Consider the following 144,179-nt stretch of genomic DNA (forward strand, 5'->3'; position numbering starts at 1 on the left):
CAGCCCCAGTTGTTGATTTAATGTTACATTCAATTTAATTCATTATTAGCTTTCCATCAACTCATGCAGTTCCCTCATGAACTTCTGTCTGGAAAACCTTGATCTAGATAACATTGACGGCAAAGGACAAAAGTGTGTTCTTGATATCATGCATGTTAATATTCCACTCATGGTTAAACTCTTAACCTGAGAGGAACCTCAGGTGATTTGCATTGATAATGCTTAAGGCCTAAATGTACAGAAACCCTTAGGGTGTGTTTGGTCTTCGAGTGCGTGATCGTAATTTTGTGCAGCCTTAAAACCTTGAGGTTTCAAAGCTGTGAAAAATTGTGTCAGGTGAACAGGCAAAGTGCTTGTCTGTGAATGTGAGCAACTTATCTGAACACAGAAGCTTATTTCTAGCAAAAAGACTAAGAGGGCACGTGAAAGTTGACATGGTATTTATTCCATAAGGATCAACAGATGGTAGTGAGCTACACTGAACAAAATTATAAACGCAACAATTTTGTTTTTGCCCCCATTTTTCATGAGCTGAACTCAAAGATCAAAGACTTTTTTCTATGTACACAAAAGGCCTATTTCTCTCAAATATTGTTCACAAATCTATCTAAATCTGTGTTAGTGAGCACTTCTCCTTTGCCGAGTTAATCCATCCACCTCACAGGTGTGGTAAATCAAGATGCTGATTAGACAGCATGACTATTGCACAGGTGTGCCTTAGACTGGCCACAATAAAAGGCCACTCTAAAATGTGCAGCTTTATCACTTAGCACAATGCCACAGATGTCGCAAGTTTTGAGGGTGCGTGCAATTGGCATGCTGACTGCAGGAATGTCCTCCAGAGCTGTTGCCCGTGAATTGAATGTTCATTTCTCTACCATAAGCCGTCTCCAAAGGCGTTTCAGAGAATTTGGCAGTACATCCAACCGCCCTCACAACCGCAGACCACGTGTAACCACACCACCCAGGACCTCCACATCCAGCATCTTCACCTCCAAGATCGTCTGAGACCAGCCACCCGGACAGCTGCTGCAACAATCGGTTTGCATAACCAAAGAATTTCTGCACAAACTGTCAAAAACCGTCTCAGGGAAGCTCATTTTAGAGTGGCCTTTTATTGTGGCCAGCCTAAGACACACCTGTGCAATAATCATGCTATCTAATCAGCATCTTGATATGCCACACCTGTGAGGTGGATGGATTATCTCGGCAAAGGAGAAGTGCTCACTAACACAGATTTAGACAGATTTGTGAACAATATTTGAGAGAAATAGGCCTTATGTGTACATAAAAAACGTCTTTGATCTTTGAGTTCAGCTCATGAAAAATGGGGGCAAAAACAAAAGTGTTGCGTTTATAATTTTGTTCAGTGTACAATGATTCATGTCTAGCTGTATAGATAAGTTCTTTTGGCGGAGCTTACCCTTGACGGATGGACAGGGACCAACCTGATGGTGGCAGGGAGGATTGAGGGTGACAGCGAATCAACAGCAAACATAAAAGAGAAAGTTCAGTACTTATATACTCCAAGTGTCAAGCAGTGATTGGCCAGACTTAATAGTTATAAATATAAGTCTTCCTGGTAGAACTTCACTAAAGTTATGACGGACAGCTGCTGGTATAATTATCAGGACAATATATTGAGGTCTTGCATATAAAATGTTACATTTGAACAGAGTATATTTTCAATATGTTATACTCTGATTAAAAGCCTTGATGGGCACAATCAATTACAAAATAAATAAATACATAATTTTTGATTGAATGCACTAAATTACTTTTTTGGGTGGTCGGTGAATCTGTTTTCTTACATTATTGATTTGGTCGTCTAATGCTATTTCATGCATTTTGACTTATTTACACTGTTAAAGAGTTGAATTCTCTTGCTAAACATGGCCAAAGTTTCAAAAAACGAGTCTGATGTATGACGGAGTATTTTTGTGCCAAATACACTTCTTCAGAGTTCGTGCAAGTTTCGGAAAGTTTTTTTCGAGTATGGCCCTGTATTACGTAATAAAGGGAGGAATTCCATATATGGGCACTTCTCCGGGAAGAGAGCACGCGCACACATCAACCAGAGCGAGACCAAGAGCACGCCCATCAACGCGCTTCGTTCAGGTTACGAAAGTTGTTGCCAGCACTGCACAGGACTTGCTTGAGAAAGATTTATCACTTTGTTTTTAGACCACGAAATCAACAATGTCACCAAAGAAGTGTGTTTTTGGTTGTGAGGGAAAGATAACCTTGCTTCCCAAAGAACCCAGCATTAAGTGGAGCTGAGGGATTTGTGCTCACGCATTACATTGCTCCAGGAGCTTGGCTGTTTTCGGAAAGACTCTGTACAGCGTATCTGTCTTTTATAAATCTGATAAAACTAAAGACTTTTTGGAGATATGAAAGACGCTATACTACTCTATAGGTACTTAAGATTAACATGAGATTGGTCGAAACTGTGTGTGTTATGTACCGTTTAAACATTTTGCAATGTTGAATTTATATAGTAAGCCATGACTCTCACTGCCCTTCACACACTGACAACAGAACACAAGTTATTCACAAAAGAGTCTGTCTTTTATTTGTTAATGACATTAATTATGCACATTTGAGAAATGATCGTAAGATCAAATAAATGTAGGACAGTTTCTATGCTACATTTTATAAATGAGGCCCCAGATGTCTAAGTCTCCAACAACTAAAATCAGCCAACATTTTTCGAAAAATAAACAAAGACAATAATTTGGTATTGTTTTCTTTTCTTTAAAAACATCATGAAAACCGGCTCTTTGAACATTGTTTCTTTATAGTGAATTTTATGTTTGTGATTTATAAACTGGCAACCTAAGGTTTTACATGTTTTTTAGATTTGACATTTTTCTTATTATAAAAATGTAAAAAATGAGTATTTTTAGAGTGCAGACCTTTTTGCATTTTTATACTGATACATAGGTCTTAGCACCTAATTAGCTGGGAGAGCGCGGTGAGTGCTTTGACATTTTTCTTATTGGAATTTTAATCTATTGTAAATGTCCTGATACATTTAAAAGTTACATTATAAATTTTAGAGCAATATGAAGGAAACAAGTGTCACAGATCTCATACATTTGGAGGATACGAGGAGCCTTTTGTCTCATTTAAATTCCAATTAGAAGTGCAACTGCAACATGATGAGGTCGATTCAAATAAATTCCATTTATCCTATTTGCATACTGTTCAGCATGGCACTAGAACAGCTGAGTTTATGTAAATTGAATCAGTCCAATTAGTATCCATTTGGGAGAGCTATTTTTGTCCAACATTTTTTTCCTATTCATGTCACCATGGTAACATCATTTACTTAGATGAACTAGTTACTACATACTGTAATGCCCTGTACTTTTGGACTGCAGTAATAAGGTTTGAATCTGTCCTTTGTTTGTCTTACAACTCTTGTCTGCCTAGAATGTGCACTGAGCTTTTCAGAAGACTCTGTTTATAATGCATAATCAAAATGCCTCAAGAGGTCACGTTTGGCTGGTTAGCATGGTCCAGTTAGTCCCTGCTGATGCTTTACCTACCCTGCCATCTGGACTCAAAATATTTCTACTTGACACTCATTCAAAACAGTCTCTGTGTATTCTGAAAACAAACAAACAAAGAACATTTCAAATAAATGCAACATCAATTGCAAATATTTCATTATATTATAGTTAATTTTTGAATACAAAAAATTTAAATTAAAATGAACTTGTATTAAATGTAGTATTTGTGTGTTAGTTTGTATTTAGAATTGAAAACTATAGTAAAAATAGATTTATTTTTTATTTATATTTACCTATATAATCTATTCTATATGTTTTCTTGAACACAGTGTTTGGTGGCAGTGAGTTAAACTGTATTCTAATTTTAAGTCATAAAATTCATTATTAAATCAGGAAACACTTCACTGTATTTGCAAATGACTGCAGATACAGTGATAACGACCACAACCAGATTAAAGAAAAACAAACACAATACAAATTGAAGGTTGATAACAGAATAACTGATCAAACAAATAAATGAAACAAACACAATACTGAGCTTCACAACTGAAAGTTGGGTAGGCTGTCAATGAAGGGACAAAAAGCTCTCAGATTTCATTAAAAAGATCTTCATTTGTGTTCTTTCAAAAGTCTTATGGGTTTGGAATGACATGAGGGTGAGTAACTAACAACAGAATTTTCATTTTTGCGTAAACTAACCCTTTAAGTCAAGCAGAAATAGGGAATTCAGAAAACCGAGGTGTCACAGTTCCTGTGAGTGTGATGTGAAATCAGGAGGAGCTGTCAAACTCATCTCCACGATGTAAATAACTCCATTTAGACTTCAAAACAAGAGAAGGAGCAGAACTCACTTGTGTGGCTCAGGTGCTTTGAAAATCCAATTTGAGCACGGAGCACATGGAAATGTGAAAAGCGGCTTTGATTGAGATAAGGGTACATTGAAATTACACGGCCGTCTACTTTTTCATTCTTCACACCATATCAGGGTTCACCTGCAGAGAAAAACACTCACCAAAAACACTCCAAACACAATGCCACATACTGAGTGTAAGTGAGTGTTTTAAAAGCTATAAAAGCTATTTCTATAAAATACTTAATATCAACATTAGCAAGACTCAGATTTGAGGACTGGAACTAACTGCTGTACAGTAAATATCAATAAGTATTGTTAGTACAGAAATACAGCACAGTGCTTTAAGGAAAAAAGCACCTAATGTGATTTTTGTGCATAAAAGTTGCTTTCATAAGAAAACATCTGCTAAAATCATAAATCCCAAGAAAACAATGTGATCCCTTGGAGCCATAAGACAATAAACAGCAATAAAGCATCTAGTTCAATCTACTAATCATGCCAGTGATTTACTGATCCAAACTATAAATCTGGAGGAAAAAAATATTATTTGTTTTACTTTAACACATTTAATGGTTATGATTCAGATTTCAACTTGTGAGAATTGTAGGTTCTGACAAAAGATTGGTAGATAGATGCATTCATGTGTTGGACGTTCTGGCCGTTCATTTACACAACAACGGCATTTTGGTGGCCTGAAAACGCAAACTTTGAAAACGGGTTTCAAAGTGCAAGTTTTTGAAAACGATACCATTATCATCTCCGTGTAAACAACAACAAAAAAAAAAAACGTGTCAGCAATGCACATGCGTATTACGTGTTTAGTCTATAGACATGCGTGTTTGGCGCGAGTGCTCTGTGAAAGAACGCATATATGCACAGGCATGTAGTCTTTCTTTACAAAGTGACATCGTATATTTATTCTCTTTTTGTTCTCTGTCCTGTACAAGATTGCCATCTATGTTCCTCGTTTGGAAGCCTTGTCTGTTTGTTGTGCATTGCTCCAGTCCTGCTGCCTGCTGCCCTGGACAGTGTTTTTCCTTATTGTGGAAGTTTATGTCTTGTTTGTTTTTTGATTAAATAAAGCCTTTCAAAGCTCTTTGCGCCTGAGTGCTCACAATTCTTTACCCACACCTGAAAATGCCTTATATATATCTTTATCTAGCAAAAATAAACAACCGTTCAAAAGTTCGGGATTAGTTTTTTTTTTTTTTATATTTTCAGATTTTTTCTTTTAATATTTCACAGTATAATTATTTTACTGTATTTTTGATCAAATAAATGCACTTCAGTTCAAGAGACTTCTTTCAAAAACATTTAAAAATCCTACAGACCCCAAACTTTTGAAAAGTAGCACACACTTAACCCGTTTCACACGCATTTATAGCCGTATAGTGAATAAAACCCGGTCTGATTTGACCGTAGCTGCAAAGTATGCAGGGTAAACAGCAGTGCTACAACTTCCCCATTTGTGTTTCACAGAAGAAAGAAAATCATAATGGTTTGGATTGAGAGGAGTAAATGTAAATAAGTAAATGATGACTCAATTGGACCTCTTTAAGTAACACAAGGTCTCTGCAAACAAATTAATGTCATTGAAGCTCACATATCACTGAAAGAAAATGTCTTTCTATTTATGATTGTGCATCTTTCATATTCATGCATCTAAGAAAAGCATCACATCCTCTATAATCACCATCGTAACAGCTGGATATCGAACACTTAATAAAACCCTTACACGGCCAAGCTCAAATGTCACCGTGTTGAGCTGAGCCCATCGATATTTCCATCCTGACCTTTAGCTGTGTTTACCTACCCAGGACATCCTGGGCTGGCTAATCTAATAGCACACAGTGGAGGTGGCAGGAGAGAAGACTGACCGCTGAGAGCATGCTTTAGTTTAGGGCAACAGCACAGATTAATGCTTCAGGGTATCTGCTATTGGGATTCACAGAGGATGTTTAAAAGTCAAATACACACAACTACAGTAACTCCCAGGCAAAGATTGATTTATTTTTAAATATACTGAATGTCAGGAATATTTTTTTTTCATACAGTGGTTTCATATTTCTCTTACCCCATAACACATTTAGTTAGGCTCAAGTATCCCTCCATCAATGCCTACCCTATACTGACATCAAAATAACTAAAATGGACATTATTGCAAAGATTCACTTTAAAATTAAAAACTTCCAAAGCTGCACTGAAAAACAGACTCATCAAGTTGCATCTCACCTTCCCCTTTAATGAGACACTTAAGCTTGTTTGTCTTTCACAAGTTTTGACAGTTCTGGGGACAATCATGGAGAAACTTTCAAGATGAGTAAAGAGCATTGTTGCATAAGTGTACCTCTGTCTGGTTAATTACAACAGAATTATTTCTATGTTTTAAGTTACAAACAGTTTTGACAGGCAGCTCTTCACCATGTGTTTAGCAGCCATCATCTCTCAAGGTGTTCAAATGAAGCACTGAGGTGCCCTGGTCTGTGAAAAACACTTGTTCACAGTATTGTGTAAGTAAGTACAGCTTTAAACTATGGTTCCCATTCAGTCAGTCACGTTCGACGTTTCGTCTGATTGACTTCATGGGGTCTCGCCTGGGAGCCCAATCACCTCCAAGTGGTAACAAAATGAGCCAATGAACATTGGCGAGTGAGATTTGCATGCTGAGTCACACCTACCCATACATACGGGTATACTGTAAATATGACCGGTATTACTCACTTCATTCATTAATTGCTTCGGAGCCGAGTGGTTGTGAACTAAAAAGAGTTTATTTCTCAGGAGATCTCTCCTGCCAGTGTGAGGGTGCATACAATGGTGATTCACATCCTGAAAGGGCTGTGCATGCAGAAGTACATCGTTTCATGCCTTGGCGCTTCGGCCTGTAAGAGCAGATTTCCTAAAAGAGCAATCACGGGTGGCAAGCGTATTATTAAAGAGGCCTCCCCGTCCATGCATTCCGTGATGTGGTCGTTTCCTGTTCTAATTTCACGGTCACGATCGCTGACTCACATGCCTAGCATGCTGAGACTGCATTCATGGGTGTTTCATGTTCTCGCATGGGAACATAATCACGTCAGCATGCGGGTTGTGACTCTCCTTTCTCGTAAAGGCTTGAGTCTCCTTTGTTGTTGCACAGCCGTGGGTCTGCTCAACACTTTGGGAGACCGAGGGGTTACAGCAAGAGCTTTCCGCCGAGAAATCCCCCGTGGACCTCCTGCTCCTCAGCGTGTTGTGTGCTGGTGAGCTGCCGGCTGACAGCGCGTTGCCACGGCAACTCAGTGCATCATTCGTTGCTCCGGATGAGGATCAAATGTAGATAGCTGCATCAGTGAGAGGGCTATCGTCTTCTGGAGAGGAAGACGCTGAGCTTCCCACTTTGGCGATGCTTGCTCATGCTGAATCGGATTCAGGGTTGACACCCATGCTTAACCGTGCCGCAAAGATTGCCTCGCCCCGTCCCTGTGCCTTTCTTCCCGGAAGTGCATGAAGAGCAGTATGTTGGCTAATTATTGCCAAAATCTGTTCAGAGTTCTTCCTCTTTCATTACCCTCGACTGTGGGGCGGTCAGGGGGTTCATGGGGATTCCCCAGGGGGTGTGTGCAATTGCGGCGAATTTATGCATGCAAGGTGCTGTCACCTGGAGGAGTCGTCCATGGCTCCCATCCAGCACCTTTGAGACAATAGCAGCTCTGGCTGTTAAGCCTCACAGTGCTGCTGGACAAACTGTCTCCGCCTTGCATGCAATGGCTGTCCTGCAGGCCAAAGCACTCATATGCACAAGGGTAGTACTGAGCCGGGGTTGATGCAGGACCTGCGCACAGTGACTGACCTTGCCCTTCGGGTGATGGACCCGTGGCCAGATAATGTCCACCTTGGTGGTCCAGGAACACAGGCTAAACCCTGCAGAGATGTGAGATGTCAACAAAGCATACTTTCTCAATACTCCCATCTCACAAGGTGGTGACACTGTCAAGGACTTGCACAGCAGTTCTCTGCAATTCAGGAGTAGACGTCTCTGCCACTGCGGACACTGCAGGTTAGTCTGCTCGCCGCCAAGCACGTCCCCCTGCAAGCACTCGAGCCCTCCGCAGGAAGGTGATGCAACCCGTCCTCAGGCCACCACTAAAACCTAAATGGTTGATGAAGCAGCCTCGAGATTGGTGACCTGGAGTTGCAGGGGACCGCTCTTTCTCAGGAGCTGGTGAATGCACCGCTTCTTCCCCCGGAGGAGGGCCGGGTGGAGAATCTTTACTCTGGCTCTGTTCTGTACCCAAATTCTCAGAAAGAGCGGTTTCCTCATTCTTCGGTCATACAGGGTGTGCATGGGCAATGAGCGACGCTCTGCTTCCTCTTTCCCAGCACCCGTTCTTTCGCCACAGGCAGGGACTGTGCTTTGAGGATGCGCTCCTTCTTTAGCCTCCCTAGCCAATCCCTCACGGGACTCACGGAGCCAGGTAAGTGCACCACACTCACTGCCTCTACTTTGGGACACTGTGCTTCCCGGGTTAGGCCCCAGCACTCCTTGCTGCCACTTGTACGGAGAATGGGAGCCTGGCTAGCGCTTCCCAGCCCGTCCCACTGGCTCATTTGGACAGTCAGATTCGGCTACGTGATTCAGTTTGCCAGGAGTTTCCCTAGGTTCAGCGGTGTCCTGTTCGCCTCAGGGCAAACAAGCATGCCCCTGTCCTGCGAGCAGAGATTGCGGTCCTGCTGACAAAGGATGCAATAGAGCCTGTCCCTCCAGCCGAGATGAAGTCAGGATTTGACATTGTACCCGAGATAATGGTGGGTTACGGCCAATCTTGTATCTGCATGTCTTAAATCGAGCCCTTTACAAGCTCCCATTCAAGATGCTCACGCAGAAACGCATCCTCATGTGCGTTTGTCCCAGGATTGGTTTGCAGTAATTGACCTGAAGGACGCATACTTCCATGCCTCGATTTTACCTCGACACAGACCATTTCATTCCTTTGCATTTGAGGGTCAAGCATACCAGTACAATGTCCTCCCCTTCGGGCTGTCCCTGTCTCCCCGTGTCTTTACCAAAGTCGTGGACGCTGCCCTGGCCCCGCATTCACGAAGTAAATTCACGCTCCTGCACGGCAAGCATGTACTGGTCCGGATGGACAACACATTGACCATTGCGTACATCAACCAGCAGGGTGGTCTCTGCTTCCGTCGCATGTCGCAACTCACCCATCATCTCCTCCTCTGCAGTGGCTCAACTTGCTGCGTGCCATTTATATTCCGGGTGAGCTCAGTTGTGTGGCTGGCACGCTCTCACGACAGCTCACATTCCCAATAAAATGGAGACTCCATCCCCACGTGGTCCAGCTGATCTGGATCCGATTCGGGGATGCACAGGTAGACCTGTTTGCCTCCCAGGAGTCCTCCCATTTCCAGTTGTTCTATTTCCTTACCGACGGGACCCTCACCACGGATGCACTGGCACACAGCTGGCCCTGGTGCCTATGCAAATATGCGTTTCACCCAGTGAGCCTTCTCACGCAGACACTGTGTAAGGTAGGGAGGAGAGGAGCAGGTCTTGCTAGTTGCGCCATACTGGCTCAACTGGACCTGGTTCCTGGAATTGATGCTCCTCGTGACAGCCCCTCCCGGGTGGATTCCACTGAGGAAGGACCTGCTTTCTCAGGGACGGGGCACTATATGGCGGAGGACTTTAGTGACCTACCGCCAGCGGTAGTTGACATTATCACTTCAGTTAGAGCCCCCTCTAAGAGGCACGCTTATGCTTTGAAGTGGAGTCTGTTCACTGAGTGGTGTTTTTCACTGTTTGCTGAGCAGAGACTGTCCCCCCCTCCACCTTGAAGGTGTATGTCACCGCCATCGCAGCACATCACAATACTGTTAATGGCGGGTCATTGGGAAAGCACAACATGGTCATCAGGTTCCTGAGAGATGCCAGGAGGTAAATCCTCCTGGGCTGCACCCCATCCCCTCCTGGGATCTCTCTGTTATCCTTTCGGGTCTACAGAGAGCTCCTTTCGAGCTCCTGGAGTCAGTTGAGCTTAAAATCCTGTCTTTAAAGGGATAGTTCACCCAGAAATGAAAATTATCCCATGATTTACTCACCCTCAAGCCATCCTAGGTGTATATGACTATCTTCTTTCAGATGAAGACAATTGGAGATATATTTAAAAATATCCTTAGTCCTCCAAGGTTTATAATGGTTGTGAATGGCAGCCCAAATTTTAAAGACATTTAATTCAAGCACGCTGACATTTTTAGGAATGAAACACTACAGCCCATGTGTTGCTCAGAGATGCTTATCGTTTGATTCTTTGACCTCATTTGGTATTATTGTCTTTGTTGGTCAGGTACAATAACTGGCAATATTGTGTCTAAAATATGACAATATTAACTCTTTCCCTACCATTGACAAGTTTTTCCTGCCATCCATGTTTTCAGTTGTATGGTAGGGGGCACTATTATGCATCTTCTGAAATAGTACAGAATCTCCAGATCGTGATCATCAAATATTCAACAGCATATAAATCAAAACTAACTAATGTTTCCAAATGAAATGTAAAAACCATGAAGTGGTATAGGACTGTGAAGCTTTGGGACACTATCTATTCCTAATCTATATTTTGAACATTGTCCTGAATCCGACCTAGACAAAGTCTCTGACAAAAACACGATTTTTCAGCTTTTTGTTCAAAATGTTTCTTTTTTATGCAACTTACCCACATTTAAATTTTGATAAAAAAAAAAAAGAATGTATGAACCTAGAATATTTTTGTTGTTGTTTAAAAGCAGAGGGTTTGTTCTATCTTTTGATATACTGTATGTTCAGATATTCACACAACAATATATTCAGTGCAGGCCATGAAAGTTTTGTGAAAATTATCAAAAATGCTATCGCTGGCTGAAAACTTTTTTTTTTTTTAAATGCTGGCGAGGAAAGAGTTAACTTCCTGGTATTGAGATATTGCTTTAAAAATTTGCTAAATATATTGTCTTGGCTTATGGTTAGTAGTTTTATCTGTTTTCTAATTTTCAAATACTTTACTTTCTCTTTCACTTTAAATATTGTAATGCTATTGTAATGCAATTCATCTCAGAGCTGATGAGTTTGGTTCAGAGCTTTCAAAATTATTTTAAATATCAATGAAAAATGAATAGGAATAACCCAGGCTACTGACTGCTAATTGTGATGAATCCCCAGAGATCCATGTGCCCCATTTCAAGAACCGCTGAAGTAATAGTGGAGTTAAAATACTCCTCACCTATAGCTTTAGAGAAGAAGGCCAGAAGGCCATGTGGTAAACTGTAAATCCAGCCAGTTGGATAGATGTATGAACTTTGATCTAAGCCAAATCTCAGAGAGTAAACACAGCAGTGTAACACATCATATTGTGAATGAATGTGACGTGAGGCAGGATGTGAGGTTAATGTAAAGCTGCGGGGTTTTCTGGCATCTCCACCATGGACAGCTCAGGCAGTCTGACATGACACACTCTTGGCCGTTGCCTCGTAATCTTCCCTCGTATAGTCTCGAGGCTGCTTTGAAGAAGCAGCAGCACATAAAAAGATCCTGGCAAAGGGTGTCTTAAGAGCTTTTTCAACAACCTCTAAGGCCTCACGTTAACTCATTTATATTCTATTGATGGGACTTACTTTTTCAGGGCACAATCTGAAATAGTGACAACTGGCAGGGAACGTTAGCGAATGGATTAACAAAGACCTTCAAACAATAACGCCACACAGATGTGTCCACTTACGCTGCTCTTATTGTGTACTATAAAACAGTTTTCAGAAGCAGAACTAATACTAGGGTGTGGGAAGGGCTATTGTGGTACTTTCAAAGTCGAAAATTTATAAAATAGACAAATAAGACTTTAATAAAATAATTAAAGCTGCAGAAAGACATTAATGACCACTGACACACAAGTGTCATAAAAAACTGGAAAATTAACTGGAATTTATTGAAATGAATCATTTATATGCCTGTATGCATGTACACAAGATGCTGTTTTTCTTCACTCTCTGACATTTGGGATGTCTGCTGAGCATTGTCTCCTCTAATTTCCAATTCAGCTCTCCTGCAACCGACCGTCACTCTCTTTCCCCCATGGTTTTCTCCTCATTAAGCAAACACTAGGCTCTGTATAAGCTGCCATCTTGATTTCTCATGGATAAATCTTTTGTTTTCCCGCAGAGCCTCCTCCTCCACTGACATTTCATCAGGTGTCTTTATCTAAAGCAATCTCGCATGTTAACCAAACATTTAAGGTCTGTGGAAGGTGCTGTAAGGTTTGAAAACATAAATGTGTTTTTTACATGATCGTTTAGCATAAGACGAAGTCAGTGATTCATTCAGTTCGAATGATTCTCCTTTTTTTCAGTTTTCTCTGTTTATTCTTTTCCTCTCTTTGTTGACCTTTGCAGTCACTTCCCTTGCATCTCACTTCATCATTACCTCTGAGGCTGAGCTTTCCAGATGTCTCTTCATCCTCAGTTTTAATGATGGACAGAGATAAATGATGACCAAACCATTAAAGGCTGAGTTTTTCTTTCCTGTGGCTATAATGACCTCAACTGGCTTAGTCTCCAGACTCACTCAGTGAGATGATTAAAAAGCAGAGACCTATCAGGCAAAAGACAATGACTTCTTTTTGCTCCAGCCACGGTTCAGTGAGTCCTCTCAGAAACTAGGAATCACTGATGAAGCTTATGGAGGAATGAGCACCAAAAGTTGAATATGTGACAAATAATTCGTTTAGAGTTATTGTGGTACAACAATAATATCCTAAAAAGGGATTCGGTCTAGTGGTTCATTTAGTCGAGTCAAGTTCATTCTTTGCCTCAACATTTTAATTGTAAATTCAAATTCAGAAAAACACATAGGTCACAGGCAAGTACCCAAAATCCAAAAAGCTGAGACCACTGAAAATGTTTTTAATTTATGAATATTTCATGTAGTATTTCTGACAAAATGCTTTACAATTTAATGCATTTTATACACAGAAAGACAAAAGCCAGTTGTACTGCATCAACGAAAGTGTAAAGTCAGCTTCAACTTCATTTCATGCACAAAACCAGTTTTCAAAAGAAGTGCAGACGTTACATTTCCATTCATGAAATGCAATTGACACTAGCCACGGTTTTCATGCACTGGTCAGATTTTGGGCTATTTTTCTTCTATAACATATCTTCTTTCAGACTAGCAGAAAGCAAGCACACAAAATAATAATTTAAGTGTTTACTTTATTACACTATCCCTTTGCATCTGTAGATTTCAAATGCAATACATATCTTTAAAAGCTGTTTTCTCAAAATTATTTTTTTTTTCACAAATCTCCACTTTGTAGCACTTACATGTACCCCACATTTTCAAGTTTTATTCCCATTTTTATATTCTGAAGTTTTTTTTGTTTTATTTTTTCACATAGGGATTTGTTCATATATATATATATATATATATATATATATATATATATATATATATATATAATGATTTATAGTATCCAACAGTTCTCAAGGGCATGAACAATGGTGAATAGGTAAAACAGGTGTTCAGATGTCCTTTTTGTGAGGCAGTGTGTCACTGAATGACTGTTGTCTTAATATTTTTAACCACTAGATATAGCTCTTCCACCAACAGTCAACATTAACAAACATTTTACTGTAGCATATTTATTTAAATAAAATATTTTAAAGCTGGTTAAGCTCAATGTATTAGAAAAACATAACAAAATCTACATTTCTTTAATGTTAATATGGCTCTCTGTTACATTAGTTTCCAACAACCTTTTTTAAGACTGTCTTATATTGTCTGGTAAAACTGCTTTAACATCTCTGAGGTCTAGTAAATCAGTTTATCACTGCAGATTGATCCAGTCACAGAGCAGCACATTAATAAAACACCTAATTAAGTGTGCCACAGCGTAAATGACACTTTATAATAAATTGCCATTGCCGTTGTTTTTAAAGTATGATACAAATGGCTACATCAATGTCACATATTATTATAGAAATGATTATGCTTAATTGTCCATGTCCATATACATATACATGTATGTCAACATACATAAGTGTTCAAAGATTTTTTGTCTGTGATTTTTTATGTTTTTGAAAGAAGTCTCTAAAGCTCATCAAGGCTGCATTTATTTGGTCAAAACACAGTAAAAACAGTAATTTGTGAAATATCATTACAATTTAAAACTGTTTTATATTAATATATTTTAAAATGTAATTTATTCCTGTGATGGCAAAGCTGAATTTTCAGCATCATTACTCCAGTCTTCAGTGCCACATGATCTTTCAGAAATCATTCTAATATGCTGATTTGGTGCTAAAGATGTTGAAAAAAAAGTTGTGCTGCTTAATATTTTTCTGGAAACCATGAGATATATTTTTTTCAGGATTCTTTAATGAACAGAAAATTCCAAAGAATGGCATTCATTTTATGCGATTAATTCTCAAAATAATATCATACACTTCAGTCAAGCGCGATCTGCTGTGACGTCACAATCAAGTTGAATTGTGGGATATATAGCTGCTAGAAGTGTACATCGGAGTAGACTCACTCCCTCGCTCAAAATCGAGGGGACGAGGGTCTGTCCATATAAACTTCGAACTTTGAAGTGGAACGCACTTCAAAATGACGCGGGGATTCCTCTGAGGGGAAGTGTTTAGGGAAGTTTGTGAGTGCGTGTCTAAAAGTGGAGTGGAACGCAGCCTTGAATCCCCGCCGCCATTTTACAGTGCGTTCCACTTCGTGAAGTTTATATGGACAGACCCTCCTCACCTCAAATTTGACCAAGTGAGCGAGTCTACTCTGATGTACACTTCAAGCAGCTCTATATCCCACAATTCAACTTGATTGTGACGTCACAGCAGATTGTGTATGATATAGGCCTATTAATTTTGAGAATTAATCGCGCAAGTGTATAATATATTAATTATGTTGAGATTTAATCGCAAAATACAAAATACTTAGCTACCTTATGTTCACAGTCAATGTTTATACTATTGATTTTTTTTTTTTTTTTTGTGTAATTTTATTTTTCTCCAACAGCTCATATACTGATTTTATATATTTTCTCTAACAACTTATATGCATATAGAATGGTGCATTAAACAAATTCATAAGTAAAAAGGGGTTTAAATAATAAATCATCCATAGTGAATTCCAAGTGATCAAGGGCTTAGTGCGTTCCATTTGAACCTTATGCACGAGTTCCGCCAGTAGTGGGCACTCATGCAACGCAACCAATGACGCACATCCGAGTCCACGAGACGGAGGGAAGTTAGCGAGTGAAGGGCATAAAAATTTGGAGTGGAACTCAGCCTTGGGCCTAATTTGTGTTTTTGTACAAAACACAAAGAGAAAGTGCGCGCGACAATGATTGTGTGTGTGTGTGTGTGAGAGAGAGAGAGAGAGAGAGAGAGAGAGAGAGAGAGAGAGACTGAATGATGGCAATTAAACCCAGGCAGCATTAGTAATAACACATGTCCTCAAGACCTGCCATTGTTGCCTTATTAATTAATGACTCTTGAACACTGTAGGATGTTTATGCTGCAGCAGGTGCCATGATTTGACTGTTACAGAGGGAAAATAAACAGGGCCCTTATGTACCTGAGGGATTTCATGGGCATCAAACATCAGTGATAATATTCACAGGTTGGTGATGGGTTTAGAAAACATGAATATTGCTTGTGGACATTTTCTTAGGCACATGGGTGGGAATATAAAGACTGGCTTGCCTCTGCAATACAGTATAGATTACATCCATGACCCGCAACAGAATTAAGCACATGCTAATCTGTTAAGTGACATAAAACGACTCAACGAGAATAAAGCCGCCTGATTTGTTGATGCCTATCATGAAATGCTTCAATCAGAGCTTGTTACCGAGTTTGTCTGTGCTAACAAGTCAAATGCGAGTTGAAGGCTCTGAGTAATCTGCTTCATTTCACTTAAATCACACAGCGGCCATGTCTTCAATATTAAATCAGTTCTGTGTAGTTCATTCTGCAGACTGATGAGATGGCATGGTTTTATTCCTTCTATCTCAGTTCAATCTTTTTGACTGTAATAGAGAATGTATGTCTCATCGAGAGGGAGAAAGAACGAGCAATGGAAAGCAGGAGGCAAGAGAGTGCACTTTCCATCAGGTCCGTCCCAAGCAGGCAATTTGGGGCCCATTTCAGAGGTCTAATGGGAGATGGGCACTGATGGACAGCTCGTGTGGGTTACTTATTAATCCAGAAGAGGCAATTGGAGAACCTCCATCGACCTGAAGTAAATTAAATAAGGCCTCTCCTTAGAAATGGCATTATTCTCACCGCTCCCGTTCCCATCTCTCTCTCTCTCTCTCTCTCTACCCTCTTTCTCTCTAATCCCCTTCTTCCATTTTGATTAAATGAAATACAAAGAGAGATGTGAGCCCTGGGAACTGATATTAATCACCCCCACATTCCAAAGGAAAACTCATATCCAGAGATTGATAGGACGAAACTGATATATTAATCAGAAGAGGCAGATCTGCTATTTATTTTATGCCCCCAGCCCTGTTTGAAGAAAAACAGTGGCCAAGTGGACTGTGGTGGTTTAATATTCATTGAAGGTCTGTTGAACTTCAGAGAAGATAATTAATGAATGGCTGAGGACCTTGTGTGCTGGCCTAATTTTAGCCTTGTGGAGCGTTTGAATATTTTTAACTTTGTATCTGGTTTAACATGGGTAGAGTTTGAGAGAAGTCAAACATGGAGTGTAGTGATTAAATATCTGAGCTGGCAAAGCAAAAGTTACAGGTCCTCGGAGCTCACTATGCACTGGAGACCAGCAGAAATAAGCCAATCAACAATATACCCTTGAATATGGCTTTTGAGCCCATCTTGTATTAGGAGCTGTAAGCCGCTATGGATAACAGCATCCATTAACTGGCATAAATAACAAAATATATACTGGATCATGAAGCTAATTTATTTCCCTTACTAACAAAGTACTTCAGTAAATGTGTTTTTCATATTGTAAGTGCTTGTTTTAGTTATTTTTTTTACTTTAACGTTCATTATTCATTCATTCTGATGAAGGTTGCATTTAGTACTCTCCATGCTGCCATTTTCAACATGTGAACGTCAGTCTCTCCGTTACATTATTCAGGTTGCTCTCTGCTCAGTTGCTGCTATTAGCACAAATATTAACATTTGTACTACAGCCGCAGGCAAAAACAAGCTAATAAACAATGAGGTCAATTCTCTTTATTTTCAGAGTCTGTGTCCGCTGACCCCAAAACAACAACACGACTGTAAGCTTTTAGCGTTCCTCTGCTGCTATAATTCACCCTTAACAGCCATAATGGCACAGTTACAGTCTCAATAATGGCCTCTAGTTCAGCTTTTCACAGTAGCCCCTCTCGACCTAACTGATATAACCTACTTCTCTAAATTGCTTCTATATGTTACTAACAGTCAGGACCCAATGACACCGCTGCTGATTAGTGAGGGAAAGAGTCTGTGTGAGCGTGACCAGCTCAGGAGAATCTGATCAAGTCACCACGAAAACCCCTCTGAAACCTGTTCTGCCTGACAGTAAGAGGGAAATTATTTTTAATCCAGCATGTATAGGCTTCATATATGGCATACTGATATTTCCGCATATGGGAGAATACAAGCACACCTGGAAATCACTATCCAGAATCACTACACAGAGCCTACCCAATTGCATAAGAAAACGTAATTATTTTATAAGGTGAGGATGAAGGTCCACCACTAAACCTAACCGCCAGTGGGGAGTAAGATGAACGTATGAAAACATACGAATTCAACGTACAAATTCACACACCTCAGTATAAACAAACAAACAAACAAACAAACATGAAATATCACAGACCATATATACAACTCAAGACATACACGTTGTCAAATATCACATACCACACACCTCAATATACATCTACAAATACACACACGCAGTCAAATATCACACACCTCAATACACACATCTTCAAATATCATGCACCATCTTAGTCACTCCTTTGGGTCTTCAGAGGTCCTAACACAACCAAAGCGTGCAGCTAATGGAAAAATCGTTCTTTTAAGCACGTTATTGGTTGTATCATCTGCATCATCGGTGCAGTAATTGCTTCCGCAACAAGAGTGGTTTAAGATGTGCCTCTTTAAGCATCATGTGGGATTGACTGACTGGCAAAGGTTTCCATCACAAACTCCCAGTAGCGCTCAATCAATGAAAAGCACCTACTCAGAAGTACTTGGCTATATATATATATATATGTATGTATATAATTTCATTTTGAGAAACATATACATTCATTGGATTTATAAGCCAGATTTTCATTTGAAAAGGCTCTAAAATTGTGGTAAATTGCAGGTTTTTAAAAACAGAATATCTAGCATCGACTGGGAGTGAAACTGTCTGAACATGCTACAGAAACAAAATTATTAAAATACTTTAAATAATTAAAATAATTTTACTTTACAGCTTTTAGGTGCATCACACTTGATGTTTGGATATGAATACAAAAGAATCTGGCATTAATAACCAAAGTCTGAGAAATGCAATTCACTTATCTGAGATATGGCAATGATGATGGTGGCAATTATAATAATAATAATAATAATATTTATATAAAAATATAATAATATAAATAATAAAGTTATTATTATTGTTGTTGTTGCAATATCTCAAATTAAAAAGTATACCATCCAATAGAATGAAATACTGCCAGATTAAACAAAAATCTGTTAAATTAAACCAAAAAAAAAAAAAAAAAAAAAAGAAGAAAAAAAAAGATGATGTTGAATTTGGGGCTTTGTAAAAAAACCTAATTAAAAAAAGTATATTCGTTATAAAATATCTTGATTTTTTAGCTTAATGTAATGCTTGTTTTGTCTTACTTTAAACCATTTTAAGTCATTTTGATGCCCATTTGGAAGTTTGTTGAGGGCCCCAGCCCCCTGGTTGAGAAGCACTGTATTTAAAGCATTAGAGGACCTTGAGAGCCTTTCTTTGGGCTCACATATGACAGGTTTTGTTAATGGAGGGCACCTAGAATGATGTTATGTCAATCAAGTCCAGCATGACAGATCACCATTATCAATAAAGGAACGGACTAGGTGGATTTAAGATTTAGTGATCTAAGAATTTTACATTTACATTTTTCCAGTAGAAAAGCGAGTTAGAATTGCTTTGTCTGCATCCTGTCGTCGCCAAGCCACATGAAACATTGACACCAATTCCTCTGACACTTCTGTATATACTGTACTTACACATCATCAGAGCAGCTCGTTTAAAGCAGCTCTCTTGGCAGTTTGCATGAGGGAATCTTCTAGATAGAGATTATACATTACTGAGCAGTTTCTCTCAGAGCTGAGAGACACATCTGCAGCAAAGCTGTACTTTTCAGTACTTGGAGCCATGTTTTATTCATGCCTTAAAAGGTTTCAGCATAAAAAGTGTGTAGATATTATATTACAGTGATTTGTTCAAGGTTTCATCCAAACAAACAATGAGTCTTGGACCACAGCACATTTGCCCAATTGATGTTGCTGAGAATTTTTTGGGGTGCAGTTACTGAACAAAATGACTGCCTCATCATATACTTACTGCTGAAGGGAATCAAGGGAGATGTATGTATGAAATATAGAGAATAAAATCAGATTATACTGCATAGATGATTTCGGCCTTGTAATGCACCTATAAGATGTGCTATTGGAAAGAAGTGAAAGAGGCCACAGCTTCAGAACTTGTACTTGCACATTTAACATTTGCTTTGATGAATTAATCAAAATTGCAATTTTTGTCAGTGTACATACACTATATTGCCAAAAGTTTTGGGACGCCTGCCTTTACGTGCACATGAACTTTAACGACATCCCGTTCTTAACAACGGACAAAATCTCGAAGCAGGCCAAAAAAGAGAAGAAGAACCACTACGATGGGACAACTGAAGATGGACTCAAAGGCCAAAGAGATGATTAAATTACTGAGACAGCAGCAGAAAATTAATTTGAAATTGATTATGCTTATAAAACAATCATATGCTTTGAATACTTCGCAACGAGGTTGAAGCTTTGACCACGGAAGCTTCAGCGCTGGTTGTATCTGGAAATGATGTTTAAGTGTTAAAATGTTAAAATGATGTTTAAATAGAAGTGATGTTTTTCCTGCTGAGTTTCTGAGGAATGAGATAAAGAAGTATTTTTAATTATAGCTAGAAGTGTTAAATGGAAACTAATGCGAAGGTCTCAAGCTTTAGCGATTAAAATGTGTTAGAATTTGCAGAATGTGTTGCAGTCTGCAAAAGGTGTTACAAGGCAGGCTGCAGCTAAACTTTGTATCTTATGCTTTGCATGCAACAAGAAACTGTGAAGTGTTAGGGGTTGTACTCCTCTTTACAAATAAGGAAATGTTCTATGATGAAAAGAGTGATGTGATCTCTGGAAACTATATATACTGGAAAAATTGTAACATAAGTTTGCCACATCTCGGGCGAAGGCTTTCTCGTTTTTTATGCTCTGCTTTTTATTCTGTATCTTGTTATTAAAATGAAACCATTGTATTTGGTGATTCGTAAACCTCTCAGAGTGTCTCAGAGTGGATTACTTTTACATAAACTATTATCAATACCTGCAATTAAATTACTTCCATCGAGCCTCAAGAGCATCGGATCCTGACTGAGCTGGTGTGGACTCCACCTTTATCGTGCAGCATTCTCAATCCGAACAATCAGAGGGTAAAGCCAAATCTTTTGATGCTGAAAAAGGATAGTAATGTGTTTGATAAATTAGTGATTGAGGGGGATAATAAGTACAACAAGTTGGCCCACCCTTTGCAGCTATAATAGCCTCAACTCTTCTGGGAAGGCTTTCCACAAAGTTTAGGAGTGTGTTTATGGGAATTCTTCTAGAAGCGCATTTGTGAGGTCAGGCAGTGATGTTGGCGAGAAGGCCTGGCTCGCAGTCTCCACTCTAATTCATCTCAAAGGTGTTCTATCGGGTTGAGTCTTTATGGACCTTGCTTTGTGCACTGGTGCGCAGTCATGTTGGAACAGGAAGGGGCCATCCCCAAACTGTTCCCACAAAGTTGGGAGCATGAAATTGTCCAAAATGTCTTGGTATGCTGAAACATTAAGAGTTCTTTTCACTGGAACCAAGGTGCCAAGCCCAACCCCTGAAAAACAACCCCACACCATAATCCCTCCTCCACCAAACTTTATACTTGGCACAATGCAGTCAGGCAAGTACCGTTCTCCTGGCAACCGTCAAACCCAGACTCGTCCATCGGATTGCCAGACAGAGAAGCGTGATTCATCACTCCAGAGAACACGTCTCCACTGCTCTAGAGTCCAGTGGCGGTGTGCTTTACACCACTGCATCCGACGCTTTGCATTGCACTTGGTGATATAAGGCTTGGATGCAGCTGCTCGGCCATGGAAACCCATTCCATGAAGCTCTCTACGCACTGTTCTTGAGATAATCTGAAGGCCACACAAAGTTTGGAGGTCTGTAGCTATTGACTCTGCAGAAAGTTGGTGACTTCTGCGCACTGTGCGCCTCAGCATGTGCTGACCCCGCTCTGTGATTTTTCGTGGCTGAGTTGCTGTTGTTCCCAATTGCTTCCACTTTGTTATGATACCACTAATAGTTGACCGTAGAATATTTAGTAGTGAGGAAATTTCACGAATGGACTTATTGCACAGGTGGAAACCTATCACGGTACCACTCTTGAATTCACTGAGCTCCTGAGAGCGACCCATTCTTTCACAAATGTTTGTAGAAGCAGTCTGCATGCCTAGGTGTATGATTTTATACACCTGTGGCCATGGAAGTGATTGGAACACCTGAATTGAGTGATTTGGAGGGGTGTCCCAATACTTTTGGCAATATAGTGTATATCACAAACATTAAAACATAAGTTTTTGCTGCTTCTTCTTGGACATTTTGTCACAACTTAATTTTATTACGTGCAATAAAATGTAAAGTGGAAAACTGAAGTTTATCTATTCATCAAAGAACCTTGAAAAAAATGTTATTGGTTTCCACAAAAATACTAAGCAGCACAACTGTAATAATATTTCACTATATTACTTATCACAATATTAGTCTTCTATACTGGTACTATGTATACAATCCAGACTTACTGTACCTATTTACAATCCAGAGATTTGCAGAGCATACTCTAATTGTTTTCACCGTTAACAGCACAGACAACATATTCAGTGCCATTTATGCACTGTGGTCTATGTGTTCATGCTTTTAGCTGTGAGGTTTTGAGTGAGGTCATCCAGCATTTGATTGATTCATCTACCTTGAGGCTTTAATGGACTTCCAATCACGTTTGGGGTGTGGACTCCTGTAACACTCCTGTGCTTCTTTTAATATAGGTTTATTCCGTGAAGCACTATGGAGGTCTCTCTATGCCCTGCAAGAATAAATCTAGTGAAGGTCAGGATGCTCAGGAACAGTTACTGTATTAAAACACTGGAAAAAGTCAAATTAGTCTTATGGTAGTTTGTGTTGTGCAAAGAAGTACAGACAAGTATACACAAGATAAAGATTCAAGACAGTATAAATCCCCTGAGCATTCACAATGAACACATTACAGTAAAACTTGTATACTAGGCAAAGGATGCAGTCAAAGGAAATAAAGTTTGTTTCAAACTGTGCTACAGGGACTTTGATCTTTCTTCAAGATCAGAGTGAGGATCAGAGAAACAGCTGTCTGGAGACAAGGAGCTTTGCTTGATGGATGCCCTGTTCTGTGAAGGTCAGTCAAATGAGGACACTAGAAGACTTTAGGTTATGCTGGCCTACCTCTCATGCATAAAGTGGGCAGACATAAGCTGGGGATTAGAGTGCCTTTAAATTTAGAAAACATTTTTTGCATACTTTAGTTTTTCTCTTAAAAAAAAAAAAAAGATTTATTTTTGGCATTTTTGCCTTTATTGCGATAGAATAGTAGACAGGAAGGGAAGTGGCAGAGAGAGGTGGACGGGATCAGGAAAGGTCCATGAGCCAGATCACAAGGTTATTGGCTCCGACATACTTTTGTTTTTCATAAGCATTTGCTAAAGCAAAACAAAAGTTCCAATAAGCTTCCAAATAAGCTTTACAGATCTTTATTGCAAAGTTTTTAAACAATGTTTTTCATTCTTGTTTCACATGCACCTGTGGAACAGTCCTTAAGACACTTAGGGCCAGATTTGACATACTATCTCTGTATTTAAAAAATGTATTTAGTTATCTCATCACTAAATACATTTTTTAATACAGAGATGGTATGTTAAAAGCATATTTTAGTTTATATTCATGGTGTCTCAAAATAGCACAGTTGAGTACACTTAGATGTTCTTAAGATTATCTTAAGAACTACTAAAGAAGAATTTTTGAATTTAATTACATGATTGTAACTTTGTAATTTATTTTGCTCCCTCTGCTGAAAGTAGAAATGAACATTTTAATTGTTTTAGTTATGATTACATTATTAACTTCTTGAGGCACTGTCACTGGTAAAACATTTCAAAGCATCAAATGAATTGTCTGTTTCTGAGATCTGTACACAAATCAGTTAAAAGAGCTCTTTCAATGGGTGGAACGCTGGGTTTTTCAGCAGGGTGGACAGGATTATTTTTGTGGCTGACCTTATTGCATATGCATTTGGAGTTTCCCTTTCAGATGCAAATTTTATGGGAGGAGAGTATTTAAATGAATCATGCAAGGTGATTTACTAAGGTTTGCTCTAGTCAGTTTACTGGTATTTGTGCCATTATTTAACAACCCCCCCAAAAAAGCATGTCTTAAATCAGACAGTAATTGCTCTTGGTAGATTGCGTTGGTCATTATGGAAATGATCCAGCTGCGTCTGTGTTCTTTAATTTTCTCGTCGCCAGTAGATCACGTGCAGAACTTTCCACTCTCATTGGCGCTTTTTTGGAATTGTGCTCTCACGCTAATTTGTTAAGTAAATCTAGCCCTAACAGTTTACAGGCAGAAGAAAATTAATATTACAGTTACAATAACTTAGGATATTAAAGAGACCTTTCTATTGACTCTGAAAAACACCAGAAGAAAGATGCCCAGGGTTCCTGATCACCTGCGTGAACATGCTATAGATCTGCTGCAGGGAGGCATGAGGCAATGTCCTAAATGTCACGGCAGTGCCAAACCACGTGTAACCAACCATATTTCCCTCCCAGATGTATTTGAGAACTTGCAGGTGCCTTGGTGGAAGAGTGGAGTAACATCTCACAGCAAAAACTGATCAAAACTGTCAAATCTGCTGCAGTCCATGAAGATGAGGTGCACTGTAGTACTTAAAGCAGCTGGTGGAAACACCAGATACTGACTGCTATACTTTTGATATTGAGGGTGTTTGGAGAAAGACTGGAACCATAATGACTCCACACTCGCCAAGTGGCAGACGTTTGAACTCTCAGCCTCATATATTCTTGTCCACTTTTAAAACTGTACAAAAGATAACAGGGACCAGCTTCAAGATCAAAAGCAAATGAAACAGAATGGAAGTTGAGCTGAGCTCTAAATTATTTTATCCTCCAGTTCATTATTGATCTCAAAATCATGATTTAAACATCTTCTTTAGCGAGACTTGCAGTGGCTGTCATACGCAGATGATATACATTGTAACGTCTTTAGGAGCAGCCAATTACACACTGCCATTTGATGCCTTAATCACAAAGATATGGCTTCAAGACATGAAAGGCACTCAAAGGTCCATTGATTTCAAATGATGCATGGATGGTGCTCACGCAAGCATTCTCTGGGGCTAAATTATTGAGCATGTCTTATTATATATCATATTCATCTAAAGTGTGTTACCTAACAGTTCTTAATCTGTTATCTTCTGTATTTACTTTAGAATAATGATTTCCTCTCTGGATCCAAATTTTCTACATGAGTCAGTACATGCCAAAATTTTATAATCCAATTTACTGTTTGCAGCTATGTAAATTTATTGTTCTGTTTAATCTGGAATGGTGTCGGGTCATGTCAGGTATTTCAAAAGTCAACCAAGTTTTCCATAAAAAAAAATCTCTTCATATTATGATACATTGTTGGCTGTTTTTAAGTAACCTAGCAAAATGAAGCCCAGGCTTGATATGAGGCCTTTTTAAACCTGAGAAAATAGTGAGTCTGTGTTTATGAGGGTGATCTGTACACAAGGAAAATGACAAAATATGTTACTCATATCCCTGTTGGCATGAACAGTGTGAACAAGGGAATAAAGATAATGTAGAACAAACTTATTTGAGAAACAAGCTATACCTGCTTTAATTTACTTCAGAATTAATATATATATTATAAGGAGTTGCAGTGTTCATATGCTCAGAAACCAAACTAAATGAATTTCTAATGGCTGGTACTTGGTGTCTCTGGAATCAAAACTTAAAGAGAAGCCAGCAGAGTTGGAAAACAAGAAGGGTAGAGCAGGGAGAGGTGGTCAAATTCAAATTGTCACACCTCTTCCCTCCAAAATCACCCTCCAGTGACCTTTTCAGCATCCCAAACTGTGTGTTTTACTTACAATTCTATATGCTGCTACATTCCCCCCTTATCTCCAGTGTGACAGATGCGGTTGGATTAAGCAGCCTTTATCCTGGGTTAGCGCTCAGCTGATGGAGCCTTGTGAAGAAGCTTCCCTGTGGGGATGGCTGTATTAACTGAGGTTGGTCGTGTGGGTGCTGACACCACTGGGAATAAACTGCTTCATTCCCCACACTCGCCCCATCAGCTTCCGCACTTCGCCCCACTGCTGTAATCCAATCAACACCTTGCAAGACAGATAATACAGCCAGCTTCACCCTGACATAAGTGAATATAGACGGTTCACACCAGGCGTAGAGGCACTGTCACTGTCTGAAAGCAGAAAAAGACCTGGAAGACATGCTACCTGTTGGGTTCTGATGGTGATAAACCTGTGCTTTTGGTACTTTTTTCATATCATCAGATCATAGAATAAAGACATGGTAAAAATATACATGTACAGGTGCTGGTCATATAATTAGAATATCATCAAAAAGTTCATTTTTTTATTATAAATTATTTTTAAAAATGAAACTTTCATATATTCTAGATTCCCTACATGTAAAGTAAAACATTTCAAAAGTTTTTTTTTTTAATTTTGATGATTAGAGCGTATAGCTCATGAAAGTCCAAAATCCAGTATTTCAAAATATTAGAATATTTCCTAAGATCAATCAAAAAATGGATTTGCAAAACAGAAAAGTTCAAGTATTTTAAAGTATGTTCTTTTGTGCACTCAATACTTGATCGGCAGGACATATTACAGCAAATGACTTGCTCCTAGCACAAATTACTGCATCAGTGAAGTGTGGCATGGAAGTGATCAGCCTGTGGCACTGCTGAGGCACTATTGAGCCTTCAGATCATCTGTATATTGTTGGATTGACTGTTTCTCATCTTTCTCTTGAAAATATCCCATAGATTCAGGTCAGGCATATTGGCTGGCCAATAAAGCACAGTAATATCATGGTCAGCAAACCACTTGGAAGTGGTTTTTGCACTGTGGGCAGGTGCTAAAGTCCTGCTGGAAAAGGAAATCAGCATCTCCATAAAGCTTGTCAGCAGATGGAAGCATAAAGTGCTCCAAAATCTCCTGGAAGATGGCTGCATTGACTTTGCACTTGATAAAACACAATGGACCAACACCAGCAGACGTCACGGCCCCCCAAATCATTATTGACTTCAGAAACTTCACACTAGACTTCAAGCAGCTTGGATTCTGTGCCTCTCCAGTCTTCCTTCAGACTCTGGGACCATGATTTCAACATGAAATGCAAAATTTACTTTTATCTGAAAAGAGGACTTTCGACCACTGTTCACTGTCCAGTTCTTTTTCTCCTTAGCCCAGGTAAGATGCTTCTGACGTTGTCTCTGGTTCAGAAGTGGCTTGGTAGTCCTTTTCCTGAAGATGTCTGAGTGTGGTGACTCTTGATGCGCTGACTCCGGCTTCATTCTACTCATTGTGAAGCTCTCCCAAGTGTTTGAATCGGCTTTACTTGACAGTATTCTCAAGCTTGCAGTCATCCCTGTTGCTTGTGCACCTTTGCCTACCCAATTTCTTCCTTCCAGTCAACTTTGCATTTAATATGCTTTGATACATCACTCTGTAAACAGCCACCCCATTCAGTAATGACCTTCTGTGACTTACTCTCTTTGTGGAGGGTGTCAATGATTGTCTCCTGGACCATTGCCAATTCAGCAGTCTTCCCCATTAGTGTGGTTTCAAAGAACAAAAGATAACCGGAATTTATACTGTAGGGATGGTCATTTAATGAAACTCAAATGTAAATATTCTAATATTTTGAGATACTGGATTTTGGACTTTCATTAGCTGTACGCTCTAATCAACAAATTTTTTTAAAAAACCTTTTGAAATGTTTTACTTTACATGTAGGGAATCTAGAATATATGAAAGTTTCATTTTTTAAAATAATTTACAATAAAAAAATGAACTTTTTTTACGATATTCTAATTATATGACCAGCACCTGTATGTCAGGGCTCCAGAAAAAAAAAAAAAAAAAAAATCAATCATTAAACAGTTAATTAGTCAGTAAATAGACTGAATCTAAAACAAACATCAAATTAACAGTTCCCAGTTCATACTGAACCGGACGTAACAGAAAAATGACTCGCGGTTCAGTGAGGGAGTCAGATGAGAACTGTGAGTCAGATGTAATGACTCGAGATGATTCACTGACTGAGTGTATGTGATTTAAACCATGAACTAATTAGTGAGTTTGAGGCTGTTCAATCTCTTTGACTGACTCATGAAAAAGAATCGATTCAAAAGTGCCATTTTATTGCGAATCGAAACATGCAGCTCACCTCACACTGATGATACAGTATGTGACGAAAATGTATATGTACAGACAAAAGCTTTCCTAAGCAGATTAGATTTTAAATTATTGTTGCACATATTTTTTTTCTTTATTTCACAGTGTGGAACCCTGTATGTGAGTGCCAAGGATCAGTAGACAAACACCTGTCCGGATATGTGGAATGGATTCTCTGGGGGCATCAATCCATTCACATTTGACCAAATACACTTTCCCCATTGGCAGTTAAATAAATATACCCATTTAAAGGAGAAACACAGACTGTAATGAGTGTAATTACTCACATGGGAAAAGCCCACCTCAAATAACTGAGCTTTAATGGAAGAACTGCATTTGTAGAAAGGTCACATTCACATTGATTGAGAGACTGGACTCACTTTATCCATCTCATTTGACCCAGCATGCTTTGGATCTTGGAATATGAGCTCTCAAAAAGGGTCAGAAAGTGAAGGGTCAGTGGCTCTCCAGGACCGACGTTGCCTATCCCTGACCTAACACTTCTAAAGCTTGAGAAATGTAGCTTATAATAGTAAATAGTTGAATATTGCTTAAATATTTGAAAATAATGTAAATGTACAATGTGTACAACTATATTCAAAATAAATGCAAAGATGTACTTAATCAGTTTTACATGATTTCATATGCATGTTTTCACAAATATAAATACTTGTCTTACATTGGTATACATTTGTGCCTTAAAATCATTTGTAAATTGTGTAATTTTACAGCATACTGTAGTAAAAATGTTCCTATATCACTATACTAACAAGTAATGCAGCCTTTCTAAAACCTTCCCAATAGTTAAGGGAGCCATTTAATGGTGTAACGTAATAATTATGTAATGTAATAAAGGTTACACAATAAACAACTCAGAAACAACTTTCAAAAAACATTTATAACATAAATCTACGTTGCATTTATAATAAACAAAATAATATATTAAAATGTTAAAATAAAAATGCTATTAATTTAAAATGCTATCAAATCAAAAATTGTTTTTGTGTGTTGATAAAATTGTAAACTAAGTTGTAACATCTGATGAACATCATAATATAGCATCACAATGTCTAATAAAGATGGCACATTGCTTCATTTTAGATGACACTGATAAAACTAAATCATAAAGCAAATACAGCAGGCAGTAACAAAGATATGCTCACTTTACATTTGTGGGGCAGCAGCAGTACAGTCACGTTTTGATTTGACAGGCTTCATTGGATACATTCTGGCTGCTAACCATGACTTCAAGTCATTGACTAACATGTCATCAGGCATTTGTCAAAATTAATACCTTTCCATTGAAAATGACATGGATGTTGAAAAACAACAACAAGAACTATGTAAGAGTTAAGGTTAGTCAACCAGCATGTATGATTTGAAGCTGATCAGGATACACTGTAGTGAAGCATTTGAAGATTAGTCACAGATTTGTGTTGGTGACCTTTGCTGAGGGCAGGGTCTAAGCAGATGTTATGATGCTGGCTTGACACCCACAGATGAACACTTTAATAGGTCCTGGGCTGTTCTGAACAAGGCCAGCTTCAAATGGCACATCCCCTGGGCAGCCAGAGGCTGAATATATTTGTGAACTGTGGTTCTTTTCTGCCTATAAACCAACTACAGAAGGACTGTAATCAATGAGAGTCTGTGTAAAAAAAAAAAAACAAAGAATTATAAAATACAAATTTTACAGATTTATTTTATAGGGGTTCATTGGTTAATGTATTAATATTTACATAAAGCTACACAAAGTTAGCACACTGATGAAGAATTATATTGGCTGCTGAACGCAGCTTATACAATCAGCATTTATAAACAAGTTTTATACGTATGAAGTTTTTTTTTTTTTTTTACTTGTTTACTTTTTATTGCATGTTTTTGCATTCTATGTGCTACTTTTTAAAGTGTCCCTATTTTGTTTCGGAGGTCTCCTACTACATGCATCAAAAGTCAAAAGTCAAAAAAAAAAAAAAACACTTTAATTTTCTCATAATATACATTGCACATCACCTCATTTATCAAAAACTCACAAAAATGACACATTCAAAGATTCAGTATCTCGAAACCCCTCCTTTCCACGAGCCTACTCTGCTCTGATTGGTCAGAAGGCCTAGTCTGTTGTGATTGGTCTACCACTTATAGGACATGTTGGAAATGGAACACCCATTACCATATCTGAATTTCAGCTCTGGAGGTTTACTAAATCCTCAGCGATTGTACACACTTTTAAGACAGTAATGATGACGTTGATTTTACCATATCAATCTGAGAGCCAGTCTGATGATCAAGCATTGGAAGAACTAGTTATTCAACCCGAACCTTCATAGCAAAGATGACTTGAGCAGGACATTTCTCAGTGATAAGTTTTTACTCAGTTTGTCGTACATTATGAGATGTTACAACAGTAATTCCTCTACATCAGCATTAACAAGTTTATGTCCATCAACAAACCAATGTGTGTATTTCTAATTTATTGCAGTGCACATATCAGAACTGTATAATTAATTGTATCAATAATATTAACTATATCAATAACTGCGGAATGCAGACAGACCCTTCTCCAAATTTCACACGCTTTTTCTTGTATTGCTATCAAGGGGCATTTCCATTTATTTTTATACTGAGCTAAATATATGCTCTATCCCCTTTAGAAAAAACTGAAACAAAAAAACATTACAATGTCAAGAAATCAAATTCAATACTACACTGAGTTTAATTTATCGACATAGAACTCATGTTTAATGTGATGGTTTCATTCTTACATCTACTATAATACAATATGTTGTTAGCCCCGAGATTCTTCACGTTAGTGAATAAATACATAGATCCACCACAAGTATTTTTGAGTTCTAATGGTCTGGCAGTAGAACTTTTGTTAAGCGTGCCAGAGGTTCTGGGTTCTAATCCCCTTCATATAGTTTTTTTTTTTTTTTCCTCCATTAAAACCAGAGATCTTCATCAGTGATTGTACATCAAGAGCAAGGACAAATTTGTGTGCATTTTTTTGTGATTTCAACAGAACACATAGAGAGTCTCTGCAACGGTTAGCAATAGATTGAAGGGCTCGTCTCTGTACGAGCCACCGGAACTGATAACAGCAGCAACGAACACTCAGGATGAATTGAAAAACAATACATTCCAGTGCCAGATTGCCTCTTATTTAACACAAACTAAATTAATATTCTGCTAGTTAACTAGAGATGTTTAATTTGTAATAGACACATCTCTACTGTGAGCGCCTGTTCTTTTGATCTGTCTGTGTATTAAAACACAGAAAAACACTCTATCACACTCTACCCTGTGTCCGACAGCTTTCAGATCCAGACCTGTTTTAAAGACTCCACGTCCTTGAAAGGTTATCAAAACCTTGTGTTTATGGTAAGCCATGACAAATAGCCGCAGTTTTCAGAGTCACACCAGTGTGATGCATTCACTGCATCCTGCAATAGCACGGATCTGACAAACAGCAAAGCCTTGCTTTGTGCCTGGATCACTTTGTGAATGCCAGAGTTGTTTATGAGAAGCATTTAGTTGTGCACCTTCCTTAAGCCAGAAACTATGCATTATTGTGAATGGAACTTACACTGGAATACAAGTGCCTTTTCAAGCCCTTCAGAGGCTTTTATGCACTTGCTGACACAGTGAGGCTGAATAATGCATAGAGACAGCTCTCCTGACTTCCTGTTTGTGATGATGTCCCTTTCAGACTGTGGAAACAAAACACAATGGAGGAGAGCACTGCTGTCTTTTACAGTGGAAAACCACACACATATAACATAATATAACATTCTTACATATTTCTGCCGTAGATTCTGTGCTGATGTGTTGGTTGAGGATACTTCAACAGCAATCCAAAGTCATCAAACTCAAACATGCAAAGTGATTCACAAGCTGAGAGCATTTCTGATTGGCTAGTTTTCTGTTTATAGTTTTTTTTTACTGAATTTATCAAATAATTTTGATCAAATAAGTGCAGCCTTTATGAGATTTCTTTCTCCAATCCAAATGCTTATGATTGTATTCAAGCATTTAATCTTAAATAAATAATAAAAGGTCTTCTTAGTCTGCGTAGGTCTCATAAATATGCAGAGCATCAGAGGGACACAAACACCACTGAGAGCAATCACTGTACCAGTCCTTCTCTTAAAATGGCACGCAGTACTTTCCAAAGTTTCCAGACTATGCCTCCTGTATACTTCAGGAAGCCTGGCTTGATTAAAAGCGCCTTCCGGCTTTATCACAATCTTTGTGTTCGCTGCTCAAAGTACCTTTTAATCCTCTTCCTACAAATCAACAAACTGCAGAATGCTGCATAAATTGATTGTTTTGGAGCTTTTCCATGGTGCTGTGGAAATTGTGTGGGGATTTATATGTGGATCTCTTTTAATCTGTCAGTCAGAGACGAGGCCTAATAAACACCTGCTGTAACTGAGCTTCACATGTCCCGAGAAAATCATCATGAAACACATGCTCACTAAATTCACATTTTGACTAGCTCTATTAGACAGTTATCGACTGTGGATGGGAGCCATGTGCATTTTGTGTTATTAAAGCCAAACATAATCATTGTTGTCTCAAAGTGATAGCAAAAAAGACAAATATAACATAATAAAGCATTTCCCTAAAATAATTACAAAATAGATAGCTGACACATAATTGGCATTACTTATTTAGTTTTAGAATATCAAACCGTAAAATTATATATTATATATTATATATATATATATATATATATATATATATATGAAAGAAAAATAGATTTGGGAAAAGTAGTTTTGGAAAATGAATAAATGCAGTCCATCTTTTTCATCAATATCAATATCAAACCGTAAAATTATATATATATATATATATATGAAAGAAAGAAAGAAAGAAAGATTTGGGAAAAGTAGTTTTGGAAAATGAAAAGTAGTTTTGGAAAACGTCCATCTTTTTCATCATCTTACAACTCTGACCTCACTTTAGTTTAAAGATTCCTTTGAAAAAATAAAATCAGCATAAAGCCATTATCAGACATATGCTTGGGATTAAAAGGTAGAGAAGAAATAAAATAAGAAAATAAATAGAAAAGTATAAAATAGGCTCCTGTTGGATGTTTATGCTTTCACCATAAGCTAGTACAACCATCAATCAATCCCTAAAATTCTGAAATCTTGATCAAATATCAATAGGATAATATTTTGCCTAACAAAGCTCTGATAATAGAATCTCAGTGTCATAAGGTCATCTGTGTGATCAGAATCCTTGATATGGGAAATCAGGTGGTTACCGTGATCTGACAAAATATTCTCCAAAAGAAAACGTCATAAGGTTGAAACCCCTGCAAGAAAAGGAACAATAACCATGCTCTGGTTGCCCATGGGGATCAGCATGTTGACAGAGTTTGAAGCCACCACAGCTACCTTCAAAGCTTGATCCCTCCTTTGAAGATTACCCACAATTCAGTTGCTGCTTTATTCAGATGAAGGGGGTTATTATGCTAATGATGCCGCACCGTTGGAGACGTGCTTCAGAAGTGCTTGAATGCAACAGGGGAAAGAGGAATGCTGCGGGATGAACGTCTTCATCTGCGTGGATCTTCATTTCTGCTTTGAGCTTATGAGTTTAAGAGCAAAATAATCCTGCCTCAAGACTAATCTAAAACAAATACCGCACAGATGACAACACTCTGTTTAAGTTGGTTATGTAATTGAACAGAAGCTGAGCGATATCAAAAACACATGCTTCTTAATTTATCCATGGAGGGATCACAAAATGCCAAATGCCACATTCAGACAAACACAGACTCCACCTAGAAGACAATGGTGGGCAGCTGAATGTGAATGCAATTACAAAGATTGCCAAACAGTCAGTTGTCCTGCCTCAGCTCCATTACTGAGGACTGTATTCACTGCCATTATCTGCCGTTTATCTCTTAATTGTGCTTTCCATGTGAATCATCCAGATATTGTAGCTAAAAAACACGCAGAGCATTGATTAACTTTCTTTTTTTCAATGTTTACAAAGAATAAAATGCAAAACTTCAGCTCTCAAAATGAAAAGATGACATATGATAGGAAATTACATCAATTACAGTACAGAATATAATAATGGGCTTCATATTTCACAGTGGATTTGTATCTAATTACTTGAAATGCTTCAAAGGTCTGTTCCAAACAACTACTGCATTCATAACAGTGGTAATGTCTCAAACTTCATCAGTTATGAATGAAATCAATTTAAGCTGTAAAGCAGCTCTACACTGTGCACTGACAATAGTACCATTATTGAGCTCAAATTAGTTCAATGTTGATTCAGTTCAGTTCAATAAAAGCGTCAATGTTGCAAAGTTCAATTATGAAACAAATTAAATTCAGCTGTAAATCAGCTCTACAGAAGGTTATAGTGTCATTATTCGTCTCAATTTAGCTCAGTGTTAATTCAATTCCATTCAATAACTGAGAATTCTTTCAAAATTGATTAACTTGCATCACTTTCAAAGGCAGATCAGCAGAAGACAGTGTCATTATGCAGCTCGATTAAGTTCAAATATTAACTGCTAAAGTTTTTCTTATGGTACGTATTTATTAACCTTGGACATTTGAAACACTTTGCTTGGCAGTATAAATAAAGTTACTGAATAGACTTGTATATTCCTAGCAGTGTAACCCATATGATAAGTATTAAATATGGCAGCTACAACATTTGCGCTACATCAAAATAATTCAGATAGTCTCCTGTCATGTCAGCTGAAGGCTTCAGCTGTTATCATTTTAAAGTTCACACAGGCTGAGAATGTGAACATCTATCAAATCTAACCCACATCGATCCTCCCAGTGTAACTGTTCACCCACAGCTGTCTTACACACTGAAGATGTGGTCAGATTACCAAAAACATACTTCAGTCTAGCAGAATCAGGAAACTCATGTCATTTCTAAGCCTCTGATATTTTATTAATACTTAATACAGTGTGTGAGATGTTTTTTTGATTTGTTTTGTTTCTTCTGAGTGAGACTCTTCACTTTGAGATTGGAATAGAGCTGTTATGTATTTGTAAATAAGCATGTTCTTTGGATTTACTGCCCTTGTTCTTGTTCTTCTTCTGCATGAACAAATGTTTAAGGTGGTGTGATCATGAAGTAGCACTGGTGCAGCAGTTCCTTAGGAGTGAGGATCAACATCATTATCAGATGCATGTATCCTCCATGGACCTTACCTACTTTATCTGAGCCAGTCCCTTTGAGAAGGCTTGTTGTGCCATCAGAGGAGTGGGGGTGGTGGGGTGGGGGGGGACATGAACCTGATTCATGGTGGAACTCAAAGGGAACCTACCCTGAATTTGTCTATGAGCACAGCTGCAGCCTATGCTGATACCTACTGCCATTCATAACGGATCCAAACAGAACACAGTCCCACAGCACATTTGAATACACACATTTGTCACATGTTTTCCTTTATAGTAATGGCTTAAGCTGTCATCACTCATCAGAGGGGGTGGCAGAAAAGGTAGAGAATATGCAATGCATTTAAAAGCTAGCAATTTATTTCCAGTGTTTACTGTATATTCTAATGTTATTGCACAGAGGCAGAATGTCCTTATCAGTGGAAGCTAGCCTGTCAAGCTCCTGTACATAAATTAAAGTAGTTCATAAATTAAAGTAGTTATCTACAGTACAAAGTTTGTGAGGCATTCAACAATAATATTAGTAGTTCATACTAAATACCACAAAAACAAACAAACAAACAAAAAAATTATGTTCTTATAAATATATAATACCATTTATATATAACATTATTATTATTATTATGTAAAAACAACAGTGATAATACTAACTTATTTATCATCATCATCATCATCATCATCATGTAAAACCATTTTGAAAAGAAAAAATCATCAACAGTAGTAGTAGTAGTAATAATAATTATAAGGATAGACAGGCAAAACATATAATGCAAGATTCCAGTGTTTTAGGAGTGTAATCAGATATTAATTCAGTCAAAAATACACCATTTTATGCACAATAAAAAATAATAAATCATGCAATTCATTTGCATTATTCACACCCTCAAAAAAATTTCCTGCTCGTCCCCAAACTCTGCCTGCTTATAACTATTTATTTAGTCAGATGTATTTAAATGAGAACAATGGACCTCCTAGTGTCTCACCAAAGGGAATAGTGGCCACTGAAGGTAAAGTGTTGCTGTTACTCTTACAAGAGCTGAATAAAGAGAATGGAGGAAATCACTGGGGAATATGAGAAAAGTGCTGAGAAAGCAACTCCCTCCGGATTCCTCATGACGGTGGAGAGCTGTCAAAGACCTGAAAATGAAGTAAGCAAGTAATCAAAGAAGAAAAATCAGGACGACTTAACTTAGCCCTCAAGGGTCCCCCAGGCAAGAAGACGATTGACAGAATTAGTTCAATCATTTTGTATGAACACCTGAATCTCATAAACAAGGTACTGCAGCTGCCAAAACAGGAGAGGAGATGTTTGAGAACAATCTGCTGTGGACAGCATGTAACTATTGGCTTTACTGCAGAAGGACTAAAGGTATAAAGGGCCATTCATTGTCTGCATCGATAAAGTGACCAAAAAGACTTCAATGCGAGTTAGGGATTTTTGGCAACAAATGTCAATTTTGGGTCATGTAATGAGCAGTTGCACTACTTCAGTACTTCCTTTTCATTGTCTTTCAGTGTTTGTTTACTCTAATGAATGAATTCATGAACAAATTAACAAATGAACCAATCACTCAATCAAGTTTCCTAATTCAACTGTTTTTCATTCACATTACCACTCAAAAATAGACAAAAAATGTTTGTGCATATTACTGAGAAATAGAGAATATGGATAATTCAGTTCTCAGACATACAGAAATAATATTGTCCATAAATAATTCAACCATCTGACACTGTTGTCAGTCACTGATTTGACTTTCTTTCCATCATAATAATAAACATCCAGCCTGAAATTCAACCATCTCAGCAGGAATCATTTCTAATCCTGAGTGATCAGGTGCAGCCCATATTATTTGTTCTGTGGATAGAATGGTTTCTACTCCCTCATTTTCTACACGTCTAGGATAAAGGATCATTTCTCAGTTTGGCATGGTCCTGAAAACAGATGGGTCCACTATAGTGTGGATCATCTAATGAACATATGAGCTCCAGTAGTAATGGGCTTTCCTCCTGATCATAGTGTGCTAGTGAACAGTCATTATTCAGATTCACTCAGAAAGACTCCAGATTAATATTACAAAGACAGATTTCTGGCACAATTACCTATACAGTAAAAGTACTGTGGTAGTACAGTAATGATGCCAGATCATCATGAGGCTTTGATATATACCATGGTACTGGCATGTAGCATGGTATATACATGAAATTCCAAAAATACTGTGGTGTTACCATGGTACATGTCAAAAAAAAAAAAAAGAATGTTGCAGAAACAAATGTGTAGTTAATCAATCAATCAATCAAATGAAATAAATGAATTAATTCTGAAACATTCATATTAAACAAAGTTCAAATTCTATAACTAACTCCAAACATAACTATTAACTACTAAACTAAGAAGGAAATGATAGTTTGATAAGTATGTTGTTAAAGTCCCAGCCCTAAAGCGAACCCTGAAACTAACCTTGAAACTTTGGTCGATATAAATGTTGTACTAACCAATAAAAATGTTGATTCAAGAACACATGCTACTTGACTTAGGGGGGGAAAAAAACTGAGTTTCTACCAACCTTAATAATTAATACTCTCAATGTGTGTGTGAGAGAGGATTTAATTCAGAAGCACTGCTGAAACTTTCAGACCAAATTACTTTTGCTATTTTTTGTTCACACAAGCCATTAGGTGTAAATAGCACACTTCCTTCAGCAGTGAAAAGGGCCTCTCAGGTGTGGAGATTTGTGGGGTTTTTTTTTTTTTTTTCACATCCAGAAAAGACAGTGCGTGCTAAATGTAGCCCAAGTGTTTCATCCATCATTACATCCTGTACTAATGATTCAGTTTTTTTTCCTGGTCATATTTTTCTTATTTCCTATCCTATAAAAAAATGAACATGAAGCAAGCTACAATATTAAATTTACACAAAATCATACCTCTACAACCACAAAACAGAAAGTGATGCACCTCGCAGAATTCAGTAGCAGAGCTCTAAGCAGTTCAGTGCTTATAATTTCATCAGACTTCTTTCAGGTTTCAGCAGCATAGAAATCCACTTTGAGAAACACATGTCTATTCTCTGAGAACTTTCCTATCATGTTGCATAAGTTCTTCAAGAACTTCTCCCTGAAACATCAGGTTATCCAAGATGTGCCTGCAACACTCTGGCAACCTGCATTATTCAAGTTAATGACATAGAAGGTAAAGTAGCCTTCTAGCCTGAACGAGAATCCCCCCTGTGCTGAATTAGCAGTGGAATAACAGGCTTTTTAACAGTCTGCAATACCTGCTCAGAAGCCCCGTGTGACGGCTAGCTGTCTGAGTTCATTACAGTTTATCACTGGCTAACATTAGTCCATTCACACAACAAATTAGGACCTGTACATCCAGACGTCAGCTCTCTACCTCCAAAATGCCATGAATATTTCATGTCACGCACAAGCTGACAAACTCTAAGATAGAGAAAAAACAAGTTGGTGGAAAAAAAAAAAAAAAAAACATCAGAAACGGGGAAGAAAAGCATGAGAAGAGTGAGAAGAAGAGAATCTAAGAGGGGAAAGACACACTTTAATCCCAAACATCATGCCCATCAATTTTTCATCAACCTTTAGGCAGTGAGCCACGTGGATTGCTGGAATTTTAATTACAGATTGTCCTGAGGCTTCTCTGACCACAAAGTGGCCTGTCCATATGGCAGAGAGGAATGGACAGCGTGGAAGCACTTGTTTTTCATCTCAAATGGAGGATAATACATCAAACAACGGCCCAAGGCCTTTTTCAGCCACAACAACAACAACAACAACTGCAGCAGCGGAATATTGTCAACATCAGAGGAGATTGCCGCTCTTTGGCCTTTGTGGCATGACTTGAAATTACAGAATGTGCTTTAGAGAGGATTCATGTCATGATAAAGTGTTAGGAAGACCTTTTCATACATACACGCACACTATCACAAGAGAATACCCTAAAGAACACACCCAGCTGTCAGCTGCACACACACACAGAGACAGAGGGAAAAAAAAATTGTTTAGAAATCTAATTCAAGGAAGCCATTTTGCCCAGATTAAAAAAAGTTTTGTGTCTTGTGAGTTTTATTTGCTTTTAACTTTCAAAGTACTTTATTGGCATGATAGTTTTTCGTATAACAATGCCAAAGCATCAATAAACAGACTTGCTCCAAGATCGCTTCGATACAATTCCTACACATGTGTAACAAATCCGAATGGAATTGAAAATGCCTTTAAAATTCTGATTCAATTTCTGAATTTGAACTTTTGAACTTGAGTTTAGCAAACAAGATGCATAATTACACAGTTTTTCTCAGTCACTTTGGCACATTTCTCAGATCAGAACTGAAATTCTCAAAACTACTTGTTCAACCACCATATCATCTAGTCACTTGTGCACATTATAAAAGCAGTTTCTCATTCTTTTGAACAAGATGCAAATGCTTTAGTACATTTAGGCAATTGATTATGTACAATTGTCTGCTATTTCCTACATTATCAATTGCTAATGTCATGTTGCTCAAAATATGTTATATGGTTCTCTGTCGAATAATCTTATCCCTCAAAACATCTAGTCATTAGTTCATTGCATAAGTCATTATATGCAAAATGGTTGACCTAGTTATCATAATGTGTCAAGTATATTATCTATACATTTCCATTAGACTTTTGTAAATCTGTCCTGAATTGAGGAATTTTGCAGGTGAATCCTGAATTTCACTAATGTATTTATGGAAGTAAAACAATGCCATATGTTTTTGAAATAAAAAAGCATGTTGAATTGCACTACTTGAAGAAAAATATGCATTGCATTAACCATTCTTGTATTTTAATGCATTGTATTTTTAGGGCTTGCATTTTTATGGTCAACATGGTTGTATATTTAAGCTGTGAATATTTCAATTCAAAACATTTCACACACATTTTCATTGTTAAAAATTTAATAATCCATATTCACCTTTCAGATTTCACTTCCTAAATATTCATTCTGTTTAAAAATACAACCTATAATATTCAGCAGGCAATTTTCGGGCCATTTTATTTCGCATTACAAATTCGCGTCCACAAATTCAGTGGTTCCTTACCAGCAGGTCGTGCAAGCACGTGTTGACAAAGAGCAGAGTAACATTTGGAGCAATTCATTCATTTCATTCATTAAAACAGATTTACAATAACGGAGCAAGCGGTAAGTGATGATTATCAGGGCCAGTATATAAAAGCTGATAAAGACACAAAAGTTGTGCTTACATTTAATTTAATGTCTTCACTGTTACTTTCGCTATGTGTAGCCAACATGTAAGCAGCTTTCTCTACAATGAACGAGATTATAACGTTATTCCCCGATGCTGATGTACAATTCAAACTGTAAATCTGAGGTAGACATATAACTTTCCTTAACTTTATATCGCAGTACTGTGGTTTCCCTCAATACGTCATACTTCAGGATTCCCCTGCCTTCGGGACATATAGAACGCCTAACTTATCTTTATAGACTAAATACAGTGATATAAAAGACCACCAAACTCGCACCTATACTATACTATATAGGCTACAGGCAAGCAGGTTGACACAGAATGTGGACATAATGCGCAAAGTGACGCTAAGCGTTTCCCAGTGAAATACTGGCATAAAGTTGACTTGACAGTGGATGGTCCATATTAGGGACCATCTCTAAAGTTACATACGACATTGGTATACACATTTCTAACTTCAATATCATTTGAAGATAATGACTTACAGTCATAAACTTTAATGTGCTCATGTAGGTGTCAGGCATAATGCACACCTTTTAGATTTTTTATATTTAATAAAATAAACAAAAAAAAAAAGCTTTTTTTTTTTTTTTTTTACTAGGGCATGAGCTTATATTTATTTTAATATCAACAATCTAAAATTATGGTATATGGTAGATTTTTGATATTTAATAAAATAAACTGTCAAATCATGTGTAAATATTACTATTTTTCACTACAGCATGAGTTCATATTTATTATCAACAGTCTAAAAGTTGTGCATCACACCTACATGAACACTTTATAGACTGTAATTCATTCCCTTCAAATACTATACTAGAGCTTTAAATTATGGTATATTTTGTGTATGTGCATACAGTAGGCTAAGTGAAATATATAACGATTTTACATATGACTTGACAGTTTATTTTATTCAATATCAAGAATCTAAAAGGTGTGCATCATACCTGAAATCTACATGAACACTTTACAGTTGGTTTTATGACTGTAAGACATTCTCTTCAAATGTTATTGAAGTTAGAAATCTGGTATGTAACTTTAGAGACGGTCCCTAAATTTGTGAATATCGACCGTCCAATGTCAAGCCAATTTTATGCCAGTATTTCACTGGGAAACGCTTAGCGTCCATATTCTGAGTCAACCTGCTTGCCTGTGGCCTATAGCTTACATCCTCAATAAGGTGCGAGTTTGGTGGTGTTTTATATCACTGTATTTAGTCTATAAAGATAAGTTAAGCATTCTATATGTCCTGACGGCAGGGGAATCCTGGGGTATGACGTATTGAGGGAAACCCCAGTACTGCATCACAGCGCTGCGATATAAAGGAAAGTTATATGTCTATCTCAGATTTAACGTTTGAATTGTACATCAGCATCAGGGAATAACGTTATAATCTAAAGCTAGTCTTGGCTACACATAGTGAAAGTAATAGTGAAGACATTGAATTAAATGTAAACACAACTTTTGTGTCTTTATCATCTTTTCTGCATATATTCTGGCCCTGATAATCATCACACATGTACTTACCGCTTGCTCCATTAATGTAAATCCATTTTAATGAATGAATGACTCTCTCTACCCATCACTCTGCTCTTCGTCAAAACGTGCTTGCGCCACCTGCTGGTAAGGTCGACTAACAGCAGATGGAGATTATGCTCGGTACTCTACTGCTTTTCCTACAGTTCCTGGATGTGAAATGTTGAAATTTGAACCATTGAATTTGTGGTCGCGAATTTGTAACACGAAATAAAATGGCCCGAAAATTGCCTGCTGAATATTATAGGTTGTATTTTTAAACAGAATGAATATTTTGGAAGTGAAATCTGAAAGGTGAATATGGATTATTGAATTTTTAACAATGAAAATATGTGTGAAATGTTTTGAATTGAAATATTCACAGCTTAAATATACAACCATGTTGACCATAAAAATGCAAGCCCTTAAAATACAAGCACGGTTAATGCAATGCATATTTTTTTTCCAAGTAGTGCAATTCAACATGCTTTTTTATTTAAAAAACATAAGGTATTGTTTTACTTCCAAAAACCTTTTCCTCAATCATTCATGCATTTCGTAGACATAAGGTATGTATTTCAGCAATGAGCACTGTACTCTAATATGGCTATAATCTTAATATTACAGTAGCATTTTTACACTTACAGTAGCATATTACACTTGCTTTTTACTTACAGTATAGTAGGCTAAATGAACTTTATACAGATACATACTATATCACACACATACACATGAATACATATATACAGTGTATGTATATATAGTCTTTTTCATTTATCAAAGGACATTTTACAGTAATTTGTTCACCGTCATAAAAACCGTAGCCATAGTTTACATGAAATATCATCACTGTTATATTGACAACATGTCTAAGCATTTTGACTATCTTGTTCGAGAACAATGACTCAAGGACTTGTCATTCTGATGGCACTGATATGTTCATTGACATAAATACTTGCTTTTGAGAGATGAACTGGTTTATGAGCAAGTTACAGGCTTTTGCAGGTAATCCAATATGTTGTGCTGTTCGTAAGAATTGTTTAGAGAAATTAACATACTGTTTTGCAAATTTTAAGGATGATTTGAGAAATGTGCCAAAGCAACTGAGAAAAACTGTAAGAGTTTGTCAAGACCAAATGTCAGCTTGACAAAAAAATTACAGAATGATAGCTAGAATGATAAATATATAGAATGGCATACAGACAGACAAATACACAGGGACAATGATAGATAGGTTGATAAAGCAATATATAGAGTGATAGGTAGAACAGACAGACAGACAGACAGACAGATAGAACAACAGATAGAATGATGGACCGATGGACCCTCAAAAGCAAACATGTTATTTACTATCATTCTTTTGTCCAGTAGTCCTTCACATCTCTCAGCAGCAACACCACTCTCCAGCACTGGCAGTCCGGTGCTTTCTATTAAAACGCATAGGCTCTTTATTTATTTATTTTCCCCCGCTTTTTTAAAACTATCTGGAGGAGATAACAAAAGGTTTTTGCTCGTTACTGTTGCCAAAGAAACTAGTGCAAGGACCCAGTGATGCTGTCACATGAGAGGGGGAGACAAATGCGTAGCTGCCCCTCACAGGCGCCCAAATGAAAATAATTACACTCCCAGTTCCCCTCACCCCGTTCTCATTACACGGCAGGGGTGATTCTCCCAGCTGAGATACTGAGGCAAAAATAACACAGCAGAACAAAACAAAGTTTGGAAGCTGACTTTCTACAACTCGAAGGAAAACAAGAAAAAAAGAGTAGATGTGGAGAATAAAGGAGAACGACACAGACAGACAGAAAGGAGAGAGATAAAGGGACACCGGGAGAGAGAGAGAGAGAGAACACACGCTTTCTGCAAACTAGCCCTTTTTAGTTCTGGGATGTCAGCTTGGTGGAATTTAGAAAACAAGATATGAGAAAGGAAGAGAAATTGAGGGAGGAGGGAGGGAGAAATGAAGAAAAGACAGAGCAGAAGACAAGGTAGAAGAAGTGGCAAAGCGATTTCACGGCTCTATGAGCAGGTACAATACCAGGGCTGTCTTGGATGTTGGCCATTGCTCGTGAACCCCAAAGCACACCCTTTTCTGCCTGGCTGAAGGTCAGGAGAGACAGAGAGCCCAGGCAAACGATCCGGGTGGCGTGACATCGAAAGCACTCAAGTTGTCAAGGTGCATAAACAAAACAACACACCGTTCATTTTCTCACAAGGAAATGACACCTTTCTGGAGAACTGCTACTGTCATCAGATGCTTCTGGAGAGAGCGTCAAAAAACTGATTTCTGAGGTTCATCCTCACTCTCTATAGCACTATCATTCTCACGCATAATATAATTAACATAATATAATATAATTAATATAATATAATACAATATAATATAATATAATAAAGATAATATAATATAATAGTTAGCACTATAATTAGCAATAGCTGAAAATGGGGCTTTTAAATTGTGTTGATAAATAAATGTTTCACTCCGATATTGTATATGATTAGCACAATATGACTACAAATGGAGCTTCTAAATAAATAAATCATGCCTTGCTCTTGAACACCATAAATGATTACAAGAGCTCTGGCCTAAAAGGTTTTATATGTAACTTGTAATTGATTGTTAAGGATTACACTTGTTAACTGGCAAATGGGGGGAAAAGGCCAGAAGAAACAAAGATAGTAATCACATTTGAGTTGCTGGTGAAATGCAAAACTAAAGGTGAAGTGACTGTACCAAATGGACTCACCAAATGCAAAAATAATGATTTTCAGACAGGTTTCACTTCCCCTATCTGCCATTGGTCAATGAAATGAAATATACAATAAATACAATAAAATGCAATAAAATAATAAAATGCAATAAAATGCAATAAATAAATAAATAAATAAATAAATAAATAAAATAAAAATGAAACAAGTTGTCCCACCCCAAACTCATGTCTCTGGCTAAACTGCAGTTGCTGTGTTTGGCTGCTCAAACTATAATGAAGATGTATACGATGAAATGTGGGTGTGATTCAGGTATACCCTATATGGGGGGAAAATGCCCACAAAGATGGCAATATCAAATCTCTTGTTGGGACATTTTCTGGTACCCATGTGGAAAACAGCTTATAAATCATACTAAGTGATTTTTAAAATTGAAATTGAAAATGCAAATGTAGTTTTCTGTGATGGGTAGGTTTATGGTTAGGGGATATATAAAAAAATCATGTTTATGGAAAGTCCCTATAAAACATGAAAACCCAACGTGTGTGTGTGTTTGTGTGTGCGCGCGCTTGTTTTCATGACTTATGAGGACAAATTTGTATAATGACATGGGTATTACACTGGTATTACGACGTAAACATGTTTTATGAGGACATTTCATGAGTCCTCATATTTAAAATAGCTTTAAGAACATACTAAACAATGTTTTATTAAAAATGTAAAAATGTAAAATGTTTTTTGTGATGGATAGGTTTAGGAGTAGGGGTAGTGTAGGGGGATAGAAAATACGGTTTGTACAGTATAAAAACCATTACGCCTATGGAATGTCCCCACAATTAATAAAAACAAACAAACGTGTGTGTGTGTGTGTCTGTGTATACATAAATGGAATGATGAATGTACTGCATGTTAGCTTGCTTACTGTGCCAAAGAGCATGATCTATTTTAATCCATGTCATACTAATATTTTTTTAGTCACATGCAGGTCAAGAGCTGTAGTTCCAACCACACAAGTTTGCGATGCTGTTTGTGAATGTTTGTTGAAGCACATGGTTGGCCAAAGTTGGCTGACAATGCTTTCGGGAAACGCACCCCTGAGCAATGTTTCGACAGATCTACAGAGTCAGTCAGTATTTACACTTTCTGGGGAATCAACCTTACTTCCAGTATAGCTGTCTCTGCATATTAAACCAGAATAAGAGTAAGTATTTTAACAAGTATTTTAGCAGGTATTTTTGCTTTCATGTACAGCAGTTTCATGGAGCAGAAACTGGTTTATGTAATTAAAAGCTGGATCGTTTGCAAGGCCTAGTTGAAAACCATTTAAACTGCATGACTGTGGGAAAGGATTTACTTTTTTTTACTTGCCATATCTAAAAAGCATAAAGCAATTCAGCACAAAGAAAAGAAACCGTATGAACACTGGTCACGGATTAGGAGGTTCAGACAAGAAGCTTTATTCAGCGAATGATCATCCACTGTAAAACCTTTCGGCGTACATGACTCTATGCCATAGCTTGTCCTCAGACTGGCCAGCATTATTAGTCAAGGGTAGGCTAAATGGCAACATTTTTAATGCATTATTAATAAATCATGTAGTAGTGAATATCAGTACTGCTTATATACAACACATAAGAGGTTAATACAGACAAATTGTCCTGTTAGTATATATATATATATATATATATATATATATATATATATATATATATATATATATATATACACACACACATATATACACATATTTCTCTTTCAATGAAAATAGTTCTAAATGAAGTCAAAGCTTCAAGCACACAAAGTACAGTATGTGAAACTAAGAATGTGAAAGAAGCAGAGGGAACGCAATTTTCCTTCCTTTTCCCACTCCTAAAACTGTGAAGAAAACACTACACCGCATTGGTCTAGAACACAGTGAACAGTAAAATATACTGTATCACATATAGAATTATTTAATATACAGTACCGTTCAAATGTTTGGGGTCGGAAAGATTTTTTAAATATTTTTCAAAGAAGTCTCTTATGCTCACCGAGGCTACATTTATTTGTTCCAAAATACAGTAAGAACAGTCATCTTGTGAAATATCACAATTTAAAATAACTGTTTTCTATTTTAATATATTTTAATATTTAATTTATTCCTGTGATGGCAAAGTTAAAAGGAACCCCTGGTATTAAGACTTGTATGGCTTAATATAACGTAAATGATGTCTCTTATTGAAATATGTAGTAGAAAACCCATGAAAGATTTATGTTATTTAAAAAATCCATGTCATATTTGGATAAGGGGGGGGCATTTTGTTTTGGTGCACCCTGTTGCTATTTTTACCCCAACACAACTCGGAATATAATATACGATGCCATATTGTGCAGCTTTTGGTTGTAATTTTCAGTCGATGGGACACAAGAAAAGTGATGTAAGTCTTCACAGCAGTAAGAGGAGAAAAGAATGGGAAGTTGTGAAGAATGTGGACTAATAAAACTTCCTAAAGACCCGCGTCTTTGTTCTCTTCACTTTAGACCTGATGACTTTGAGGCTTTTAGTAGACCACAGCTACTGAAAGAGCTTACAGTTGCCGATGGATATATAAGATTTAAACCATATGCCGTGCCTGTCATGGAGACTGACGAGGGCAGCCCATAACACATCTCGATTGAGACAGACTGCCTCAAAGCTTGTGTGCTGTGATGCACAAGATTTCTGTGAAAGTAAAACAGTAGCATCTTCTCAGCATGTTTAACTGTGTGTAATGCATTCAGGTGACATATTAGACGATCTTTACATGTCAATCATTCAACAGTAGTTCGAATAGCCACAGAGACATTGCACAGCTTTGATGTTTTCATTCTCACTAATTTTGTGTTCTGGCTCAAATCAAAAAGGCTGATCATGTTTTAAAAGGAACCCCACGGGTATTAAGACTTGTATGCGTTACTAGATTACCGTTGCACCAAAACATACAGATGAAAAGTATCAAAGGCATCAGGGCTAAATTGGAGAAAACAAAGACACGTTCCCTTTAACATTTTCAGCATCATTACGCCAGTCTTCAGTGTTACATGATCCTTCAGAAATCATTCTAATATGCTGATTGATTTGGTGCTCAAGAAACATTACTTATTATTATCAAAGACAAAAACAGTTGTGCTGCTTAATAATTTTGTGGTGACCGTGATACTTTTTTTTTTCTTTTTTTCAGGATTCTTTGATGAGGTCTTGTTTCTTATTTCAGAAAATAAATTATTACATTTAATGCTATAATGGTTACTTAGACATCCTATATAATGAATGCACAGACATGACCTCAGGAGGTCACAGCCTTCCAAATTTAACACAGATTTTGTCTATATAGCAGGTGAAAAACAGCATGTGAAACGAGTAGTAAATCCGAACTCAAAGTACTCATAAAACAGAAGGAAAAAAGTACCCGGATGACTGACACTTTACTATCCCATAAGGCCATGAGAGAAGAGTTGAGAATGACAATGACAACATAGAGAATGTAACATGTACAGATTACATTCATATTACACACACACGTTATAGAACATACTTTCTTAGTGGTTGCAAAGTAATTACTTATTAAAAAAATAAGTACCAACTCAGAAATTATGCAGCTTTGGACACAGTATGGCACTAGGATGATGTCATAAAAGTGATGTCACAGGAAAAAAAAATCACTGCTCACAGAGGATATGTTTCATCAATGTCAGTCTTTATTTTAAGTACAACCTGAATGAAGACTCAATTGGGAGTAACACTTCCACGCTCCTGCCACATTATCAGCCTAACATTATTATCTTTTATAATTAAAACTGTCGGAGCAACTACACCATTTAAGAGAAAATGAATTTAAATTCTGTAAGCAATCTTACAGGGGTAATATCTGTGTGCTCAAGGGTTAAACGGGGAAAAAATTGGATGTGATAACTGTGCCAGCATTACTGTGAAAAGACATGGTGAAGTGCCACTGGCAGGAACAAAATGAATGGACACCCTGCACTTTATTTAGTTCCTCTGTTCACAACATCAAGCGTTGTCAGCTCTGATTTCCTCCCCATGATACCAGAAGCTAGAAAACAGCCAGTGAATCACCAGCAAGGACAGAATGTACAACCGTCAGCATTAATGCCTGCTGGACCTGCTCTTAGCATGATGTTCAAACAAAATCTGTTTGGATTGGGCTGTGGTGTCAGGGTAGGCAATCTAGACATATGTTACTGAGCTGTGATTTGTCTGCAACAAATTACTTTAAGACACAGTTTTGAAAGACACAATCTGCAGCCTGTGCAGCAGCATACAGCTTCAAACAGTAACACTGACATATACTGCTATATTTACAAGAATCTCAAGGGGGGGAAATACACTACAGCACCTCTACTTTAAGCAGCATCAAGCACCAGCCCTGACATCCTATTATTCTGAAATCGTAGCGTTCGCTTTCAGGATTTGTCCTAATTAGTCGCACTGCAAGCAACATCAGAGTTTGATTCTTTTCGTTGTAACTTTGTGTAACAATTTACCTCTCAGCGCTCCTTTCCGTTCCACTGCACAAGAGAAAGACTTTAATAACAGGCTGTGGTTTGTAAATCGACACATATAACATTCATACTTGTGCTATTTAGACTCCTGTGTAATTTGGGAGAACTGTGTAAGTTTCTGTTCTCATAATTACCAATATAACTGGGTAGCAGAAACTGCATCTTTATCAAGATCAGTATTACAGCTCTTTTGTTCTAAATGAACATAAAGGAAGGAATGATGAGCTAAACTTATTATTGTTTGATCAGTTTGATTCCAATTAGCACTGAAAGTGGCTTCATTGTATCCTGGGCAATTTTTGCATTGTTTGCATTGTTTGATTGTATTTACTTAAATGGGTGAATGCCATCCGCTTGGTAATCCTCCACTTCAGGTTATTGCTCAAAGCTTGATTCCATGGGAGAAAAAGAAACGGTTCATTGTATGCCATCCTCAGCCTCACTCTTTCTCACACTGTGTACTAACCCAGAGCAAGGCAACAAAGCAAAAAGCAATAAAAGATATCTCTCCGATGTAATAGGCAGCTCAGACTGACAACCATTTGCAGTAACAAAGCAACTTCACCACCTCCAGCTGCAAACACAAAAAGTGACAAGCAACAGGAATGTTTTTCTGGCTTCTATGCAGATTGCAGAATCATTGGCAGGTAGCTCTGCCCACTATGAAAACATCAAATACTGTTTGTAGTTATAATGAAAAAATAATGAAAAATTTGCAATTGGATTTACACTGAAACATGCCACATGAATGTATTTACAGCATCCACACATACACTATATTGCCAAAAGTATTGGGACACCCCTCCAAATCATTGAATTCAGGTGTTCCAATCACTTCCATGGTCACAGGTGTATAAAATCAAGCACCTAGACAGACTGCTTCTACAAACATTTGTGAAAGAATAGGTTGCTCTCAGGAGCTCAATGAATTCAAGCGTGGTACTGTGATAGGTTTCCACCTGTGCAATAAGTCCATTCGTGAAATTTCCTCACTACTAAATATTCCACGGTCAACTATTAGTGGTATCATAATAAAGTGGAAGCAATTGGGAACAACAGCAACTCAGCCACGAAGTGCGCAGAAGTCGCCAACTTTCTGCAGAGTCAATAGCTACAGACCTCCAAACTTCTTGTGGCCTTCAAATTAGCTCAAGAACAGTGCGTAGAGAGTTTCATGGAATGGGTTTCCATGGCCGAGCAGCTGCATCCAAGCCTTACATCACCAAGTGCAATGCAAAGCGTCAGATGCAGTTGTGTAAAGCACGCCGCCACTGGACTCTAGAGCAGTGGAGACGTGTTCTCTGGAGTGACGAATCATGCTTCTGGCAATCCGATAAACAAGTCTGAGTTTGGCAGTTGCCAGGAGAACGGTACTTGTCTGACTGCATTGTGCCAAGTGTAAAGTTTGGTGGAGGAGGGATTATGGTGTGGGGTTGTTTTTCAGGGGTTGGGCTTGGCCCCTTAGTTCCAGTGAAAGGAACTCTTAATGCTTCAGCATACCAAGACATTTTGGACAATTTCATGCTCCCAACTTTGTGGGAACAGTTTGGGGATGGCCCCTTCCTGTTCCAATATGACTGCGCACCAGTGCACAAAGCAAGGTCCATAAAGACATGGATGAGCAAGTTTGGTGTGGAGGAACTTGACTGGCCTGCACAGAGTCCTGACTTCAACCCGACAGAACACCTTCGGGATGAATTAGAGTGGAGACTGCGAGCCAGGCCTTCTCGTCCAACATCAGTGCCTGACCTCACAAATGCGCTTCTAGAAGAATGGTCAAAAATTTCCATAAACACACTCCTAAACTTTGTGGAAAGCCTTCCCAGAAGCACTGAAGCTGTTATAGCTGCAAAGGGTGGGCCAACTCCATCTTAAACCCTACGGGTTAAGAATGGGATGTCATTAAAGTTCATGTGCACGTAAAGGCAGGCGTCCCAAAACTTTGGCAATATAGTATATATATACATATATATATATATATATATATATATATATACACACACACACACACATTAAAGTTCATGTGCACATAAAGGCAGGCGTCCCAAAACTTTGGGAATATATATATATATATATATATATACACACACACACACACACACACTCACCAGCCACTTTATTAGGTACACCTGTTCAACTGCTCGTTAACGCAAATTTCTAATCAACCAATTAAATGGCAGCAACTCATTGTATTTCAATGCATTTAGGCATGTAGACTTGGTAAAGATGATCTGCTGAAGTTCAAACTGAGCATCAGAATGGCATGAAAATTAAGTATTTCAGATTTTTCAATCATCTCTAGGGTTTACAGAGAATGGTCAGGAAATGACAGGAAATGAGAAAACATCCAGTGAGTGGTAGTTCTGTGGGCGAAAATACCTCGCTGATGCTGGATGCCAGAGGAGAATCATATGGCCAGACTGGTTTGAGCTGATAGAAAGGCAACAGTAACTCAAATAACCACTTGTTATAACCGAGGTCTGCAGAAGAGCATCTCTGAACACACAACACGTCAAACCTTGAAGCAGATGGGCTACAGCACCAGAAGACCACACCGGGTGCCACTCCTATTAGCTAAGAAACTGAGGCCACAATAAGCTTGGGCTCACCAAATTTGGACAATATAAGATTGGAAAAATGTTGCCTGGCTCAATTTCTGCTGTGACATACAGATGAGATTTGGAGATTTGCACCATGGATGTGCAGCTGTCAAATCTCGATATGGACCAAAGTTTCTATCACATTGCTGAATTTATGAAATTAAGAATTAAAGGGGACCTATTATGCAAAATTCACATTTTAAGGGTTTAAAAAGTGTGTCCACAGTGTGTGTAAACGACCAGCCAATCTTACTTAAGAGAAGGTGGAAGCCCCACCCATGACTGGCGACGGAGTCTGCCCTATTAGCTTAGCTCCTCCCCTTAGTGAGCTGTACAGTTTGCCATGTTTATCTCCTCGCCAGAGCATTTAACAGCAGCATTCAAGTAAGAAATGTATTCTTATTAAAGCTACTAAAGTTATTTAATCAAGAGCAGTGAGTGATTTTCTGTTTTTCTTTTGTTGTTTGGTTAAAAAAATTAAAGTGCCCCTATTATGCTTTTTCGAATATTACCGTTCATGCAATGTGTAATGTAGCTGCCTGTGAATGTAAACAAACTGCAATGTTGTGAAGCCGAAAGTGCACAATAAATAAAGTTATTGTCTCTCAAAAGAAAGAATAGACTCTGAACCGCCTAAACGAGTTGTCAGAAATTTGAATCCCACTTCCGTGATGGCTACACATCACTGGATAACACATTTGCCATATGCCCGCCTATGTTTTACGTTGTCTGCCTGCGAACAACCTGACAGCAACTTGGAGCAAGATTTGTAATGTAATTACAATGTAATGTAAGTAATGTTACATCAGTCATTTACGATAGTGCTCGGCTAACGCATGTACTGTTGATGTTACTGTTAATAATACATTTCCCATATGTGTATCATAATAAATTTGAATATATACACATTGGTTTGTTGATGGACATACACTTGTTAGTGCTGATGGTGAGGAATTACAGTTGCAACATCTCATATTGTATGTCAAAATGAGTAGCATATCACAGAGAAACGTCCTGCTCAAGTCAGTCTTGCGATGAAGGTTCGGGATGAATAACTAGTTCTTCCGATGTTTCATCGGACTCGCGCTCGGAATGATATGACGCCATCGTTACCGTCTTTACAGTGTGTAAAATCGCTAAGCTCTGGAAGCCTCCAGACCGAAGCTGAAGTTCTGTTATTGTAATAGGCATTTTGCTTCTGACATGCGCTATAAGCGGCAGACCAATCACAACAGACTGTGTCATCTGGCCAATAAGAGCAGAGTAGGCTCTCAGAAAGGAGGGATTTAGAGAGACCGATTCATCAGACGAGTCTTTTGAGAATCATAGAAAAATGTGCTGATGTGCAATCTAAATTATGAGAAAATGAAAGTGTTTTTTGACCTTTGATGCATGCATGTAAACCTCTTGTAGGAGACCTCCAAAACAAAATTAGGAACTTTTAAAATAGCATAATAGGGGCCTTCTGTATATTATGCTGCTTTCACTTTAATACACAGATCTAATATACATGTGATTTCTTTCCCTGCTGTTTACGTACAGACATAACCAACTGTGTTTGTGAACTTTGTGTTTTTTTTTTTGTTTTTTTTTTACATAACCTTGTGTGTATTTGACAGTTTAAGTGCAATAAAATGTGTAAGAAAAATCAGTTTAATACTCGCAGGACGCGCCGACTGACAGTTACCTTTCTATGCGCATGCTTCGGATGTGTACGTTCAGAAAACCATATATATCAGAAGTTTAAACTGTTAAATACATACAAATAATTAACTTTCATGATGACAAACAACTGCAATGTCACATGAGCTGGGCCGCAATAGAGATGATAATCAAAACCAAACAGATGTTTTGTTAGTTTTTAGCAGAGTACCCAAAGCACAGGCTTGTAAGGCTCTGCCCTCTTCTGGAAAAGCGGGGTAGGGAGCAGCGGCTCATTTGCATTTAAAGACACATGCACGAAAACAGCATGTTTTTCCTTACACTCAAAAATTTACAATGTGGTATAATAAATGATCTGTGGGGTATTTTGAGCTGAAATTTCACAGACACATTCTGGGGACACCTGATACTAATATTAAATCATAATAGGTCCCCCCTTTAAGGCAGTTCTGAAGGCAAAAGGATTCAAGTGTGGTTACATTTAATGTGGCTCTGCAAAATTTTGTGGTCGAAATTTAGTCATTTCAATAGGAATCCATACATCTTTGATCCACATCTTTGTTTGTTGCCTGAGTCTTGGTGGCTGTAATTTTAGTTGGTGAAGAGAGGGCCCTCAAGGTTTAGAGGTCTCCTTTACTGAATCAAGGTAATTGTTTCAATTAAAACTGTAATTACTGGATAGGCTCAACAGTCAGAGTTGAAGAGAAGACATGCACAGGGAACTAACCATAAGAGTAAATTAGAGAAACCACTTCTGCCTTAGTCAAGTGGTGTCTCATCCGTATCTCATTCACTCACTTCTATGTGAGCTGTAGCTGCACAGAACATGAAACAATGTCTGTCTGAATGGAGTACTGCAGTGATGTTTAAAGCAATATTATGAGTATAAAAAACATAAACCCAACAATAGAACAGTCATTTTCTCCTCATTTAACATTTCAGATCATTTCTAGAGTTTCTTTGGACTGGAGGTTCCTTCAGGTGGAATATCTCAAACCCAGAATGTTTCACAAACCTCTTAGCATCTGTTCTCCTCATTTTTCCCTGTCTTATGACTGTCATACATAAAAGAGATGAATTGGGCTTCTCTTTCCCCACTTCTCATGCCGGCAGTTCTGACAGTGAGAGCACGACAGCAATTAGCTTTTCAGCTTCCTTAGCAAAAACTCCTTGAAATCCTGTTGCATCAGGCTGAGGAACACTGGCTGAGAGAATCTCTAATTAAAGAGTGGACCGGGTGCAGATGAGCTCCTCTGCTCCCTGCCACCCTCAGTGCCAGACGCAGCCAAAATCAATGGGGCCAAGGAACCATCAAGAACAGGCCTGCAATGATCAAAAGAGACAGAGGAAGGAAGAGAGAGAGAGATGAAAGAGAGGAGAAAGGCCAAAGCATTTTTGGATGTCGGTGAGAAATTATCTAACTGCAAAACGTGATGGAGTTCAGTCATGCATGGCTTTTCTTCTTTCAATTTCAGATTTCTGAGTTGTGTCCAAAAACCTACTGCACAGCAGTATTGCAATGCATCATATGTGTACTTCTGATGTGATGGCTGCTTCTAAAAGGTAGGCAACTGTTGATTGATAATGCTTAGACTAAAGTTTGGGGTCTGTAAGATTTTTTTTAATGTTTTTGACAAAAGTTCTCTTATGATCACCAAGGCTGAATTTATTTAATCAAAAAACTAATGACAGTAATATTGTAAAATATTATCACTATTTAAAATAACTTATTCCACTGTTTTAAAATGTAATTTATTCCTGTGATGCAAAGCTAAATTTTCAGCAACCATTACTCCAGTCTTCAGTGTCACATGATCCTTCAGAAATCATTCTAATATGCTGATTTGCTGTTCAAGAAACATTTATTATTATCAGTGCTGAAAACAGTTGTGTTGATCACAATTTCTACAAACATATTAAGGATTTTTTGATGAACAAAGTTCATAACATAATATATTTGAAATAGAAAACTTTTGTAATACTTTGTGTCTTTACTGTCAATTTTGATCAATTTAATGCATCCTTTCTGAACAAAAGTATTAACTCCCTTTAAAAAAGTATCTCATCTTACCCGATTTTTTTTTTTTTTTTTAGGATCTCTTTGACTGTATTAAAATCAGTTGTAAATAAGTGTTTTCAATTTTCTCTTCATAATTAGTAGAATCATCTCAGGCATAAAAAACCAAACAAAAAAAAACACCACCATCTGTCACTGGAGCTGTACATATATGGAGGACCCTCGTTTGCCGACTGGTAGACTGCCAACACCAGCTTACCCAGAGGAGACTTCAGCAGGGCCTTGAGGATTTAGTTGGGACTTCGTTTGAGCTCTAGCCAAATCCAATCTCATCATTTCCTGGTTCTTTCTATAGCAAAGCTCCATATGAGCAGTGCTTGCAGCCGAGGGAGAAACTGTACTAATTCAAACACTGAGGTTATGCTGCAGTGTGTGGCTATTAACCTCGCTAAGTGGATGCAGGGCAGTTTTTATTACAGACCATCCTCAGAAAACACCTTCTGTTGTGCAGAGAGGAACCTGTGGGGGACATTTCTACATGGCCTTCTCAGAGGAAATAGATACAGAGCAACAGTTTGAAAAAATGCCATGCCATTCATTTATACAACAACAACAACAACAACAACAACAAAAAAGGCACACATAGAAAGTCAGTTTGAAGCTAACAGTAAGATCCCCTTCTCTCTTTTTTTTTTTTTCTTTTTTTTGTGACAAGAAGCTTAATTTCTTTACCAAAATGAATGAAAGCCATAATTATTATTGCAGGCAAGTTAAAGAAATGGACGGATGGACGGACGGACAGAAAATTTATTTTGTAACCATGGAAACCCTAGGGAAAAGTCAGTGCTGTCCTTGGTCAGGCATGACTCACAAACTTTCAGGACTGTTTATTAGAGGATTGAACAGAAAATGAAAGCTGTTAGATTTAATCTAGATTGCCTTTCTGATAACAAATTCGCCATGAAAAAAAAAAAAGATAAATAAATGCTCAAAATCAGATAGAAGGTCTTTATATGTGTAATTATGTTCATAAAAATGTATAAACATAATTTTTGATCAATTTAATGCACCCTTGCTGAATGATGTATTAATTTATTTTCGTACTAACCCCAAACTTTTGAATGGCAGTGTACATTAAGGACAATGACATATATTGTATCGTTACTGTATCTCAGTATAAAACTGAAGCACATTATCAATATCAAGTATAGCTTATTTTTGAGATTTTAAACCACCAACCCTAAACCTAAAAATAAACCTATTCCAAATCTTTAGCTGAAGAAAGACATTTTTGGAAAGGTACAATTTTAAATTAGTGGCTTTTTGGAGGAGCATTGTTTAACAGACTTTGTTAAAGGAATATTCTGGGTTCGATACAACTTAAGCTCATTCGACAGCACTTGTGGCATCCTGACATTGATTACCATAAAAATAAATTTCCACTTGTCTCTCCTTTTCTTTAAAAAAGAAAAATCTGGGTTACAGTGAGGCATTTCTTGTATAATGGAAGCGAATGGGATTAATTTGTAAAATGGAAGCAACAAACTGACCAAATAATGTAAGGCAAGTAATTGGTCCATTGAATTCATCTGGATTGACTTCTGATAACAAATACGTAATGAGAAAATGATAAATAAATGCACAAAATCGGATAGAAGGTCTTTATACAGTATGTGTAATTATGAAAACCATAAATAAGTACTATATTACAGACATTCAACCATGCTTTTCACCAGAAATGCAGCCTCAAACATATCCGTGTAGCTCGTACAGAGAGGATCTGCAAAGCTTCAAAATGAATCACATGTAGCCTCAAGATTGTTCTGTGTGTGGACCATCACCAGACCCTTGGAGCCACTGACACATCTCTGATTAAGCAAGACAGCATTACTAGTTCTTCTCTGGCATCTACTAGGATCTTTTTAATTAGAACTAACATGACATTTTACCACAGAACTGGTCAATACTCCCTAAACCACGTGCAAATCCAATAAGGCTGGTAAAACATATCTTTGAGATAATAATCACTTAATTACCTGGGCTGTAAACAAGTCTGTCTCGTTTAAAAAGTCACACCTTCTGCTCAGTGGGAATTTTGGTTATCTTACAGCAATTAATAACCTCTCTTGGGGATTGCTTTCAGCTCTTTTGATAAATCCTCTTTGGATGGAAGGTAAGAACTGAATAAATTGCTGGAGTGTCTGTACTATCAGGTTTTGGCAACTGTGAGGATGTACAAATTCAAACTTCTGTTTGTATGGTGGAAACATCCTTGTGCCCTGTGTTTTTATATATATATATATATATATATAAACAATTTAAAACATATTTTGGTGAAATGGCCCCTTAGCAGAATTTAATAAAGACCACAAATTTATCATGAAACTTTCAGAAGAAAAAAAGTTCTCTCGCTTCAGCTTGCTGTTAAAATTTCTCAGTTTAAATGGCCAAAAACAAATTGTCGACAAGAAGGTAAATGCTTCTGACATGCGCTGGCACAAATTGAATTTTTTTTCTGTGTTCCTTCCATTTAATAATTCCCTCTCTTGGCTTGGGGAAACTCCATTTCTGACCTCAGACAAGAACTGTGATAAAGCAATTAAGTGAATTCTGTGTGGGTGGCTCGGGTTGACAGGCCCAGTCTGGGAAATGGCAGACCCACCAAACTGCCAGAAGAGAAGCCTGCTGTCAGCCTGCCTCAGACTGACACTCTCCTTCAGACGGGCAGGAATCCATTTGTCTGATGGCAATGAGTCAGTCATTGAGACAGGCAGGTATGTACTTAATGGAAAGCATAGATTACATTTTAATACGATTTTCTACCTTTGGAATAAATGACCAATATGTGTCGTTGCCATTTCTCCTATTGAGCAGCTGAAGGACTGTCAAAATTTCTTAAAATGCAGTTTTTGCTTTATATTTCTTCAAATTACTAATATCATTCCATCCTAAATGTAACATAGCCTATATATCCAATGGGTTTTAGAGGTAATTTTAGATTCAAGACATCTGATGAAAATAAGAAAATGAAAAATGTTAAAAACTGATATTGAATAAATAAAAAATCGACAATTTTCTCAAACCAGATGAGTACGAGTGTCTCTATAGTGAGATATACGAGTAGTTTAATACAGCAGTCATGCTTGTGACTGTAATCCTGTTCTGTTAAGTTTCCAACCAAAGGAAAACATATAAGCTAAATAGTAAACCCAGAGCCTTTTATAATGACCAATATTGCATGCAATCAAATTACATGCTTTTATCTTAGGCTCCTTTCATAAATCTCTGTGAAGTTAAGCATTAATATTTCTGAAACACTGTATTACGAAATCCAATATTATTAGTTATAATTCAGAAAGGTTTAATAACTTTCAGTGCCTTAAGATGGCATGAAATTCCCACTAACTCGTAGATGCACTGATGAACATTTCTTCAAGTTTGGTCCTGCACTTAATTTCTACTTAATATGTGCTAGTGTGAAAAACAGACATAGCTCCAATCTTAAAATAATGTGAAACCTTAGCTACAACAACCTTAAAGGGATAGTTTTGGAACAACGAGAGAGTGAGTAAATGATGATATATTATAGGGAAACGCAGACTATATTTTCTTGATTGTACGATCACCGCAATGCTATAATATAAGACTACAAATTCATTGTGGACAATCTGTTTTAATTTCCACAACATTATTTCTAATTTCCAACTTGATGCAGCCTTGCAGTTCCCAGAGACCTATGGGAGAACAAAGACATTTTTCTGCCCCACCACTCAACCCAAACAGCCCATCAGAGGAGGGAGGGACGATAAATAAATAAACAAACAGCAGAATTTCAGATTGAGCACAGAATTGAGTGACTCGTCTTTCTTCCTCAATGCATCACTACAGCACATCCCAGCAGCAGCTTCCTCGGGACACACCAGCGTAGGATCTTTTTAAGCTGATAGAGCTGCTGGCTCAGCAGTCAGACCTGAATCCAAGCAAAGCGCTTTCTAAAAGGCCCTCAGAGTCTGCGATCGTCCACACATCCTCAGGGACCACCATGCTAATGCAGCTGCAGAGTGGGTGATGCAGCTGTGAGCGAGAGTGCTTTCTGATGAACAACACCCGAAGGTGTTTATCTTCAGCTTGCTCCATCTGCCAGAAAGCGCCTAGAATTCATTCAGCTCCCTGATCAGGACATCTTGGAGTCTCATGTGGTGCTATTCTGAACAAGTACAAAGGTGATAATGAGTCATTTATGGCCTCTGGTGGTTTGTGCTTCTGAAGATGTTCATTTCATGCGCAAATTAATGATGCATGTGTATTCAAAACATGTTATGAGCAACTTATTTCTACTTGTTATTGTGACCTCTGCCACGAATGGAACGAAGCATTGGGAATTGCACACTGGATCGTGTTTGCGGTAAAGATTTACAACAGACTTGATAACAAGATTGCCTATTCACCTCAACGCTTAACTAATTGACAATGGAAATGGACACTACTTTTAGAGATGATAAAAAGTCGGTGTTTCATGCTGAATCTTTCATATCCACACACGTCTATACACATAAAACAGAGATCAACAATCATTTTAGACAGCTTAGAACAAATATGCATACACTATCGCAACAATGACAAATCATGTGTGACATATTTGGAGGGAAGGTTGAAGGAAAACAAAGATTGATGTCCGTATCAGGGCTAGAATTATTACTGTGACTGACAGTTATCTAATTATCAGATGCTGGTGGTGGTGGGGTGCGGACTGTTCTCTGAGCATAGGAATCATAACAGCCTGGCAAGTCATTAAAAGATCTGAGTGAGAAAAATACAAAATGAATATTAATCATAGCAGCCTTAAAAAATGCACATTCAGATTCATTCACAGTTGCATCTTACAATGTCATTTTTCAGAATGGAATTTAGCAGCAATAGTTTGTTGTGTGTTTTGGCTAATGGATTGCAGTTTATGAGCATATTTATGCATAATATCAATTTGTGAAATGTTGTGTTATTGGCTTTGATGAAAAAAAAAAAAAAACAAACAAACAAAAACATCTGTCCCTTGTTTCCTTGTAGACATTTGTGAGTAATTTAAAATGTTGGCATACAGGCTATTAACAATTTCAGGCACTGAGAGAAAAATTCATTGTGAAAAAAAAAAAAAAAAGATATGCACAGGTGATGTTTCCGATTGTGTCTAATACATACATTCAGTGTCAAATAATGCATTCAGAGATGGAGGCCAGTTTTAAATCCTCATTAAAAACATTTCTTTTCTTTGGTGTATGAATCAATGTAGTTGATACTGTGTTTGTGTTTTATTATGTTGTTTTATATATATACACAACCTTCTGCCGCCAATATATATATATATATATATATATAAAATGTCATTTTGTACAGCACTTTAGTCAGCACTAGAGCACTAGCTGGTTTTAAAGGTGACCTATTATGCCCCTTTTTACAAGATGTAATATAAGTCTCAAGTGTCCCCAAAATGTGTCTGTGAAATTTCAGCTCAAAATACCACATGGATTTTTCATTATACTATGTTTTGCCTATTTTTGGGTGGGAGAGAAATGCACTGATTTGGTGTTATGTACCTTTAAATGCAAATGAGCTTGTGCTCCCTGCCCCTAAGCTCTCGATTCCAATACATTGAGGCATAAATAATACAGGAGAAGCTCACACAGCAAACATAGCTAAAAATGGATCATTACAAACTGTTTGTGATGCAGCATTTCAGATCACATAGGTATGGCATGTATTTTGTGGATGTTTGCTAACATCCGATTCTGAATGAGTTTGATAGCATGCTGCACAGTTAACATGGCTAAAGTTACACACTGTTGGAGAGACTCGATAAGAATGAAGATACGTTTATGAATTATACAGACTGCAAGCGTTTTCGGGTTACAAATGAAATTAACGTTATGGCTCTGGTCTCCGTGAATACAGTAGGAAACAGTGGTAACTTTACATTACAGTACATTAGCAACGCGCTAACGAAACATTCAGAAAGACAATTTGCGAATATCACGAAATATATATGAAATTGGATCATGAACAGTTTGTATCGATCCATCTTTGAGAATCAATTTCTGTGCAAATCCTGTGTTTTACTGACCCTAGTGTGCAAAGCAGTATGGTGTAAAATGACTTGCACATACTGGTATATGAATTTTTCTGGACACATTCCCTTCATAAATAAAATTACACAACTGCATCCTTAGTGGCTCAAATGCCAGGAGTTTCTGGAGACTCATATGTTTACTATTATAGTCGTTAACAGATCAGTGATAATGTTTACATTGCTGAGACATATTACGAGCTCAGGAACGGTCGTTCTTGAGTGCTGCTGTCCTGCAGAGTTTTGCTCCGACCTAGTCTCAGCCTCAGACATCACGCCCACGGACCGTTGGCTGAATGTCTGATGCATATGGCACACTTAACTGGAAACACTTCAGGATTTTCGAATTTGTCAGCTGGTTTAAATCTACAGAATGTCTGGGAGACGTGTGTGTCGCGTTCTTTAATGGTTCGCCTGGAAACAAATGCCGGCCATGAAACCAAACCCCCTCATGGAAGAAGAACGCCGCCGTGTTTACAACTGTGACAATGAGCGCTTACCAGGATCACCTAAATGCTGGATTATCAAAAGTATGTGAAGTTCGCAGCTCCATTGTTGCAGTAAACTTGCACAACATTCTTGAATAAATCATTTCATAGATGCACGCCAGTCTGTTATTGTAGGGACATCAACTTTACATTTTCACGCCCCTAAACATGACGCAGAACAAAACGAACTGTGATTAGTTGCGTTAAATGTCCTCTTGGGCGGTCCTTGGCCAATGAAAGCTGCTATAGAGTCCAGACCTTCTGCCGTCAGTCTGAAGGCCTGGCTATGCGAGACTAGCTCCGACCCAACTCACCTTCCTTCACGTAGCTTTAGTAATCCTGAAGACATTCAAGTGTTTGATCAGGGTTGTAACTAAACTGTGCAGGACAACTGCACTCCAGGACCTGTGTTACTGGTACACCGTTGTCACTTCCGAAAACAAAATGGCGGTGCCATGGGTGGAAACATACAGATTCAGGGGGCGGTAATATTATAATAAGATCCACTTCCTACGTCACAAGGGGAGCAAAATCTGAACGGCTCGTTTTTTTTTTTTTTTTTTCACATTCTTGCAGAGAAATGACTACCACAACAAAGTTGCTGGGTTGTCCTTTTTCACGTTTTCTGGTTTGGTAGATGCACCGGGGACCCGATTATAGCACTTAAACATCAGATTTTCATGATATATCCCCTTTAAATGTGCTTTAGAAATAAATGTTGCCTTGCCTATAGATTGTGTTCAATATTAATATATGCAAGCTGAAAAGCAAAAAATATGGAATTATGCCTTCTTTATGTAAAAACAATCACTAAATTATTAGTATTATTATAAATCATTAGAAATTATTATCATTAATTAGTTATTAATAATAATAATAATGCCACCAAAAAGCTGAACACTGTAAAAGATGTGAACAGCCATTAATATCTAAACTGTAATAGCAGCAACACCTCTCAAGCACTCAGAATAGTAATAATGATCAGATGCTCAACTAGAATCTGTTGATATGATGCACGTGTAGCCATAGCCAAGACCCGCTCGGCCGTTAAATGTTACAATATTCCAGTAATAGTTGGCCTGCAGCTGGAAAGAAGACCTGAATACCAATAGCCTGATTAGATGGATTGTGGCTAAACTGAAAACTTGATTCCTCCTCTCTCCCCCCACTCTTCTGTCCATTCATACTCTTTTTCTGTTCTCTCTCTCTGCTCCATTCAGAAGCAATTATGTCTTATAGAAATTATGTTAAGTTCCTAAACGTAATTTAGGGAGGAGCAAGCCCATCTAATCTTCCAACAGCCAGAGTATATAAGCAGCTGCTTACCTCTCTTCAGTCTCAGCTGTTCCAGCATCCTTTCACCTCCCCAAACTCCACCTTCATCTTAGGTAGCTTAATGTAATCATATCCCATATTTATTCACTGTGGGGGTATATCAGAGCTTGAGCTGAAGCTGCTTCATTGAGCCCCTCATCAGTGGACAGCAAGCCAAATAATTAACCTAATACTTTAAAGATTATATGAGCAAACAAACTTGTTAAATGTTCAGTTATTAAATAAAATGTCACTGAGTATGCTTCTAATTCAAAGTATAATTATACCAATAACCACCTACAAAAACAACAAAGAGCCAGGGAATCAAAATTTGTTTTAAAAAGTAAATAATACTACTTGTAAATTTAAGACTTTAATAAAACTACAGTGACGCAAGGCTTTTCACAGCTTTCTATTTACAGAGTGTGTTTGCAGGTGTGGCTGGTTTAATTTATGCTGACAAACCTTTTGCTGATTTATGCTGATTGATCCCTAGTGAGGGGTTGTGATCAAAGTATCTTGGGAGCAAAGTGTCCATCAGGTTAACTCTACGAAAACGCTCAAAGAGACCTTTGAAGTAGATATTCTTTGCACTCCTTTTTGGAATGACATTATAACATGGTTGCTATGATTGTTCTCCCTTCAAAGTGCCCTGTGAAGGCATCATTTATGTAGTGTGAAATGCGCCGTTTCTCTCAGTCAGTTACAGCTTGTTTGCTGAAAGGACGCTTAATCACTTTGGTACATTGTATTTTCATGAGATGATTAGTTCAGAGTCTAATAAGAATTTATTTAGGCTATTTACTTTATCATTAGTATTGTCAATAAGGGATTGTTCACTTTGAAGGCTTAGACTCTGAATCGTTCCCTGCTGTCACATTTGTCTTGTCATCTTTATTTAATCAAACTCTAAAAGGCCTGATTCATCAAAGCATCAGAGTTTTCTTAACTCAAATTTAGATTCTGAGTTTCTAATCATCCTGCGCATTATAAATCCCATTCATTTCTTCCACCAATATCAGATTCTGCTTCTATTTGCTCACACGTAACTGGCTTTTATATAGTACTATGTAGATTCAACATTACTGATCCATCTCATCTCATTTATTTTCTTTCTACCTGCCTGAATCCTCACAGTCCATTCTGCTAAATTCAAATTGAACATATAATGTGAAATCAGGCAGTCTAGATGTTTCCTTTGCTGCCTAAGATAACCCACAATAATGTTAATGTGACTCAGTGGATGAAAGAATAACAATGAAATAAGAGTGGCTAAATCAAGTCAGACAACTATCCAGTTAAAAAAAAAAAACAACATCTTTCAAAATCAGCAGGGGGGGGGGGGGGGTAAGTGGGATACTTCATATATTAAATTACAAACTGCCTATAAATTGCATTTGGTATTTTAGACATTATGATTCACAGCTATTGGGTTTAGCCCTTTAGTAACCTTTTGACCCCTTCCTTTTCACGTTTGAGCATCAGGCCTCCATGGTCCAGATCAGACTCTGCTTTATTCCACAGTTTGTTTAATTCACAGCATGTGCACATGCAAAATTCATGAACATTGCAAAAGCAGGATACATACAATTCTTTGAACTGAAACTATTCAAGTTCAGTTAGTAATAGCATTCTAGATGTTTTGTCAGAAAAAAGGCATTTTAACAAATGTCCAGATGGTGTTTAATTCACAGAAGCAACACGTCTGAAGTGTTCTGCAAAATCTTTCTCTTTGTTCAATGAATTATGGTCATACCATTATAATTTTAGCTGGCAAAAAAATACAACTTGAAACATGCATTGCAGTAATTGGCCCCAAGATGAGCTCTTATTTTTGTATTACTTGGCCAGACTATCTGCCCGACTGTCACTGGAAACATATGGCTCTCATTTTAAGAAACTTCAGGGAGAACCTAGTTTAGGTTGGTAAATATTTTATATTTCATACTAATTGAAGCAATAGTGTTATCGGTTTGGGAGTTATTGTGTGGAATGGGAACATGCCTTTTATCTGCGCATGGCTGAACGTGGCTAGATTTCTACAATAGAATAGGTGAAGAGTATCCGGAGTGTGTATCAGAATCAGGTCAGGTAAACAAACAGCTGCTCTCCGGCTATTTACGGTTAAAGCTTTGGTAAAGACGAAGAACAGCTAAACAAGTTTTCAGGACAAACCTTACAGTGAATAACATTTCATGCTTGCAGGTCAAAAAAACATCCATGGATCATTGTCAGCAATTCCTTATGATACACTATATGGCCAAAAGTATGCTGACACCTAATTAATTTATATATCCAGTGTCCAGTTAGGTTCAGGACTGGGCTCTGTGCAGGGCAATTAAGTTCTTCCACACCAGACTCAGTAAATCACTTCTATGTGGACCTTGCTTTCTTCACAAGGATATTGTTATGCTCAAATAAAAACAGGTCTAAGCAAGGCCCTCGCAAGCTGCTGCAACAAAGTTGGAAACAATTCTCTAGAATGGCTTTATATGATGTAGCAATACTATTTGTCCTCACAGAAATAACTGTAACAGACAAATCTGTTAATTAGAAGTTTTTGGCCACATACTATCTTCATGACATTGCTGAAGCAAAATGCTAAGAACTGTGTGGGCTGTTAGATAAAGCCCCAGGCATTGCAGGTGCATTAATGAGATTGGGTGTCTTTTCTGATGACCAACATATCTTTGGAACCCCTCCAAGTTGTTTTCATCCTTGGCCTGCAAAGACTCAAACACTATTTTGTATAAAATGCAAAACCTGAGATTTTTCTTGTTTATTAATGGAGAAATGCTTTATGACCTAGTGGATGCACTAAAATGTCAGGTCATTCAATGAAGAATGAACTGAACTCAGTTGTAATGTGCTTTATAGACAGGCTGAGAGTCCTATTCAACATATTCCATTTCTTAAAATCCATCTTCTTAGAAAACCCTTTGAGAAGGGGCTAGTGTAAGTGTTTCCTGCCATAAGTCAAATATATAGCATTATGAAGTGCCATTACAGTAACCCAGAATGTCTAGATAAGAGTATGTAGAGACAAGTTTCTGAGAAATGGTTCTGCTACAGGGCAGAACATTGTAAATGTAACCCCAAAGAAAAGAAATAAAATCCTTTATAATGCAAATAAATATAGAGTCATAAGAAGTGAACAAGAAAAAGCAGAGTAAATTGCCTCAGACCTGAAACAATCTTTCTGACCTCTTTTGAATGATTTTGAAGGGTTTCATTCTACACTATCACCAGAATACACATCCTCATGTTCACCGTAACTAACTAGATCAAATATTTACGGTGGGACTTTCCAGCTCTGCATCATTTTGGGAAATGATGGCCTTCAGCAAATGTTCAGTCTTGCTGACAATGCAGGAATAGACTTTTGTAAACCGTAGTTCATAATGGATTTTTTTTAGATATGCAAGTCTGCCTCAATTGAATTGATGTAATACAATGCCAGCTAGAAAAGCACGAATATCGAAATATCAAGATAGCTTTGCATAAAGCTGAATAGTGACAAGAAACAGAAGAAAGAAATCTCTGGGAAATTATTTTCTTATGACTGTATATTAAATTTGACATATTCATTAATGACAATAATACTAGACCTACAGTGCTGTGAAAAAAGTAATTAAGTACATCCAACAGTATTGATGGGTGAAAGTGATCAATTTTACAAAAACAAATGAAAATGTTAGTATTTCTCAGCAAAAATAATCAACCGTTCAAATCCAGTTGATTATAATGGACAAAAACATACATTTCTAAAAAAGTTTATGGATTGACAACTGTATTTAAATACAGGACTAAATGCGAAACTGAATGATTAACATTGATAACCATAAGAATGGATGGGAAAAAAATTTATACTGTATGAAAATAGATCTGTGAATCAAACTAATATCTGCCACTTGTTATATGCAATGTAATTTGTTTCTTTGTTCTTCATTTTATTATTAACTTTCACTTAGTAAAGTTTCTTATTTGAAGTAAATGACTAATTAACTATTTTTAAAGGTACACTATTGGCCTTCTAGTGGTTAAAAAACAAAACGGCATGCATTTTGCAGAAGAACATTGTTTTTATTGTGCTTTCGGCTGTGCTTCGTCTGTGCGTGACTGTGCGGATGAATATGGTAATCCTGCTGCTCATAAAACATTCAGCCTTAAGAGATATAACCAGTTTAGATGGAAAGGATCTCAGCTGGTTCAGCTGACTAGCTGAAGACGTTACCGTAGCTATACCCATATACACAGTACTTCCTTGAAAATAAATTCCAGCACAGCGCTACAACAACCGTAATGAAATAACCCTTTACAATAGATAATGCTTTACAACGAACTCTGATAGAGAGCTACATATGGCAATTTATCTGTTCAATAAAATACTTTACCTGTCAAGTAATAAAAACAGCATCACCGTGTCACTTTTACATTTCAAATCCCTCAATTCTCAACTTCTCGCAATCTTCGAAAAGCCAAGCCAATGCTGATTCGTGTTTTATTACGAGCTCTGTCACGTTCTCTTTTTGCAAGCAGACTCTCCTCTCTTCAGCTTTTTTTTAAAAAAAAAGGGTTATCCTCCAGATGTTTGAGATTTACCGTGCTCCATGTCAATCTTCCTCGCTCGTTGTGACAACTAACCTATGCCGCCCACTAGGGGTGGGCGATATGGCAAAAATATCATATCACGATTTTTTTCAGGAAAATCATGATTCACGATTTTATCACGATTCTTCATGTTCTTTTTACTATTTTGCAAGTGACTGAGCATTACAGCCAAACTAATTTCCCTATTTTACAAACAAAACCTTACAAAATAACAAAATATAAAATAAAATAAAAAAAATGGCAGACATTTAGGACAAAGTGGCGAAGATAAAAATCTTTGTCATTATTTTATCTTTGTTATTAAAAAAGAAGAAAAACATAGACTACACATTATACAAATGAAATTAATAAAATGCTTTATTTTTTCAGCTACAGTAGGTGTATTTAACAGTAGCATTCAAGTAAAAAATTAAATGAACAAATATAAAAATAAAACACTAGACTTCACTGTATAAATTATACATTGATTCTTAATAAAGCTAATGTATTAAAGTTCTCAGTCAAGAGCAGTGGGTGATTTTCTCTTTAGGGATAATTAGGGGATAGTTACCCCCCCCAAAATCTGCCATAATTTACTCTGTCAAGTTGTTTTAAACCCTAATGAGTTTCTTTCTTCTGTTGAAAATACAAGTTATTTTGAAGAATGTAACCAGACAGTTGCTTTTTCACAGTGACTATGTTTTTCCTACCATGGAAGTCAATAGAGACCAGCAACTGTTTTGTTAACCCACATTCTCCAAAATATTTTATTTTGTGTTCTGCACAAGAAAGAAATTAATACAGTTTTGAAACAACATTACAGTGAGTAAATAATGACAGAATTTTCATTTTTGGGTTAACTATCCCTTTAAGGACAAGCGACCGCATGGTTAATATTAGGCTGCTCTGTCACTTTAAAGACCTGCACGTATCTCTAATATACAGCCACGCATTCAATTTTCTCTCAAATGTTTACTTTCACTTTAGACATAACCAACTATGTTTATGTAAACTTTGTGTGTATTTGACAGTATTAGAGCAATCGGACTCTAAAGATAACTTAGTAATCAGGCGCTGTTTGACAGGCTTTCAGTGTTCGCATGAACACGCTCTGAAAAACGCATGCGGCATGTCAGAACAGCGCATCAGCACACAAAAGAAAAGTTTAACCGGCAAGGCACATGAAATAATGAACTTTTGTGGATTGAAGTGTCCCGCGAATATTACTCTCTACCGCTGCGTTAAAATGTGAATGTACGTCACGTTGAACAGTATGCTGAGACGGAGGCGCTGGAACTGCAACTGATAGAAAGCACTGTAGCATGATACTACGATATCTCTTCATAAGCAGATCGTGGAGACATTTTAATCGTCCACAATCAAAAATCCTTATATCGCACACCCCTACCGCCCACACATACACACGTCAACTGAGCAACTGTTCTCTATTTACGGATATGACAAGACACGCACAGGCAAGTGATGTATATGCAATTTTCCACGAAAACCATCCCGTCTAAAATATAAACACTTATAATAGGCTTACCATAGTGAATCAGGGTAAGACAAAAAAAAAAAAAAAAACACGTTTTGAAAGAAGGATTGATGATGTATTGACTCGTTTCATTTTTGATAATTTTGAACAAAGTTAAAAAATGTTGTTAAAACACTATATTTCCAAGGTGTGTACTTACTTTTTCACAGCACTGTATTAAATATTACAGGGCAAAAACTAAGTAATCTAAATACAGAAACCCACAGAACAAGGCACGACTGTGAGAAAAGAGGGATGGAGAAAGATTTTCATTTTCACCTGAAATGGTGAGAAAGAACAAGAGTGAAAGAGTCTGACTGGCTGTCAGGCAAATGATGGCCATTAAAAACAGGGGGCCTATACGTGCTGTCAGGCCTCAGCCTCTCTGCTCTGCCTCTCCACACTCACTAATTAGAGTCCCCTATCTCGACACAATTCTCTTCCTCTTACTTCCTTCTGAGGTGCGTGCTTGTCCTCGGACAGACACCTGAGGCAGCCGTACTGGACTTGTCTGCTGTTCATGGTGTCAAATCGCACACTGCTCAGAGTAGCTGCTAAATAAAACCCACATCACAGCTTTTGATTCAAGTCTTCAGAGCAGATCTCAAACAATATTGTAATGCATCTCTGGTTATTATCAGCAATTAAAAAAAAAAAAAAAAGTTTCAGTATGAATGACTTAATTGAACATTACAAAATATGTAAAAATATTTCAAAACAATTTTTTTGCTACAGTTGTTTTCAAACTGAAAAAAAAAAAAAGATTTCTTTCAAGGCTTTTCTTGTCTCACACAAACTGTAAAAACACTTCCATCCTAATTCTGTTTTACAGCTAAATTGCTTCTTCGCTAATGCAGTGAAATGGCTCAGAGAACCACAGAAAATCAGGGTTCTCTAGCAAAGAGGTACAAACAAATGGCTTTACAATCAACACAAAGTCAATGGTGCTGGTAAATGAAACTCCCATTTAGACCGCAATTGACTGCACTGTTGTTGTAATGGCTGCCCACTGAGTAAGTAGCTCTCTTTATCTGCTTCTTGCTACTCTTTTTCTCTCTCGAGGTGAAACAAACAGCCGTAGATGTGTGAGAACTGCCCTGTTAACCCCTGCGGGTAGACGGCGTAACTACAACATCTGGAGACAAAACAGCATTTATTTAAAGCTGCAGTTCATAAGTTTTGCCTCTTTAATCGCCATCTCTGTTTGAAACCTGCAATTGCAGTTATTTGCAGAATTATCTTCTTTACGTGGGTTGTGCATCAGCACGGCTCCTCAGCGCGGATGAATCTAATGTTTTGAGGTGTGGGCTGTCAGTCAGTATATTCAACGATTACAGATTCTACATCTTACAACTGGAATAAATTCAGCTCCAGTACTTGACAATGGAGGCCGAGGCGGATATGGTTTTCTTTGAGTAGAGGTGAATTGCTCTCTCTCATAGCTAGCACAAAATAACTGAAATTTACCATAAAGAACATAGTAAAACAAGAGAAAAAGAAAAGCACAACAAAGGAAACTTCATAACTGTATGGATTAAGCCAAGCGATTAAGTGTGCTACTATTACCTAATTACCCAATGAACCATTGAAATGTCTTACCTATCCAGCAGAAAAAAAGCCATCTCTGTGTCCGTTGGAGTTCACACCACCTTTCAAAAGCCCTGCCGATATTTATTCTTGTTTTTGACAGTCTGCGCCTAATAAAAAGTGACTTTTTCGCACGGGCCCATTCGCGTTCCATTTTTTTGCTGTAGCCACTCCACAGTCCGAAGTCTTTTGCTTTTTACTACTGGTGATTCAGTTGTCAATGATGATTGTCATTTTGAACTTTCTTGATTACAAGCCGCCATCAAAATGACAAGTTTAATTATTCCAGCTGCTGTAAGAAGAGGCTAAAAAATTATCCACCACCTGCAGCATCCACACACGCAATATAGCCTATACTAGCTGGGACTCCTTCTTTATGTATAGACGTGACGTAATGACGAAAAGACGAATGCTGGCAAACTCATATTTCCCACAGAAACTGACCCGAACCACTCAAATTATAAAACATTATTACAAGCTTAGTGTTGTGAATCAGGGTAAGGTAAGGAGATAGTTTTGAACAATGATTGGTTATGTACTTGCTCAATAATTGATTTTGGATCATTTTTAACCAAAACAAGTTACGGACAGCAGCTTTAAATCTTAAATTGAAATGATACATGTCTTTACTGTCACCTTTGATCAGTGTAATGCATCCTTGCTAAATACAACTATTCATTTCTTTCAATAAATTAAAATACATACTGACCCCAAACGTTTGAATTGTAGTGTACATAAGAAAAGGGGGGATTTTGCATAAAATTCATAAAGTAATAATATATATATATATTTTTTTTTACACTTGGAATTGGACTCGCAGTTTTGTCACACTCGATCATCTAGTGCAATATTATTTTCATTGTAAGAAACAGGGTAAATATAAAAGTTTAAGAAGTTCCAGTGAGTGGAGATCTAGGCCATGTCAGTGCAGAAGGACTCAATTGACCCGTGAGAATCAAATTGAGGGAGGACGCCATCAATGAAAAATGTTGGTCAGCTGCACTGTTTTCTTGGCCTGATTAACTATGGATAGTTGCCCTAGCTATAAACACGTCTTGAGACTCTTGAATCAGCCAAGAAATGGGTCACTTTCATGTCAGCTTTCTTGATATCCAAAATTCTGAAATATGTGAGAGAATTTTATTATACAATTTGCTGCAGTTACTAGCATATCTATTAGTCTATCAATCTTTTGAGTTACTAGCAGATAAAGCATCACAGACACATACCGCTAAAGGAGGAAGTGCTGCTTTACTTCACCTTTATGCCACTCCAGCAGAAAAATGGACTAAACCATTTTGTTCTGGAAGAAGGGTTCACTTTTCATTGCAACAGTTTAGGTGTTAATTTATTTTACATTTCATTTAGTGGTTACACATTTATGTTATTATAAATATTATGTTTATTACTTATTAACTTTGGTTAGGCCAGGGGTGTGTATATATACATACATACATACAAACAGGTACATACATACATACATACACATATATATCAGCCTTGTTGGAAAAAGGTATGCTTCGGTTTTCGTATTTTTATTTTTGTTTGGCTATTGTTTCTCAGAGGCAGGATTTATATTTTGTTTAGAGCCATGGAGTCTTTTTGCCAGTTTTCAGGAGTTTTCATTTGGGACATTTTATTGTCCTATACAACTGACTGTAGATATAAACCTGTAAATCCGTGGTTCCAGGGGCATTTCAGGTGAACAGACAGAATAAGCATCTGTGGTAAGATGTGGTAAGGCTAACTTGTCTGTACTCTAGTTTTCATTTCAATAAACTGTAGTTAAAGGCAGATTTTCCTGGTAAAATGCTGTTTGAAAACACATGCTGATTAAATCACCAACTGTTCTTTCCCTATAGCCCATCATGCCACTCAGATTATTTAACCAAATTAACTACTATTTAATGCCAACTACTGTGTATTTATGGATTTATTCATTCTTCTGAAGAGATGGGCAATGGGGTTGACAAACATGAATAAATAATTGTCATTTTGAATAAATAATAAATGAAGTAAATAAATATGAATCCATAATTGCATTTCTGCCTTCATTGTGAACAGAGTAGAAAATTAATTCATCCTTGTGCTGCCCTGCTGAAAAAAATGTTGCATGACTATGAAAATCCTTACCGATTTGAGTCCTGACTGCAAAATTACAGCAGAAACAATTATAGCACTCACAGACCCTTCTGCACTTAAGAGCAAAAAATATTGTTGTAAGGAAAGTGGGGGGAAAAAAACAGAACAAATAATGAGAGTATTAAGTGAATCCAAGTACAAGAAAAAAAAAAAATTTTCTCCAGAAAACAGTTAACATTAGCCATTAAAAGGTCTCTCCATAATATGTGTTATAATCAGTTTGTTATTCAGTCTCCAACAAGTCATTAAAAAAATTCTCTCCTAATGCTTCATTAATGAGTTAACCATAAGGTTAGGACTTGTGATTAGAAACACTAACAAACATATGTGATTCGCCTCTTACTGATTTTGGCAGTAAAACTTTATTTCCACAAAGTGCCACTTCATCTTCAGCAAATTTTCTATCAAATTTTTAATTTTCAACGTGCCTCACTCTGTCCAGAGAAAGTATAATTATTAATTAGTCACCTGTTAAACTCTCACAGCGCCGTTTCAAATACAGTGTTTGTTTGGCCTTGTAATTCTGTGTGAATTCGAGACAGAGGTCAAAGACATGAACAGTCCGCAGGAGCAGCAGTTGCTGTTGGCCATTTTCTGTGACCAGTCCTTATCATCCCTGCAGTATCTTTTTTTTCCCCAGTCATGTCCTTCACAATAAGTCCCATGTGGGTCTGAATGTCATAGTCATCATTATTCGCTCACTGCTCTTCAAATGGTTGAATCTGAATTCCAGCCTCCTCTCAAGATTGGCCCTGGGCTTTCATTTTTAAAGGTCAATATCTGGTCATAGTGGATTCTGTTTTCAGGGAAGGCCTGCATTTTAAGTTCAATCTCATTTTAGATAGACTATCTCAGGTGTAATATATTTTGAGCAGAACATCATTCTAGTTTTTTCCGAATCTGTCTGATTTAACGCTATCTCTCTTGTCTGTCTCAGGCTAATGGCTGGATTTTTGATGGACAAGCTCTTGCTCAAAGTAATTGCTGTCCAGTTGATTAATAGAGGAATGGAAACTGTTTAGTTCAGACCCTCAGAACCCCTGATCATAAATAATAATAATTCAAAAGCTGTAAATCAAACCATTAAACTTTACCACATTGTTCAAATTAAAAACGTGTTTTGGACTGCATTGTGTTTTCACAGAAGAAATGAAAAAATCTGATGACTTTTCCAAAGAACATTACAAATACTAATTAAAACTATGAATGGCAGCTACTGAATTTTTGGATTTTATGATGAATAATCTTCATAAACTGACAATTCTCAGAGGTGGCTGTGTTTGTGTCTATAATTCTGGAAGTCCTCTGGGTCCTCAGGGAACCTGACATCCAGCATGCAAAGGGGACAAATGGTACACCGGCTGAAAAACTGCCCCCTGTAACAGGCACTCGTTCCTTTCATTTGTCATTGTGAACGGACCTTCTGCTAGATGAACAAATGATCTCAATCCCTCAAGCTAATGCTATTGAGCAAACACTGACAGAATGGACTATCAGCATGATACTGGATTGATCACAAATAAATAGCAAAGGTCATCTTATAGCTTGACTCAGAGTGCTCTTTTTCTAATGCTCGATAGCAGCATAGGGAATCATAACATCATAACATCAGTTGCTTAGTTGCAACTTCATGCTGGGAGTCTGGGTAGATCAAAAAGTAAGGAGGAATGCATCATCTGATTGTATATTTTCAATGCAATGTAAGCCTCTTTAGATAAAACATCTATCAAATGCATTAAATGTACAGTTGTGCAAGAAATCATATTTTACTACCTCAGTCCCAATGTACCAGAGTGATAACAGCTATAGACCATCACGCTTTTGATATTAGCGGTCAACAGATACTGTATGAAACTGCATATTCTTAAACCGAAACCTCCAATCATTTCGTCAAGTACCAACAGTTGTGAACCGTTACCAACCTGAAGACCAACTCCCAACATAATTTCAAACTCATCTTATATATCCCATCTATAAATATACCCCAATTTATATACTTTGATTACATAATTAAAAATATAAAAAAATAATTACCTATTTTGCAGTTGTAATGTAATTTTTTAAATATATAACAAAATAAATAAATTTCACAAGATCCACCTTATTCCTGATAAGCCTACTGCGTTTTGAATTATGGGTGACACTTCCGGTTTGGGAAACTTCCATTCAAAAAGACTGAAACGAATCATTTCAAATCATTTTTTTTTAAAAGGTTGCCCTACAAATAAATCTTATCCATCAGTTTGACTGAATGATCTTCAAGCTTTATTTTCATACATCATGAGTATGAGAATAACGTCATGAGAATAACGTAACGCTTGGTATTTTAACGTGACGTTATAACAAGAATACCTAGGGAAGGAGCTCTTTTAAGACTCTGCATTCTTTTCCTCAGGATTATTTTCTTTTTTTCCCCTTTTGCATTCCGCTGTAATAATATGAAATAGGACAACATATACTGCACATTTGTGGTCTGTTCTCCCGATTTAATTTACAATATATCTCATTAATAATTCACAGGAATGAACGAAGAATCTTTTTTTAAATTTTTTTTAATGGTTTTATTCAGCAAGGATGTAAAAGTGTCCGTAAAGACATTTATAGGCATATTGGAGTGATTTCTGAAGAATCAAGTGACATTGTAGTCTGGAGTAATGGCTGCTGAAAATTCCGATTTGTCATCACAGTATTATAATATTAAATTTTTAATTACATAATACTGTTTTTACTGTATTGGTGAGCATAAGAGACTTCTTTCAAAAAAAATGTTTTTTTTTTTTTTTTTAATCTTGCTGTAATTGTAACCATGTGTATTGACTTTAATGTGATCAGCCTTTTAATTAAGAATATTTTCTTAAGTGATCTGTCTGCTTAAAGAATAAATTAAAAAGCTTTACAAATACTGCATAATAAAAGTGTTCACAACACATGGTAAGCTGACGGTCCTCAGTTCTCAGATGATTTCACAGTTTCTATTTCACATTCAGTCAGTTTTACAGCAGTTTAAAATGACTTCTGACGCAACCAATTATTGGATTACATGAAAGCCATCCAATAAAGGGCATTTCACTGCTGATTCACATCAGCCTGAATAAATGTGCTCAGCTCCGTTTCACGTCTCACATTGTGTTCTTTTATTCTCTCTCGGGCTCATCATGCCAAAAATAAATTAGCTGGTTAGACTCCGGCATCAACAATAAAATAGCAGGATTACAGGGATCAGAAAAATAGTATCTATTGTTGTTTGTAGTATTTTTTACCTTTAAGTTAAATTTTTTTGGCATTCATCATTGTAGAACAAACTGCCAAGGTTAGATGTGCTTTGATCACACCACCTGGGATGTATGTTTTCTCACACTGTGTTCTGGAATATCATGGGTTTTAAAATCACTTGTTAGGCTCTCAGTAATCATTTCAGCTATTCCCTCCTCTTCCACATGCTGTGTGGTGGGTTTTCTATCAAACAACCTTTTAAAGTTGCTCTCTGTGATGACCATGTGCTACCAATCTAAGTGTAAGAGTTTAATGGCTCTACATGCTTCCAAAATAGTGTTATGCCTGATGTTTTAATGCAATAACTGTAAATATACTATTTTCAAAGTAATATTTCAGGATTTTGGACAAAACACTTACCCCAATTGCTGTAGATGAACGCATGTGCTTAGCTACACTCCCTTGATTTTATTCTAAAATACAACCCGAATTCCGGAAAAGTTGGGACGTTTTTTTAAATTTGAATAAAATGAAAACTAAATGACTTTCAAATCACATCAGCCAATATTTTATTCACAATAGAACATAGATAACATAACAAATGTTTAAACTGAGAAATTTTATAATTTTATGCACAAAATGAGCTCATTTCAAATTTGATGCCTGCTACAGGTCTCAAAATAGTTGGGATAGGGGCATGTTTACCAAGGTGTAGCATCTCCTCTTCTTTTCAAAACAGTTTGAAGACATCTGGGCATCGAGGTAATGAGTTTCTGGAGTTTCGGTGTTGGAATTTGGTCCCATTCTTGTCTGATATAGGTTTCCAGCTGCTAAAGAGTTCGTGGTTGTCTTTGACGTATTTTTCGTTTAATGTTGCTCTAAAACCTTTATATACCTTTCAGCATTCATAGTGCCTTCCAAAACATGCGAGCTGCCCATACCGTATGCACTTATGCACCCCCATACCATCAGAGATGCTGGCTTTTGAACTGAATGCTGATAACACGCTGGAAGGTCTCCCTCCTCTTTAACCCGGAGGACACGGCGTCCGTGATCTCCAACAAGAATGTCAAATTTGGACTCGTCTGACCATAGAACACTTTTCCACTTTGAAACAGTCCATTTTAAATGAGCCTTGGCCCACAGGACACGACAGGCGCTTCTGGACCATGTTCACATATGGCTTCCTTTTTGCATGATAGAGCTTTAGTTGGTATCTGCAGATGGCACGGCGGATTGTGTTTACCGACAGTGGTTTCTGGAAGTATTCCTGGGCCCATTTAGTAATGTCATTGACACAATCATGGCGATGAGTGATGCAGGTGTCGTCTGAGGGCCCGAAGACCACGTGCATCCAATAAAGGTCTTCGGCCTTGTCCCTTATTTCTCCAGTTTTGCTGAATCTTTTGATGATGTTATGCACTGTAGATGATGAGATTTGCAAAGCCTTTGCAATTTGACATTGAGGAACATTGCATAAAAAGATTGTGCAATACTTTAAAAACACTTTCACAGCTCTGCCCATCTTTACTTCTGAGAGACTCTGCCTCTCTAAGACATCCCTTTTATAGCTAATCATGTTACAGACCTGATATCAATTAACTTAATTAGTTGCTAGATGTTCTCCCAGCTAAATCTTTTCAAAATTTCTTGATTTTCAGCCATTTGTTGCCCCGTGCCAACTTTTTTGAGACCTGTAGCAGGCATCAAATTTGAAACGAGCTCATTTTGTGCATAAAATTGTAAAATTTCTCAGTTTAAACATTTGTTATGATATCTATAGTATGTTCTATTGTGAATAAAACATTGGCTCATGTGATTTGAAAGTCTTTTAAGTTTTCATTTTATTCAAATTTAAAAAACGCCCCAACTTTTACGGAATTCGGGTTGTATGTCAGACTGCAAATTTACTGTATAACACAAAGCAAATACAAGTTGCATTCTCTGCATTTCGGCAAGGAATTTTTCCTGGTATATACATGGAAGGCCTTGTTTTGGTGCTCTCAAAACTGGTGGCAGCAGCAGCATTAAACATCTGGCCTAATCATATGTTAATCTCAGACTATGAGAATGTCTTTGAACTGAATTTGTGCTAAAACAATTTTCACTATATTGGTCACTCCTATTCTAGAGGCCACAGACACTCCATCCCATTCCAGACTCAGGATTCATCAAGTTGGTTTGTAGGAAAAATCCTTTCTGTCTTAGTACTAAAAAGCTGTTGGATTTGATGTCTCATGTCTGAAGTGTCAACATCTAACTTGTTTTTAGTAACTTAAAAAGCAAATTTTATGATTCAGAGTTGCTCTGCAAAGCAGACAGTCAAGAGAGAGCTGGACTAAATTTCAGGACAAATTAACAGACTTCTCGTTCATGCAGATTCCATTTCCTATGGCTTATCTACTTTTCTATGCACTTTGTAGTACTATACTCAGAGGCACAAATACAGGGCATGCAGCAAAATATGTGGTGCATATGAGCTCATGACCCCCCCACTCCCCCACCCCCTGTCCCCCATGAGAATTTCATTCATATAAATAAATAAATATATAAATAAATGAGTTAAAAGTTAAAAGTGCATAAAAAAGGAAACAAGCAGGGCCTGAGCTTTACTGATGGATCACACAATTTTAATAATTCCTGGAGCTTCTGTGTTTCATACGTTTGTGTGGGAATTTGTTAATCAAGCCACATACTGTAGATGAACAAATCAAACCAAGGTTTGTAAGAATATGTTGGCAGTTTGACATATTCAAGGTCATGATTCCTTTGAGTAATTGGTGCTTTTGGTTATGGAGCTGTAGGAGAAAATCAGCTCTTCATTTCCAATGCAGTACAGGCCATCATTGAGCTTTCTGCAATAGAAACCACACACACACACACACACACACACACACACACACACAACACTGGCCCAGCCCTCTGCTCTTACTATGACTGTCCTCTTTTCCCCTCTTCTGTCCTTGACTCTCTGTCTTCTCTGAAACTCCACCTTTCCAGTGTTAGTCTAACTGACTCTCTCTATCTCAGCGCCGGTCTTCTTATATGAGCCTCTTTCCCTTAATCTCCTAAACTCATATTTCATTTTATTTCCTGAATTACGGTCTAAATTTTTACTCACTTTATATTATTATTTTCCTATTTTTGTTATTGTTTAACTATTTGAAACATCAGACCACTGATGCAAAAAGATAAATGTGGTACACTGACAACGTCCGACTTGAACACTATGTAACTTTTAAATTATGTCTCTAACATATTAACAATTGTAACAGACAACAATTCAGTATTTTTTGAGATCATGTGGTCATAAGGTAATTCGGACAACAGTAGCAATTTGCTAGTCAGCTGCATTTGAGGAAAATGATGGATGACTCACTGGTAAAAAAGAAAACATATTGTAGCAGAGCAGCCGGTAATCCCGTTTATTTTCATTTTAACGAACGTCATAAAGGAGGCGTGGTAATAATGAGAGCAGCATATAAAATCTGCCTGTTCCTGAGGCAGATCTCCTGCAGGAAAGGTAAACGTGATGACGAGTGACATGACGAGTGACGTATGACATGTGGTTCCGGCCTGTTGCTTTTGGACGCGCACCAGTGAGTTTGGGAGAGGAGAAATTATTTTTTGTACTTGCACATACAAGTTTCATACAAGACTATTCCAGTCTATGTGTGTTGGCACAGCTGATATGGAGATATCCAATGGATTCACGTCGATTAGATGCCTCGTTGTTCTCTAAGCACTCATCACTGAACCTGTGATCTGCTCAAACCTGCAGTTTTGAATCTGCTGATGTGGAAAGAAACCCACTGTTTTCCGGTGACAAATTTTGGAACTTCTATTGAACTGCCATATCGCTGCATAAACTGTGAGTGACTGTACTCTGCTGGCTTGAACCACTTAGTAGGACAGTCACCACCGCATTTTTCTCAGTTTTGGTCTTCTGTCCACACTGAGGCGGCGGTTTTGTCAACGAAGACAGCTTTTTGAAAACGCTCTCCCAAGTGGATACATTTGAAAACACCGTTTTCATGTTGTAGCAAAAAAAAAAACAAAGACACATGTTTAGTCATGTTATGCATATCGTACCCATAGATATCTAAAGTTATACCGGCATTGTTGTGCCTGCTATTTACTTTCATATAGTGTTGTGAAATGTTCCTTCGTAGAATCTTCATATTGCATTCCTGCAAAAATTACTCACAGTTGCTGTTCTGCAACAAAAAATGACAAATGTGTTTTAGACCATATGATTTTGAGCACAATCTGGACGCAACTGTGAATGATGGGATATTTTTCTAATAAAACAATTGTGCCAGAAGAATAGCATGAGAACTTTATTATGTCTGCTCTCTCTGTATCATCTAGTGAGCTTTTATTATGTTTTATGCATGCACTGTATAGTGATTTAAGCATTTTCAGACATTTCAGTGTGGATGAGCAACTTTTGGAAAACACTTGAAAACACTAGTGTAGACGGGGAGCGTGAAGAACGGAAACGCCTTACACCGTGTCCTAACTACACTCGATGCGATAAGATTCCAGTGACAAGCAATTTGACTGTCCACGTTAGACGCGACGCGACAATGAGAAGCGATAAAATCAATCAAAAACCACAGCCAATCAGAAGAGGCAAGAGCACAGCAGACACAATGAAATGGGCATAGTAAAATTATATATCATAAATATTACACCATTTAAACATTATTTAAAGTACATACGGAGTGACTGAAACAATCTTTGTCATAGAATATGCTTGTTTGTTCGCAGCCGTGACGTCAAGGAGAAATAGAAAACGTTTCTAAAATAGAATCGTTGCCATTAACATGAAAAGCATATATATAGAAAGAAATATATTTTTTCCTCCCATCTCATGTGTATTCCCTTTAGGGGCTCCGTAGTACACGTCATTTCCTTTCCGAATATGGTATTCGGCTTCGGGCACATCCCTACTGTCAACACCCTCAGTGGCATTTAACTAAACAGGCTGACTGAACACGCATAAGACTAAATCTCCTATTCTCCATATATTGACTGTTCCAAGCTATTTTCATGTTTGTTTGCAAAGACTGACGGTGAAAAAGCTTTTGTCTCTATGACTAACAATCAACTTCATATAACACACAAACACACACACACTCTCACAAGCCATCCATCTCCCAAGGTCTTCCTCTCTCCATCAATAATAAAGCCTCCTCACCGGACTGAAGGATGTCTTAATAATGTGTGTGTGGAGCTCCTCCTCCACTGAGGGTGGAAACGGACAATCAGCTTGGCTATGTCTCCCCTTGAGGCAGCTGGGCCATTTGCCCTTTTGCGTTTCTCTGAGTCACTGCTTCTCTAGGATACTCCCTTCTATTTTATTCCAAGGTTGCATCCTGCTCTGCATCCCAATAAGTCTTCAGCATAAGGAGGTTATTGTGCACCTGCTGCCAGGTTATGTGTCTCTTATAAAGAGATCTGCTCTGTAAGGCTGATCAAGGATAAGGGGCAACATTCTTCATCACCACAGTCTCCTGCTAGATTTGTTAAAATAGACGTATGAGAGGATGAGAAGCAATGCTTTTCATCATCACAGTGTACTGACACCTATGTGGCACAAGGGACTCTTTAATCTATGTTGGAATTACATCCAATATCACATAGACTTACAGATACAGAAATGTAGAACAGATGTATGTTCATGCCTGACTGTCATGTTGTAATACATTGTCCTGTCATGTTAGGCTTTATTGTACATATTCATATATGTTCACATATGTATTTTTTTTTTATTTGCAAAAAAACCCAAATCTATTATATATTACATGAAGAATCAAAGTTCATCACAAGCAGCATTTCCAAAAGCTGAGAAGGAAATTTTAAAAATACATAACTGATTAGAAAAAATTAAGAAGAAACAGAGTTATTTCAACAAAAATACATCAAATGTGAAGTGTTACGCAGGAACTGTGGGAATGTCAATTTACGTTTTTTCACTGTAAATTATACAATGACTTGTTATTTTTCACTTTCAAAAACTTTAAATCTAAAGGTATTTTACTGAAAAAAAAAATCATTAAATGTATGGTTAGATCTATTACAGTTATTCGTATATAGTACGGAAACTTTCTGTAAACCAATTAACTGTTTTTCACCATAGCATTTTTACAGTCTTTTACCATTAAAATCATGATAATTTTTTTACGGTGTATAGGAGGCACTACATTTGTTTTGAACTTAGTAAGCAACCGCTTAAAAAATATGTTCTATATAGTATGAATGTATGCAGTATGAATGAAATTCAGACGTACTACATTCGCCATTTTGTCTCTGTCATGTGACCTACGGCGTCAGTTCCTTCGCTTTACTGCCATTCACAAATCCTCTCCTGTGGCCTCGTGGGACAGTAAAATGTCCATTGTACGTGCACTTAAGAATCTTACCGGAAGTAGTAGGTCATCTGGCTACTTTTTGTCTACTCTTTTATGAATACTATGAATTCAGACATACTTGGTTCACGTACTGTTTTTCACTTACTATGGAAGTAGGCATGTTCGGACACAGGGAGAGTCTTGAATCACAAAACCAATGGAAGGCTTCAGCAAAGCCATTATGCAGAAATGTCTGAGTCTAATATAAATTTCATCTACAGTATAGAGAAGAAATTTATCCTGACTATATTTGGCTCTTCTCTCTAGTACTCCGTTCCTGCATTAAGTAATTAAGATTAAACGACGATTTTATATTTTGCATTTCGACTTAATGAAGATGCAAGGACAGAGCCTGCGTCTTCACAGCGCATGAACATTGTGTTCCTTTCATCAGCGTTGTTGATTCGGCTTGCTGGCTCTATTTCAGGCAGCTTCAGACTCTCCGGGAAACTTTGTACTCAATTTTTAATTGGCATTACTGCAGCAGTGTGAGACCATTAGTGAGTGAGACAGAGGGCAAGATCACAGTGCAGTATGGGAAAGTACATAACCTCGATGGAGCAGCAAAACTGGGTTTTTATTGCTAAGGGGCACATACACACACACACAAACACATACACAATCATACACATTTGTGTATCCACAAATGTTTTTTGTTTGTTTGTTTTTTTTTATACTGAAGTAAAGATATTTTCTATCTCCTAATCCTAACTCTCACCATCACAAAACCCAGTTTGCATGTTGCAAAGTGTTACCACTATTTAGTATGTTTATTAAGTGCCCATGAAAAATGGACTGTTAAGGCCCCGATACTTTTTTCCGTTCTTCGTTTAGGGGTAAAACGAAGTTCGAAATACGTGAGCTGCGATATACTGTAATCGAACATCTGATGACACTCACACTGCTGAGAGGGGTGTTTAGATGGATATGTAAAAAAATATTGATTTCTCGATTTTAATCGATTCTCATTTTCACTAACCGATATCGATTCTTAAATCCCAAGAATCGATTAGTCGATTTCAGTTGATGAATGAATAGAACATTGTAGCGCTCTTCCCATCTAATAAATGGCAATAAGCTTTGTGCTTTGTTACTTTTGATATGAAACAAAGTCTCAGATTTCAAATTCTGTCCATTTTATTACGAAATTCAAAAAATAACCGATTTGGCGCTGTTTGATGTGGCGTGACAGATGGCTGTAACCTCAGATCAAGAGTGGCGGCAACGCGAAGCGCGCGTGAACTGATCATCCCCTCCGCTTTAATACCAGTTACAGCGCCAAATAAACATCAATGAATACCCAAAGGTATGTTCAAAGATACAGTACAACTTACCGAAACCCGTATCCTGTCTCATGGAATAGCTCAATCAGTGTTTTCAAACGCGAAAGACGTCAATAAAACAGCGTAAGCAATCACGTAACGTCACATTTACCTCAGAAACCATATTCAGTGAACATAACTCGTTAGTCAGCGAGTAATAGCATTTTGCTAAATATGCACCATATTACACATTTGTTATAATTTATAATGTTCTTCAATATTTAATGCATGTTTGAATAAATCCGTCAAAACTTCCTTAACTTCCACTAATTTAAGTGTTTGTATACAAATCAGTGAATTTTAACCTTCAATATTATAGTAATGTAGAACTGATTCCCATGTATTGTTTACAGCATTAGTTGAGAGATTTTTTTTTTCCTGGTACTGAAAATTTGCCATGTACTGTTCCTTATATATATCCAAAATAATCGATATTGAATCGAATTTAATCTAAATTGAATCGAATTGCAAGCTTGTGAATCGAAATCGAATCGAATTTTGTGTCAATACCCAGCCCTAGTAAATATGTGCTGTGCACTTTCTTCTCAGTAACAAAATAAACACAAAAATGAGAAAACAGCATAACAAATGACAGCTTAGCACGAGCTCTGCAAACTAGCGCTCCAGCCAAGTCATGTTCATTTATATAGCATGTTATTCAATAGATTGCTTAAAAGCAGGCAGCTTTACATTATCAAACATGAAAAACAGTTTCATGAGAAGCACAACTTCATTTTGTACTATAAAGCGGCTATGCAGTGTGTTCATGTTTTCACCCACGGAGATCTTACCTCAATGAACTCAACAGATGAAACGACTCAGAAGAAAGTGAAAGAAGTGAAAGAAGGCAGAGCCTCAGCGCACACCTCCTATTACGTTATCGCCACAGACCAATGGTAGTATGAAGGTGTTTTGCAGCTGGAGCGAACTTTTCCTGAGAGTTCGCTTTGGCAAGCTGTTTCGAACTCCCAAAACGAACACAAAACGAACTTCATTTTGGCTTGATTTTGTTCGAAATGATGTCACATCAGTTCGTTCTTCGGTTTCGTTTGAAGTATATCGGGGCCTTTAATGTATTGAATGTTAAGGTATTCATCACAAATGATTTATTTGTACACATTATAATTATGTTATTATGTTTTTTGTTTTTTTTTTTAAATATGTTCTCATAATCTTTAATCGAAAACATTAACGTCCCCTCTCCCTCACTATGACATCTCTTCTCTGATGATGTGTGCACTTAGCAATAAGTTTGTCCAATGGCCAGACAAGTTTCAGTCCTTCTCCTTCAGCAATCAATTAGCAATGATCTAATCAATTCCCCATTGGACAAAATCAAGTCCCATCTTGTATGAGAAGCTGTTTCACTCGGATATACATCACAATAGAAAAGAAACAACGGTTGCAAATTTCATGCCAACTTTAAGCCTTTTTTTTATCCAGTCCTCTTAATTTAGGCAAAACCTGACTCTCTCTTACATACACAAAATATACTGCCAGTTGTTAATCAAGCATGCAGATGTGCATTTTGGCATTCCATTCACTGCAAAACAGCACTGTAAATTTTATTTTGATTAAATGATGTCTTCTATGGGCGTAAACATATAAGACGTAAATATCATCCGAGTCTGACAGTAATAGATAGTGTGAAAGCAGTACATATGCTGCACTGCCAGTATCTGCAACCTTTACTCTGCACTGCCACATATTATACCAACAAAAGAAAAATGTGACACCGCTAACACAATTTAGAGACATTACAGCATTATCCCTTTACGATACTGAGTAATATATCAAATCCAGACCTGGGCACAGATGGACTACTCGCAGCTTAAGGGGGCCAGGCAGCTGGTGCACCTGACAGGTGGCTGGAGTAGATCCAGACACGCAGAAGCTTCGGGTGGCCTGTGGACTCTGCGGAGTCCTGCAGGTGGGGTGGTGGGTCACTCCGTCTGCCCCTGTTCTGATTGTCTGGTGGTCTGCCAGGCTACTGTCAGCCCTCAAGGACCAAACAGCACCCTCAGGTCACAGCTGGCTGTGGCGGTCACACCTGTCTGCGTTCTGTCACCCCTCCGTTCCCTCGGAGGAATCCGGGACAAATCAGGTGGAAAGAGGAAATAAAACATAGTTCGTTAAGAGCATGACTCAAACATGTCATTAATGGGCTTATTCAAGTCCTCTTTTATTTTTTTGAGTTATTTTTATCCATTCCGCATCTCCCACACGTGTGTTTTAGCAAGGCGATCTGTGTTGCAAGTTGGTGAATGAAGATACTTGTTACATGTCACTACTCTGCTTTATTAATTTATCTAGTGTAAAACCCGGACACCGCAACACAAATGTGGATTTTTGTTAATGACTGTCCAACTACAGGATTTAATAAAGAGTAACAGCTCAATACCAGATACAAAAGACACTGTAACAGTCTGTCACAGGCAATTCTAGTTGCATTTTCCATCAATTTATTTAAATTATCCTTTGACTATGTTCTGGCCCGCCATCTAGTGGCGGAAATTTTTTTGGGCCTGATGCCAAACTTAATTGCCGACTCCTGTTCTATACCATTGTTGCACAACGTTGCCCTGAGGCAATGAAAAAATATTTTGAAGTGGGGGAGGGTGGGGGGGGGGTCAAATTTTTTTTTTAATAAATAATATTTTCCCAAATGAACCAAAAAATGATGTGGAATTTTTTTTTTCATGTGCCATCAACATGTGTGCAGTAGAGGGTTAAATTATCCTTTGACTATATTCTGGCCCGCCATTTAGTGGCGAAAATTTTTTTTGGCCCGATGCCAAACTTAATTGCCGACCCATGACCTAGACCAAAACTTTTTTTTGTTTATTAATCCAACAAAAACATTGTAAAGTTTCTTGTTACAATTTTAGTTCCCCTATTGATTGTTTGTGGATCTTGTTACACATCATGTTACACTGAGCACCTATCACAGAGTAAAACCCACAAACAGGGATATTAATTACCTCAATTTGTCACTGTCACAGCTGCCGTCGTTTCGATTTCATTAGAATGTGAATAGGATAAGAGATAAATAAAGTCGATTTCATGTGGCACTGCAATGCGCATTTGTAATTTCTGAATTTAGAGATGCAATTTAATAATGCCAGACCTCCTCTCTCCTCTGCTTACAATTTACCACTGATTACAGCCTAACGCTCACACAATTTGAATATTTACTGCATGCCAACCAATCCACCCCATCTCATTTACATTTTGATTTACATGCCAATAGATGCAGAGTGTGGGATAAATATGGACCTTAATCAGCTTCATTTATCCAGAGCTGAAATGAGCAAAGACCTTTGGGTACCCCGACTAATGGCAAACACCAAGCTATTAGAGGTCAACTATACTAATCCCACAAGAGCAAATTGGACACAGCACAGGACTTGGGTGATTAGCCATTTTAACAACAGCCTCGGGTTGCTTGACTACACCCGTCTTGATAGTAATCTGCTGCTGTGATTTCATCGTGTTTGTTTGTGCATGTGCAGCTACATTGGGAAAGTGTGGTGCCATTAGACGAATCATTGAGCATGTTTCTATGAGTCATTGTTGCAGAGGGAGACCATTTCTTGGGAATTCAATAGAGGGGTCAATTAACAGTCTGTAAATAGAAGTTTGTTATGATGGCTGGTCATAAAATGTAATGTGGAACTGTTTACAGCCCCTATCAAAATTGAAGTGAAGAATTTTGTAAAGACTCTAAATTATTCATCAAAATTTCTCAGGGCATGTATTCCTTATCCTGTGGTTAATGTGCACTAGCAATGAACATTCTACAGCATTTATAAATCTTTCAACATTTCAACATTTACCAATACTAAGATCAAAAAGTGATATCTATTTATATTAGTTAATATGCTGTGAAACGATGAAAAAATTATGAACAACTATATTTTTAATTAACTAACATAACGTTTATTAAATGCTGTAAAAATATACTGCTAACTGTTAGTTCATGTTAACAAATGAGACCTTACTGTGCAGTGTAACTAAATATTCTAATGATACATAAGCAATATCATGTTGATATACAGCCATATTGCATGGCTACGAGTGTGATATTGTGTTTATACAACAGTTCAATGGCACAAGTGTGTAAATAAATAAGAAACAACAACAGAGTGTTTTTAAAAACCCTCTTTTGTGCAAAACTACTTCCTTCAGCCACGGATTAAAATCTCAAGTTGACAGTTTGTCAGTTCTGACCAAGCCTCCGTTACTAATTCTAAAATGTCCCTTTAGAACTAGTTACAAAGGAGTGCTGAGTCACTTCATTGAAGCTTATTGTATTATGTAGAGTATTAAGGTATTATGAGAGAGAGAAAGATCGACTAAATGAGTGTATTACCTGCATCTGATATAGCATTCATTCTTCAGGTCGATGTCCATAATATTATATCCATTATGAAAAATCAGTTTGAATGTCGTTGAGGAAAGCGATATCTTTGTGATATCATTATAAAAGAAAATTGGAAATAAACACAAGCAAACAATTCAGTCAAACGTACAAAAGCAGCACTTTAGTACAGGATTTAAGGTAAATATAGCCTAAATATAAAGTTATGAAACTTAATAAGACCAAAGATCGCCCGTTTGATATACCCCAAATGAATTATACCTCATGTTTAAACACAAATCTACATAAAAGCCAGCTGCAAATTCCCAAAGGAATGGCCGAGATAAAGCTGTTCTCGGCGGGTACATAAGCGCTGAATGGCCTCTGATGGCCTGGAGCTCAAATCTCTGAAAATATCTAAACAAACTGTAAAATAGGCGCTATGGTTATATGAGTCCAGTGCTTCCTACACATAGACTTTACTTGGGCAGGCCGCCCAGGTATATTAACGGCCGCCCTATATTTGGAGACACATTTCTCCTTTTTTTTTTCTTGTTCCTCTTATACTTTATCCGACCGCGATAATGAAACCATCCGCGATTGAATAACCTAGTGGAAAATCTCCCCTAGCCCTATGCGTTTCGTACCTGTTCATTCTGTGCGCGAGTAGATGTGCCGATTTTCGGTAATACGATATATCACGATAATGAATATGCACGATATTGTTATGATGAAAACAAACCCAACATTCATGAGAAGCACATGGTGGAACGAGTGAAGGAGATGTGCTGAATGAAAGTGCACGTTCACTCTCTGACAGCAGAGGGCGCTGATGGAACAGCAGAAATGCAGCGGTTACCCCGGAAACCCTGTAAACAAAGCAGCTGCGCTACTACAGTATTTTAAATGCTTCAAAGCTATTCATTTTTTTTGTATTCACAATGTTGTTCATCACAGCACCAAATACTTAATACTTTAAGACTTAATAGGCTATTTATTTTCAAACTTAAACATTTTTAACTACAACATGCCCTATAATGATTGAACATTTTCTGATTATTTGTTATTATTCAGTAACACTTAGTAACATAAGGCTTCATTAGTTAACATGTTAATTCATTATTACCAAACTGACAATGAAAAATACTTTTATTATAGCATTTATTAGCATTTAAAATAGCATTTTTTTAATCTTAGTTAATGTTCATTTTTAGTTAATGTTTAATAACAACAGTGCTTCAGACTGCTTCAAAATGATTCTCAATCAATGAATAGCGCACATTTATGACAAGGGGATTGCTAATGAACTCGAGTTGATGAATTAAGACAACGGCTACTTTATGGCCTTTATATAATATATTTTAGAGACGGTTGCAAGAATGCATATTTTATCTCTCTCATCTGAAGAATCAGCTGGCAATATAGACATTTCACAATAAGAGTCCCTGTGTATTTCAGGCTTGTTCATAATTAAAAGTCACACACTAATTTTTTTCTTCTTGGCATTACTGGTGTTTTGGTTACACAATAAATTGTATTTAATTTGATTTCAATTTAATTCACAGTAAATTATTGTAGTCTCTGGCTGGGATGCTCTTCCACAGGAAGAAAAGCCTAAGAACATTTGACACATTATTCAATATATAGATTTTACTGTATCAGTAAAATCTGTGTCCCATTCACTGAGAGAGACACTATTTGGCAAAGCAAGGTGAACGCAATCATTTAAATGCTGTAATTCTGCATAATTTACAGTGCATAATAATGCATAATATTAGTATGTAATTAAACGTATTAATAGCCTATGTAATTAAAATGAATTTCAATAAATAAAAATATTGTTAAAAGTCACACATTATATGTTGTTTGTCACATGCAGTAGACCATTTTTGTGCCGTGGGTAATAGGAGGATTTTTCACCTGGCTACCACCGCAAGTATATTTTAAACCTGTGGGAAGCATTGGAGTCACATATTTGAGGTCTAAATAACTACATTGTGGGGAGTTTTGATATCAAAGAAAGTTATACCCACAGATGAGAAGCATTTAAAACTATTTTGGTCCTTATGAACTTTACTAAACTGCGTAAGCAACAACATGCGTAAATGGAGCAGGGTGGATGAAAAGGCAGGCAAAGGAAGCCAGTGAGTCACAGCTGAGTGACGTGCACTCTGTCTGCATTCACCCGGCAAATAACTCATTAATGTGACCATGCTGAACTGGATTGATGCTAGTCACAACCGACCACTGTGCCCTTTATGAAAAATACAACAGCCAAGAGTACAAACATGCTTGATCCAGATTCATAACAAACCAGATCACTTGCCAGTGTATTTCACCTTTCACAGGGCAGCATTTCAAATCAAGAAAATGAAGTTATGTGATATGTAAAGGCTCTATTAAAGCAATCTCAAACTAGTGGCTGTTTGAGGTTATATTGAGGAAATATCCAAGTTAGTGAAGAATCTGAATTTGAATTGTTTTACTATCAAAAAACACTTTTTTTTTTTTTTTTTATATCTTTCCCACTTTTCTTCTTTTTCTCGTATGTGTAATTTTTTCGTCTTTTCGTGTGCCTTGATTGTTGTTTGTAACTTTGCCTCTTTATTTATTCATACAACCCAATCTAGCTCAGTTGAAGTGGGCTCAGAACTCCCTGATGTAAATTACAGTAAGTCAATACCGTGATGATGCTTCAGCCTCTCTGCTACACAGGCTTGGACAGCTGCCACACTTGTTACCTGCAGTTTTGCATGCTGCTCTATCCACTTAGTTTTAAATCAGACCCTCTATCCAACTCATATACTTTGCCTCCTCTGATGTTCCCTTTTACTGAACCATTAGTTACTGTGAATACAGTATTTTCTTGTGCCATTTCTTTTACTTACTGTAAAGAGACCATGGTTAACAACCATTGGGGCAGGTTGTAACAAAAGGTCAAGCTTTGTTCAAAGACCTGCATCTTGACGGTGGAAACGTTTAATAGGTTTTTTGTTTGTTTGTTTTGTAGCCTGGTTCAGAAATTGACTTTTTAAGAATAAACCTAACATGAGAAATATTCACTGGAGTAAGTGTGACAAAAGTGATTTGAATGAGACCCAGTGTCCTCTATACTGCTAAAGTTAAATTTTATATGACTAATCAACAAGGTAATAGCATCAATCCTGCTATCACTCATTTCATATTGTTAAAATATTTTTCAGATGCTCAGCCAAATCTCAACAAATCAGTCAGTGGCCTCAGCAGAGCATCACTAAAACAGCCCTCGCATCAGGAGCAGGTGCCTCCACAGCTGCCGTTATGCAGGTTAATTAAGCAACAACACATTTGAGAGTAATTTGTGGGCCTGATTGCTTTAAACTGTAGACAACCTAAATATCTAATAATCCTCAGTAACACTGGAAGACAAGTGAATTGTTTAAAAGGCTTAAAGGGGTCATAAACTGAGAAATCCAATTTTCTTTGATCGTTTGAACATACTGCAAGTTTTAGAACTCAAAACTTGCCTGATAGTACAAAAACAGCCTTTATCGAAAACAAACTTCCAAAATGACTTGTTTTGCATTTCTTACTCTTTATTGCTTAATAGAGATAAATAGATCAGTGCAAGACTTCCTGCACAGATACAGATCAACGCCTATTTCATCACTGTCTCTTTGACCCACCAACAACCAGTCAGTAAATCAAGACAGTGACTAAACGGTCAACTCCACATATTTCCTCTTAGTTTTATGAAAATCATCTGTTATTTAAATTGTGATTAAATTATATGCAGAAAGCAAGCAAAGACACCCACCCCCCCATACGCATCTTAAACTCCCTTTATAATTGCTGGAGCTGTAAATGACTTCAGTTCAGGATTCCAGAAAAAACTACCGTTATAATCAATGATGCTGTCTACGCTGCACAATTAATCTTTTTTTTTTTTACGTTGGGTCTGCACTGTGTTGATTATAATGAAAACTGAAAAGTGCAAAAACAGAGTAGCAATGGCAAGATCATTGCATTTGTGCACTCAGACAATGCAAGTATTGACTGTGATTGTGAAAAGTATTGATTATATATGATTAAGATCTACTCCCTTTGGGAGTAGATCTCAATCATATATAATCAATACTTTTCACAATTAGTTAATCGTAGCAACTGTAATTGTAAACGCATCATAAAATTTTATATGCAATGCTTACTTCACTGTAAATGACTGCTGATTGGGTAACATCTTTGCACGTAAAGACTTAAGAAACAACCCTTAAATGGAGTGTATAAGTCAGAGGGCCAAAATTAGAGTAAATTAAGAAATAATGTAAATTATTTCTGAATTATGATAGTTTTTGATGTAAAAACACTAGTAACATTATAAGTGCATCTCATGAGTATTAAATTTTGTTATTTACCTGAAGCTTGCAGAGTGGTCACGCTATCCACAAAAGCTTGTCATCATGTCAACAGTAATAGTTGCAAAACTATGCTAAGTAGTGCACAGCACAACAGACAAATTATAACATTGATAAAATTACCTACAGGAATTTACATTCCCATAATTTATCATCTAGGTTCTTGTATATTGTATATTTCAGAAGAAGTTAATCAACCTTTGCTCATTGGAATCCATGACTGCCTACATATATGCAAAACTGCAAAAATGCACCTACAGTATACACACTATAATACTAGAGTTAGTAAATGGTGTGAACTTTCATTCCAAATTATGATTACAGGGGGAAAATATTGATAAATAAAGGCTTATTTTCTTGCAGTTCCATGCACAATACTCTGTCATAACCTTAAAACATTCTTACCATAGTGCATCACATTACCAGTTCCATATGTACGGCTTTTCAGACTTAGTAAACTGGTAGAGCATTGCATTTGCGATGTGAAGCGCTTGGGCATCTGCAATAGAGAAAAGAAAAGATATCGCATATAGCACCACTTAAGGATCTGTCACCTGAAAAGTGCAGCAAAAAAACAACCGAAACAACATATTTCAGCTTTTGCAGGTATATAAGCAGAGTCACGTATTTCCAATAAGATAATAATGGATTTTAAAAAGTGAAAAAGGATGTAAAAATTCCACAGCCTAAATGCATTGTCTGAATATTTTGTCAATAGTGACAATGATCCTTCAGGGAACAGGTTAGATAATTTACAACTAGTCATTTGTCATTACACAGACAAAGCAATATAAAGTACTTTAATGGCTTAAACCGCCAGTCTTCAGTATTGTGTGCGAACACACATGATGACTGAGATTGTGATGTCCAACTCCTGGATCACTCCTGTGTGCTTTTGAACCTGATCCTTTGCAAACAGGATCATCAGGTGAACACTGCACCCCATAATTTAACAAGCTTTAGTTAGAATAAAAGCAGGCCCCACTGGGTCATCTAATGAAACACAGACTTTCCATCATTTAAATCTGTTGAGTTTAGGGAGCAAAAACAGGAAAATATTATCTGAACCATGTAGAATGAGAAATTTAAACCACTGAACCTGCACCCTCTTCTTTTATTCCAGAGTAGTTATGTTCAGAAAAAAGTTCAACAATCTTTTTACAGAAACGCTTGGCAAACTATTTACTCAGCGTAATGCTTCAATCACACACAGTAGATGGGGATCTGATAATCCCTGACATATGCTCATCAGAAAACACACTCAGAAACAAAGTAAATATATTTAATCCGCTTGTAGTGGTTGAATCACTGTGTGAGGGCAATTCAGTGCATCTCCCACATTCCCATGTGCACCGTTCTTAATCTGCGCTTTGTTTGTACACAGAGAGGGGATTGATTTATTTCAGCTGTGTCAGAAGCCATAAACCACACAAAAAAATGTTCTCTGGCCATGTGTTGCTGGCCATGTATCCACATGAGTTTTTCATTTAATTGTTTCTTGATGGAAACAGTTCAATGTCAGTGCAAGATCAATAAGCACTCTGTGAGTGTGTGTGTGTGACCGAGAGAGAAATTGCTGTTGTTAACTGCTGATTGATGGGAAAAGGTTAATTTGGTACTAATGCAGGCTTTCCTGCACCAAAAGAGCCTCTCAGACAGTGGTTCTATTGACAGCTGAGCATTTAGCACAGATCTGAAGTGCTCCCTGTGATGGTTCCTAAATCAGACTAAAATATAATAAAGATCTGCACCAAAGGACAAGGCAAAGGCCAAATGCACTTTTTTGCTGACAGTCTCATTCTTCTGGCTGAGTTCCAACCGATCAGCATCTTTTTACTTATGACTAACTCTTGTTCTGCAGCTGAGAGCACAAAAGCAGGTAGACTTTTCTCACAACCTACTTATATTGTCAAAAAAGTATATCAAAAAAAATCTATTTAATATTATATTATAAAATATTACATTATATTAATTATTATTTAATACATTTGAATATAATACATTATAATTCCAAATTCATGTTTGATTAATGGAGTTCTAAGCAATAAACTGGCACTCAAAAATATTCCTACATGTCGGATATCACTGAATTAGGTGTCCTGATATCACATCTTTCTCTGTGACAGCTTTAGACCCTAGATAAATGACAGATTTTTTCATGTTTCAGAAAGCTTACATTGCTTACAGCACCATTAAAAGACAAACTTGATTACATTTAAATTATTCAAAGGTAAAAAAAAAAAAAAATGAAGTTATGTATAGTATATGTGGTATAAATATTTTTTAGATAATTTAATTAGCTTTTTTAGATCATTTAGATCAATTTTTTAGACAAATTAATTTTAAGAGTGACAAATTACCATACAAGAACTACATGACATCTTTTTGTATGATAACTTGACCATGTACAGTAGCTGCCCAGGTAACAAAGGTTGGCAGATCAACAGTGCATTGTAAAGCAACACCCGGTGAGGAACCCGTCAAGTCAAGACATGGCCTGGAGGTTATGTGACACTGTGAATAACAGTCAAACACAGGTCAGAACTGTCTGTGTAAGGTGAGAGAGGCTTTGGGAACCTGATACATTGAATCACATTCTTATGTAAGTGTGCTCTGAGGTGTCTAGGTTTAGCTGGTTAGCAGTTCCAGTTATCCCCTGTTGGTAGATGTATGTGTTGATACCCAGGCTCATTAGAAAAACATACCCATATCAACATTTTTGCAAAACGCAAAACATGTTGCGTCATGCACGTTTTGCGACAGTTTCAAAGTGAAATGTCCTGTCCTCAGTGGCGCTAAAAGCGTGTTTACTTTTTTTCTGGCACAGATGAAGGTGAATATGGCAATGTTTTATTATGGCAATGTTTATTACAATGTTTTATTTGTATGAATCAACATATGGAGCAAACTCCAAAATATATTAGTTTACAAATCATGCACTATGGTAAAAAAGCGTTTTGAGGTCATAACATAATTGTGCAAGAAGCCGCATGAAAACAAACTTGTTTTTATTAATCCATAATCTGGCTCTGTAATCATAATTGTGTGTGAAAACGATTAAAAGCGCTTGCTGTTTTGCTGCCTCTAGTGTTCATTTCTGTTAGAAACTGCAGTAGTATGTATGTATTGGTACGTATTTTGCGTTTTGCAAAAATGTTGACATAGGTACGTTTTTCAAAGAGCCTCAGTCCATAATACAACATTATGTGGGTAAAAGATCTATTTAAATCACACATATTTCATTATTACTGTAGATGTTTCAAGGTTAGCAGTCTTTTCTCTTTTTGATGTGCTTGCTACAAACACCTATTAAGAATGTGTGTATGCCTAAACAATCAGACAATTGTAATGCTTTTGTAGGACACAACAGTTTAAAAATACATGTTTAGGTTTAACTGTGTGTAATAATACAAATGTAAAAGTTTCTACAAGTAGTGCTAACCACAAACCTTATTTTACTCATAAATCAAAAATTGCCATTCTAAAATACATTAGAAAAAAAAAAAATCACAAGGTAACCCAAGAATCAAATGAATCAAATGCAAATACTCTTCTGGGTTTTAGGTCTACAAACTGAATAGATCTATTGATTTTTTTTTTTTTTTTTTTTTTTTTCCTGGTCTCAACCTCAGATGCATGTTAAAAAAGAGATACATTTTCTTCAAATACCTACACATCAAATATTTACAGAGAGTGTTGAAAGTCAAAGTCATTGACAGTTTTTTTTTTTTTTTTTTCTAATGAAAAGTGACTGTTGACTGTTGTATCCACAAGTGCTATCCTTATCTTTATATACATCTCACTTATCAGATGAAGAATGCAACCCAAATATTATTAATCTATTTATTGTATTCTAGCAAAATCCATATTTTCTCTGTTGTTATTCTCCAACTCTATACTCTCCTCTATCTTGTTCTCTCTGTTCACCTGTTTTTTCCCATAGCTTTTCTTTACATCACTCACCACTGTGACTGAGCAATTGTCCATTTTCTTCCTCTATACCCCACCACCAGACACACACACACACACACACACACACACACACACACACACTTGCCTTGATTCCCTGACTGAATCTGTCTTTTTTCTTTATCTTTCATCCCATCCAGTGTTCCACCACTCACTGCTCACTGTGAGGCCCACCATTACTGTTTTTCTGCCACAGTAGGACACTGTCTGCATTAGCGTAAATCCTGCTGGGAGGTTGAACCCACCAACACTGTCATGAATAACCAGCCTGACGTTTACCCCCAGTCTTAACTAAATTTAGCACAGCCAAGCAAAGAAGCGTACTGTAGATAACAATGCTCAAGTGCCTGAGTTTCACTGGGAGACCCTGCGGTGCCTTTTAATGACAAATTACAGTTGCCATGGGATCACAAAGCATTGCACGAGCCGAGTATTACAGTTACTCTGGTCAGTTCAGAAGAAAGACTGAGATGCTGGTGATGCCTGATAATGCGAGTAACCAATATGAGATGGGTTATTTATGTTATGCAATCACTTTTAAGCTTTGTAACTAAAAAAAAAAATTAATATACCAGTAATGTAATCAGAGAAACTTTATAGAATTCATTAAAAAGCCTTGCTAATACTTGTACATATTTGTGCTGCTGTTTTCCCATCACTTTATGGAGAATGTCATTTAGGATGTCATGAAGCCATTAAGGAGCTAGCTTAGATAAAAGGATATTACAAAAACACTAATAGAAAGTGAAATTAAGGACACAGGATAAGCCTATAAAATATTCTTAAGAATAATAAGTTTAATAGTTTAATTTTTAAGTTTAAGTAGTTTAGCCAATACATGAGACATACATGACATTTAAAAAGGTACTGTGTAACAGGAATGACCTAAACAACATGGACCATTATTTACAGGTGTTAATAAAGAATACTTTAGTATTGGCAACGACCCTGGTTTTCTTTTCAAACACAAGCTAAAGAGCATAGACTAAAATGTTCAACAAAGTGCTGGACGCACAGGTTTTACATTTGCTAAATTTCATTTCATTCTGCTTTCTTAATAAATGAGAAATTGCTAAATTCATTGCGACTTTTCTACTTGCAGCACTAGTTTTTCTGATCTTTCTAAATTATTTGAAAAAAAAAAAAAAAATGTTGCTCAACAGGTACATGCTCATCTCAGAGAGAATATCTTGTTAGAGAATAACTAGTGGTGTGCCACAGGGCTCAGTTTTGTAATTATTTTAGTAATTCTTTTTATTATTATTATTTTGCCTTTAGGTCACATTTTCCGGAAATTCTGTATACATTTTCATTGTTATGCTGATGACACCCAGCTCTATTTGTCTTCAAAGCCTAATTCAACACTACCACCCTCCTCTCTCTTGGCTTGTTTATTTGAAATTAAATCATGGTTTACATGCAATTTTCTTAAGGATAACAGTAATGAAACTTAGATCCTATTAGTAGGTACAAAATCAGAACTGAAACATTTTGCAACTTTTACACTAACTATTGACAACTATCCTTCCCTTTAGGTTAAGAGTCTGGGTGTCATTCTTGACAGTACTTTATTGTTTTACATGGACAGCATATTATCATCTGCAAAATATTAATCGTCATCGACCATCTTTTACAGCTAATACTGCTATCCTTGTACATGCTTTAGTTACATCTTGTATTGAATATTGTAATTCTTTTCTTAGTGGTGTTTCATTAAAGCTTCCTTAGAAACTACAATGATAAAGAATACAGCAGTCGTATCATTACACAACTCTCGTTGAAGCACATGTCTCCAGTTCTTAGACAACTCCATTGGCTTCCAGTAAATACCAGATTCAAATTAAGAGTTTACTTTTTATTTATAAGGCTCTTCATAAGTTAGCACCTTCATATCTTCATGATCTTCTTCATGTTTATTCCCTCAGATCTTCTGCTTCTATAACTCGTTACACCTTCTGTACGTTTGACTACCATGGAATGTAGAGCTTTTAGTTGTACTGCTCCGAGTTTCTGGAATACCTTGCCTCAAGTCACACATAATAGTTCTAATCTTTAAATTTTTAAATCACGTCTTAAAACCCATTTTTTATAATACCTTATATTGTTTGATATAGCTTTTGTATATTATTGTATATTGTTTGTTAATTTATTGCTTATGTATCTTTTGATTTGTAAAGTGTCCTTGATTATCTTGAAAGGTACACAAATAAAATGTATTATTACTAAATGTATTATTATACAGTAATAAAAAAAATCTGCAAATAGTTTTGTGAGGGAAAAAAAAAAAAACATTTACACAAAAATAATTTAAGTAATTTTCCAGGTAATATTTTAACAAACTGCTTTAGAGTCACCATGAAATCAAAACTGACCATTCTTATTTTATTTCATATATATATATATATATATATATATATATATATATATATATTATATATATATATATATATATATATATATATATATTATAAAAGGGATCTCTCGCAAGGGCATCCTCATATTTGGGTGGTTCTTGGCATCAAAAACTGTGCAGGCCCACAACAGGCTAACAATCTGTCCATCTCCACCCATCTCGCTTCAATAGGTTTTGACCCAAGGTACACCAGAATCCAGATCAAAACAATTAGCTTACGACACTGTCGTGAGGAAGAATCAGGGATTTGGGCTCAGATTTGTGTCTGTACATGTAGGTACTGGTTAAGTGCTATATATGGAACAGAATTAAGGCGCTCATCTTCTCTGACAAGCCTAAGCCCGTGTTGATAGGAAAGATTATACCCTGAAAAATGCGATCAAGAGTGAGATTATATCTGTGCACTTATTGAAAGGTTTGAGGAGCTTATCTCTCTCCCAGTGGTTAAAACAGCGTAACAAACAAGAGAAAGTTCAACCTACAGTAAAGTTCCTATGATATTTCACACACCATGCCGTGTACTTACATAGTCAGGGCTTTTAATATTAAAAGTAGATAGGTAAAGACAATATCCCATATCCACCACTAGGGTTGTCAATTGTATCGGGTCCGGTACAACCCTATTTAACATCTGCATTAACATCCTGGTGAAATTAGCTGTGCAATGCACATGAGAGAATTCAGAGAGGTTAAGACACAATCAGGGGCTCACTGAGACAAACTGTTACACAAAAGTCATATAAAACGCTGAAGATTTTTTTCCAAGATTGGGATCCAGAGTTCAGCCTGCCTTTTTGCCAAATAAATCCAATTATATACTACAACATCTTTCCAAACCAATGGATTAATAAGGATGGTTGTGATACAGGACAGGCCAGACGTGAGGTTACCGCTAAAGAGGAATAGAGGACAACAACCTTAGATGAGACATTGCCACCATGCAAAATGCAAGAGTTGACTAAAACAATAAATTACAAAGAAAGCAACCTATGAGGTTTAAAATCAGGCTGAAGACGGTAGTGCAAACTAGTGCTGGTGAAGATAGGGGATTCTTGATTACATTATTATCACCCTCAGGCAATTTGTGAAAACTAACACATTCTGACGGCATCCAGGCCCACAGCACGACTGCTGCTCGGAATAGTAAAACAGCCATACAAGTGATGGTTTGTTCAGATGAAGGAGGTCAGCACAGAAAATGCCTCTGGCACACGACACCCTCTCACATGGAAAAGAGCCCTGGGAAAACACCCTCCCAAGGTGCTAAATTACAAGGGCTTTGGGTTGATACCCTCATGGAAGTCGTTTTAAAGAGGAGAGAAACGTGCAAATAGAGTTCAACCAAATGGAAAAGATATGCACTACTGCTTAAACACAGCAAGTACAGTGGATTGTGTTTGTAATAAATTATCTGAAAGTCTCTGTCCTCTTCATAGAAGTAAAGATTTGGTATCATATTTCTTTTTTCATGTGACATTCTAATACTGCAAGAATACAACAAGGTGAGGTAAAGATTTCAGAGCACTGTCCGTGGTCCTGAAAGAGCCAATGGAGGTCAGAGGTCAGCTGCACAGAGGTCCTGTCTGTCATAATTTTCAGTGGTTTCTTGTTTTATTAGAATAATAATTGCAATACACAGCATGCTCATCCAGGTTTATATAGGGTTCAATACAGAGACAAGCAATATCATTTATGGAATGTCATGAAAGCCATATTGACAGATGCTGAAATAGTTTCTTTTTCTTATCAATATTATTAAATGGAAAATGTTTGGGTCAGCAGAGCTGAGAACGTAGAACTGGGTCTTATTTATAACCTGTTCCATTTAAAAAAAATATAAAATAAAATACCAGTTTGGTTCTATTAAAGGGATAATTCAGCCGAAAATTAACATGCTGTCATCATTAAGGCTACTTTTACACTGCAAGCCTTAGTGCTCAATTCTGATTTATTGCTCAGATACTTTTTTTTTTTTTTTGGCTTTTCACATTACTTTTTAAATGTGGCCAATATCAGATTCAAGTGTGAACAGGTCACAGTCCTGAACTGACCCACATGCACAAAAGAACAATAACAAAGACAGCACACAGCATGGAATTATAAGGATATAAACAAGGAGGTTACTGAAGTCAACATTTACCCGTTAAAGGCACAATATGTAATATATTGTCACTTGTCGCCTGTCAATGACGTAATATCTGCGTTATCCCTGGTTTCCGTTTGTACTGCATAGTAACCATTGCAACAGATGCGGACAGCAGCGCAATGTCCAGCGGCATGCTGTTGTTGTTTCGTTCAAACATTATGGACAATGGCAAGCAAACTATAAAACGAGGAACAAGGAACAATATCGGCGTGGCGTTTCCGAGATGGTGAGAGCTTTGCGCCAACTTTGACTTGACAGAGACGCCGCTCTTGCACTTTATTAGACAAGGTAAGCAAATGTAGCCTACATAAGACTAATCAATGTTATATAGCTCAACACGATGAAATGTTAGAATATCATCAGTATGATATTCTAATGTTGATCTAGCTTACTGTTAGTCTCATACAGCCAACAAACGAATACACAGAATAACATTTCAACTTTCAACACACTCAAATGCAGTTTAGTATGATAGTGTAACGTGAGACCAAGTCAAACAGTGCTGCGTTACCTCACAATTTTAATTCGTCAAATAAACTGACCTGTATTAGTAGTATTTCAGCTTTGCGAGTAGTTCGGTAGAATGAAATGTCCTCATTTATATCCCCCGGGAATCGAGTGTGGCACTGATATCTGTCTCTCATTAGCTATCGCGCCCACGATTCTCGGCCACGCCCTTCTTTATACCACAGTCATGAATAGTTCATGTAAAAACATGAATGCATTCACTCATCCATAAACATTATTTCGCCATAAACATTATTAGATCCATCAGAATGACGAGAAGTTCCATGATTCCACGCTCATTCACTGCGTCATCAATCTACGCCTTTGTTATTTGTTTTGAAGAGTTTAGCGACCCCTAGCGGCAAAAAAAAAAAAAAAATATTATGCCTTTAATTTATACGGTGGTGTGCCACGGAAGCCAGCGAATTTGTACGCAGGCAATGAGGATGAAGACAAGAATGAGAAAGAGAGCAAAGTTTTTCTCATACAGTTTTTCCTTGAGTTTTGCTTGTATAGAACTGTCACCATAATACTTATAACAGCTCACCATCCCTCCACTGACTAACTTCGCTGCCATATTTACCAAATGACCAGCTATCGGTATGTAAAATCTTTGGAGTGACTCCCATCAGTGCAGATGAAATTCCATGTGGTTTGTGCTGTTCACACTGTTATATATATATATATATATATATATATATATATATATATATATATATTATATATATATATATTTTTTTTTTTTTTTCTTTAGTACTACTGTTCCATATATAACCAAATATAAATTATTTATGCCTCCTCTTTATGCCCTAAAAAAAAAAAAAAAAAAAAAAAATCAGTAAAAAGTCTGTGTAAACTACAAGTTGTCATCACTCAAGAGTTATTTGAAATTTATTATTAAAATCTCATTATTTGAAAATCGAATTGTATTATCTTTTTCCAAATGTGTATTCCTTAAAAGTACTAAATGAAATGAAACCGCTAAGGAAACAGAATTGCTATTCCCATATCTTGTCAGCAATAAATTGCTTGCTAGTCACTTGAAGTTTAAGATATATTCGTTTGTAAAACAGTAAGTGAAGCAGGAAAATTCAGCAGGATGGTAGTTGTTTTCAATATCAAACAGTAAAGGGTATTTACACAAATCACTTGCCAAAAGACGGCTTTACCTTGTCATGGTATGTTTTTGTTTATCATAGATTGTTTGAGACTTTCCCTGCTGTATATCTAAGGTGCAGTTGTCACAGTGACACGGCTGAGGCAAGAGACGAGGCTGTTGAGGTTTTGTTTGGTGTCAGAGACTAACGAGTGAGCTGGTGCAATCCTATGTCAGACACATTTAATCACCTGAGACACACGATGGGTCTCGCCATGCTCTCCAGGCAACAGGAAAGCAGGTCTAACATATTGGAGGAAAAAAAAAAGATTATATTAAATACATCACATGCTCAATTAAAAGCATATAAAACATTATGTTGTGATTCAAAAACAACTAGATCTGGGAACGACCACTGTGTTTGTCTCTTGTGAAATCTTGCCAGAGATGGAGAATAACATTACCAATGATTTCTTGCAAGGAAGAAGAGCAGCTTGGGGGGAAATTAGAGTGAGAGCGCAATTCCACAAATGTGCCGATGGGAGTGGCAAGTTTTGCGCGTGATCTACTGCTGACGCTCAAATTAAAGAACATAGATGCAGTCAAATCATTTACATAATGACCAAGACGTTGGGTCGCAAATAAGCAGAGCTGATGCTCATCAGGTGCAGGTCGACACAGGTGCAAATTGTTACATGTAATATATGGATAACGTCTTCCTCTGGCATTCCAAAGAAATTAATATGAGTGGAAAATATTTTCTCCCTTCTACCACGTGCTCTCTGTTCTCTGCGGTGTCTCCTCCTAGCAGCAACAATTGCAGCCATGTCGCAAAATAGGTTAAGACATGCTTTTTTTCGGCCGTTAAATAATGGCGCAAAAAAACAGTAAACTGACGAGCGCAAACATTAGTAAATCGCGTTGCGTGATTCATTTAAATACTCTCCTCCATAAATGTCTGAAAGGGAAACTCCAACAAATGCATATGCAATAAGGTCAGCTGCAAAAACAACTCAGTCCACACCTTTTCAGCGCTTATTTTGCACTGTGTGTCTTTAGTAAATCCTGACAGTAGTTTTTTTTTTAGAAATTAAAAACTGCTATACTGTGAACCTTTAAAACATATACACAAAGAATCCTGCAGTCACTTTACTATTTTCCCTTTACTTAGATTGCACAAAATAGTGATTAGTGATATAAATGCAAATGATACTGTATTGATTAAATAAAATAAAGTTGCTTGTCAGGTTTTATTCATATGGTTGTGTGTTCTTTATGACCGTTTTTTATAAAATTAGATCTTTCTAAAAAAAAACAAAAAATATCTCAATATATATTGCCTTTCTTACAATATCGCAATATGACAATATATCGTATCGTAACATAATAATATGTTTTGTATCGCCAGATTCTTGGCGATACACAGCCCTACACATGACATCATTAAACGTCCCAATTATAGACCTCAAGTGATTGTGCAGACACAGCAAGGCATAGTAATTATTGAAACTAACGGTACATGAAGAACTTTGCATGACACTGATGCTAACCTTTAACATGTTTCTTTATTATGAATGAACTCAGAAACACTCAGAAACACTAGACTAGACTAGAGTAATTTTCTGTTCTGTACGCTCTAAAGAAACCCAGAAATCATATTAAATGGTGCTCTTATCATTACCAAACCCCCCCCCCAAATTCTTCAAATCGCTGGCCTTGTGAACAGGCCATTAAGAATGGCTTGCCCTTTCAACTACATCATCATATTAACCAAATATACATCAGATAATTACATCTGTGACCTGCAGGTCAGCTGCTATGGAACAGTGTCTTGTTTAGCTTTGAGCTTATACTTTAGCTTTAAGCAAATACTTCATTGAGCTCCAAGGCAATGCCTGAGGCTCTGCAAAGCAACATGGTGTTATTATTCGGACATAAAAACCCACTTCACTCCTAATGAAGATTTAATTTCTCTTCTCCTTAAGCTTTGATGATGTTCTGGAAGCATTTACTTAAGATTTAAATACAAGGTACCACATTAAACTCCCGAATTACCTGTCATATTAGTGCTAAAATAATTTTTGTTTAAAAAAAAAAAAAGTGAATAGACAATTAAAGTGACTTTTACAAGCATGCTTTATAAAACCCACAAACACTGAGCTCATGCTTCATGCCTCAAACCCTCTCATCAGCCCCCTTTAGACCTCTATTTTCTTCACTGCGGTTGCCATCCAAAAACATGTTCTCTTGCATGTAATTAATATGAGCAGCCATTACCAGTGTGTTTTAGGGAGAACCGCCAATTAGCCTGTCTGTCACTGCTGAATCCTAATTAGAAATTATCAATGTTAATGGCTCCAAATGCTTCTGCTAATGGAGGGGTACCTGCCAAACAGCAGACGCGGGCCTTGGTGAATACTTAATAGGGACTAAGCTTCTGCCTCCGACTCCATGAGTAAAGATGCAGTTACTCATATGCCATGGACAGTCACAGGATTGACAGAGGAAAAGAGCGATTCTGAGGTAGTATCCACACGGCACTTTCACAAAAAATGGTACACTCTCACGTTCCATTAGGACCTTTTTTTTTTTTTTTTTTTTTTTTTAAATATTAGAGATTTATATTATGAAGACTATTATATATGCTAGATTTGAATTTTGAGCATCATTACTTCAGTCTTCAGTGTCACATGATCCTTCAGAAATCATTCTAATATGCTGATTTGGTGCTCAAGTAACATTTCTTGTAATCAATGTTTAAAATAGGGATGCGCTGATCCAATCCAAATCCGATATGGTGCATGCACTACTGTGTATTATTGTTAAGCCCCACAAAAAGCACAAAAACATTAAAAAGCACCATAAATTTTACATGCACTATATTCCAAGTGTTCTGAAGCCATTCCATAGTTTAATGTGAGGTACAGATGAATATTTAAGTAATTAAATTAAAGTTCACGTAAATGCCTCGCTCCACTGCGGCTGTCAGTTATTCTCCATTCAGCATTCAGACTCGCGTTCAGTTACGACAGTCAACACAATGAAACTCTCTCAAGATGATTGAATGTTTTATTATTATACTTGATCTGTAGATAAAGGTCTATGGTTTTGCATAAAAGGACTTTCTTGAAGTTTTTGGGGTTTTTAAATAATTTTACTTTCTATCGGGTGTCTGTTAGATCACAACACTGGAGGAGAGAGCACTATAAATTGTTCTTCACGTGCACAGTAACTGAAATTTAAAACTGTTAAAAGAAAAGGCTCACTAAACTATTGCATATATATACCGGTAATACACTATGCATTAACATATATCTTCCCTTTGTGCTTTTAACTTTTCATTGCAACTTATGTTGCTTCAAGCGCATCATTCTGCACACGAGATGCAGCAGTTTAATTATGCACATTTACTTTCAATGATTAGCAATTATTTATTTTTGTTTTTGTTTAAAATTGTATTTTTAATGTCTGTGATGATGAGCATTTTCTGAAGATTAAAGTGCCCCATTATGCCTTTTTAAAGGTTCTTAATATTATTTTGGGAGACTCCTACAACAGGTTTACATGCATGCAAGGTCAAAAAACACTTTAGTTTTCTCATAATATACATTTAATTTTACCTCAGTTTGTAAATGATTCGTTAGAAGCAGTTCGAAGAATCAGTCTCTCTAAACCCCTCCTTTCCATGAGCCTACACTGCTCTGATTGGTCAGATGGCCCAATCCTTTGTGATTGGTCTACAGCGCGCATTGCACGCCCATTGCCATAACTGAATGACAGCTATCAATTCATAAGACATTGTATACAATGTATAGACAGAAAAGATAGCATCGATTTTACCGTATCAATTCGAGCCCGAGTCCGACACGACTGGAGTAGGACGCTTCTTTATTGTAAGTGTCACCTTAGTTTGCATTATTTATAAGACATGATAGCAGCGTCACTGTTATACTTCATGTAGGTGCACTTGTGGGAACTGTATCAGAATGCCAAGCGAAGCTGAAAACCTCTAACATAAGATAAACATTTAGGCCAGACTTTTTCATCATTACTATTAACAAAGTAAAAAATGGCTATATCATTAGTTTCGTTTGACATTACAATGGGTGTTTACTGTTTACAGAGAGAATACTTCAACTAGTTAGCGTGGACTAGCATCTTAACATCCTATTACAATACAGATAGAGCTCCACTCTACTGTAATAATAAAAACGCAGAGGAAAAAACAGTTTGTTTTACAGTTATGTAAGCGAACCGGGCCCACAGCTGTGTTGTAAACTCCCACGTTAGCCAAGCACAAAGGTAAATAACTGATAATGCATTCCACTTTGTAAACAAAAGTCGTGCTCCATCTTTGATCATTACTCCAAGTAATAAGACAGACAAGCTGCATTAATCAACACATTTTTAGATAATATTGGACCCACATCTGAATAGCAGAACTACAGAAACGTGAGTTAGCCGGTTAGCAGGAGACATACAGACTAGGGTGTATGTTATACAACATAACATACAAAACTATGAATTTTGAACGATCTCTAGAAATTATAAACATCAATTATAAATTATACTATATAAATATAATTATACTGGTCCAAATAAACTGGTCACTGATCCATATTTTAAGACCAAGCGTTTTGTGAATCCTGCGTTAAACTCCCTGAGGTTTGAGAAGCAGTCGTCAGTAAAATGAAGGGAACGAAAAGATTGTACTGCTGTGGTACTGTTGAAAAATATGAATTTTCCCTGGCATCTGCACGCACAATAAGTGGCCAGGCAATATGCTGATGTTTCATTATCAAACGGCTTGGGATTCGTTTTACAAACGAATAAATAAATAAATTTATAAATAAATAAAACTAATTGTTTAACAGAGTCGACTCTTACTTTTGAGAGACAATAACTTTATATAAGGTGCACTTTCAGATTTAAAACTTTGCAGGATGTTTTCATTCACTTAGAGCTACGTTACACACTACATGAAAGGTAATTTTCAAAAATCCATAATAGGGGCACTTTAAGCACTTCCTTTCATGGAGCCTATGAAAAATAAATAAATAGGCCTAAATAAAAATAACCTTTTAAAAGCTCCAGGCTCTATTTTGTACCTGTTTCATTAAGTCTCACACACACTATGAAACTTGTGATTTCTGTTCGTATATACACTATATTGCCAAAAGTTTTGGGACGCCTGCCTTTACGTGCACAGGAACTTTAATGACATCCCATTCTTAATCCGTAGGGTTTAAGATGGAGTTGGCCCACCCTTTTGCAGCTATAACAGCCTCAACTCTTCTGGGAAGGCTTTCTACAAGGTTTAGGAGTGTGTTTATGGGAATTTTTGACCATTCTTCTAGAAATGCATTTGTGAGGTCAGGCAGTGATGTTGGCGAGAAGGCCTGGCTCGCAGTCTCCACTCTAATTCATCCCAAAGGTGTTCTATCAGGTTGAGGTCAGGACTCTGTGCAGGCCAGTCAAGTTCCTCCACACCAAACTCACTCCTCCATGTCTTTATGGACCTTGCTTTGTGCACTGGTGTGCAGTCATGTTGGAACAGGAAGGGGCCATCCCCAAACTGTTCCCACAAAGTTGGGAGCATGAAATTGTCCAAAATGTCTTGGTATGCTGAAGCATTAAGAGTTCCTTTCACTGGAACTAAGGGGCCAAGCCCAACCCCTGAAAAACAACCCCACACCATAATCCCTCCTCCACCAAACTTTACACTTGGCACAATGCAGTCAGGCAAGTACCGTTCTCCTGGCAACCACCAAACCCAGACTCGTCCATCGGATTGCCAGACAGTGAAGCGTGATTCGTCACTGCAGAGAACATGTCTCCACTGCTCTAGATTCCAGTGGCGGCGTGCTTTACACCACTGCATTCGACGCTTTGCATTGCACTTGGTGATATGAGGCTTGGATGCAGTTGCTCGGCCATGGAAACCCATTCCATGAAGCTCTCTACACACTGTTCTTGAGCTAATCTGAAGTCCACACAAAGTTTGGAGGTCTGTAGCTATTGACTCTGCAGAAAGTTGGTGACTTCTGTGCACTGTGCGCCTCAGCATGCGCTGACCTCGCTCTGTGATTTTACGTGGGCTACCACTTCGTGGCTGAGTTGCTGTTGTTCCCAATGGCTTCCACTTTGTTATGATACCACTAACAGTTGACCGTGGAATATTTAGTAGTGAGGAAATTTCACGAATAGACTTATTGCACAGGTGGCAACCTATCACGGTCTACGCTTGAATTCACTGAGATCCTGAGAGTGACCCATTCTTTCACAAATGTTTGTAGAAGCAGTCTGCCTAGGTGCTTGATTTTATACACCTGTGGCCATGAAAGTGATTGGAACACCTGAATTCAATGATTTGGAGGGGTGTCCCAATACTTTTGACAATATAGTGTGTATATATATATATATATATATACACACTATTATGTATATGTCTGCAGTCATACTGTTTTTTTTGTTTGTTTGTTTTGTTTGTTTTTTGTTTTTTTAAGCTGTGAACTCCAGGGACAAAACCTAACAACACAGGTACTTTGGATCATTATTTGTTGGGTCAGTGACATTAACTACAACCCGTCCTTCTCCTGAACAGACAGAGTGCTAAGAAGACACCGAGCACAACAGGACACCGTTATCTATTATGTCAGAGAGTGAAACACAGCCTAAGTTTGTGCAATTGATTTTCAGGTGCTCTAGGAGCAGCTGACTTCAGCGACAGGCTGTCAGTGCCACTCAAGGAATCATGCCAACTGAAGCGTCTCAGCGGGCCGGTCTCAGGGAAGGTACTGGTGTTGAATACACATGAGAACATGCTGGAGCTGCCTTCAGACAGGGAACAGAAGCCATTTTGGCCGCATTTACATTACATAGTTTAAGTGACCCAATTCCGATTATTTAATGTGGCATAGATAGATCGGATATGACCCACAACCGTGTAAGCAGGAAAATGCACATGGATTCCGATATATCGGTTTCAGGCCTCATTCTTATGTGGAAATAAATCTGATATGAATCGAATATGTGCATTTGCATCTACCATGTAAGTAGACAGATTGGATATTCTCTTGTCAATGAGAGTTGTACATCATTTTAAAAGTGATGGTGCGGAAAGCTAAAGCTTTTATTAGCATTTTGTCTTCATCCATTGCAAATCACGCCATCTTTACTTTCTTTTCGGCCTAAGCTTTTCCGGACCAGTACATCTACTGTACCTTGGGATGTTTCGCCAAGTGTATAGTGTAAATGCAAATATCAGATATGGGTAATTTTTAAAAGAATATATAAACTGGTTATTGTCAACAAATCAGAATTGGGCATCAAGACCTGCAGTGTAAATGTGGCCTTTGTTATTTCTCAGTCATTTCGACATGAAAATTTAATAAAAGCAGTAATAAGATTAGCATTCATTTGTCTTTAAATTATGTGAGGGCAATTGAGGGTACATTTTGTATCAGGCTTTTGTTAAAAACAAACAAAAAAATAATAATTTAAGCAATCATGATTCATTAGGTGCTCTAAATACACTGTATCATACATTTCAGTGCCCCAGAACAGACACCACGTGTGAAATTAAGGCAAAGCAAAGCCAAGAGCAAGAAGTTCCACATGTCACTAATAACTGCAGCCAGTAGCGCTGGCTTTGCCGTCCCTGCTTCGTCTTTGTGCTTCCTGTCCTTTCAGCCCCAGTTTCTGAGAACTTCACTCAGGCCTTACAGTGGGCTCCTCTGGGACCCTCAGCTGTCATTCTAATCTCAGAGGCAGTGAGGAGCCGAAGGCGTGCGCTGTCTGAGCCTGCCTGCCACACATAAATGCACATCCTCTCATCCACACATCCACACTCTGCTTTTAATCTGTGCATGATGGCCTGGCATCTTGTCTTCTTCCTTTCTCTCCACCAGCAAAGCTAGTCAGAGTTAATCTTTCGATATCCCTTTAGGATGGGCTCTTCTGCCTGAGTCCAGTGGTAAAGAAATAAAGGATTCTTCCACTATTCTCTTTTTAATTTTGAGATTTAATGTACAGTACCATTCAAAAGTTTGGGGTCAGTAAGATTTTTTTTTTTTACTTTAATACTTTTAACACTTTTATTCCGTAAGGATACATTAAATTAATAAAAAATGACATTTAAAAAAACATTTATAATGTTACAAAAATACTATTATTTTTTTTAAAAAAATGCTGTTCTTTTGAACTTTCTATTCAAAGAATCCTGATAAAAAAATGTATGTCAAAAATCAGTTTTCACAAAAATCAATAGCATGAAAATAATAAGAAATGTTTCTGAGCAAATCAGCATATTAGAAGCATTTCTGAAGGATCATGTGACATGGAAGACTGAAGTAATGCTAAAAAAAAATAGCTTTGCCATTGCAGGAATAAATTATCTTAATAAATTACAATAGAAAACATTTAATTTATTTATTTATGAAATAAAATTGCACAATGTTACTGCTTTTACTCTATTTTGATCAACTAAATGCAGCCTTGGTGAGCGTAAGAGATTTCTTTAAGACAGAAAAATCTTAAAAATCTTACCGAACCTTAAACTTTTAAATTGTAGTTTACATATACATAAATGTGAACTAAATTAAAACTGTAGGCTAGCTCAACTAAAACTAACATTCTCACACTCATGCCATTCCAAACCTGTTTTTTATGCTGTTTATGCTTTTTATTATTATTATTATTATTATTATTATTATTATTATTGTATTACATGTTAGTCTTGAAGAATCGTTGCACAGATTTTAACTATAAATGACAAATTAATTCCAGTCTCCACAGAAGCTCCAACATCATCAACGCCAATACGGCATCTGTTCTCATTTTAGATTCTGAATTTGAACACAAACTTTGGGGACGGTATGATTATATCAGTGAATAGTGATAATGAATTTCCTATTCCTGAAAAACTGGGAACACTTCATACTGACATAATTTGAAGGTGCTTTTTTAGTGCTTTTCTTCTTTCTTTTTGGAGCTTGACAGACATGGTCACCTTGAACAGTCTGTCAATAACGGTGTAAAGATTTTTCAAAAATGTAGAAAAAAATAACAGCGCATTTTTGGTTGAACTATTTTGGGGGTAACATAAGCTTTCCTCACTGCCCTTCTTTCCTGCTATCTCTTCCTCTTTCTCTCACTCTCTTCCTCTGTATCCTTTTCAGCTCAACTTTACTCATCTAAATCTCTTCACAAGATTATAAAGTTTACATGCACTTTGTGTACACATATAGAGGCCGAATGCATATACAAACCTGTACCAATTAGATGATTTCGATAAACTTCTTCAATCTCAATGACAGCAAATATGCTAGACCAGACATTTCTGCCTTCAATACTTCTATTCGGTTAAAAATGCAAGCAGGCCTTCAAAGACACTGGCAAGGTCAGCTTTTGGGAAGACGCTGAAGAAACCATCCCATTATACGGTTAAATGGTGCAGAAGATTCAGCCCGAACCAAATTCTCTCCCATCAGTGTGACGTTCTATTAATTAAGTTGCAGAGGGCAGGCCTTTGCTCACTACACAGATCCACGTGAGCTAATGCAATGCTGAAGGTCGTTCACATCAATAACAGGCTGCCATTCAACCTCAGTTACTTGAAATTTGAATATGAAAACAATTCAGCACTCATGCCTTTGTGTACGCCAAAAGGTTTAGGAGAGCACTTGTTACATTAAAATATGAAAGGTTTTTCACTCTATTTAGATATGGGGTCAATGAATATTGACAGCATTGCTAATGTCACATCTCAAATGACATATGGCTTTTCTATTCTTTGTGCATGCTCTACATAAGTACAAAAGCCTGAACATGAACACAAGGCTCTCTAAGCATGAATGAACATTGAACAGTATATCAACCTTTATTATTTATATGAATAGAGCTGAATAGAGATGTCAAACTTATGTTGCAACAGCAGGTTTTTGGTTGTTGTTTTTTTTTTTCATTTGTTTTTTTATCTTCCCTTTTCCTTCCTTTTCCTTGCATATGCCCAAATAACATATAACAACAGCTACTGGATGTTAAAGGGTTAGTTCACCCAAAATTAAAATTCTGTCATTAATTCATGTCGTTCCAAACCTGTAAGACTTTTGTTCATTTTCAGAACACAAATGATCTGAGAGCTTTCTGTCCCTCCATAAACAGCCTACGCAACTGAAACTTTGATGCTTCAAAAAGTTCATAAAGAGATCGCAAAACTAATCCATATGAATTGAGTGGTGTAGTGATTTTTACTTTCGCCCATCCAAGGATGCGAAGCAAAATAGGGATTGGTACTCACGTCACCACTGACGTTGTAATTTTTGGATCACACGTCTCTTAAGGTGTGGTTATGAGTACATCAGATGACCACTTCCCCCCTTTTCCTAGTTCAGGGCACCAGTCAAGGTCTTTACCTTGGCAGTATGAGAACACTCCCAACAGGGGCTTTCATTCATTTGGAATGAATGTAAAGTGGTCAGCTGATTTATCTGAAAGATTGGTGAGATTGCTAACTTGTAGAGCCTTTTCTGTATTATCAGCACAAGGAAGACACAAGTGTAATAAAATAAATTTTATTAACAAAAGATAAACAAGAATAACTAACACAACTACTAAATGAATACCATGAATGATAAAGGAATAAAGTGCATAAGATACATAAAATACAAGTGATTAAGTTGGGTGTGGCTATGGAAGAGTTACGTTATCTTATGGAAAGATAAACTGTTTCTCTGAAAAATAATAAGGTGGAGAACCTTATTATGCACTAAACAAATAAACGAAAGATTATTTGTTATTAACTAACATCAGCTATATTACATCTAATGGGAATTAGGAAATTATATACTGATAATATACAACAATGCCAAGGTCTCTGGAAAGAGGTTTGGTTAAGTGATATTTACGTTCCACGTGGTTGAGTCCGATGACGGTGACGTCTTCCACTGGTTGTGCTGGGTGACAATGCAGTGGGGAGAGGAGTCAGAATCTGTTTCAACAGTCTTGAACACGAAGCTCTGCGGGATGCTGATCTCCGGAAGCACCAAAGGGTCCTAAAATCTGGAACACGCAGATGAGGCCCTGGTGTAGGTGCAGAAGGTCCTTAACAATCTGGAACACGCAGACGAAGGTACCTTGGAGTGAAGGTTTGCTCTCCTGAGCTTAACCCTGTTGCAGATGTCGTTACTGTCTCGCTGGACGGAAACTCTGAACGTAGTGTTTATTAATGTCTCTTTCCTCACAGGCTGGAGGCTCAGAACGTGGTCGTCTCTGTTGCTGCCTCGCCAGCTGTAGACTCAGATCATGGGATCTGTTGTTGTCTCTCTGGACGAACCAGAGGCTCAGAACGAGAATGTATCTGTCAATGTCTATCCCCGTGCAGGACAGACTCAGAACGGTGTATCTGTTAATGTCTCACTCCTTACAGAGTTGAGACCCAGAACGGTATATCTGTTATGTCTTTCCCCTTTGAAGGGCAGACTCAGAACAAGGAATGTCTGTTGAAAGGGTACCTTTATCCCTTTCTGATGAGGAGGAGATTGCAATTTGGCGCTTCTCCATTCGAGTGCTGTGATTGGCTGCTGGCATCAGAGGGGACACACATAGTGTGGCCCACCCTTCTTTCCCCTGTGGAACTCATTTGCATAAAGCACAAAGTTGGAAGTCTTTACAGTGTCTTTAAAGTTTACCAATGCATTTCTCACTTTCCAAACCACCACCAGAATACCTTTGGCAATATTCTAAACAAATAGAGACTAAACATGATGGAAGAAGATTGAACCGTCATGCTTTCATTCAATTGTACATTAACAGCTGAATCTGTGTCAGATGTTGCACTACAAATAGCTGTCACTGAGAATACTTATTCCTGTGATGTATGAAATGGATGTGTAGTTTGCATCAGTTCTAAGGTTTTCAAACATAGTTTTGAATGGCTTTGGATGGATCTTTGTGATCTCTCTTTGCTTCACCCATTGCTGCTGAGGTCCCAAGGAATTTTTATGGCAGTCTCTGGCCAACCTTAGGAAGTAGTCTCTAGATGGGTGAAGGGCAGAAACTGCATGTGGACCAATGAGAAGTCCTGTCCTTCCCAGGCTTGGTACAAGAGGTCTTCTTCTTGCCCTCTAAGAGAGGTCTGGATGTTGTCCTTACATCTTTATCTGATGGCGTTGGACAGTTTGTTTGTGTTAGTCCACCAAGATCCAATCAAAATGTAGCAAACCTTTGTCCGCTGTTACGGACAGAGAGGGGCCCGGCCATAAACTGAGCCCTGGAATGTGCTGTTCACTACAGTGGTTTAGTCCAAATTTTCTGAAGAGACTTGGTCGCTTTATATGATGAACAGATTGAATTTTTGAATTTATTTACATATAAACATTGATCAGTGAACATCAACAAAAGCAAACATATGCTGCATAACAGCCTCATTGGTTCTTGTATGCGTCAAACATACATGCTTGAGCTTCCGTTTACCACAACTGTTGTGTGCGTTGATGAATGTTTATAAGTGAAATTCAAACTGTTCATCATAGAAAGCAACCGTGTCTCTTCAGAAAATTTGGACTAAACTGTTCAATTCATATGGATTAGTTTTGCGATCCCTTAATGAACTTTTTGAAGCGTCAAAGTGCATGTGCATAGCTGTCTATGGAGGGACAGAAAGCTCTCAGATTTCATCAAAAAGATCTTTATTTGTGTTCCGAAGATGAATGAAGGTCTTACAGTTAATTAATTACAAAATTTTCATTTTTGGGTCAACTAACCCTTTAAAAGTATCCAATATAAGCATATGTAAACACTGCATTAAAGCATCATCTTCAAGGCAGTTGCAAAAAATGCACCACATCCTGTCTCGCTCCACCAAGCAATGTGTAATCACAAGACGAGCTGCACAAATCAGCACAAGGTTCAGCCTCAGATGTCACAGCCACAGACTGTTGGCTGAATGTCTGTTGTCTATGGCATAACGTCCTCTAGGGTGGTCCTTGGTCAATGAAAGCTGCTATGGAGTTCAGACCTTCTACGATCAGTCTGAAGGTCTGGCTACACGAGACTACAACAGCTCAAATGTTGTTGTTTTTACAGGAAGGGTGTTCTTGACAAGAACTAAAAGTATTACATTAATCACAATGTTGTAGTTGCTGTCCATGGTGCTGATTAGACAGGGACTTAAATTAAGCACGTTGAAATAAGGATTCAGAAGGTACAAAAATAAAATAAAATAAAATAAAAACCTTTTATTTTATTAAAAAAAATGCATATTTTTCAGAAGGTAAATAAAATTAAATAAAATAATAAAATAAAAAATGGCCTTTTTTAATAACTGAAAAACATATTTTTTCAGAAGGTACATAAGGTAAACAGAAAATAAAATGGCTTAATTTTATAACTACCAAATAAATCTTTTTTTTTTTTATTGAAAACAACAGTATCTGTACTTCTTCACCTGCAAAATCTGTTTCCCCACTGCAATCCAATCATCACCTCTTTTATCACTGTCTCATTTCGAACCTCTTTCCCTCCTACCTCCTCCTACTCCCTGCATTCATCTGAAAACCATGGTCCGTTTTCTCTCTTATGAGACTGACAAGAGCTGCACCTAATTAAACTGAAGGTGAAGGGAGAGGCTGCAATGTCAGCGAGACGGATTAACGACGACACGCTTAAAGACGCAAACTGACACCAGCCTGCCTTATTTTGTCATGTAGAAACAATGTAGACACATTGTCCAGGCAATGCTTATTTGTGATTGACAGGGATCCAAGTGCCTGCTTTTTTTACTCACTGATTTATGCCATCAAGACCTCTGGAGGTCCACAGACGGAAGCGAACAGAAGAGCTCGATCTCCCAGCTGTGAGATGAAGGCAGGCTGAAGCAGCTCAAAGAGGACCCGGCTTGCTTGCTGCTGAAAGTGACAGATTAAAGGCAAACCTGGTGAAAGAGAGAGAGAGAGCGTGTCAGAAGATTCTCAGCAGTGTTTCTGTGTCACAAGGTGATGATGATGAATCATAATTTTTCCCTTCATTAAAAGTAGCACTCCACCAAACTATGCTGCTGACTTGGTAGACTCAAACTTGAAATGTAGGACTGTCATGGATTTCAAGCGCTGGAGTGCCACTGACTTGATCAATATTGAAGCCCTAATGACTGGCGCTTACTGCTAAGCAAACAGTCATTTGGAATAAGCAGTTTTAAGCTGGATAATTGGCCTCAAACCGCTCTACTCAATGTCAGTATAAGTGTCCTTATGGAAGACAGAATAATTGGGCCAATAGTTTCAAACAGACATGTAGCCTATTGACATATAAAATCAAGTAGCCTATTTGTCAGACTGTAAAAAGGCCAACTAGGGGAGAAAGCCATACCTTCAAAAGATGCAAAGTTCAGACCGAGTATTGTTAAATGGGACGGTCTAGCCTACGGAGGATTGTTCTGGACTTTTTAAAGTTATGGACTTTTTAAAGTTACACTTAACTGTCTGAAAACAAAATAGGGTTCACAACCTGACTAAATATGTTCACCTTGGCCCGCCCTTTGAAGTGGGACAGCCTTTGTTATGCCACTGTGATACAATTGGTTGAAGGATGCAGCCTCTGAATTGGGATGCAGCTATAGTGTGACAACATGACTTATACAATTTTTTTTTTTTTTTTTTTCCATTTCTAAAATCAACACTGATTAATATTGACTGGCATTAAAAAGTGTGACTATTTCCTCTATAATTTTTTATCAGTAGGCTTCCAGCCATATCTTCATTTTCCCCTTTGTTTATCTTTTCCACATCATTTATTTGAAGTTTTTTCTTATCTTCATGAGTGAGCGTCTCGTCATGGGTCGCCGTGTCAATTTATTTTAAAACAATGAACTAATTTCTAGAGACGCATCTGACTTGTACTGTGAAATGCTAATGAGTAGTGTGCTTTATTATCTCACTGAATGAAATACACACTGCTTCTCCTCTAATGAGCTAATGGAACTCAATGTTATTTAGAGCTTAACAGCACAAATGGGCAGAAGCTGTTCAACAGGACCCTCGCTTCATTGTAGACTGAAATGACATGATGCTTTTATCTTTGAATGATTTGCCAAGACTGTTTTCATAAAACATGACATCTGTCAAGATCGCTGATGTCAGCAGACCTTAACGCTCCAATTTAAGATGCTTTCTACCTCAACAATTCTAATGAAATGTGAACGGCATCCTTCAGTTTTAGTGTATTTGAGGAACTGCATTATTTCAGTGATAGTAAGACTTTGTAAGGCTTTTTTTCACTATTCACATTACTTCAGTAATTGTGGTATGTTACCATACAGTGTACACCGGCAGGCAGCCTTTCATCTATAAATTTATATTCATTTTTTTTTTTTTTTAAGATTAGTTTTTTTGTGTTTTTGCCTTTATTATGACAGGACAGTACATTGACAGGAAGCAAAGTTGGAAAGAGAGAGGGGGACGGGATCGGGAAAGGTCCACGAGCCGGGACTCAATCTCAAGATGCCCAAAGCGCAACTGCGCTATATATGTCGCTGCGCTGCCCACGAGGCTATTGACGCCGACATATAAATTTAGATTCAGTTGAATGAACTTTCAGAATTTAGTTCTTTCATTTTTATATTTTATGAAGATTTTACATAAAAATGTGGGTTAATAACATCAAAAGAAGTCAAAAATGTTTTGTCAGAATACACTACAAATTTTACATTTCAAAATGTGCCTCTAATGGCACGCAAAAGCAAAACAAACTGTGTGGTGGCTTTACATGTTGATCTGGCAGGCCTTCCCCAATTATGTAGGCAGTTAGTGGCCAGAATAAGCTGTAACATGAACCAAACATTATTCCACAAATCAAAAGAAGTCTGGCTACATGAGACTACAAACATAAACAACCAAATGTATCTAACACAAAATTACACCATTATTGAAGAATTCAGAAGAAAATGAAACTTTGGCACAGCTTGAATCTTTCACATTTCCATCCAGTGACAAGATAGAGCAGGCTCTGCTAGTCCTGTGTCTCTGGTCGAGCCCAAACTTTGCTTATGAAATATTCATCCATTGCATAACCACCAGGGGACTTCCAGGCTGAAAGACTTCAACCGAGACATACACAGAATGTTGACTTGTGTGGCAAACCGTAATGCTGTTCATTTGTGATTTTCTGTTTGACTGAACGGCAGATAAATTTGACTGACTGGCATGACCATTTTACAGTGTGCTCTTGATCATCCTTTTTATTCTGATATAAATTAGACAAACATGAGCAGTGAAAAAGGAAACATTCCGGTAACACTTCAGTATAGGGAACATGTATTCACTATTAACTATGACTTTTCCCTCAATAAACTCCTAATTTACTGCATATTAATAGTTAGTAAGGTAGTTGTTAAGTTTAGGTATTGGGTAGGATTAAGAATATAGAATAAGGTCATGCAGAATAAGGCATTAACATGTGCTTAATAAGTACTAATAAACAGCCAATATTCTAGTAATATGCATGCTAATAAGCAATTAGTTAAAGGACCCTAAAATAAAGTGTTACCAATATTCCTCACAAGAAGTTTTCCCAACACAACATTTTCTCAATTTAGCCAAATGTTTTCACTTAATTTAATACACATACCAGCTATTTATATGGACCATAAACAGTACTTAAGATATTTATACATCCACAGTTTTTTCAGTCGCTCCTTCAGTTATTGTCATGCACTGACATAAGCGAGCCCACAGAAGAACAGATAAGCTTCTCTTTGTCCTTCGTTATAATTAATCCCGTCGTCTGAGGAATTCAGGGTCGTGCAGCAGTGCATATAATAACTGCTGTCTTTTTATGGCAAAAACTTTGCGGGCCGCTCTGAAGGTGAGTGACAGGAAACTGCAAGTTTTGCTCACATTTTCTGGACTAAGAATATATCAGCAACTCTGCATAAGCCTGACATCTACTTATAAAAAGAGTTAGAAAGTGGCTGTCTAACCTGCTCTGACTTTGTATTGATAGCAATAAATGATCCAAACTTTTTGTTTCATAGGGTAGTTGCTGCAAATGTCTTAAAGTTTAACTACTACTTTTTATGTCTGTGCTAAAGAAATGCATTGCAGAACATAGACCTGCCTTATCAAAACTGGATGTTCATTAGGACAGACTTATGAACAGACTCACTGTGAGAGTCTGAGTGTGTGCATATAGCTAAAGTTAATATTTTCTGTTGTGTGTAAAAATAGCTTTGCAATACTGGATCACCATTTGGTGAACATCTGACAGCTTGGCGCTGTAAAACCACTACTCTGTTTTGCTTCATTTACTTCACTCACCTTGTATGTGTGTGTGTTACGCATATGTTTTGACACTTTTATTGGCAATTTGAAAAGAAATTTCAAAGTTAAATTTATATCCCCATATGGCGATGAAAAAAAAACCTTCCAAATACAGTTAGCTAAGATGTCAAATATTTGATGAGTGACACACACACAGACAACAAGCACATGCATATGTGCCAGAGGAATAACAGAATGCCTTCTGCTCATTTTGGAGCTCTTTCTCTGGGTAGCCTTGTTACCCTTTGTGCCCTGAGAACCAGCATGGGTCATTGTCAGCTTTGGGCAACCACAAAAATTCTCCAGCATGAATCACTGAAGTAAAGCTATATCAGAGGGTGATTAATCAGCAACCCTTCACAACAGCACAGCACAGGATTCACCTCTTGTAAATGTCCTCAGCATACTGCTAAAGATGGAATTAGCTGCATTTATGTAATCAAAAAAATACAGTGAAAACAGTCATATTATATATATATATATATATATATATATATATATATATATATATATATATATAATTACAATTTAAAATAATTGTTTTCTATTTTAATATATTTAAAAATGTAATTTATTCCTGTGATGACAAAGCTGAATTTTCATTTAATTTTATTCAATTTTCATTTCAATTTGTCATTAGTCTTTAGTGTCACATGATCCTTCAGAAATCATTCTGATTTGCTAATTTACTGCTCAAAAAAATATTTATTATTATCAATGTTGAACACAGTTCTTGCTGCTTAACATTTTTTGTGGAAATGTTCAATATGCAGAATGAACAGCAATGATACCATTCAAATATTCATGATAAAATTTAAAAAAGAGAAAAATTAATACATTTTATTCACCATGGATGCAATAAATTGATTAAAAGTGACAGTGAAGACGTTTATAATGTTACAAAAGATCTCTATTTAATAAATGATTTAATAAATTTAATAAATAATTTAATAAATACAAATACATGATGTTCATTGAACTTTCTATTCATCAGAGAATGCTGAAAAAAGTATCACCATTTCCACAAAAATGTTAAGCAGCACAACTGTTTTCAACATTGATAATAAATGTTTCTTGCGCACCAAATCAGCATATTAGAATGATTTCTAAAGGATCATGTGACACTAAAGACTGGAGTAATGATGCTGAAAATTCAGCTTTGCCATCACAGGAATAAATATTTTAAAATACATTAAAATAGAAAACAGTTCTTTTAATTTGTAATAATATTTCGCAATATTACTGTTTTTACTGTATTTTTGTTGAAATAAATGCAGCCTTGTTGAGCATAAGAGACGTCTTTCAAAAACATTTATATTGTATTGTATAATGATAATTATAAATAAATAAACAGGCACAGAGCCTGTGTAAAGATGTCATAAAAAAGCATCATGGTTAAATTTAAATTCCAGCATGCTGGAATGATGGAAATATTGAGAAGTAAATGGTGACAATGCAGTGTCACAAACTCTGTGTGCTTGACAGTCAAAACTGTTTGTTGTTTTTTCTGAAAGGAAGCCAAGCAACCCATCTGTCAAAAACACATACATGCAGAAGCTGGGAAAAGCGCCTCACACAACGGGTGGCAGCCAATGGCTGGCAACATGACCCAAAATAACAGCTGTGTTTTTTTTTTGTTTTTTTTCTGTCCATGTTCATTATGCCACTACAAAAGCCCATGAATAAACACCAGAGTGTGAAACCCAGGTGTATTGAGAGATCTAGAGCTTTACACCTGTAATGGGCATAAAACACTGCTATGTTAAACAGCAGCTTTCAGCACATTCAAGTATTATTAAAAGAAATGAAAACCATTAAGTGGCCATTGAGTTTTCACAGTGATTTCCAATCAGGACTCAGTTATGATTTGAATATTCATGAGCTGAATATGTGAATGCTTATCATATGACTTGAACAGACTGAGATCTGGAATCTGATGAACCATAGGATTGAATGATATGAAGCTGATAACTGCAGTGTCTCAGCCATCTGCAACACTGATGTAATACAATCTACTGTATGTTAAATTCATCTAAATTCAGCTATTACTGGCATGAACCTCAAAAGTCAGCATGAAATTAAAATTCATCCTATCCATTTTCTAAATTCATGTTATAGATCTTATTGTGAATGATTCATCTATGTATACATTTCATTTTTTGTTTTGTTTTTTTGTATTAAGTTTTGACCTTGTAATTTTGAATCAAAATGCCATAACTGGATATTCCAGTGACAACAACAGACTTCTCTCTGGTGACGTTTGCCGGACTTATCCAATCATTTAGTCTGCTTAAACTCAATCGACTGCCAACTCGCATTCAGATCTGCCTCTATTCAATCAACATTCGATGGATAGAACCAAACCTACATTTTTTTTCTTTTCAGTAATCTGTTTCACTCAGATGTACATCACAATTTTGAAGTAAAGATCTGTCGTTACTTCCGTTTCACACATCTTCAAACATTATTAAATATTCTCTCTATTTTCCTGGCTACTTAGTTAGTTTGCAGTAGTACTTCCACAGTTTATTAAATAAAATGACAAAAGTATACTATGAGTTCAACAGGAACTTAAAATGGTTTGTGAATTGTTTCTGTTGTTTGTTGTTGTTGTTGTTGTTGTTGGTGGTAGTGGTGGTGGTGGTGTTGGTGTCGTTGGTTTTGTTGTTGTTGGTGGTGGTGGTGTTGGTGGTTTTGGTGGTGTTGTTGTTGGTGGTGGTGGTGTTGTTGTTTTACATTCATTTTAAAATAACCCAGCCAAAAATGTCACATTAAAACTGTAACTCAATATTTCATTTAAATGAAACTTCAAGTCTTCAAAATCATGGCAATTTTTCTTGACTTCCAAAAAGATAAGTGTTGGTTCAAACAGACCAACAAACATTAAGCGAGTGAAAGCGGCCTTGACCCCAATTCAGGCAAAAAAAATAAAAGATCTTTTGAAAAAGAGAAATCTGGAAAAGATATGGATATAGAGTTCACAAAGATGAGCACTAGAGGTTATGAGGGGTTTTATGCTCAAAGCTTTGACCCTGCCATAAAGTGTCTCAGGAGAAAGAAAGCTCATGTAGAGCTTGCCAGAAAACCTCTACATTTAGCACAGAAAAACACTTTGCCCTTTCTGTCAATCACCGATATGAATTATGCTTTGCTAAAGTCCCATTATAATTACCACAGGACTGAGAAACACCTCAAAATTACATTTAGCTGCATAAACAGATGGAAAGAGATGGGAGAAAGGTTTTTTTTGTAGATTCCACAGAATAACATTAGACTGCACATTCATCATGCTGTGTTATTACATTTGTGTCACCCATTAGTACGCAGACTATGGCATATAGTCATCTTCAGAGATATCTTTCTATTCCTTTTTGTGATAATATGCAGGGTCTGGAAAAAAATAGGTAATTGGAAACAACGATGCACTAATGTAGGTACACAAACAGAATGAATGAAGTGAGCAAATGTCTAGCCCTTCCGTGCTGTTGCGGGACATTTTGACCCTTTAAAGTCTTTAACACAGATTTAACACAATTAAATGCCAACTTTTCAGGCTGAAACTTCAAGATGGGGCACTTCGAGATTTGCAATTGGCAATGTAAAATGAACAATATCATTAAAGTCATTATGTATAATAATGTCGTTATCAGGTCCATTTAATTAAAAAATTTATTTAATACAACAATAAAACACACAGTTCATGCTAGGCAGGCACAGAGATGCTGTAGCACATCATATCCCCAAACTACATTTACAGTATGTTTTTGAACACAAACTATACTCAATTTGCATTACAGTTCATGTTTTCTGATGCAGAGAACTGGAACATAAAACTAGTAAACTAAAACTACAAACATTGAAGTCTAAAGACTTCTGACGCAAAACATGATTCCAGAGGCTCTTGTTAGTTACTTTTCGCTTTAACTTTCATCAAGAACTATATTCAATTTGCTTTTATTATCCAGAGGCAACCAATGCAGTGAGACGACAGCGTCTCGATATGCTACCACGATCACCTGAGAAACAAGAAGATTAATTAACTTTGACTGTGAAGCCACGTTTGGAACAGATGTTTGAAAAAGGCTCTCAACTGTAATCTTTAATTACGAATTCATACACATTCCTCATATCCGTTGTGCACAAGTCTGTAAATGTCTTGATGAACACTCACAGATCCGTAAATTGCTCGATGAAACCTTGCAGGCGAGGACGAAGGGTTCTGGTAGCGTACATCATGCCTGACATGAGGAAACGTTAATTGGAAAAACGACTGCTAAACATTCATGTAACAACCTGGATCTTGACTCCCATGTAGAATTAAACAAATGGTGTTATATTTAGTGACAGATGCATGATAGTTTCTCCATATCCAATAGAGACAAAAGTTGAAATGTAAAAAGAAAGAGGATTTCTTGCCATAAGGTAATTTTGCAGATATTTCAACCTTCATTTTATCCTAAGTCTCAACCTTGAATTCCCTGGAGGCCACTAGCCAGCTATCTGTCAGGTACCATTTCAACAATGGACTCAACAAATACAAGCGCCAATTTAAATATATACAATAATTGGTGCAGTTAAACAGCTATTTATGCTCGGACAGACCTTTTAGGGCTCACTCTTATAAAGCAAACTGCTCTGTATGTTTAGTGGACTAATGATACCTGATAACTACAAATGTCTCCTCTCAAATCAGGCAGGTAGCAGTTCCAATAAGACAATCTGGCTTTGAATTAATGATCAGAAGTTAAATAAATATAAAGGACTACACGTAGCACTCTGTTGACTGTCAACAGAAGAAGTATCACAGCAACTGCCGCATACAGACAGCACTGCTGATTATAATGAGAACAATCTAGTCTTGTGCCTGCAGGCTGGTTTGATGTTTTAGGCCTGCAATAAGCCAGGTAGAAATGCATAACATAATATGATAAAATAAAACAATATAATAAATATTACATACTATACAGTATTTTGAGAGATGATTTGTGTTCATCCTGTCATTCCACAATATTCTAATCCTGAACTACACGCCCTTTTCCTCATAGTACATTCATTAGTGCAGTTACAGTATTCACAGGCTAATGCTGAGCAGCGCTGCTTCTTGTTCAAGGGAGATTTCAGCTCCATTTTCAAAGCCTATCGCAGATGTGCAGAAAGCGTGGTACAGCGAGGATCAAACGGCAGAAAGTGTTGAAGTCGCCGCTGCACCCATCACATGTAGGGATTACTAAACCACATGAATCTTTTGAAACAGCAAAGGTGCAAATCTGCCTGGCTAGCAGTAAACAGGGACTCTATTACACAACATGCAATAAAGAGTTAAATTACACATGACAGAGCAGTACTTCAGAACCTGCAGCAAGGGCTTTCATTGTCTAGATTCGAAAATGGACTATTTAGCTGAAGAGGTGTTGTTTCTTCCTTGCTGTGTGTGTTTGTGTTTGAGAGCATGCATTTTCATGGGTTACAAGATAAGGCATTGATGTATTCTCTAGACTTTTGAGATGTTTTGAGGTCATTCTCGTATCCTCACTAAGAGGGGCTTGATGAGAACAGTTCACTCTCTACCTGGAGCTTGTCCCGCAGGCTCCGTGTCATGTCAGGTCCAGATTGATGTTATGCAAAGACATCCAGGCAGAAACATGACTGCATCCGAGGCTCTGAGAAAACACGGCTAGTTATAAGCATTAATATTCAAACCGCCTTGAGCAACTAAAATAGCTTCAAGATTAATTTATAATCATAACCATCTTTCAGACCTCAACGTTGTATTGTTCTGATGTAGCCTGGTGTTTGTAAAGAATTTCACGTTGCATTTACACTTGGGCGTTTCCAGGCTTTCATCAGTTCTGGGGCACAGGCTCTCTATCAAGTGGGCGTACCCTTATTTTCTAGGGTGGTTCAGGGGCATGCAAAAACACAAACAGTGTTCAGGTCTGGTGGCTTCTAAAGCAGCGTTTTTGTGTAGTATTAATGTAACTGTGAGCTACAGATGATTTCACTAGTTTATTTTCTTCTCTGTGTAACTAACCTAAACATTATTATAAGCCAACATTGACTTCATCATTGACCCGGCAAATGGGTGGAAACTAAAAGTTTACTTTCAACACAACAGAGCGTCTATCCCACTATATGTAATGACAGCGTATTTAGCAACCTTTTGCTACAAACATCGCACTTACCCAGCTTGTTTGGACTGGTGGATAGGTTTGTTACCTTTGGAAAAGGAGAAAATGGATGAACAGTTTCCATTTCTTTATACCACATTGTGATTGTGTAGCATAATACACACTACCAAACAAAAACGTTTAGGGTCAAATTTTTAATAAAAAGAAATTAATACTTTTATTCAGCAATAAAAGCCTGGACGATATATTGAATATTAGCAATATCGTGATAATTGAAAAAAAATATATATAAAATTATAGAATATCATGAATATCGAATATTGTTGAAAATTCAGATTAAAGTGCCAAAGAGGGCACCAATAGGCAATTTTACACCTCCTGCAAGACTAGCTAAGTACTACTTATGTATTCCAGCAACTAGTTTCCCATCTGAGCATGTTTTTTCATCAGACATTGATTTATCAGTAAACTTTTACAGGTCAAAGCAGAATTTAACAGTAAAAAAAAGAAAAGAAAAAACACGCAACACCAAAAAAATCTAGCAATGTACTTGGTATCACTAGAAAGGAAACCAAGCTTGTATATTTGAAAGAATAAGAAATCTTTCAGAGTCCTTTTCCCACTATCCACTGATTCCAAACTCAACTGGGAGGCAAAGTGATTTGGATGTTTTCCTCCTGTGTTCATAGAGAGAAGGATCATATGATCACCTGGAAGTAAACATACTAACGGTGATAATGAGTGGAAAAGCAAAAACAGGAGACTAGCACTGTATAAGAAAAAAAGATGACAAAAATAGGAGGAGAAGAAACTTGTGGCTATGTTCTATGTGTGGTAATGAGATGGCTGGCTGCCACACACAGTGGGAGAGAGGTGTAGAAAGAAAACCCCATCTTACCCACTGCTGGAATCAGTGTCGTACTGCCATATCCACAAGATAATTGGCGCCGGTAGAGAAAGGACTTCCTGACACACTCTTTTCTTTCTCTTTTCTGTCTCAGTAGTTTAATTAGTAGTGCTACAACTCAACAACTCAACTTATGATGCCCACCCATGTTTTAAAAAATTTTGTGATGCATGTATGATAAATTGATCATACTGATTCTTCTTACGTTTCTTTCGTCTCACTAAAGGGCAAACTACATTAAGAGTAAGTACTGCATTTCTAGTTTTTAAGCAATAATTAAAGGCCTCATGAAATCTAAATTAGGGACTGGACGCTTTTAGTTGATGTGTGACAATTTTCATCTATCAGGATTAAACAAAATTCAGAACTGAAGAAATCGCATTCAATTGTAAATTTGATTTGAATTGGCCATTGGTATGACAGGAAGATCAATTCACTGAATTGTAATTTAAATAAATTCAGCAAAGGTAATGCATTGTGGGAAAAGAAAATAAGTTTTTCCACCTCGGTAGTTTATTAAATATAATTAAATAAACTACTGTAAATACAAATTTTGTGGTTGTCAAACAACTTTTAAACAAGCTTTTGTTAAGACAACAAGGATTCCTGTTAGATTATAGTCACATGAATTTCTTTAAATTTCAATTCATTTTTAATCCTACTGCAAATCCTTCTACCTAAATTCAAATTTTATTTAAATTTAGGAAATGAATTTAAGGAATTTATGTGTGCTACCATTCTAAAGTTTGGGGTTGGTAAGTCACCTGATCCTTCAGAAATGCCCCACACAAAATTTCAATATGGTCTCAATAAGAAATACATCAACACATGACAACTGTGCTTTTGTCAAACTACATAATGGAGTCTGTAACATGCTGGGGAGTGAAAAATTCTATAGATTCCTTGTAGAAACAGCAAACCCATGCTTAGACCCAGAATGCACTCTGTCTTCCTGGAGTTTGGTCATTGAGGGTTTTTTTTTTCCACAGCTCTCTTCTAAATCAGATAGAGGTCTGACTCTAAGCTCTGATGGCCTCATCTCCACCAGAGTAAGACTTTCATTACTGTCGGCCGTGTCACCTGCAGCAGACGCCCGGGCGATAAGCCAGAGATGCCATCACTGACATCCCAATCACATTAAATCCGAATCCCCACCCCCTGCCCTCACTCGGAAAGAAGGACTGGAATCTCCAGACGGCCTGACAGCCCTGATCTGGCTGACTAAATGACAGTCTCCCATGTATTAAGAGTGGAGTTGTGGTGGATACGGTTAGATTAGGTGTCTCTGAGTAAGAGCCGAGCAAGTTTGTTCTTCAAAAACTCACTTTTCTCTCTCTGCTTTCTCCTGTGAGAATGTTTCTGCTAGAAGTCTGCCTTTCCAGCCTCAAGCACCATCTCCAGGAACATCACCTGCTGGCTCACAGTCTTTTTTGAGGTAGGAGGTAATATCATTGGTGTAACAAATGGCCTCAGGAAATGTTCATATAATGTACATGGTTCAATTTTGTTCTCGCTCTCTCTCTTCTGTCTACACTTGCATTTTTGCTCTCATTTGGTATCTGTGGAGACACCTGTGAGATCAGACTTAACACCCACCTTTCACATTGCTCAGCAGAAGTTGTCATTGCCTCTGCTTTTCCTTAATATTTAACAATGGCAGTGAGCCTCCCAGAACCATTTTTACAAGTTCCTGTTAATAACTTATTCACAAGGTATTAATATTGCATAAGCCACTATGTAAATGGTTGATAAATGACTTTTTACTAATTCATTAGTATTGTAAAATTCAATTTCACAAGTTGAAAAGACCCACCTGAACTCCAATATATCTTATTGTAGCTCTAACAACTTTCCAAATGACCTCCCATTGAAGAAATTGAGTTCTGGAAGCTCAAAAATGTCTAAGAGTCACTGACTTTTGTCCAAGATATATTTTGATGTCTAAAACAAGGACACTGTCAATGTCCTATACCAGCTAAAAAAAGAAGTTTTACAAAAGCCTTTTTTATTAAGATTTACACTTTTGAGTCAAGTCAATTTAAGAAAAATAAATCACATTTTAAGAATCATATGTGATGCAACAACAAAATTGTGTACTCTAAAATAATGGCAAGAAACATCTTTCTGCTGGGTTTTCCCTCACAGGCTGCACATAAAAACAAAGTTTAGTACAAATCACAAATAAATGACTCAATTCTTTTTATGGGTCAAAAACATACAGCATGGCCAATGTCCCATCTTTAAATCAGTGTTATTAACAAAAACTCAAGCTATTAAGAATTATTTCATTAACTGAAAAAGCTGAAATAAAAAAGTACCAAAATTACTAAAACTGAAAAACGTAAACTAAAGCTAAAAATGAATAAAAACGAAAGCACATAAAATTACTAAACACAAACAAAAATTTAAAATAAAACTATAAACATAAAAGCTAATTCAAAATATTAATAAATACAACAATAGTAAAATAATAACAAAATAGTTCAAAATATAAGTTGCTGGTTTGAATCAGTCTGAAACATTGCCCATAGCATTAGCAGAGAGAGAATTGCTTTCATGTGTAAGCAAATCGAAATCATACCCGCAAACTCCAAAGTGGTGAAAATCATGTTCATGACATGTTTACAAAGTCAATAGTAGTAGAGGGGATCTGGGGGCATCCTCCCCCAGGTGAAAATTTTCGTGATTTTAACATATAAACTAAGCATTCTGGTGCACTCCCACAAGAAAATAAATGGGAAAAAAAACAATATTTGCTTCAAAAAAAAAAAAAAAAAAAAAAAAAATTTAGACACTAGGGCTGGGCATTGACAAATTTCACAATTGGATTAGAAATATATTAGAAATTTCCTCAAAGAAAAAATATCTCTCAACTAATGCTGTAAACTATACAGGGAACCACAGCTGGTACATCATTATAATATTAAAGGTTAAAATTAATTGATTTGTAAGCTACTTACATATAAATTACACATAAAGAAGTTTTTATAATAACATTATAATAAATTTTTAAATGACATAATTATGTTTCTACTCGTTTTTATTACAGTTTCTTCTCGTTTTTAATATCGGCCTAAACATTTAAATGGTGGCCATCATAAAACAGTTTTATACATTCAGTATTGAAGCACATGTTAAGTACATGAATATGCAATGGCCTATAGTCACAGTGGATATATATCAAATTTTGTATATTTTGTAGCTGACTACCAAGTTTTTTGAACGGCTTTTCTGAGGTAAATGTTACAGTAAACGTGACATTTTTACAAGCTATTTTATTGGCGCTTTTCCGCGGTTGAAACAATGATTGACCGATTAACGTTACATATGACATGATACGTATTTCAGTAAGTTGTACTGGATCTTGCAACATTCCTTCTTTATTCATTCATCCTACATCCATTCATGTTTATTTTGTGCAGTAAAATGGTAGAGATGATCGGTTCACGTGCGCTCTGCCTATTTGAACTGAAGCGCTACAGCGATGTGTCAGTCACACCACAGAGCGCCAAAATAGATCACGACAGCTTGAGAGACGTTTATGGTCTCCAGTCTATGGGAAAGTAGCCCATTTTCGATTTATTGTGCCGGCAAACTCACCCTGACACCCCCCACCCCCGAACAAGAAAAAACTCTCCGGATCTACACGATTCACATAAATGACATATTTTGATTCAAAACAGCGAATTTCGCCGAAAAGCAACTAGTTTGCAGGTATGTGATATATACCCAAATGAAATTAAAACTGAAATGAGGAGAGATCTTGTGAATCAGTATCAAATCTGGAAAACTTTATCCATACTCAGTGCTAAATAAGACCATATGTACTGTAGAACACAAAAGTACAATGTAAAGAATAATAATAATAAAAAATTATTTCAAGTTGTTCATGGAACAGCTTGAACTGTAATCATTTCACTGATGTGCAGTGTCGTGTGATGATACGGAGGGAAGGGAGAGAGGCCTGTTATGTATTCAGTACAGCAAGAAGCATTTAATCATTTACCAAACTGCTGCTCCTCATCTCTGCTCCGTGACAGCCTGTCAGGGGCAGCTGCTGCCGGACAACTCCTGTCACGAGAGCTCTACCATACACAAGGCATATGCTACAACAACATGGATGCAACTCTGTCATACAAACAACTTTTACTGACAAATTCATCAGCTAAATAGAAGAGAGTGAGCTTTAAGGGAATACTGAAAAAGATTGGCAGGTGTTTAGGATGATTTTTTCTCTGGTCTGGTTAGTATTGGGTTTTCCACACCCCCTGCGTGTTGTGTTTTGAATGATAATCAGGTAACACAGCATAAACCTCCTCTGATCTCTACAAACGTTGCCTATGGATGTCCGCAAGGGCCTTCTATTTACCACAAGGGACTAATTTGTCACCACTGACAGAGAAAGGCCACAGCAGTGACAGCAAAACTCCTAATCGATGGCCTTAGGATTTGACCATCCAATACTTTCCTCTCAGTCACCTCGACATTGTAGGATTATCCTCCCCTGTCTGGTGACTCAGGACAGTGACCGGACAGACCTGAAATCTTACTGAATTTTTCAACCAAAAAAACAAGACCACATTGGCTGCTTTAACAGCCAAACTCAGATCACTCTAGGCTTCTGTAGAAACACAACTTTAATGGAATATCGATTAAATATGAATTGAGAGCACACATGGAGAAACCCAGCAACACGCAGTTATCACGGGCCGCCTCACCGTGGGGTGTACACCGGCTGATCGATAGAGGGTTAATTACACCGCCCTCAGGGCACAGATGAACGGACGCACACAGAAAACAGCCCTCTGCTTAGAAAGCAAAGACACAGATTTGATGCACAAAAAAAAATTAAAATTTAAAAGCTTCTGCCACAAACTTACAAATATATGAATGTAATTGCATTACATAACACATAAAACAAGTGGCATCTGCAAATAAATTATACTTCAATTATTTTCTGAGAATTAACTTTTCTTAGCCAATTTATTATTATTAAAACTTAATAAATTAATTATTAAAACTTTAATAAAAATGTAGTAAAAGGTCTCTACATTCGGTACAATTGTGACTCATCAATCAACAGAAAAGATCTATAACACTCTGACATTAATTGCACAGGAAGAAGCTTCTAGATGTCAGTAGGATGTACATCCCTTTTCTTTAGAAGCTGAAAAAGTTCTTTCTCTTTTCAAAGCAAGCCATTAAAGTCGATGTGTATCGGCAATATTAAATATGCATGCGCAGGCTGCTTCCAGAGGGAACAGCTACCGAGTGGCTGCCCATGCAAAAATGTCATTTCACCAGCTCAGACCAAGAATTAGTCAATTCAGACATCAGGAGCAGAATCTGATAAGCCTTGAGCAAATCCTAGCTGGTTTTGAACTTCCTTTTAATAATAATGAATCTTGTTTTCCCTCTTCCTTTTAGGAAATAACTTTTATTACTACATACTCAAAAGACAAGAGAATGCATTAAGATTAGAAAGCAAAGAAAAGAGCAAATTCTTAGGTATGCTGTATTTCCAGGCTTTGGTAATATAGAGTAATAGTGAATTCATTGAATCTTCATAACATGACAAAGTTTAAACCATTTAAACCTTTCAATTCCAGGTTATATTGAAGATAATTCAGTATACCAAAGGTCATGAGATATTACCGTTTTACCACTATCTGAAGAACCTTAATATCTTCAAATTAGGACTCATTCAGGGGCATAAGGAGGATTGTGGTCTACATTTTTAATACGTGAGGACTGCCTAAAGTAATATATACCACATTTTTTAATTCATTAATTATATTATGCAATATGCTTCAAATATTAAAAGGATAGTTCACCCAAAAATGAAAATTCTATCATCATTTACTCACCCAGTCGTTCCAAACCCGTAAGACTTTCATTCATTATTGGAACACAAATGAAGATATTTTTAATGAAATCTGAGAGACTTCTGTCCCTGTATCCCTGTGAAAATCTATTCACCCAAAACTCTGATGATTAAAAACATTCTTAAAGAGATTGTAAAAGATATCCAAATGAATCGAGCAGTTTAATCCAAGTGTTCTGAAGAGACACTGTCACTTTATATGACAAACAGATTTAATTTCATCTTTTATTCACATATAAACATTGATCAAATGTTTGATCAAGCTCAGAAGCTCAACCCCACTTGCTTGACAAGCGAGAACCAATGAGGTTCATTCTCGCATGTTACGCCAATATGTTTGCGCTTCTACGAGAACACAAGTGTTTGTTCTCGCACATCAAGCAACTACAGTTGAGCTTCTGTTTATGCTCGTTGATCAGTGTTTATATGTGAATAAATGCCTAAATTAAATCTGTTCATCACATAAAGCAAACATGGGTGAATAGACTTTCAACGGAGGGACAAAAATCTCTCATATTTCTTTAATAGACCTTATTCAGAGCAGCACCGTGACAGGTATGAAAGCAGGCTGTGAGGGATAGACTTATCATGTTTCAATAGTATTTGCTGTAAACAGCTGTATAAAGTTCCTAGATCGCTTATAATTTTCCACAGCTCTTTTTCTGGAGTTTTTTGTCTACTGAAATTTCATGGAAAGATATTTTTGCAGTGTTTCGTCAGCAGAACAATACAAAAACACATTAAATAACAGTACAACCCACTGAAGAGATGCATTTCTATCCCTCACAGCCTTGCGTCATTTTCATTTCTGTTAAATATCAAAGATGGTGCTGCTGTGAATATAATATCTTCATTTGTTTTCTGAAGATGAACGAAAGTCTTATGGGTTTGTAATGACACAAGGGTGAGTAACTGATCATTTTTGGGTGAACTATCCCTTTATGTAAAGGTTATTTGAAATAAAGGAAAATCTTTTTATCATTATTTATTCATGATAGGTCCTTATAATTTGAGATCATGTTCTTGAAACCTGTCGGGCGCTGATGTGAAGCACAGATGGCTGTTATGGCAACAGGTGACAAAGTTGACATCATGAGGGGAATGCTAATGAGCCGTCATGGTAACATCAGTCCTGTCATGACTGTCGGTCTAAGTAGTTTCGATAACTATCAGTACCTTTTACATTTTATGCTTCTTTGCTATTTTGTTTGTATGTTCTCTGTCTTATTTTTGTGGTGTTTAATACAAAATGAAAAGTAACTGAAATCCAGAGATCTGACAGCCAGATGTAAACAGCCCAATTAAAGGTGCAATATGTAAAAATTTTGTCCGCTAGAGGTCGCTAGAGGCCTATTCAAAACAAAGGCGTAGCTTGATGACGCCAAGTTTGAGCGCGGAATCTTGGGACATGTGGTCTTCACCTCAACGGATGGAGCAAAAGAATAGGGATAGGACTCTGGAAGAAATCATGTTCATGGATGCGATTATTAACGTTACTGTAGTATGAAACAGAGCATTGTGTTGTGGGAGCTGAACGAGGCCGCTGGAGCGATTGTGCAACACACGCCTCATGAGCGGCAGAACTTTTATTATGAAACCCAGTCGTCGGCGTTAGTTTTCTGTCTATAAATATATCAAAACAGTTGTTGCCTTGTCTATTAAAAAGTGTAATATATTAAAGCGTCTTTGGTGTTTCCATGGTTTCTACAAAATAAAACCAGAAACCAAGGCAGACTGAGGGTTAACGCGGGTATGACGCAATTGACAGGCGACTCCTCACACGTCCCGGAGCCTTGGTTAAAATTGCAATTTTCTCATGATTTACAAATAGTTGGAAACATTTGGGATATTGTAAGTACTCAAGTGAATAAAATATATAACACTGGCCTAGTGGTTTTTGGATATTTTACTGCAAAAATATTACATATTGCACCTTTAATAAACCTTATAATAAACCTTACAATCATTGTTTGGCTAGAAGAAAGGGTTTGGATAACTCGATTCAATCAAGATGATGCAGTGTGCAATGATATTAAAATTCTTTACAATATTAATCAAATCAATGTTATGGCTGATAACAGATAAACAGCTAACATTAAAATTCTATATATTTGTTTAAATACATTACTAAAATTTAATTTTAATTATTAATTTTGGGATTTACATTTAACAGTTATTACATTATTACTGTTTTTAAAAGATTAAAGGTATAAAGGGAACAATCCCTTTAACTGTAAGTGAGCATTAGATGACGACAAAGGTAATCTAAATGTAAAGAAAAAAAAGTGAAATAAACATGCACAATTAAATATCAACTTATACCAGTCAAAAAAAAAAAAAAAAATCTAATTTCAGCCAATAACTGATATCGGACTGATATATCATGCATCCCTAATTAAAATTCATAAAACATATCGTTACTCCTTATTTTAAAATGAAGAAATCGTCAGATGCTCAGAGTCGCAAAAGCGGCATCTGATTCGTGCACAAACTGATTATTTTCAATCATCCTGTTAAATCGGTTCACAAATCACATCAACAATTCATTCGCAAATTGGACTGATCGTATTGCAGCTGTTCTCGAGTCAACAAATCATTGATTCAATGATCCGTTCAGAGCGACTCTCCAGTGAATGAATGTCTGTCTGTCTGAAAATTAGCCAAGAACGCGTACGGGCACGACTGATGAAGTCAGCCGAAGTCAGCCTACTAATGTTGAATTTTAGGATGAATTATTGTAAATGAAAATCATTTTTAGGTCAGTTGTTTTTGAACTAAATCTGCTGTAAAGGGCGATCTGTTTAAGCCCACTGAAATGCTTTAATGCGGACAGGTCCACATCAATGTGTCTACAGATCACGATCTCGATTCAATCAGATCAAAATACATTTTAACAGTCACTTGCCGCTTCAAATAACGGTTGTATCGATTACATCGTTACGGCACTAGGAGGCGACAAGTGACTGTTAAAATGTATTTGACATTGAATGATTAATTCAAAAGATTTGTTCAAAAACATTGATTCATCCAGTAATGAAACAAGTGAAGTAGTTGATGAGTGAGTCATTAAATCATTCATTTTAACCCATTTTATTAAATTAATTAATTAAATATTTTTAAATAGACTGCAGCAATTAAAATTGTGTCCTAATTATACACAATTTTGTTTAGTCGTCTATTCAGAATCATGGGAGAATCATGATTTCTATTTGAAAGAAACAAAAAAAAAAAAAAAAAAAAAATCTTGATTTTCATTTTATCCAGAATCGTGCAACTCTAACACAAATGAAAATAACACATGCACGTTCATCTTCCCCGTTGCTGTAACAATTATACAATGTTATGTATTTAGCCCTATATGTTTTTATATTGTTTGTCAACACACATTACATATTATGTATCTGCATCCACTAATCTTCCATCCATACTGACTAGTGCTGGCTATTTGACAATTCATATTCATTCATAATTATTTTGAGCAATAGGATTAAAATATATAAAATAAAATTATATAAGTGGCCTATATATAAAATTACAAAATAAACATTCAATCAGTATTTTTTTACTCATTTTTACTTAAGTACATTAAAAATCAAGTACTTTTGTACTTTCACTCAAGTAAAATTGAAAAGGAGCAATAAGTACTTTCACTTGAGTATTATTTTATTATACGTATCTGTACTTTTACTCAAGTACTTGATAAGTGTACTTCATCCACCACTGAATTCAGGGAATATAAAATATGTCAGATCCCACTGTGTAAAACCACAAGAGGCTGATATTAACATTTTGCATTGCCTTTTTATGCTTCTAGAAGGAATATCTAGTCATAATGTATAATTAAATAATAAGTCTCCCTTCACTTTTTTAAGTTGCACGGATGTTTGCTTGCAGTTCTGATTCTGTAAATCTGACGCTTTAACACAGTCCTTCTCCTTTTGTCACCCTTTAGAAAGTGTTGAAGCACTAGTCACTCCATATTTTGTGTTTGGCCATGCATGACAGGTGTGATGACAGGGCAATGGCTTTCAGAGTAATCCAAGGCTTCACTTTCACCAGGGTGCCCTCATCACGGAAGCCCTAGGCTTAGAAAGCATTACAGGGTGGTAATTTCACGATAAATGCTTTGCTGCTATTCCGTTGTCATCTGGACACCAACTGTCTTGGACGGAAATGTACAACATGCAGTGGTTTAGAGCAACCCTGTTGCTGGAGGCACACCACCAGTGCACATTTTTAACGTCTCCCTTATCTGACCCATGTATTTCTGGTCTTGGAGTCTCTAGTAACAAGCTGATAAGTTGAATCAGGTGTGTCTGATTAGCAAGAATCTGAAAATGTGTAGTGTTGCCTCACTGGCCTATCAGGCAATGACTTTGTAGGCAGCGTTTGCACATGAAGGTACCTCACAAAACTGATTTCGGACTTCTGAGGCAGCGTAAGATTTAATGATCTACAGCAAAATAGAGAGAGCTTTGGTAAAAACTAAGCAACTATTTAATTACATTATAATAATTTCTCGCTAGAAATAACATCAGAAGTGGAAAACGTTGGTCAAAAACTTACATTTACAAACAAACTGATCACCAACTGCAACTTTCAGATGCCATCTTTATTTTTTTAACTCAGCTGTCACAGAATGGAAAGCACAGGATACATCTATGCTGCCTTCACACACAAAAAAAAAAAAAAAAAAATATATTCGATCAGATGAAGGTATCTCAGGAGACAGGAAGTGAAGCTAACATTGGATTCAGACATGCCTTGATGCCTTCCTAATTTGGAATGCATTCCTAATTTGGAATGCATTCTTCGAAGGCAGCATTTTTAAGCTTTCGGATGCAGCCTTGGTGTGCCTCCAGGAACAGGATTGGGAAACACTGGTTTAGAGGGCTTACCACAACATGGGACTTAATGAAAGCAAGGGCTTGGTCAAGAAAACAAATGATTTGGGGGGAAAAAAGAGCCTATTTTTCAGAATAAAGGATTAAGTTCCTTTTGTTTGTCATAGTAACAACAACAACAACTATTATTATTATTAATATTATTATAAATTTAGTGACAGGGTAAAAATATATATTTAAAATTAGGTAAAATATTAAATTGATAACTTTTACCATTTTTAAGCTTTTCCTCATGAATAAAAATAAACTAAAATAATAAAACAGTTTTGTTTGGGGGAAAAAAGATAATTTCAGCCTTTCCTGCACGGTCTAAAACATGCCATGTCCTTTTGCATGGGCCATTAACTTTGAACTGTTGCTGAATAACAGTATTCATCAGAGGATGGTCATATGCACTTGCATCAAAAAAGGGATCAGTGAGTAAGATACAGCTACAGTGACAATATATTTGCTGCCTGAATCATTATTTGAAAGATCAACACCTGCTCTCAGACTATGTGTTCAGCAGGGGGCTGCATGTATTCTGACTCCTGTCGCCGCATCCTTTCTTTCAGTTTCCACACTCTGCCCAGGTCATCACACGCATCCTAGTCAGTCACCAGCCCACACACATACACACACTTTTTGCCATCTTGTATTCCTCCTCAATGTGACATTGAGCAGCCTTTTCTCTGTGCCTGAGACCAGCCCTCTCTGCAGCCATCTTTCTTCACACCACAGAAATGTTGCTCCTGCCGAGGGAGTTTCAGAGCCGCACGTGCAGCCTGGGCTTCACACGGAGTACGTGGCACTATCTGCACGACAGCGTGCACGAGATGACTACTGTGGCGTCATTAAGAGCGGTTCATTTGCCATAAATCCTAAAGAAAGTCCTGCTAATCCCTGCCGAGGAAGAAAAGGGGAGCGTGCGACAGGCTGTGGATCAGCACGCTGTAAAAGTCATCGCTTTTCACAGTCTTCGTGGCACAGGAGTTCTCTCACTCCACACCAAGCCATTAACTCCTCTTTATGGGCCACCATGGGGCCACAACTGTGGCCCATAATCCTCTCTGCCACCTTCACTTGCCCTTCTTAGCATCCACAGGCAGATCACAGGACCTACTGTGCACTCTGAAAGTGCCATTTTGCTATAAATCAAGTCTATATGTGTTGCGTCTTTTTGTTTTTCTTCCTGATGATGATGATGATCTTACGTGCTTAATGGTGCACCAATCTCTGCCGTCATTTTTTTTTGTTTTTTTTTCAGGATTCTTTGATTATTCTTAGATGAATCTTCAATTTAATACATCTTTGCAGAATAAAAAAAAAAAAAAAAGAAATTAATATTTTTAAACAGAGTGCCCTTGTTGGCAAACGCTATTTACACTAGCTCTGCCCACCAATGTCTGGTTGGGCCACTCAAGTTTTAAAAAAAGACACGTGAAATTCGACTTAAGTGGCGCAGCATAGCAAGTAAGGCTAGCAGACCTGGCTTTTAACGCGATCAATGCGGGTTCGAATCCGCCTTTTGCCGAGCTCACATTTATTTTTAATAAAAATGAAAATAATGTTCTATAAGTGTAAATAAAATGTGAATGACTGTTTAATAATATTAAAAGTGTATATTGGGTAGGGTTAGGGAAAGGTGTAGGGAGGGTTTTTATTCTCCCAATAAGCAGCATCCATTTAATAAGTATAATCATTTACACCATGATATTATTGCATCCTGTTAATGTACAAAAATACTGAGGTGCAAATAGCATCTGCCAATATAAAGTATAGATAGCATCTAAAGTACAGATAGCATATAATTGTAAATAGCATCTACAGCTATTTGCACAGTGTAAATAGCATCTATCGCTCAGAAAATATGCTATTTTCACTTAGTGTAAATAGCATCTAATTTGAACTTAGTGTAAATAGCCGCTGTCTAAAAAACAAAAATCATACTGACCCCAGACTTATACTCCAAATAAGTTCATCATGTTCACCCTACATTCAATCTCATTATCATCTGACATAATGTAGGAAACTGAATAACTAGTCACAGAATAAGTATTCTGTATGGGCAAATTTAAGAGACAGAAGAAATTTTTCTGCTCAACCATTCAATCGCAGCTGCCATATCTTCTGCATTATCCATATGTTGTGGTATAAAAGAACAAACTTTAGCTTTATAGAGGATGAATAGTAATAGCAAACATAGAACTGACTTTCTAATCTGAGCCTTACAAATCTACTTTCTTTTCATCTTTCTATATATCCCTCATTAATCCACAGCTATCCTCCTCAGCTATCTATCTTTCACACACACACACACGGTTCCTCAGATCTCTGCTGGGGTTCATGTACCTGCTGCTCTGTGTTGGAGTGGAAGCTGGTGGAGATGACTAACCTTCATGACAGATGCCCTGCTTGGCACTGCTGTATACGCAAATTGCTTTTATGATCTTTAATGAGTAATCTACAGACTTGACACTAATTTAACTGCTTACACTCTGCTTGTTTCCTGAAGATTTTAAAAATCGCATTAAGAAATGTCCAAAGAGACTTCAAATACAGAAAGGTGATGCAACAAAAGAATATAGAATGACAGTCTCTGAAGCTTTTCCACTAATTTTCCAGCCTGGAGTCACCTTCATTTTGCAGAAACCCTGCTTCAGATGGCAAACATAATCTCACTGTTATCCGCAAAACTGTGTATTGTGCCCTTCTGTGCCTGCTCACAGCCATTTGGTCATCAATGTCAGGGAAAAACAGTGGAAAAGCAGAATGAGGAAGCAATATGAGAAAGAGAGAGAGAGAGAGAAGGGGAGAGAGAGAGAGAGAGAGAGAGAACAATTTTTAAGGTACAATATCGCCCTCTACAGGTAAGAATACAACAAAAGATACAGGGAACGGACTCAAATCTGATCAAGATGGAGTATACAATAGTAATAGTGCAGCCCTATTTCTCAACAATGAGAATAGAAAATGTTGGGACACTATCACGCTACACAGACATGGCAAGGATGCCAGACACTGTTGTTACAGATTTGCAAGAGTCTTCCTTTACTGTCAAAATGCAAATGGCATTGTTCAGTATTATGAGTAAAAGGCTAAAATTCATGTTTACCAAGGTCCCTGATCATCATCAGAAAGCAAAGTGATTTCTGACTTATTACAATAAGTATTTTCTTTGCTAACAACAGGCATAAATTATAAAAACGTGAACGTTGATCATTGAGAATTGTTACAAACTTGACAAAAATTAAAAATTTGTAAGTAATTAATAAACATCGTATAACACAGCCTTTTTTTAGGAGATATATCCAGCAGCGCCAGACCTGCAGCCACAGGACGGAAGTGAGAGACAGAGCTTATATATGGTTAATAGAGTTGGCTATAGGCTACATGTAATGTTCTTTTATTAAATATGAGCTGTTTTTACATGGATTTTGATCGGATCGATATCTACAATATATAACAACAATACAATACTTTTAAAGGGGACATATCATGAAAATCAGACTTTTTCCGTGTTTATAATTGGGTCCCCGGTGCATCTTCCAACCCAGAAAACATGAAAAAGGATAACCCAGTAACTTTGATTTGGCAAGCCTTTCTCAGCAAGCATGTGAAAAAACGAGCCGCTCAGATTTCGCTCCCCTTGTGACGTAGGAAGGGGATCTTACTATAATATTACGACCCCTTAATCTGCACCCCTCTGTGCCGTCATTTTGTTTTTCGCAAGCAAAAACGGTGTACCAGTTCTAAGGCCATGGCAAAAGTTCGAGCAAAGCATGCCAACTGTTCTGTCGGTGGCTGCACAGATGAGCACAGAAAACTATTTAGAGTCTTGATATCTTGAGTAGCCTGCAAGTTGACCCTGGCATGCTCAACTGCTAAAAAAGGAGCATTTCTGTCCGAGCGATATTTTGGAAAAAATATTCGACCATTCTCAGCATTTGATAGCAATCATAAATGTTACACAAAAACACTTGTTACAACTAACAGTAAACAAATATATACAGTACTTTTTTTTATTCGATGGGGGTGCTTAATAAATTGGTAGACTTTATATCTGTAAAACAACTCTGATGGACTGTAATGAAGTGCATGCTCTCACCTGCCGTGACCAGTATCGCTCCAGAGACTATAAAGCCCTGTTCACACCAAGAACGATAACTATAAAGATAACTATAACGATAACTATGTTTGCATCCACACCAACAAACAATAATGGTCTGTTTATTCTAAGCTCACATGCTGTGGTTTCAAAATGTTTACAACATGTTTTTGCTGAATTGACACAGCTTTAACCAGCAGATGTCCTGCTATGTTTCAAGTGAATAGTTAGTGTAATCGGTCTAATCTAACAGTGAATTTAGCTGAAGTAGTCAATATAATGGAATAAAAACAACAGCTATTCTTTTTTACTGCAACTTCAAAGGAAGCAAGACAATGTTGTTGAAACTAGCGCTGGATACCTGAGGTAATTTTTATGTTACACTGTTTGCTGCCTGGCATAATGATCTCATCGTTAATACTTCTCACCATTTATTCCCAGGGTATGACAGATTGTTTTGCATATAGCCTAACCATTTTCTTTAAAGTATCCTTGAAAAGGGGGGTTTGACTTGTCAAACAGTGGTGGCTTTTTATGGACATCGGCGATTAACTTCTCTGCAATGTTGTCTGCCATTTTAAATGCGCGAGCCCTTAAATTAGAATGGATTCTGATTGGCTGTCAGTGTTTTATCTTTCAACAGCTGGAAAAATAATCGTTCCCAACAATATTGTTATAGCTGTGGGGTGGACAGTGCTATTCTTTTATATTTAGAACGATTTTTAGAACTATATCTTTATTGTTATCTTTATAGTTATCGTTCTTGGTGTGAACGGGCCTAAGCGGGATCATGAACTGTTGGTGGTACTGATCCATCCTTGAGTAACAACTTTTTAGCAAAACCTGTGTTGTGTGTTGTCCCTTTGCGTTGAGCCTTGTTCACAAAGCAGAGTGAAATGATTTGCGCAAACATAAACAAATTTAGGTATATTTTGGGGCGCATTACCTTCAAAAATTAATTCACTGCGTCCTCGTTGGCGCAGATGTTCGGAAAAAATGAAGATTCCCATGTTCCCATGTTCATATCCAACAACACAACACCAGGATTGCTTATGAGACGTTGTCGGTAAAGCTGCTCGAGCGTGGAGAAAATGGAGGACAGCGTACAACTCGCTTTGGACGGAAACTACGGTAATGCAGGACTGTCAGTCAAGCTGACTAACTGAAGACGTTACTGTATCTATACCCAGAGCCGTTAAATACCCATACAGACACTTCCTTGAAAATATATTCCAGCACAGAGCTACAACAACCTATAATGAAATGACCCTTCACAATAGAAAATGCTTTACAATGAACTATCTGCTATAGTTACATTATATGGCAATTTATCAGTTCAATAAAATACCTTACTCACCTGTTGAGTAACCGCCATCTCGCGTCGCATTTCAAATCCCTCAGTTCTTGCCATGCTCCATGTAAGCCAATTGCTGCTCAAAACTAGCCCAAAACTAGCCGGAGCTAAATATTATGTTATTTTTAGTCGTTTCAACCCGCGGCAACAGTGTCAAAGTAGCCCAATGCTATTACATTCCCACACCATACACATCAAAATAGCCGGAGCAACCTTTCTCATTTTAAGGATATGACGAGACACGCACGCACAGGAGAGTGAGGTCCGAAATTTCCCGCGAAAACCATCC

This window comes from Ctenopharyngodon idella, chromosome 9 (genome assembly GCF_019924925.1).
Source record: "Ctenopharyngodon idella isolate HZGC_01 chromosome 9, HZGC01, whole genome shotgun sequence".
Lineage (NCBI taxonomy): Eukaryota > Metazoa > Chordata > Actinopteri > Cypriniformes > Xenocyprididae > Ctenopharyngodon > Ctenopharyngodon idella.